Source organism: Microcaecilia unicolor, chromosome 2 (assembly GCF_901765095.1).
Source record: "Microcaecilia unicolor chromosome 2, aMicUni1.1, whole genome shotgun sequence".
Taxonomy (NCBI): domain Eukaryota; kingdom Metazoa; phylum Chordata; class Amphibia; order Gymnophiona; family Siphonopidae; genus Microcaecilia; species Microcaecilia unicolor.
The window spans coordinates 181,799,158-181,921,053 of NC_044032.1; the positions used below are offsets into that span (position 1 = coordinate 181,799,158).

Here is a 121,896-nt window from a genome sequence, read left to right on the forward strand (position 1 = left end):
ACCCGACGCGACAGTCGGTTCGGGCAGTCAGTTCTTCAGAACCTGTTTGGGCTTTAGGATCCAACTCCACCCCCCGAGGGCCCTGTTTGTTCTGTTCCAGGCTGCACTCTCAGTTAGTTGGTAAATTTTTTAGGTCAATCTCAGTTATGTCCTCGCCGTTGCGAGGCCCAATTGACCATGGTTATTGTTTTGAGTGAGCCTGGGGGCTAGGGATACCCCATCAGTGAGAACAAGCAGCCTGCTTGTCCTCGGAGAAAGTGAATGCTACATACCTGTAGAAGGTATTCTCTGAGGACAGCAGGCTGATTGTTCTCACAAACCCGCCCGCCTCCCCGTTGGAGTTGTGTCTTCCCTTGAAGTGTATTGTCTTGCTACATACTGGACTGGCCGGCTCGAGCCGGTTTCGGGCGGGAAGACGGCCGCGCATGCGCGGTGCGCGCGGGCGCGCGAGGACTAGCAAAGGACTTTGCTAGAGAAGTTTCCGATTGGAGGGGCTGCCGAGGACGTCACCCATCAGTGAGAACAATCAGCCTGCTGTTCTCGGAGAATACCTTCTACAGGTATGTAGCATTCGCTTTGTAATAGTTTCTGGTGAGTATTGATGGTCCAGTGTGGATTTTTTTAGGAGTCTTCCACATGCAGCTATGCCATCCGCATGTGGAATGTTGCTGTATAGTGATTCTACATCCATCGTGACCAGAAGGGTGTTAGATGGTAGTTGCTTGATATTTTTCAATTTATTCAGAAAGTCTGTGGTGTCTTGTATGAAGCTGTTAGTTTTGTGTACGAGAGGTTTCAGAATTCCCTCTATGAATCCAGATATTTCTTCCGTGAGTGTGCCAATACCTGATATGATTGGTCTGCCAGGGTTTCCCAGTTTGTGGATCTTGGGTAGCATGTAAAATGTGCCCACGGAAGGTTGATTTGGTATGAGTTTCTTCAGGTGAGGTTGCGCTTGTGTAGGAAATGTTTTGATAAGGTCTTTCAGCTGTTTTGTGTAATCCTGTGTGGGGTCCTCAGTTAGTTTCCTGTAGTATTTATTGTCTGAGAGCTGTCTGTGCCCCTCTTCAATGTATTTTTGTATGTCCATAATTACCACTGCGCCTCCTTTGTCTGCGGGTTTGATGATAATGCGTTCGTTAGTTTGTAGGGTTCTTATGGCCGCTCTTTCTGGTGGGGTAAGATTGTACAGAATTCTTTTTTGTTTGTTGGAGAGTTGTGATTTAACCATTTTGATCAGGAAGACTTGGTTCAGAACTTTCAATGAGAAGCAAAGAAAACGGGGGAAAGAATAAAACAATGGCTGTAGATATGTGAAACTAAGACCCTCTCCTTAATCAATAATTGCTTGTCATCAGGTGCCCACTATCTGGAAATCTGCAGGCATCTGTCCCATCTTAAAGAAACCTTCACTTGATCTACAGGTTTCAGCTCAGTACCATCCTGAATCTAATCTTTGTTTTCTTTCCAAAATCCAAGTGTCCTTTTTCATGGGAAAGTCTTTTGCTCTTCATCCAAGACAATCCTACCACAGCATGGAAACTATTCTGGCTGCCTTACTAAGTAAGTAAGGCACCTTGATAAACATAACATTGTCCTTGCCATCTCTCTTGATCTTTCTGCTGCTTTTGATCTGGTTTATCATTCACTCCTCATATCGCATCTTGCTTCTCTTGGTCTGTCATGATCTGTCTTTGCTTTTATTTCTTCTTTTCTTATTAATTACTCCCTCCTCTACTTCCACTGCACATCCACTTGACTGTGGGGTTCCCCAGGGCTCCATCCTATCCCCTCTTCTCATCAATCTCTTTATTAGTCTCTTGCCCACAATCATACAGTCCGCAGGTATTTCTTGCCATTTTTATATGGATGGCATCCTCCTAATCTATGCTACTAATCCTTATTCTCCCTCTATTGGCCCCCTTCAGAGCTGTCTGGATCTTGTCTCACGTTGGCTTAGTGAACACAAATTGGTTCTCAATAAGAAAAAAAATAATGGCCTGCTGGTTCACTGGCAGTCTGTCTGCCTCTACCTTTCCTCTTAATTTTTTAGGAAATACTATTACACCCATTGATTCATTTCGTTATCTGGTTATCACTCTTGATTCACAGCTTACCTTTTCCTTACAAATTTCTAAACTGTGTAAAACCAGTTTTTTCATACTTCATCAACTTCGGTATGCCAGAAGATATTTTGACCATGACACATTTCACTCTCTTATTCTTTCTTTACTTATGACCAGACTGGACTATTGCAACATAGTCAGTCTTGGGTGCACCCGATCAAATTTAAAGAAATTGTAGTCACTGCGGAACACAGCTATCAAACTGCTATCTCACGCATGGAAATACGATCATGTATCCCTACAGTTTATCAAATTACACTGGTTGCCAGTTGAGAAACGAATAATTTTAAAAACTCACACACTTGCTTTTAAGGCCCTCAGATTTGGCCTTCCTCTCTATCCAACCTCAGTTTCCCATATTCCCCAGTTAGACTACTCTGTTCTATAAATGATCATCGTTTGGGCTCAGGTCAGCCCAATTAGAATCCACTAGATACCATGCCTTCTGTTTTGCAGCTCTCTTTGGAATTCTCTACCTATCTGGGCTGAACTTTCCTTTAAGAAATTTAAATCTTCTATAAAGACCTGCCTGTTTCACCAAGCTTTTGACTCCGCTTAAGGATAATTCTTTGCCTTTGCCACGGTTGCTCCTACAGCTCAGCTTCCTGTATTTGAATGACTCTGATTTAATGTGTTGTCCTCTTTCCCAGGGGCATAGCCACGGGTGGGCCCAGGCCCACCCAGTTTTGTTTCAGGCCCACCCAGCAGTGGAGGCAGCGGAGCGTAGGGAGCAAGCTGAGCTCCGATCCCGCATCTGCCTCCCCAGCCCGCCACTGCCCCGCCGCCGCCCGCCGTACCTTTAAATATTACAGTTTTGCTGGAGTCACGGGCAGCCGGCATTGAAGACATCGGCAGGCTTACGCCGGTTCCAGCAGCCTTCCCTTCCCTCGTTGCAAGTCGGATGATGGCTCCGCCCTCTTCTGACATATTTCCTGTTTCTACGAGGGCGGAGCCATCATCCGACTTGCAACGAGCGAAGGAAAGGCTGCTGGAACCGGCGTAAGCCTGCCGATGTCTTCAATGCCGGCTGCCCGCGATTCCAGCAAAACTATAATATTTAAAGGTACGGCGGGGGGGGGGGGGGCAGGAAGGAAACAGGGCAGATGGGAGAGGAGAGGAGGGTTGCTGCACATGGTAGAAGAAGGGGAGAAGAGGGTTGCTGGATGGAGGGAAGGGGAGAGGAGGGTTGCTGGACATGGTGGAAGAAGGGGAGAGGAGAGGGCAGGGGAGAGGAGGGTTGCTGGATGAAGGGAAGGGGAGAGGAGGGTTGCTGGATGGAGGGAAGGGGAGAGGAGGGTTGCTGGACATGGTGGAAGAAGGGGAGAGGAGAGGGCAGGGGAGAGGAGGGTTGCTGGATGGAGGGAAGGGGAGAGGAGGGTTGCTGGATGGAGGGAAGGGGAGAGGAGGGTTGCTGGACATGGTGGAAGAAGGGGAGAGGAGGGTTGCTGCACATGGTGGAAGAAGGGGAGAGGAGGGTTGCTGGATGGAGGGAAGGGAGAGGAGGGTTGCTGGACATGGTGGAAGAAGGGGAGAGGAGGGTTGCTGGATGGAGGGAAGGGGAGAGGAGGGTTGCTGGATGAAGGGAAGGGGAGAGGAGGGTTGCTGGACATGGTGGAAGAAGGGGAGAGGAGAGGGCAGGGGAGAGGAGGGTTGCTGGATGAAGGGAAGGGGAGAGGAGGGTTGCTGGATATGGTGGAAGAAGGGGAGAGGAGGGTTGCTGGATGGAGGGAAGGGGAGAGGAGGGTTGCTGGACATGGTGGAAGAAGGGGAGAAGAGAGGGCAGGGGAGAGGAGGGTTGCTGGATGGAGGGAAGGGGAGAGGAGGGTTGCTGGATGGAGGGAAGGGGAGAGGAGGGTTGCTGGACATGGTGGAAGAAGGGGAGAGGAGGGTTGCTGCACATGGTGGAAGAAGGGGAGAGGAGGGTTGCTGGATGGAGGGAAGGGGAGAGGAGGGTTGCTGGACATGGTGGAAGAAGGGGAGAGGAGGGTTGCTGGATGAAGGGAAGGGGAGAGGAGGGTTGCTGGATATGGTGGAAGAAGGGGAGAGGAGGGTTGCTGGATGGAGGGAAGGGGAGAGGAGAGTTGCTGGACATGGATGGATGAGAGGGAAGGGAGAGAGAAGAAATGCTGGACATGGATGGAGGGGATGGAAGAATGAGGAAGGAGATGAGATGAGGGAAAAGGAAGAGAGGAGAAAAACTGCACATGGATGAAGAAAACAGGCAGAAGCTGGATCCACTAGACAGTCAAGTCTGCAGAGGACCCAGCTTTTACTTATGGATATAGAGCAAGAAATGAAGAAGAAAGGAGGAAAGTAAAGAAATAAATGGAAAGGAAGCCCTGGAAACGGAGTTAAGAGGACAGATAGCAGCAGAATCGGATACTGAGCCAGCATGATCAGAAAAACAGTCACCAGACAACAAAGGTAGAAAAAAATCATTTTATTTTCATTATAGTGTTTGGAATATGTCCACTTTGAGAATCAGGTGCTCAACATTAAAAGTTTATATTTATTTACTTATTTATGGCATTTTATCCCACATTAAACATAAATTAAATTGGAACCTGGGATCATTTAATTTTTTTTTCCTGGAGACAGTAATGCATTGCCCCCCCCCCCCCCCCCCCAGGCTCTCTCCCCGGCTATAGCCAGCTCTGCAATTTTGAGGGGAGGTGGATGGGGGGGGAGGGGGGAGGTGGACGGGCGCAGAGGTGGACCGGGGAGAGAGCCTGTTGTTAAACATTTACCAGCACACCACTGTCTAGTGCCCACCCATCCAACCTGTTGGCCCACCCAAAAATTGACTTCTGGCTACGCCACTGCTCTTTCCTATGTTGAATTGCAGTTCATTTCAGTTTATCCTTTTTATTTGTTTTTTAGAGTGTAAACTGTTATGATCTGCAAGTTAGCTAATAATGGTATAACAAATGTTAACAAACTATAAATTATAAACTATTGTACCTGAACAATAAATGTAAATCATTAGGAATACCAGCCAAGTATGTGAAATGTGTTTTGCCATTAAGGGTCCATTTCAAAGTCTACAGGATTCCTTAAATGGGACTTGTGCTACCTCCACCCCTAGGATAAGGATTTGCTACATCTACAAAGCTCTAGCTTGCAATGATTTTGATTTGCAGTGTCACAATCAGGGGACCTATTCAGGGTTAGCACTGACAGACATTTCTGCAACACTGAAAGAGCTCCTAGGAGAAGGAAGTTAAGCGATCATTAAGAATTACAGACATTTCCCCTGCTCCACATTTGTTGCACACATGGGCCTTATTCAAAAATTGCATATCTTTATTCCATACCTGTGAAAAAAATAATCTTTGAATAAGGCTCCATCACCTTGATATAATTTGGAATCTAAACTTATGATTTTAGCAAAAGTAGGCCAAAAAAAATAAGAAAGGCTGCAATAATACTTATCATTCTTATAGCGCTGTTAGTTATGTACAGTGCCCTAACATGGTTCTAATTATTCAGATAAGGTAAATCTCTTCCCCCAAAGAGCTTACAATTAAAGTGGGTACCCAAGATGACAGGAGATAGTGACTTGTTCGAGATTCATCTCAGTGTTCTAATCACTAGACCATGCCTCTTCCACTGCTTGCAGAATTTTGAAATTACATGCATGGTGATGTTAATGCCCCCTGAAATTTCAGGAAAAGAAGAAATCCACAGAACTGAGTATATAAGAACCTGCATAAAATATGTTGCCTTAATGTGCTAAATTTTAAAACCAGGCACAAGATGTACAAAGCTTGCATGATTTATTCTATATTTTCAACAGCTTTTTCCAAAAGTTGCAGAAAATTAAATTCTTGGGTAATGCATGCATTCGTTCAAACGTATCCGAGTCAACTGATTGAAGGTAGGGGATTGCATTTTTTCACTTTGCTTTCTCCAAAAATCTGCCCTAAATGCCTTTTCTGTTTCACTATGTGTTTAACTATGCTGCATTCCTCAGCGTTTTTCAGGGGTTACATACTTGACATTTCTTTCATATTATGCAGTTTCCTAAGTGTGACTGGCCAAGTGGATCAAATTTGCATTTCTTGCCACGTTGTAACTTAAAAATGACTCCTTGATGTTTTTTTTTTTAAATTTCACATCCATGTCAAGTGCTTTTCAGCCATGTTCCAGTCTAATGCAGTATAAAAACATCATGTGCACTTAAAAGGCAAGCTTTAGCCTTAACCACAAAAATTGTTATAAATCCAACAGAAATTGCTTGTGACTATTAAGTGCTTCACACAGAAGAGATGATGCAGAATCTATTAGAATGCCTGGTGTGTGTGTGTACAAGACATAATCACAGAAGAGAAGAGTTGCATAAAAAAAAGTCAGAGTTGCTTGATTTTTGCCTCTTACTGTACAGTTTTTGTTCAAGAATGATACATGTACTGGTTTAACCTGAATGTGTTTTTTACTCTTTGGGTATCTGTTTCATGAAGTACATTCCAAAGATAGAATGCTGTCTCCTTCTTTTTGCACTCTCATATAGTAAAATATTAGTGCTTTTGAGTTCCTAAAAATATAAGCAAACTGTTAAAACACTCCCCCTAAACATCACCACCATTACCTGTACCGCGCTCAATATCCAGCAAGATTTAAGGAAATAGCAATAATATAGGCAGATGATCTACTGCCAATTCACCTATACCACCTTACAAATAATAAGCAAAACAGATTACATTACATTCAAACAAAAGACACAGTTTATTGAAAAATGAAAACTAATTTGAACCATAGAATAAATATCATCAATTTATGAAATTTAACTTTCATATCTGTCATCCCTCCTCTTATTTGGAAAACTGCAATGTACCAATCCAGGTCATTGGCCACCTTCAATGCAACTTCAATTCAGATACCATCCAGTGGTCTCCTGCCGACTTAGGCCTTTTACACCAGAAGAGGGCTCAGGGTCCAAGTCCTCAGTGCCAGTCGGTCAGAGGTTGAAACAAGACAGAGTCCAGAGAGATTGGCACAACACTGCTATCCAGTCAGCAGCCCCTTCCGGAGCTCTGATTGCCAAAAGTGCTTCTCTCTAAGGGACTGCATGGGCTTGATGCGGTTCAAGGATGGGGATCGCCGCCATCTCCTTTGATCACGTCCTGCTCAGTGTCCCCTGGCCTGGACCGGCAGATCCTTGGTCCCTCCCTCTGTGGAGCTTTGTCTATGACTATGGGCCTTTGCTGGCCTCACCTGTCTGACTTTAGAGCCGGGAGCTCACTGCAGTGCTGCTTCCCTAGTCGGCAGCTATCTTACCAACTTCCCATCAATACGTGAATGCATAAAACTCAAATGCAAATGGATTAAAGATAAATCCAATCTATCTAGGGCCAACTGGTGAGCAGCAGCCCATATCTACAAAAACGCTACAACTTTAGCCAGGAAGAAATACTACTCATCAATATGATTCTTTTGTAGCATTATTTAAGTTTTTTAGAACATTACATCTGCGATTGTTTTTTTCCCAAAATCCATCTACACTGGATATCTCTATAATGAAACCCAAGTCACAGTGGATGCCTTTGGAGAATTTAGATCCTATTATTTTGACTTTTCATAAACTTGTGCTTCAAGAACTGGAGAGTCCTGAAGCCAATTATAATAGCTTTCAGGCTCAAAGCAATTTATCTGGCAATTTATGGCATGCTTTAAAAACATTGCAAGGTCAGACAGAAATTCTAATTTTACCAGATGATAAAGTTGGGGTGATAACCCTATGGTCCAGAGGAAAGTACACTGAAGAAGGTTGCAGACAACTGTCTGATTCTAGAGCCTATGAAATGTTAACTGAGGACCCTACACCCAGTCTTAGAATGGAAATTCGGATATTGGTTAAAATGGCAGTTGAAGGATCAATGTTAAACTCCAAGGAAGGTAAATTTTTGATACAAGAAGGTCTGTTAACTCCGTGGATCTATTTCCTTTTAAGATACATAAAAATGTTCAGGAACCAACCTGTTGACCAATATTTGCTTTATGCAACTCTGTATTAAAATTTTTATCTAAATGTTTGGATTATTATTTAAAACCTTTGGAAGAATTTATAAATCAAGCAATGGAATTGCTTCAATGTTTTAGGGAGTGTGGTTATCCTGAAAAATTAATTCACAAAGCCTTTTTGAGAGCTAAGTATGCTCAAAGAGAACTGCTATTACGTTATCAACAACCAGTGGAGAAAGACCGATTAGTGGCAGTACTTCCGTTTTCCAAGTTGAGTTTGAGCATTTCAAGAATGATCATTGGAGGATATTACAGACATACTCAGTGTTTGAGGAACATCCTATTTGTGCTTTTTGGTGAAATAAAACAATAGGTGAAGATCTGTCCTATAAGCATTTGGATTACGTAGATATCTGTGTGGAAGAACTGGGACATTATAAATGTGATAAATGTCAAAGATGTTCATTCACTATGGAAGGACAAGAATGGATTTGCCAGTAACAGCACAACGAATTACATCTCGATCTTGCACATCTTGCATTTCAAGAAATATTATATACATCATACTTTGTCCCTGTAATTTGGTCTATGTTGGGCGCTCTTCAAGATCAGTGAGAACTCATTTGACAGAGCACAAATCACATATATTAAATGAAGTACTGTCTGCTCCTTTAGTTCATTGGTTAGACTATAACCATTCATGGCAATTTCTGAAATAGAGAGTAATTGATAGTCTTCAGGGAGGGAAGAGATAGAAATACGAGGAAGAACATGTTATTGACTTTTATTGAACGTTTTGGTTTCAATATATAATAACATATTATGCTTCTCCTTATCGGCTTGGGGGGGGGGGGGGGGGTCATCAGAGTCCAGACCTCCCGAGACGTGATGGAGGGGAGAGTGTACCTTCTCATGGAAGTTAGAGATAGTCTAGAGGGAGGTTATAGTTATCTAGTTACGATATGGTGTGAGCGCTATCATTGATGTGGGGGTTGAAGTTCTACAGTAAAATACATGGATGTATATTATTGGAGTTCAATAAAAACCGTTTAACATAAGGAACAATGTTGGATCCATCAGTTAAAATGTGTGCATTCTGGTGGATTGAATGCAGAATTGGAATTGTGGTCATTAGTATAACTGGAGACTGTGTTAACCAATAGTTTTTCATCATGTTGATCATGTGATATATGTTTTTGAATATTTATTAGCAGCGGTAAGACATCATCGCCATTTTGACAGCTGGCGAAGGAGAGCTGGTTGTTAATGCTGAATGAGTTGTTATAATTACATCTTTTTAATGTTAGCTGCTTTTTTTACAGCATACTGCTACCCTGAGGAAGGATCAAACTTGGCCATGTCGGTAGCAAGTCCAAATGTTGACAGCAGTTCAAAAGTTAAGTATTTATTTTGAGAAGGCATAAGATACATGATATACTGAAGAAAAGGTTTGAAGAAAATCCAAAATGAATGAGACTGATGACGATTTGGCAGCTACTGCATGAAGGATCACAAATACTTTAAGTCTGCCATATTCTAATGGTCACATTTTTTTATGATGGTATAATTGTATATACAGTGAGTTTCAAATATAAATGAGGGCCCCTCCGAAGGGACACCACCTTGTAAATGGTGGAGGGGCTTCCGTGTTTCAATGACTTAGAGGGCTATGCTGAAGGGTTACCCATATCAGACAGGCCTCTGAGGAGAAACCAGAGAGTGTCCCAAACTGGAGGATCCAAGATGGTGTCGAGGGAGGACGTAAGTTAGTTGAGTTCCTGTATTACACCAGAATACCTGAAGAAGTAGGCGCGCTCCCCAGAGAATGGGGAAGAAAAAAAAGGCAAAGCCGTGGTGTTGTCCTCCTCGAACACGGCTGGGGTTCCCACCACTTCTCAGCCTACTTTGGAGAGATTTGGGGTTATAACGTCGGGGATATCGGTTCCTGCTTCGGGGAACAGCAAGGCTTTATTGCCGAATCTCAGTGGAGAGGGAGTGACTTTAAGTCCCCCTGTTAGCATGACCCGGAAACAGTAACGCTTCGCTATGGAGGTCGACAGTGGAAACGCCCGAAGTGGGTTAGGATTCTCACGCGATCCGAGGAGGTCCTGGCGCAGCATTGACTCCGAATAATAAACCAACTGGGGGATTGGAGAGTGAGCTCTTCCCCCCGAAGATATCTGGAGCGGTTTCTGTGGAGAAATTGGACCTGGTGAAGCCAAAAAATGTCATAATGGACGCACTATGGGAAGTGCTGCAGAGTGTGAATAATTCTCTTCTTCAGATGTCAAAAATTTTTCAGGAACAAATATGTGATTATATCAATACTTATCTAACAAAGTGGAAGTCCAAAATATAAAAATAGAGACTTTGATTACGGAAATGGTTTCTCTACGAAAATCAGTTAATCTGGTAATGAAGGACAGCCATGTTTCTTGTAAAAAAAAGTGGAACTTCTGGAGAACCAATTAAGGAAAAATAACTTGAGAATGATAAATCTTCCTAAAATACCCTATATAGAGAGTTATATTACTAGTGACTTTTGCCTTTGATTTAGATAGGAACAATGTTTTGAAATTGTATTTCCAATACATGGCTGATAGTTTTTTGGATTCAAAGATAAATATATTTCCTGATATATCAAGGGAATCGCAGACTAGGAGGTGTGAACTCTTCGCTTTTAAGCCAAGAATCATTGCCCTAGGTGGGACCTTCCTAGAGTGATTCCTTTGTAAGTGTTTTATTTCCTTATTACTTACTAGTAAAAAAGCCCCGTTTCTGATGCAAATGAAACGGGGGCTAGCAAGGTTTTCTTCTGTGTGCATGTGGGAGTGTGTGTGTCCCTGCCCTCTGCCCTCTCTCCCCTCCCCCCTCTGAGTCCTTCACTGTTACAGAGAGAGTAATTTGATTTCGTGCTTTGCTGTGTTTTCCTTCACTGACTGTTTGTGTTACAGAGAGGGCGGTACAGACACTCATGGGGAAACCGGATATCTCTCCCCCTTCACACTTCCGGCTGGAGGCTTCATAGAATGTTGGTGGTGCCTTTTATATAGAGAGATTTGTTGAACCCAAGAAATTACAAGAGTTTGTGGAGTTAAAAGAACAGATGAAGAACCCTCTGCAGCAACTTCCTTTAGTTACCACTGTACCGGCTGCAATTACTGATTAACCTTCCTCCCTCAGAAAATATGAATTTGTAAGATTAACCACTTGGTGTTTTTCTTATTTTCTTTGAGATTGTGTTCCTGATCTTGGATCCCCCAATTGTGGACAATTATATATATTGTTGTGAGAAAATGTTTTTTCTTTTTCCTTATATTAATTTCTGTCTTTCCTTACATTTACAAGATAAATGTGAATGTAATTAAATAAAATGATTAAAAAAAAATATATATATATATAAATGAGGGGTTATACTGGGACTACATGATAAGGTATTCTATAAAGCATGATACCTAACTTCAATCACATATGTCTGAAAAGGGGGTGTGGCCAGGGGCATTCCAAAAAGTTGCACGCAAATTTATAGAATTCGCCTGCTTTTAGTACGATTCCCAAACGTTAGGCATGAGATCCGTGCCAAACACTGTTCTATAAAGGACATATTCCCTTTTCAGAATAGCACTTAGTATTCAAGTTTTTCAGTGCTGAATATTTTGCACTATTTATTGAATTCCGTCCTAAGTCCATCAGCTTCACTGCACTGATATCCACCAATAGATATATGGATCCTACCCCTATGTATATCTATAGTATATGTATCTATAGTAGTCCTGGTTGTATCCCCTTACTGGAGCTGCAATTGAAAGAATGTTTAACCCTCTTATCTTTCTCTATATGGTAGAGAGAGAGATCTATAGGGTAGCATATCTATATCCGTTGGTGGATGTTGGTGCAATGAAGCTGATGGACTTAGGAACCTTTTACTAAAGCTTAGTGTGTGCTAACAGAAATTATCACATGCTATTTTATACCTATGAGCCTCATAGCACTTAGCACACGCTAATATCCATTAGTTCACACTGAAGACCCCTTAATGTGGAAGCATTATGTGAACAGGTCTGTATTCATATCAAAATCTTGAAAATTCAAAGATTCTGGATCTTATCATCTCTCTCTCTCTCTCTCTCTCTCTCTCACACACACACATTTTATAAAGATAAGATACTAAAACAATTTGTATCATTATTCTTATATTATCTTACATTTTTTGAAGGATAATGATATAAAATTGTTTTAGTATATCATTTTATTGGTCTTATTTTGAATTTTAATTCTTTATTTTTGTACATGTTTTTCTCATTTAAATTTGAAAATACATCTGCAGTGTCTGGTGGTATCTATTCAATTTTAGAAGGTTAGGGGAGTTCGGTAGTACAGATCAATCTAAAGCTTCAATTTGCATATCTTTGTTGCAGCTTTCATAGTTATAAATTTATATTGACCAATTTCACCAGTGACATGGTAGTAAAGGACAGAAGGGGCCCCTTACACTTGAACCTTCTCAAAAGAGGTTCCCCATGCTGGAGGAAAATAACGCTTCAAGAAGAGGTGAAGCTGGGAGTTTTGAAATCATATTCCCCATCGCCCCCAATCAAACAATGTTTGAACCACCATCTCATTCCCTGATTCCAGGGTTGGAGGATAATCCTGACTGGTACTGGTACAGTGAGTGTGCACATGTTCATTCTCCTCACAGCTTTCATTTCTTCTTCTTTCTAGCACTGGTTTAGAAACAGAGAAGCATGGGAAAAGAAAGATGGAGAAGGCAGGTGAGGGATAAACAAAATCAGAGAGGTAAGAGAAAAAACTGGAGAGAACTGAACATGTAATAGAGAGAAGAAAGAGGTACAAAAGAGAGATGGAAAAAATGAGAAGAAAACTGTGAAAGATCACGTAGGCTGAGTGAATGGTACAGAAGAACAGCAGTGAATAGACTGAAGGGCCTTATTAGAGGGACTGAGCTCAGGCTCTTAATGGCCTTTCTTTGCCAAGATTCCCATTTTATCAACTCTGTCAGCCACCTATAAGGTTACACTGTAGCATGCTGTGGGATGATTTCTCATTATGTTAGAATACCAGACTACTAGTTAGACAAATAATATCTGTTTATATTCCTGTGTGCAGAAATAACACCACATCTATAAAGGATATTGTAGGCTTAGAATGTTAAAGCAACAGTTGAGGGGACAAAAAAATAGATTCTACCTGTATCCAACTAGAAAAGCAATAACAAAGAAATAAAAACAGTCAGTTTTGGGGCTCTTTGTATACAGGCCATCTTTTCCACTCAGTAGCTATATAGCACCTGGAAGGGAAATGTCAGCCCAAAGTTTACAACCTGTTTGCAACACTGGATAATGATGGAGTCACGGAATTGCTCTCGGAAAAAGACTATTTTTACTCTGGCCACAGTAACCTCTTCATTTTGCAGTACAAGGGCTTCAGAATACAAAGTTATCCTGTCTTTATAAAGGGAGTTCCCACTTTCAGAGGAAAGAAAATTATACACTTCTGATCCCAGAAGGATGATTTATTGTTGTTTACGTCTGACTGGCATGTAAACCCATCAGCTAGTTGAAGCTGAACACTGTTAGCTGGGAGAAAAAGAATGACCAGATAAATAAATGTTCCTGTTTTGTTTAATACAGATGCCGTGGAGTTCATCCAGAGGTGAAATATTTCAGAAAGTCAGATGGATTTCGCAACAAACATTAATGAAGAAGGGATTCCTAGGAAAGAAAACAATTAAATCCCAGTCACATTACACTGTAGAATAATATATCTCATAAAATCCCCACTAAAGGGGAGCCGATTCCAAGATGGCCGCACGCTAGCTGCTGCATTATCGATCACTGCTTACCGCATTGATGCCAAAGCAGCGGGGAAAGACATCTGCTCGAGTTCCCCAGACTTCTCCCCAGATTCCTGGGCTGATAGAACGGTTCCTTATGCAGCGGGGGGATGGTGTTGAAGCCGGGACCATTGCGAGGCAGGATGCTGGCGGGAATGAGGAATTATCAGCGTCCTTCGCATCTGAAACATCCTTGAGCCCTGAGCAGAGGATTCCACCCCTGCAGCCGATGGCGGTGAGTTCCCCACTTCCTGGTTCGTCAGCGTCCGCCCAAAGAGGTGAGGTAGCAACGGCGAAGGGGACTCAGATACAATCTTTAGTAGTGGGAGAAGGGAGATTATTACCTCCCGTAGTGACTCATCAGCCTACAGAATCGGCGGGGGATTTACAAGCAGTTGGGGAGAGGAGAGCTGATGTAGAATTGGTATTTCCTGCTGAACTTACTATCAAGCCTAAGGAGGTGACACTGGATTCATTGTGGGATCTTATGTCTCGATGGAGAAATGTTTCTAACTGCTACAACTAAGCATTCTGTATTAATAAATGAGTTGGATCAAAAGTTTGAAAAACAAAAAATTGAGGTTGAAAAATGACTTCTAGAGTGGATACAATTGAACAATCTGTAAAGAAATTGGAGAATATTCAATTCTCCCTTATAAAAGATGTATCCAGTCTAAGATTTAAATCTGAAAACTTTGAAAATTATACCAGGAAACAAAATTTACGTTTTATTAATTTTCCCTATATAGCTATGATAAAACCTGGAGATATGCTGAAGAGATACTTAATGGAGAATTTATGTATACCTGAGAACAACTTACCACCATTTTCAAAGGTCTTTTATCTTCCTCAAAAAATTCCAGAAACAAATGTACAACAGACTTTGGATATCTCAGCCTTTCTTGAGACTTCAGATACTCAGCAGGCCACACCAGCAACTTTGGTCGCGACTGTGGCCTTAATTCCTGATAAGCAATGGCTTTTTCAGATGTTTTTTAAGCATCGAGAGAAACCATTCCTTGGTTTGAAGATTTCCTTGTTTCCAGATTTCTCAAGAGAGACACTATTGCAAACTAATTGCTTCTAAGTCAACAGCTGGACCAACATAATATATTTCAACAGAATCCTTCGTGAATAGCAATTTTCCTTTGATTTTTTTTTGCCTTAAATAGATTCCTCTAGTTTAAGTTTTGGAATCCTTATGAGGACTTGAGTGAATTTCCTATTTTGATGATAGAATCATGATTTTTCCTTTTTCTTTTAAGATATATGTATATCACTTTCTTTCAAGACTGTATGCTTGAAAAATTATTGTAAAATTATAAATAAAAATTAAAAAAAAAAAAAATCCCCACTAAAGGAACCTTCTGTCACGCCAGAATGAACTACTCAACAGGACATTCTTATCGTTTTAGTGAGTGAATTCCTTCAAAAAGGTGGTAACTAAATCCTAATAAATAAATAAAATATATAGCAGTGGTAGAGTACACAGTTTTGTACATAGATAATATTTCTTCTCAAGGATGGTGGTGGATGGCTGGATTGACTTCTCTGAGTGACTTTTGGCTCATTTTCAAAGCACTTGGCCCTTTTTGCAAAGCGGCACTACACCCAACACGGGCTTACTGCTCGCTAAAAAGGAAGTACCGCTGAGCTACCGCAGCAGCACGATGGTAGTTCCCACCCCCAGCATGCGTCATATCCAGCGCTACAAAAATATTTTTGTAGGGGCGATGTGTACCTGGTGGTAATCAGGCAGTGTCGTACACTGCCCAGTTACCACCGGGTTAGTGTGGGAGCCCATACCGCCACCTCAATAGGTAGCAGTAAGGGTTCCCCCCCCCACCCCGAAATGGCCACGTGGCAAGTTTCACTTGCCAGATAGCCATTTCCTGAAAAAAACAGACTACCTTTTACCCGCTGCGGTAAAAAGGGGCCTTAGTGTGTATCAAAAGCAAACGCAGATGCCAGCGCAGGCCCCCTTTTGTCGCAGCTTGGTAAAAGGGGCCCTTAGACTTAAAAAGTTCCATAGAGAAAGGAGTTTGGTCTTCAACAGATAAAGATAGGAACTTGAGCAAAACATCACAGAAAGTAGTGCTATAATACCATCTATTATTCATTGATTGCTATGGGGCTTTTGCAGGGGAAGGGGAGGGGTGGTGTTTAGCTTTAGTTAGGAAGGGAGGGATGAAAGTCAATTTAGAGAACCTGATTATTTTTTGTTAAACTTGTTTTTGACCTTTTATAAGCTGTTAGAGGATGATCTACAATGATGTTGCTGTTATGCAGTTATGAACTGGGGTGAATAAGGGCATTTGGGGGCTTTAAAGTTAAAATGATGAAGTTCTAAGATGCTTTCACTGTTAGCATCATCAGTGAATAGAAATTATGACAGCTTATGACCTATTCTTCGATTATCTTTTCATGCGTGCAGAGAAGAAATACTTGAATGTTTATTTGTAACGTCTGTACCCTTGGAGGTAACTAATAAAGAGATTTTAAAGATAAAAATTGTATGATGAAGTCAAGATTTTCTTGTGGAAATTAGGAACTGTGCACATGCTCAGTGTATTATTCTTGTGGAAAGAAACATTCTCAGATACACTCCTTGAAAAATGATGATTTGCTTTCACATGTGTCTTGTACACGGTGAACAGAAAAAAAGAGAACCTGCATATTTTACCTCATAACATTTTCAGTAAACGTGTAGAAATGTATTGAAGACAAGACAATAACAATACATGTTTATTTAATCATTTAATTTAATACAACGACTTATAGTCTGCAACTCTGGCCCAAAGACAGTACCGTGCGAAGAATAACAAAAAATTTCCAACAAACAGAAACACAATACATCATAAATAAAAGAACTTTATCCCTCCCCTTCCCTTCTCTAATACTCTCACCCCCAGAAAAAAAGGGAGAAAATCTGTGAGCAAACAACCAGATCTTCAATCGCTTTCAAAATGCTGTTATATGCTACCCCACCCTAATGATGTCGTCACCTACCTCGTAAAATACAAGACTCAAAAACTGGAGCGAAACATAATTTGCCCAGCATATATTTCTCAAAAAACTTGTGTCACCTTTTTATGGAACTACTCCTGCAAAGTAACTCATATGGTGAGTTTCAGGCACAAACTTTGTTCAAAATGTCCTCCTTGAGTAGACGCACAAGTACAAAGATGTGCATGCCATTGTCTTATTTCAGCATTGATCACTTGTTGATCATGCTCTGCCTATGCAGTCACGATACAATTGTGGAGTTGATCAATGTTTCTAATGTTTATCTTGTACACTTTTTCCTACATTGCTACCCAGACTTTGTAGTTCACCGGATTTAAGCCTAGACTGTTGGGTGGATGGAGTGTTGGCAGGATGAAGTCCGGTGTTTGTCCTGTCAGTAGCTGCATTGTTTCTCAAGATCCGTGGGCCATCGCACTATCTTGATGAAAGATAAAACAGACAGCTTACAAATATCTGGAAGAAGTCCTGCATCAGCATCACATCTCAGTAATATTTGCTGTCTACTTACACCTGGTTCAAAAAAAACAAAAACAAATGGATGTTCTGCTGAGCGCTGACACTCTAACAGACATGTCTAAACTGCTGACGTTTGAATGGATACGCAGCAAGCGACTGGCCAGAATGTGTTTCTTTGATGTGTTGGTATAAACTCGATAATTTTGGCTGTTTGTTGGATGAGAAATGTTGAATATTTCTTTCATCCACGAAGACGGTGAACTTGACAAGGCTTGATGGAAAACGTCTCAGGAGTATCTTTGCCCACTGCAGCCTCACTTGCTTGTTCACCTCAGTTAATTCAGCTGCTTTGTGCTTTTTTTATAGCAGTTCAAGCCAAGGTCACTGATCTCAGTGAAATTCCAAAATCTCAAGCAATTTCACGCTGATTTCTGTGAGTCTGGGCCAGTCCTCCTGAATCAACACAAAGCGACCATGATCCATGTTTGCAATCATGTGAGTGGTATATGGCCGGCCACTACCATTCTGACATTCTATTATACTAGTTTCAACAATCCTTTTCAGAAACTTATTTAAGCCCTTCAATTCCAATTCTTTGTTGGAAATTTAGCAGCAACTCATTTTGCACCATAACATTTAGTTTGTTGCAAAACTTCATAACAACTGTATCTTCTTTAGTAACCACCATTGTCACAGTTTGTATAAACAGTGACATCACACTGATGTCACTTTTGCAAATAGACAATGTAAAGGCTCTGCGCTTTGGATCGTTTAGGAACGCCTCCTCCCCCACGGACGGACAGGGATTTTTCCAGGAAATCCAGCGTTAGCTCATTCACTGCTCCACTCTCCTAGGATCCTCTACACACCAACTCAAAATAATGACTCAACAACTCAGTCCAGGCAATATATATCAGTTTATGTACCTCAGCCCCTCTGCAACCACAATAATCCAACCAAAACAAAACAAACCAAACAAAAGGTTCAAAACACCCACAGTTCTTCTAAAGCAGTTCTCCCAAACAAAATACTTCCCAAACCCCGCGGTTCTCAGCAAGCTCCAAATTGCTCCCCTCCTTATCAGTTTAGATCATGTAAAGCAGTTTCCAAAAGATTCAAAATCACAGCAGCTCATGTAAAGCAGTTTCCAAAGGGCTCAAAATCACAGCAGTTCATGTAAAGCAGTTTCCACAGGGTTCAAAATCACCACCCACTGAGCCAGCACTATCTTCCAGCCACCTCTCCCCATTGGACCCTCCAAGAAAAACAGCTTCTCAGCTCCCCTTTAGAGAAAACCACCTTCTTCCTTTTTTCACCCAGCTCCCATACCAAGCTCCCAACTGCTGCTTTATCTCACCTTTAGTTTAGCTAGAGCTGAGGTATCTATCGGCTCCTCCTGTTCTCTTTCCTCTCCCTTTTCTGCCTTTTGCCAGTCCATGGGTTCCTCCCCACACCCCTCTCCCAGCTGCCCCTCCTTTCCTTGATTGGACAGATTCAGGACCTCCTCCCCTAGCCTAGTTCTCTGTGTCAGGGTTTTCCAATTTCCTGTCCTTGTCCTTCTCTCAATCTCCTCTGGGGGCTGATGGAAATGGAAGTCCCTGCTGCGATGGTATGCCTCTCTCCGAGGCTGCTGGGAAACGTAGTCCCACATTCTAGGTTGCGCTCCTCTTGGGGACTGGTGAGAGTTGTAGTCTTTCTCCTTTCTCCACTTCTCTGGGGAATAGGATCTGCTCCTTTCTCTAGCCCTGTCTTCCCTCCTACCCCCCTCATATTCCTTACAACAAACGTAAGTGAGCACTGAGTTATAGCAGTCAATTATGCAAACTGTTGCTTGACATTATTTTGATCCAAATTACCCACATTTGTTTAAATTATGATGTTAAACAATAAAGTTAGATGACAAAATGTAAGGATTCCCTTTTTTCTTTTCATCACGTATTGTGAGCTCGGAAGTAGTGCTTGCTTCTCGCATAACTATCAGTCACCGGGCTTAGGCAATGATTCAGTGGCATTATCCAGATAATTACTTGAAAATGAAAATGAAGGAAAAAAATGTTAGGTCGCAGTTCCCTTCCTCCCAACTGTGCTTGGTGCTAAACTCTTATCACTCCCCTGTCCTAGAGTTCATTTTGGACTTCCTTTATTCCCCATTTGCAGGTCTCATGTGAAAGAGCCACAGTAACTCCTGCCTTAATGCTGCTTTTCTTACTAAATGGTGTAGGCTGGCCCAGGGCAGATGTCATTTTCCTCAACAGCAGAATCTGCTGACAAGAAAATGGCAGTAGCCTCAACTTGGCTGGCACCATTTTGGAACAGGGAGTGACAGGGGACTGTTCCTGCCCATAACAGACCTCCAAATTGGTTAAGAGAGGAGTCCAAAGGGCCCATAGAGGTTCATGAAGAGGGATGGAAGAAAACCCAGGAACCAGGATTTCAAAATATGGCAGGCAAAAACAAATGACATTTCCTATATTTTAATTTTGAAAACATAATTGAACTACATTGGAAAATTTGGCATTTCCTATTCATTTCAAATGACAGCACATCCTTAATAATATTCATTAAATCAAGAAAACTCAGTTCAGTTCGTTCCATGTTGCTAACCTAACATAAAGGTCTTTAATACATTTATTTGAGATGGTTGCCCTCTGCTGGGCATTGTTACAAATTTCAATATTTCTATATTTTTGTAGGTTGTGAAAGTTTGTTTGGACCCACAGTATAGGAATCATCCAAAGATGGTGGTCTATATCTGAACAAGAGCCTGAAAAACTCATGCACACCACCATCTTTGGATGATCTATATGCTGATGGTCCACAATAACCCATATCACAACCTGAAAAAAGCCAGTTTCTCCGGTGTTTTTATTTATTTATTTATACTTGTATCCCTCAATTATCCAAAAATGAGTTTTGGTTCAACGTGGCTTACATTTAACAGTTGTTAGAGATTACATTGATTCAATTACATTTACAAGGTTGTATGAAGCTGTGTTTTACAGTGGTTGGGCAAGATAACTATTAGTGCGTATGAAATAGTCATTGGGTTTATTGAGAAGATACAACTTAGTTCATTTGTTAAATGAAAAGATGTTTTACGGTTAGAGGTTGCGTTGTGTATTGTTATTCCAGAATGATTAGTGTATATTTTACTCATAGGGGTGCCTAGATTATTGAATTGCCCTTTTAGTGAATACTACTAAACATATACATCATATATCTTATTATTGGAAAGAATCTGTATCCTAACGTTTTTTGTTTGGAAAAAGGGAAATCAATAGTAAACTTTAAACACTATTGGGCTCATTTTCGAAAGAGAAGGGCCCTTTCGACACAAATTAGGAGATGGGCGTCCTTCTCCCAGGGTCGCCTAAATTGGCATAATCGAAAGCCGATTTTGGGCGCCCTCAACTGCTTTCCGTTGCGGGGATGACCAAAGTTCATGGGGGCGTGTCAGAAGCATAGTAAAGGCGGGACTGGGGCATGCTTAACACATGGGCATCCTCGGCCAATAATGGAAAAAAGAAGGGCGTCCCTGACGAGCACTTGGCCGACTTTACTTGGTCCATTTTTTCTTGCAACCAAGCCTCAAAAAGGTGCCCGAACTGACCAGATGACCACCGGAGGGAATCGGAGATGACCTCCCCTTACTCCCCCAGTGGTCCCAATCCCCTCCCACCCTAAAAAAAACCTTTAAAAATATTTTTTGCCAGCCTCAAATGTCATACCCAGTTCCCTGACAGCAGTATGCAGGTCCCTGGAGCAGTTTTAGTGGGTACTGCAGTGCACTTCAGGCAGGCGGACCCAAGCGTTCCCCACCACCTGTTACACTTGTGGTGGTAAATGTGAGCCCTTCAAAACCCACCAGAAACCCACTGTACCCACATGTAGGTGCTCCCCTTCACCCCTTAGGGCTATGGTAGTGTTGTACAGTTGTGAGTAGTGGGTGTTGGGGTCTCAGCACCCAAGGTAAGGGAGCAATTTGTGAAGTCCACTGCAGTGCCCCATAGGGTGCCCAGTTGGTGTCCTGGCATGTCAGGGGGACCAGTGCACTACGAATGCTGGCTCCTCCCACGACCAAATGGCTTGGATTTGGTCATTTCTGAGATGGGCGTCCTCGGTTTCCATTATTGACGAAAACCAGGGATGACCATCTCTAAGGTCGACCTAAATGTTGAGATTTGGGCGTCCCCGAGCGTATTATCGAAATAAAAGATGGCCGCCCATCTTGTTTCGATAATACGGGTTTTTCCGCCCTTTCGCCGGGACGTCCTGCAAGGATGTCCTCAGGAAAACTTGGGCGCCCTGTTCGATTATGCCCCTCCACATGATATTGCTGGTTGTTTCTCATTTTGGGGAGATCTTATATAGGAAGTACAGTAACTATGTTGCAGAAAGGAAGCCTGACCTGTAGAGAGTAAATACAGGTATTTGACCTATAAAGAAACAAGTGAGAAAACAAATATTTTGGGCCTGTTTTATTACTAAAATAGAAGATTTAGAGGTCACATCAGAATGTTCAGTGATTATGTTTAATTGTTATGAATATTTTTCCATTTTCTAGGCATGTTTAGTTCTCAGAGGGGTCCTTTTACCAAGCTGCAGGAAAAAGGGCCCTGCGCTAGCGGCAGGGCCCTTTTTACTGCAGCAGGTAAAAAAATAAACCCAGAAACATATGGCCATGCGGTAAAGAGAACTCTTATAGCATGGTCATGCGGCGGGGAGCCCTTACCGGCACCTACTCAGGTGGCGATATGGGCTCCCATGCTAACCCATGCTAACCCATCGGTAAGCAGGCAGCACACGGCGATGCCCAATTACCACTGGGTTATCGCCATACAAGCCAGACATGTCTGATGGTGTGGTTAATATGAAAAGGGATCTAGTGAAGTTTGAAGAATGGTCCAGAATGAAGGGGGAGAAGCCAAGATGGGTGCTGACTAGTGCAGGTCTTCGAAGCTCTGCATTTGTTCTGAGCTTTATGCTAGGATACTATAGTTAAGAGGAAAGGAAAGACCCGTTCTTACCCATCTGAGACCAGAGGGATTCAAGCTTCATTTCCCCTGCTGCCAGCATTCAAGATTTGGGTGCAGCATTTGAGTCAAGAGAGTTTGTGCAAGGCATCTTCAGACGCCACTCTTAGCCCTGAAGGCTGCGAGATCCTACCCAAACCTAAGAGAGGTATCACATTGCCACTCCAGGGAATTAGCTCCAGATACCGCAGTGGTTGCTGGGAGGCTTGTTCTGGATGGGGGGTAGCAAGCTCTGGCGCTCTACAGGCAGAAGTGGTCCATGGAGCTCAAGGTGGTGTGGATTTGAGGAATCAAGGAACTAGAATTGATATCTCCCTTGGGACTGGCTTGCTGCAGCAGAGAAACTTGGGAGATGAGAGCTGCGAAAAGGGTCAGGAAAAGCCTGAAAAAGTTACTTTGGAGGTGGTTTGGGATGCTGTTGACAAAATGGAGAATATGCTGCTTAATAGGCTTGATAAATGTACTTCTGGCCATGACATACAGCAGTCCCAAGTGGCACTACAAGGAACTGCTGTAAGCAAAATTGAGGAAGAACTAAAAGAGGGTTAAGTTTTTCTGTATAAGGATAAATTGGTGACTCATCAGAAACTTAAAGCTCTGAAGAACTGTGAGCAGGTCTTAATCTAAGATATTTACATTTTCCCATGACTCCAGTTTTTACATCAATGGACATGTTTAAGAAATTTCTGATGGCGGTCTTACAAATCCTGAGAGATTCTCTGCCAACCTCTAGAGAGCATATTAAGTGAACTGGCATGAAAGTGACCAACAAGGGAGGGCAGACAGGGTAGTTTTGATCTATCTGGATTTCTAGAGGGAAAGGGAATGGGACTTAATATACCACCTTTCTGTGGTTTTTGCAGTTTACATAGCAGTTTACATAGTATATACAGGTTAACCTGGAGGGTTAAGTGACTTGCCCAGAGTCACAAGGAGCTGCAGAGGGAATTGAATGCAGCTACCTGCACTAACCACTAGACTACTCCTCCACCATCAGACTAGAGGGAATCTAAGCCTGTAGTTTAATCAGCCACCCTTAACTGTCTCCTTTGCCTTGGAATCAGATAAAAACTGGGTCCTTAGATTGCACGTTCGATATAAAAATGTAAAGTTTCTGGGTCAAGGTTTCAATATTTCCTGACCTCTGTAGAGCGATACAGCTGAGGTAGAAGGCTTTTCTGGCCCTTAAACCTCAACTTGTGAAACTTGGAGGGTCTTTTTTTTTCTTCAATTTATATGTAAATGTTTTGTAAAAATTGAAGCACAAACTTATGCTTTTACAGACCCTGACCAATTTAAGAATTTTCTTGATGCTAGGTCTCCACCTGTGCTGATATCTGGAGCTACTCCTTTATCTAATGTGATTCTCACTTTAATATTTAGTCAGGATGTTTGACAAATTTCTTTGTGCTTTCTAATTTAATATTAGTTATAGACTCTCCTGCTTAACTAATTTTCTTATTGCTCCTCCCCTCTAGTTTTATTTATTTCTACATTATGTTTATTTAATATTCCTCACAATGTAAGACTGCAGTATTTAAGTTGAAAATAGTTTTATTATTTTTTCTGTATGTGAGGAATATTTGTTCTGCTGTGAAGGCATCTTGATGATTATTGTAAAATTTTAAATATATATATAGGTCCAGAATTTGGCAGGTAAGATTTAATGCTAAAAAATGTAAGATCATGCATTTGGACTGCAAAAACCCAAGGGAGCGGTACAGTTTAGGGGGTGAAGAACCTTTATGCATGAAAGAGGAACAGGACTTGGGTGTGATCATATGTGATGATCTTAAGGTGGCCAAACAAATTGAAAAGGCAGCGGTGAAAGCTAGAGTGATGCCTGGGTGCATAAGGAGAGGAATGGCAAGTAGGAAAAAGGAGGTGATGATGCCTCTGTCAGACCTCATTTAGAATATTGTGTACAATTCTGGAGATTGCACCTTCAAAACGATATAAACAGGATGAAGTTGGCTACTAAAATGGTCAGTGGTCTTCATCATAATGCATATGGGGACAGACTTAAAGATCTCAATATGTATGCTTTGGAAGAAAGGCGAGAGAGATGAGATATGATAGAGACATTTAAATACCTAAGTGGCATAAATGCACAGGAGGTAAGTCTTTTTCAATTGAAAGGAAGCCCTGAAATGAAGTGGTATAGGATAAAGGTGAAAGGGGACAGACTCATGATTAACCTGAGGAAATACTTCTTCACGGAAAGAGTGGTGAATTTGAGGGACAGTCTCCCAGTGGAGGTGGAAACCATACCTGAATTCAAGAAAGCTTGGGACAAGTACATAGGATCTCTAAGGGAGTGACAGAGAGTAGATAGCATGGATGGGCAGATTAGATAGGCCATATGGTCTTTATCTGCCTTCATTTTTCTCTGTTTCTATCTGCATAAGGTTGTGACACCCCGATGGAGAATCACCGAGTTAGAGTGATGTGCAGGATAAATCATCTTTTTAAAAAGTACTGAATAAATATCTGAGCAGGCTTTTGGAACTGGGGGGGTGGGGTGGGGATTGTGTTGATTTTGGGATAGCAGGTATATCTATTGACTATTGTGATGTTAGGTTTGGACTGGGGAAGGATTTGGGGGAAGAATCTTTTATGTGGTTTGTGAGTTTGTTTTAACTGTAATTTTTATTTTAATTATGTATGGTCATTTTGTCTGTAGAAGCAGCAACAAAAGAGAACATCATGGTTGGGGAAGGAAAGGCTTAGCCTTCCAAGCCTCTTATACTTGGCATCTATGGCACTAGGTCCTCCTTGTCCAAATCTAAGGGATATCTGCTACTTATTCCATTCCCAGGATCAGTGGCTCCCTGCTTCTTTTTAGTTGTTCAGAGATACTTGCTTTCTTTCTTATTCCTTCACTCTTCTGAAAGCAATGGTGTTCTGACTTATCCAGTCACAGACTCTCCTTCTGGAGTGCTGGTTTCGATAACACCAGATGTGTAACCTCAATGGTACAATGGCCTGGCCAGCCAAAGACAGTTAACATCTTTTGAGCTTAGTATTTACATCAGCTCCTAGAGCTGGTGTTAAACATGCAGGGGCCCAGGGAAGAAATTTAAAGGGCAGGCTCTATCTCCTTCAGATTAAGCAAGCTTGTGGACCCCAGGGCACCTCCATTTTGAAGATGGTGATCTGGAGAAGCAGGAGTGAGTGGGTATTGCTCCTGAAGGTATGGGGGTCTGGGGGAGGGGTACGTGGGCTAGGTTACTACTAGATCACCAGGTCAAAGTTACTGGGGGGGGGGCTTGGCCTGCTCTTATCTTGGGGGGGAGGGGTCCACTAGGCTAGGCATGGCCTAGTCAGGGGGAGGGGAGCTGCTAGACCACTAGGCTATTTGTGACTGGGGGGAAGGAGGGGGCTGAGGGGGCCACCAGATCATCAGGGCATTATTTATGGCTTGGGGAGGGGGCTCAAAGCTTGGGGGACCGGTGTCGTTAGACCACCAAACATTTTTTTTATTGAGGAACCGATCAGGGTTACGGGGCTTGCCAAGGCATGCTTTTTTGTTTTTGTCAATTTTCCTGTCAGTGCATGAGCCAATTACCACTCAGGAACTGACAAGAAAGTAAGCACAGTTCTGAACAGCAAATTATTGGCGCAGTTTTAACATGGTATAAATTTACATGCTCATTATTCTGAGCATGCCACAGCAATTTTTCAGCACTAGGTTTGCAGTAGAGTTTCACTCTACTGAATCTTTGAGAATTGGTCTCCTGGAATGGCATTGCTGTCAGAACCTCCCAGCATCGGGCCCAAGGTAAGGTAAAATTATGTATCATACCTGATAATTTTCTTTCCATTAATCATAGCTGATCAATCCATAGACTGGTGGGTTGTGTCCATCTACCAGCAGGTGGAGATAGAGAGCAATCCTTTTGTCTCCCTATATGTGGTCATGTGCTGCCGGAAACTCCTCAGTATGTCGATATCCAAGCTCCATCCGCAGGACTCAGCACTTAGAGAATTACACCCACAAAGGGACACTCTGCCCAGCTCACCACCGCCGAAACGGGGGAGGGGAATTAACCCAGCTCATCCCCACACAAGTGGGGGAGGGGAATCCGTCCAGCTCACCCCCGCGGAGCGGGGGAGGGACACCACCCCGCCGATGTGGGGGGATCTGGCTTGTCCTGCAACCGCAACCGCGGGAGGAGCTGACTGACCCTAACACCGCCGAAGCGGGAGGGGTACAAAGCTGCCCTACAGCCGCACGAAAAGCGGGAGGGAGCGCCGGCAGAATTTATGTCTCAATCCAGCCCCGTAAAACGGAGGGGAGAGGAATGCAGCAGCTCACTATAACACAAACTCGTCTCAACTCTTGAAGAATCCAATTGAAAAAACTTGAACACGAAGTCCTCCTGAACAGGAACTGAAGACTAAACTTGAACCTGAAATGCAACCAGAATATAAACAGTACAGATATCTGGGAGGGGCTATGGATTGATCAGCTATGATTAATGGAAAGAAAATTATCAGGTATGATACATAATTTTACCTTCCATATCATCATGCTGATCAATCCATAGACTGGTGGGATGTACCGAAGCAGTACTCACCCAGGGCGGGACATTGAAATCCCTGACCGCAACACTGAAGCTCCAAACCGGGCCTCCGCCCGAGCAGCCACAGTCAAGCGGTAATGCCTGGAGAAGGTATGGGCCGATGCCCAAGTTGCCGCCTTGCATATCTCTTCCAAGGAGACGGACCCGGCCTCTGCCATCGAGGCCGCCTGAGCTCTAGTGGAGTGAGCCTTCAGCTGGATAGGCGGCACCTTCCCCACGGCCACATAAGCCACTGCAATGGCTTCCTTGACCCATCTTGACCCATCTTGACCCATCTTTCAACGTCAGGTCTTTCAGAGATGCCCTCAACAAGGGTTCAAAAGGCAGCTTCTGCAAGGCTCTTAGCACCAGGTTGAGATTCCACGCAGGCACCACTGAGTGCAGAGGAGGGCGCAGGGGATTAACTCCCTGGCGTAAGCAGTAGAAGTAGAGCGCTTCCTCGCTCTCAGCATAGTGGCGATGACCTTGTCTGAGAAGCCCTTCTTCCTCAGACGCTGCTGCTCAATAGCCAGGCCGTAAGACCAAAGGGGGAGGGATCCTCCATCAACACGGGACCCTGATGCAACAGGCCCTGCTCCACTGGCAGCCGCAGAGGGTCGTCCACTGAGAGCCTGATCAAGTCCGCATACCAGGGACGTCTGGGCCAGTCCGGACCCACCAGGATTATCCGGCCCGGATGCTTTGCCACCCGGTCTAGTACCCTGCCCAACATGGGCCAGGGCAGGAACACATAGAGAAGCTCCTGTGTCGGCCACTGTTGGAGAAGAGCATCTACTCCCAGAGATCGAGGGTCCCGTCCTCTGCTGAAAAAGCGCGGCACTTGGCAATTGGCCGATGACGCCATCAGATCTAGGCTCGGCTGGCCCCAGCGCTTCGTGATGTCCAAGAACGCCTGAGCCGATAACTGCCACTCTCCGGGATCCAAGGTATGGCGACTGAGAAAGTCCGCCTTGACATTCATGACTCCGGCAATGTGGGCCGCTGACAGCTGTTCCAGGTTCGCTTCCGCCCACTGGCATAGATTCATGGCCTCCTTGGCTAGAGGGGCGCTCTTGGTACCTCCCTGGCGGTTGACATAGGCCACAGCCGTGGCATTGTCCGACAGGACCCGTAATGGCCTCAACGCCAGTACCGGGAGGAACTCCAAAAACGCCAACCGAATGGCTCTGAGTTCCAGGAGGTTGATAGACCACTTTGCCTCTGCAGGAGACCAGAGCCCCTGCGCTGTCCTTCCCAAGCGTCAAAGAGGCGTCCGTCGTGACGACAATCCACTCCGGGGTCACAAGAGGCATCCTTGCAGACAACTTGTCTGTCTTCAGCCACCAGCTCAGCGCCTTGCACACTGCTGGGTCCAAGGGAAGGCGCACAGCATAATCCTCCGACACCGGAGTCCAGCGCTGCAGCAGAGAGTGTTGTAGTGGTCTCATATGAGCCCTGGCCCAGGGCACTACTTCCATCGTGGCCGTCATAGAGCCCAACAGCTGCACATAGTCCCAAGCCCGAAGCGGAGAGGCTACTAGGAACTGGTCCACCTGAGCCTGAAGTTTGACAATCCGATTGTCCGGCAGGAACACTCTGCCCACTTGGGTGTCGAATCGAACTCCCAGATACTCCAGGGACTGAGTCACGCGCAGCTGGCTTTTCTCCCAGTTGATGATCCACCCCAGGGAGCTCAAAAGAGCAATCACCCGGTCCACAGCTTTGCCGCACTCTGCATAAGAGGGGGCTCGGATCAACCAGTCGTCCAGATAAGGATGGACTTGTACTCCTTCCTTTCGCAGGAAGGCCACGATGACCACCATTACTTTGGAGAAGGTCCGCGGAGCAGTAGCCAACCCGAACGGGAGGGCTCTGAACTGGAAGTGTCGGCCCAGCACTGCAAAACGCAGAAAGCGTTGATGAGGAGGCCAGATGGGAATATGCAAGTACGCTTCCTTGATGTCCAAGGATGCCAGGAACTCCCCTGCCTTCACTGCCGCTATAACAGAGCGGAGAGTCTCCATGCGAAAGTGCCGAACTTTCAAGGCCCGATTGACCCCTTTGAGGTCGAGGATAGGCCGTACAGAACCTCCTTTCTTTGGTACCACAAAGTAAATGGAGTAACGTCCCTTGCCAAGCTGATTTTCTGGCACCAGAACGACCGCACCCAGGCGGATCAGATTGTCCAAGGTCTGCTGCACTGCCACAGCTTTGACCGGAGACTTGCAGGGAGAGAGTACAAACCCGTCTCTTAAGGGTCGGCAGAACTCTAGCTTGTAGCCGTCTCTGATGACTTCCAGCACCCAAGCGTCTGAAATTACCCTGGTCCACTCGCCCAGAAACGAGGACAGGCGTCCTCCAATCTGCACTGGGCCATGGACCAGGATCCCGTCATTGGGTACGAGACCCTGGGGGAGGACCGGAGGGCGCACCTCCGGGACGGCGGTCTCTGCGAAAGGAATGCTGCTTGGGGGAGAAGTTCCTCTTGAAGGAAGAGGGGGCAGAGGAGCTCGACTTGCCCGGGCGGTACTGACGGGCTTCCTGAAACCGTCCTCTGGAGTTACCGGGGCGAGCACTGGCCCGAGCCCTGACCTCTGGTAACCTCTTGCCCTTAGACGTGCCAAGATCGGTCACAATTTTGTCCAGCTCGACCCCAAAGAGCAGCTTGCCTTTAAAAGGCAACTTAGCCAGGCGGGACATAGAGGCGTGGTCAGCAGACCAATGCTTCAGCCAAAGCCACCGCCGCGCAGACTGTCTGAGCCATACTTTTAGCCGAGGCTCTCAAGACATCATACAGTAAGTCTGCCAAATAAGCCAAGCCCGATTCCAGGGCCGGCCAATCAGCCCTCAAGGAAGGATCCAAGGGGGAAGCCCGCTGCACCATCGTCAGGCACGCCCTGGCCACATAGGAGCCGCAAACTGAGGCCTGCAAACTTAAGGCAGCCGCCTCGAAGGACGACCTTAAGGCCGCCTCCAGTCTTCTGTCTTGGGCGTCCTTTAGGGCCGTGCCACCTTCCACTGGCAACGCCGTTTTCTTAGTCACCGCAGTGATTAAAGAATCCACGGTAAGCCAAAGAAAGGCCTCCCGTTCACTTTCAGGCAAAGGATAGAGGCGGGACATAGCCCTAGCCACTTTGAGGCTCGCTTCCGGGACATCCCATTGAGCCGAAATTAAAGTGCGCATGGCATCATGCACGTGGAAGGTTCTAGGCGGGCGCTTCGTCCCCAGCATAATGGCGGAGCCAACAGGGGCTGAGGGAGAGACGTCCTTTGGAGAGGAAATCTTCAAAATGCTCATGGCCTGCACTAACAGGTTGGGCAAATCCTCTGAGCGAAAGATCCGCGCTGCAGAGGGGTCATCCGCTCCATCCGAGCGGGAATCCGTCTCCTCCAAGGAATCCCTAAAGGACCGTTGGGAGAACTCAGATACGCTGCCCTCATCTACATCAGAGGAGACAGAGTCCTCTAAGGCCTGGGAATCCACCCGAGGGCGTTTACTTCCGGGGGCCTCAACCCCTTTATCGGCCAAGGGAGCAGGGGCAGCGTTTTGCATAAGGAAGGTCTGATGCAGCAGCAAAATAAACTCGGGGGAGAAACCCCCAAGACTGTGCACTTCAGCAGCCTGGGCCACAGCCCTAGACGCACCCTCAACCGGCGCTCGCAAGAGCGGGGGAGAAACATGCTGCGCATCCAAGATGGCGTCCGGCGCGACACTCCGCGAAGGAGCTGCGCGGGAAGAACGGCGCTTAACTTTAGTCGCTTTTTTGCCGTCGCCCAAATCAAGGGCGGCTATGGCATTAACGTCTCCCAGCTCAAGGGCGGCCCAAGAAGAAGCCGTCCGAGCAGAGTGGCCGGCCAAGATGGCGGAGGCGAGCAGCGGGGGATGGGCGTTTATGGCGGGAAAAACCGCCACACCGGAGGAAGAACCGGGACACTGACCGGCCTCCAAACTGACACCCAACAAGGGCGAATCAGACTTTAAGACCCCCGCATCCCCGCTAGAAGCGCACACGCGGTCCGGGGAGCGATTCTTTGCGCCCTCGCCCTCCGACGCCATAGGCCACATGGAGATCGATCGGGGAACCCCCTGCCCGCTATAAAAAGGTAAAAATTACCTGCTTCTCGCTCCGAGCTGTAACGAACTGGTGTCCCAGTGAGTAGCTGCAATAAACGTTTAAATAAACGTTGAAATAAACGCCCTTAAGGACGTCCAAAATTTTTTTTTTTTTTTTTTTAACGGAGCCAGCGGGAGGGGGGAGAAAAGGATGGACCTGGCGCCACCAGGTTTGCACTTGCTCAAGAAGAGCCCTCAACCCCAGGTACTCAACAAAACCTAAAAATTAGGCTTGGATACCTAGCCAGAGCTGCTGTTGTGTGTGACCACCACCTGCTGAGATAGAGAACATACTGAGGAGTTTCCGGCAGCACATGACCACATATAGGGAGGCAAAAGGATTGCTCTCTATCTCCACCTGCTGGTAGATGGACACAACCCACCAGTCTATGGATTGATCAGCATGATGATATGGAATGAAGGATTATGTGACTTGCCTGAGGCCATAAGGAGCTGCCGTGAAATTTGAATCTCAGCTTTCTGGTTCCCAGTTATAGAACTGCCCCCTAAATGCCAGGACTCAAATAAAAGCCTTACATATGAAACTACAGTATTACAAATATTACAACACTAATTAAACTACTATTGAAAAACATACTATATATCATTGCACTGAAACCAAATGCTAGCAGAATACTTCACCTTGGTCTCACATTAAGAACACAGACAAAACCTTGCTAAGGAACTACAAATTTGAAACATATAGAGGAAACCCCAGTGAGCCAGACTGCAATGTAACAAATAGAAACAGTAATGTATTTCGTTCTATACTATGCAAAATACATAATTCTAAGAAATGCACGATTCCCAAAGCTTAAAAAAAAAAGAACAGAATTCATACAAAAGAATAAGCAGGAGGTACTCTGAAATATATCTTGAAGGAAGGAGAAACAACATGTATAATAGACAATTACAGTATAGTACAATCTGACCACAGGCAATACTGAACATATTGTATTTATAGTCCTTTGTGCTTTTTAAACATTTTAACCACTTTCTGTATTACTTTAGGTAATCAATAGAAATAGAACATGGAGAAGAAAATAAGATGGTACCTTTTTTATTGCACATAACTTAATACATTTCTTGATTAGCTTTCGAAGGTTGCCCTTCTTCGTCAGATCGTATTACTTTAGCAACACATGATGTACAGCTTATGAGAAAAAGGTTTGCCAGATCTGAGAGATGTGCATTAGAAATCGCTCCTTACATGAGACAGACACCAACACAGCCTTACAACCCACTAGCAATAGCAGTCTTTCATTCATTTTGCCGGTCTTCCCTTTTGGCTCACCGGTAGTTGAATTCTCTGCCTTTGATTGGCTGACTGTGTGTTCACATACCCTGCCTTTGATTGGCTGCCTTCCTTTCCGTCTGGGTATGGAGTTCCATTTTGTTGACAGGTTGCTGGGTTACCAAGAGAAGGCAAACAGGGTGCAGCTCGTTTCCATGTCAGCAGGAAAATGCTAGGGTTCCACTGATGCACAGAAGGAATCGCTGAGAAGCTGGGGCAGGAAGACCATTACAGCTCAGCTCAAAATAAGGTAAGGCAGAAAAGTCTGATGTCGTCAGAGAAAAAAATAAAAGAGAGAAAACTGCACTTTTTGTGTAGAAGGTTTTATTGATTTTAATAGAATAACTTATAACCAGTTGAAGTTTTGATTATGTAGCCTTGATGTCCAAAACCAATTATTCCAGCTAAACATACTTTTTGCTTTTACTAAGGGAAAAAAAGTGTTCTCGTTTTTTGTTTGCATTTTCTCTGCCATGCTCCCCAGATGTTTCTTCCCATGTTAGCATAAATTAGGTTCTTAAAGAAGGCAACTTTTCAACTTAAAGTAATATATTCCTATCAATGAAAAAAGAAAGGAAACATTAACAGCTAGCATTACCAACGTGCACTATTGTGTTAGTGTATGTTAAATGCCATTAATATATATAGGCCACATTTCCCCCCTTATTCTATTGCTGTTCTCCTAAATTTAAACGCCATTTGCATGATGAAATTTATAGAACACTGCCATCCACACACATAAGTGGCAGCAGCATGCTAAGTGCTATTCTATATCAAATTCAAGTTTATTTCCATTTAATATATCGCACCATAGGTACATACCATACGAGTAGTGTACAATCTAATAAATTATAGGAAAAAAAGGAAAACAAACTACAATATTAATAGGACAGAGAAGTAAGGAACAATGAGGGAGATAGAAACAGTGTAGAGAATAGAGGGTAAGGGAATAGGGATTTGCAACTTTATATAATTTATGCACACAAATAGCTTAGCATGTAATTGTTAAGGGGTGTTCACAGGGGAGGGGTATGGGTGGGGTATAGACAAGGCTGTCATTTGCACACTTGGTTTACAGAAAACTGTAATTTACAGATGCAAATGCCGCATTTAGGTGCTTGCATTTACACCGGCCATAGACTTGTCATAAATGCACACTCCTAAATGTAGGCGTGCCAATGCTAGTTTACTCTAGTATTCTAAAAGAACACTTATGTGCATAAGTGTTTCTATATAATAAGCTCATAGTCCATGGAAATTAGACACCTAAATGGGTGACCTGTTACAGAATTACCTCCTTAATGAAATAGGACCTAGTTAATAGCATTAGCACACATTAGCAAGTCTAGCTATTGAGTGTGTAGGATCAGAGAGAAGGATACAAAAATCCCCATTTTGCATAAGATATCTACAAAGGGTTTGGAGCATCCAAATTGGGATGGTCCCAAATCCCTGTGTATTTTAGAAAAGGATCTGCTGATCTTGGAGCTTTTTGTAAAATACGTCTTTGCCAGCACGTCTAGCAGAAACAGCCATTTTGCAAAAAAATCACTTTCCAAAAAAGAGTGGTATCGTTCTGGGCTTTGTATATGTAAGCAGGTGTGTTGATCTTGCAACATGCACATACATTTTTGCAGTTCCACATGTAAGTCCTGGATTTCACAAAATTACACATACAATAGAAGCCAATTAAGGAGTCAAGTAAAATAATTCTTTTCTGGATGTTATGAGGTACTGTTAGACACCATTGAGGTATGCACAGTTGCCCTCTTAATCACTGGTAGAGATTCCAGGTTCAAACAAGCTGGTTGCTGAAATTTACGTTTTCCTGAGGTGAAAATGCTGATGGGAAAGCTTATAAAATATACATGTTCTCCCATTGAAAAATAAAAAAAAAAATACTCATGTGTTTTCTAGATTGCCTAGAGTAAGCTCCCTTTAAATCTGCATGACCTGCAACATCTACACATGTGAAGAGTGCATTGTGGAATCAGCTTTTACATGTATAAGTCATTCATATAAGTAAATACTGCACAACCCTCAAAGGGATCAGAGCAATGGAAACTTTGTGGCTGTCTCAAAACAAATTAGGCTGATGCATTTTGTTCCTATTGAAATTTGCATAACAATTGCAATCTTAAACTCACTCTAATTGCTCCAAATCAACAGGATATAGATGAGACAATGAACTACTATATTAGCATTTAATAATATATAGCCTCATACGTCCAGGGTACCTTTATGTAAATTAGGACACCACTGACTGACATTCATCATCGGCTAGGTAGCCGATGATGAATGTCAGTCAGTGGTGTCCTAATTTATATAAAGGTACCCTGGACGTATGAGGCTATATATTATTAAATGCTAATATAGTAGTTCATTGTCTCATCTATATCCTGTTGATTTGGAGCAATTAGAGTGAGTTTAAGTTTCTGATGTTGTATTGCTCTATGCAGTTTTGAATTTGTTTGCTATAACAATTGCAATGCAAACCTGCCAAAACCCTATTACAGTGATCTACCTGCTTTACTACTAATGCCTATAGAAATGATAAGTAGTAGTAGTAAGTAGTAGTAGTAGTAGTAATGCTAATTACTAATGTTGTTAATGTTTTCTGTGTCAGATAGGGTTTTTATCAACAAATCATACCTAACTTAGCATAAATCTCCAACGTCTTGTTCGTGTATTATTTGCTTCACATTTAGAAGAGCTGTAGGGATAACTCAGAATAACTGGAGATCAGAGTGCAGCAGATATCAGAGCTGCTTCTGGCTAAAGTATGCAAATGGAAACCGATCACACCTTTTTTCTGAATATATATGTATACATATTATCATTCAGACTTTCTATCATCAATCATTTCAAAGAGGCACTACACAATATGATTCAAGCAGAACCCCTGGTCCCTTAATAGTATATGCATGTCTCTTACACCAACTATTTATTATTATGCTAACATGGCCGCTTGAACCACCTATGGGGCCCTGGGCAAACTTTTGTGGATACCCCCTCCCTCGTCCAGTGGCACAGCTTCCTTAGCTCCCTGCCAAAAAAAAAGCAGCTTAAATGCACAGAGCCATTGTCTATGCCATGTCGCTGATGGCTCTACTGGTTCTGCCCTTCAGAAATAGGAAGTCCACATCAGAAAGGAGCAGGACCAGCCAAGCCATCAGCTGTATGTCCTAGACAGCGGCTCCACATCTTTATATCCCTTTTTTTTTTTTTTGCTGGAAGTTGTGGGGGTGGGTAAGAAAGCTGTTGAACCAGAGGAGGGGAAAGAAGGAAGATCCCAGACCAGAGTGCAGAGATGCCTAGAGTGGCCCAGGCCAAAGAGTGAGGTTTTTCTTGTGGTTCATTTGGGGTATAAATTTGGTGTGTTGAAGGGACTGAGGCCTGGGGAAGGGCTGCTGGTTACTTTTATTGACAAGGAATGCCTTCATATGAATCTAAAAATGGATTTTTATGTCATAGGTAAAATATTACATATTTTAAACTCTATTTCAAGCACTTAACCAACACTAAACCACATACACACATATATCTATGGAAACAATTCAACAGTAAAGACTCCTCAAGAGGCAGTGTCTCATAATTTAAACCTGATCAGACATAAGTCTGCTATAATGACAACCACCTCAAAATACATCAGATCCTGCAAAATCATCTAAAACCCTATATGATATTATAGCAAACTAAAGCTATATGAAAGTTTTGATGTCCCTTCAGCGAGGCCAACACACAATCCCTCCACTGCTAAACACTATGCACATCTTGTGCAAAAACCACATTTAGAACCTTACCATACTATAGCAGCACTACGCAGACATGCCAAGTCTTCAGCATTCAGCAGGTCATCTCCCGCACTTCTGCCAAAGCGGGAAACTCTCCCGCTGAAACACACTGCCATCACTGCACCGCTGCTGCTGCTTGTCCCGATGAGCAGCAGCGGTGGCAAAACAACAGAAAGAAAGCCTTCAGGCATGTGCTGCACTGCTGCTGTCAGCTCTGCTGGTCCTCTGCCCCCGCTCATGTCAACTTCCTGTTCTGGGACAGAGGACTGGCAGAGCAGACAGGCATGCCTGAAGGCTATGGCCATGCGTTTGCTATTTGTTGTTTTGCTGCAGCCACTGCTGCTCATTGGGAGAAGCAGCAATGGCCAGGAAACAGAAGATACTGGGTGGAAGGGGCGGAGGGGGGGGGGGGCACGGAGAGAGTGAGGCAGGAGATGCTAAATGGAGAGAGGGGAGGAAAAATGATAGACGAGTAGGGACACTGGATAGAAGAGGGGGAGAGAGAGAGAGATAAGTGGAAATATGGGGACAAAAAGTGAGGAACACACTGGATAGAAAAGGGCTGGAGAGAGAGAGAGAGAGAGAGAGAGAGAGATAAGTGGAAATATGGGGACAAAAAGTGAGGAACACACTGGATAGAAAAGGGCTGGAGAGAGAGAGAGAGAGAGAGAGAGAGAGAGAGATGAGTGGAAATATGGGGACAGAAAGTGAGGAACACACTGGATAGAAAAGGGCTGGAGAGAGAGAGAGAGAGAGAGAGAGAGAGAGAGAGAGAGAGAGAGAAGATGCTGGGTAGAAGGATGAAGAGAGAAAGAGGGAAGGTTGATGGATGGAAGGAGGGAGAGAAAGAGGGAAGATGCTGAAGGATGGGGACAGAGGGGAGATGCTGGATGGGAGGATTCAGAAGGAAGACACTGGAAGGATAGAGAGAGAAAGAGGGAAGACACTGGATGGAAGGGTAGAGAGAGAAAGAGAAAAGATGCTGGATGGAAGGATGCAGAGAGAAATAGGGGGAGACACTGTAGGGATGGAGAGAGAGAGGGATTACATGAGACAGATGGAAGAGTAGGAAGAGAAAGAGGGGAGATGCTGGATGGAACGATGCTGAGAGAAAGAGAGGAGACACTGGAAGGATGGGAAGAGAGGGGGAATGCTGAATGGAAAAGGGTAGAGAGAAAGAGAGAGAAAGACACTGAATAGAAAGAAGAGAGAGAGGGAGACACTGGATTGAAGGATTGGGAGAGAGGGTAGATGGGTGGAAGGATGAGGAGAGAAAGAGGGAATCCATTGGATGGAGGGGTAGGGTGAGAAATAGGGAAGATGCTGGATGGAACGGTAGGGAGAGAACGAGGGACGACACTGAGTGGAAGGGTAGGAAGAAAGAGAAGACACAGGATGGAAGGGTAGGGAGAGAAAGAGGGAAGGTGCTGGATGGAAGGGTAGGGAGCGAAAAAGGGAAGACACTGGGTGGAAGGGTAGGACAAGAAAGAGAAGACACTGGATGGAAGGGTAGGGAGAAAAAGAGGGGAAATGCTGTATGGAAAGGGGGAGAGGATAAAGTTAGTGAAAGACTGGAGAATAAGAGGAAGGGGCATGGGGAGAACAAGGGTGAGGGAAAGATGAAAAGCTATAGGTAGATGAAGTAAAAAGAGGGAAATTAAAAACTGGATAGTAAGAAAGAATTACATTGGACAGAGAGGCAGAAAAATAAATTAAAGAATACTGAAAGAAGCAGGAGGGAGAAAATGACAAATGGACAGGAAACCCTGGCAAGACAATTAAGAGAAGAGAAAGGAAAGTAGAAAGAGAGAATGGGACCATCACAACTGGAAAAAGTAAATGGCCAGACAACAAAAGTAGAGAAAATAATTTTATTATTAATTTAGGATAAAGTAATGTGGTAGCTGAGTTAATAAAGGTTAATAAACATAAATAAAACATAAAATAGAAAATAAGATGATACCTTTATACTGGACTAATTTTAATATATTTTTTATTAGGCTTCAGAGACCAACACTTCTTTCCTCAAGTCAGAAGAGGATACCATAACAGCAGTATACTGTCATGACCTGACCTGAGGCAGGAGGTTTTAGCCTCTGAAAGCTAATGGACAAAGGTATTAGGCTAGTGAGTCCAATAAAAAGGTATCATCTTATTTTCCATTTTCAAATGCCTGAACTGTGCAAATGTGGGAGGCCAGTCATCGACGACTGAAACATGCTGCCGACTGCTGTGCTGCTCAAACAGCACAGTAAGGGGCTCATGCAGTGGATTTCTTCAGCTAGCAGAGTTTGGGCATCTCTGCCAGCAATTCAAGCAGTGCCACAATTTTAAAGTGGGCTTAAGCTCAAAGTGGAGGGGGGAGGCCCCCTTTTTTTATGCCCCTGGGGGGAATAGATACTGGATAGGGGGTATAAAAAATGAACTGAAACACTCCCTGATTCCCATCCCTTTTGTCACTGGTGTAAATAAAATATTTTCTGCATTGGCCATAGGACTGAGGTGTGCTAGGGGTGGAGCCATGAGGTAGAGTGGGTGGGGCCAAGGCAGAGTGGGGCAGGGCTAGGGCGAGTACTAAAATCTCCCTCTCAAAAATCAGGACCGCTTGGGAACTCTGACCACCTTCCAGGACTCAAAGAGCAAAAACCTTATCCATGAAAAGGCAGCACTGTAAATTGTACACTGGGCCCTAAACATCAATACACTACCTAGTGAGAAAATAGAACAAATGGGACTGCTATGGATCTCTATACAGAAGCTACATCCCAGCAGAATACCACACCTTGGTAACATGCACAAAACATAGCTAAACCTCAAAAAATATGAAACCAGGCACCTCAGATGAGTAATAGAGTTGAAGGCAAAAACCTGAACTGGAACCTCAAGAAGTCAGACTGCATACCTCAAACAGAGAAGCAGAAACTGAAATGCAAGATGTGAAAGATGTGAAAGATGTGCATTTCCAAAATCTGACATATTCCAATTAAAATACTTTTTTCTACCTTTGTTGTCTGAGCATGTTTTTTCCATTCACTTTGGTCCTGTGTCTCTTTTCTGCTTTCCTCTGATTTTTCCTGTCTTTTCAGGGTCTCAGTCCATTTGGCATTTCTGTTCTTTCCATGTCTACCATCCATCTTCCCTCTGCATCCCTATTCATACTGTCTAGTATTCCCTTTACGTGTCCCTGTACATATCCTCTCCCCATGTTCAGCATCTGCTCTCTCCATGTCCCCATTCCACCTCTTTTCTAGCATCACCCCTCTATGTCACCATTTATGCCCCCCCCCCTTTTTCAGGTATCTCCCCTCTGGGTCCCTAGTGTCCCCCTTTTCCAACATCTCCATCTGTCTCCCTGTCCCTACCCCACCCCCCCACCCCCATCTTCCCCATCTGCCCTCTCAGTTTCTCTATCTCCCATCTCTTTTCAGCATTGCTCCTCTGTGTCTCTGTTCCCCTCCCTTTTTCGGCATTGTCTCCCTCTATGTCCCTATCTCTCCCCCTTTTCAGCTCTGCCCCCCCCCCCCATCTGTGTCAGCATTGTGGAAAAGATTCTGGCACTTTACCCTAGACAGTCAGGATTCAGACCATACTATAGCACTGAGACAGTAATTGCTGCTCTTCTAAGTGAAATTTACTCTCACTTTGACAAAAATCAAATTCTCTTATTATTTCACTTTATCTCTCCATGGCATTTGACCTTGTTGATCACTCCCTATTACTGTTTCAATTCACTGCCATAGGACTCTCTGGAACAGTTCTCAAATGGTTTTCTTCCTTTTTATCAAACCACTCATATCCCAATCCCAATCCATGAATCCTAATAAGGTTTCAGACCACAACACAGCACTGAATCGGTCATAACCACACTGATAACAAAATTCAGAAGCATAATATGCAAAGTACAAAAGGTATTACTACTACATTTCGACATGTCAAGTACATTCGATCTAGTAGACCACACCACACAAATGACACTGCTCGACAACATAGGAATCAGCAGTGCAGTGGCAACATGATTCAATGGCTTCCTAAAGACCAGATCCTACTTTGTCCAACCAAACATCAGCCTTATGGATCTCTGATTGCGGGGTACCACAGGGATCACCAATTTCACCAATACGGTTCAATGTAATGATAGTGGCACTTGGAACAAAAACTGGAATTAATGGATTTCAACCCCTTTATATATGCAGATGGCATCACCATCTTCATACCTTTCCAAAACAATATCACAAGCATACAGCACAAAATAAAAAAAGGATTGGACCTCGTGGAAGAATGGGCAACAACTTTCAAACTCAAACTGAAAAGAGACCAAACCAAGTTCCGAGTACTATCCAGCCCACACAATCCCACATCCTACCAAAAATTCACAATCAACCAACAAACATACCATATCGAAACACAACTTTAAAAACTAGGAATCATTCTCGACAAACACCTTACACTGGACAATCAAATATCAGCAGCAACATCAAAATGTTTCAGAACAGTATGGAAACTGAGAAGAATAAGAGACTAGTTCCCTAGACAATTTTTCTGAATACTGGTCCAATCAATGATACTATCGCAACTAGACTACTGCAATGCAGCATACATAGGGTGCAATGAAAACACACTAAAATCCCTGCAAACAGTCCAAAACACGGCAGTAAGAGTGATTTTCAAGAAATGAAAATATGAAACAGCAACCCTACTACTAGAAATACTACATTGGCTACCAGTCAAGGCAAGAATAATTTTCAAGATACTATTCGGAATGGCACACGAATATATGCTTAACATGATTGAATTATCCTCAAGAAATACCAGCCCAGAAAACAGAAACTACCTACTCCTACATCTACACAACTGCAAAAACATCATCTAGAAAACTATCTACACAGCAGGATTTAGCTACCTGGGTCCAAAATGGTTGAACTCGATACCAAAAACAATAAGAAGCATCCCAAATCTCCTCCAATTCAGAAAAGAAAAGAAAACCTAACTCTTCAAACAATTCTACAGCTAATCACAAAGATATTGTTGCCTTCCTCTCAAATCTACCTCTTCATAAACTATATGAATAAATATCACTAAAATTCTACAATTGAACACAAAAGCTACCACTACCTTTTCCATTTCAAATCTATCTCTTCAAAAACTCTATGAATAACCACACAAACTATAGATGTCCTCTCAACATTGCACAACACTATTGTAACTCCACCAAAATACAAATTATAGGCCACTTTGAACCAAAACTTGTTTTGGGGTACTAGTGGGATACAAGAATGCATAAATAAATAAATCAATAACTGGAACTTGCTTGAAAAAGAATAACAATTTATAAGTGCACTATTAGCAAGTTGATCTCTGAGGTGATAACGTTCTATGTTAATGTAAATCAAGGAAAAGACTTCAGATACCCAGTTTAGGCCACTCTATTCAGTCCTGAAAACTGAGACGCTCAGCGTTTGCTCTAGAATAATTTTATTCCTTTAAGTAAACCTGCTGGTGAGTATCCTCATAAGTCTGAAAAACCTCAATACTCAATTTTACACTTTAGGATATCCTATATAATAATTCTCACCTCCAATGTTCCATCTTGCTGCCTGTGTCCGTGTTTTCTTGGTCTGCTAGGATCCGAAGCCCTGGCTGATGTCACTGGACCCATTATGACGCGAACCCGAGGAACAAAAACCCTCACAGCTGATCCACTCCCCCCCCCCCATGAGTTCCAGACCCCCTTCCCTCCGATTTCCAGACCCCCCCTCTGAGTTCCTGACCCCTGGACCCCCCTGCCGCAACCCTCTGAAGCCCCCCTTCCCACCGCAAACCCTCCCCTGCTGCCGGCACGTACCTGTGCTGGCGGGGGACCCCAACCCCCACCAGCCAAAGTCCTTTTCTCGGCCGCGTGGCGTGGACGAATGATCTGATCAAATTTGAATCTGTTTGTGTGCGTGCGTCTGGACTGAACTGGAACCTCAATAAAGGAAAAAATATAAACTAAATATTACATTTGTCTTTAGCGAAAGGCTAATAACATTAGACCACAAATCTGATTAAGGGTGAAGAGAAAGCAATACTGGAGGTTACAAGAAGAAGATTATTATCCATTATTCACTACATCATAATAGTAGCTGGAGAAACAGACAACTTTCTCCAGTCTATAAAGGAATGCAGTTGCTCTGGGTCAAAAAACATATCTTAATCCTGAGAAATTTAGTAAACGTTTTTAGCTCCAAGTGCCAGGACTTTCTGGCACATGGATAAAAACAATCTCCTTTTTTGAGTTGGGCGAGCAATGTCCTGGTAAATCCATATTCATTTTCCCAAGAAAACAGTAGTTGCTTTTCTAAAATAAAGGTGCATAATTTTATTCATATCTTGCTCAAACACAAAGCTAACCAAGAGAGTAGCTCTTTCCTGAACTTCATCCACAGAAGATTCCAATATGGCTGAGATGTCCAACGCCTCATTTCCCCTCTCATTTGATGTTATTGATTAAGGAATAAAATAAACCTTAGTAAACAGTGGCAGAAGTGAAAATGAAATTCTCAGAGTCTCTTCAAAATAGTTTTTTTCCATGTGTCAAGAGGAGTTTTTCTAAGAACCCTTGGAAAATTCAAAACTCTCAGGTTTAAACGCCTAACGTTTTCAATCTGCTCCAACTTCCTAAGGATGAGTTTATTGTTCAAAATAAGGTCTCCAATAAGAGAGTTATTCTCTTTAATATCGTGTTCCAGAGTATCAATCTTCTCTTGGAAAGCCTTCCAAAAACTATCTTGATTATGTGTCAACTTGTTCACAATTCGCACCAAGGAACTTAAATCAGTAGAACATTTAGTTATTGAAGTATCCATTTACGTGTGTAAAATACACATGTAAATCTGGAAGCAGAAAAAAAAAGTTCCAGAGCCTTGCAGAGTCTCTCTAATCTCCTCCGCCATAGTACCTTGTACCCTAGAAGATGTCATAGGTAGCTGCGCTTCCTTCTGCACAGCACTGGAATCCATGAGTAATTGGGGAACCAACCCAGAAGTGGTGTCAGGCACAATCCTCGTGACCTCTGATACCAATGGAGCTGCTGTGAGGCCATCTTCTGGGATTTCCAGACACGAGTAGGGGAAGAGTGTTCACACGGGCTGAGGGAAACCTGGCCCCCCAAACAACTCCAGTTCTCTACTGCTGGAAGCTGTAGCAGGAATACTACCAAAAGCAACACCGGGTAGCTTCCAAGCATATAGATCTACAGAAGACCTAGTTCCTCCTGCAGTAACAGAAGGGTAAGTAAACACTTTACCCCTTTGTTTAGGGGACATGGAAAACAGAATAAGGAAATAGTTTTCAAAGAGACCTTAAATTGCTCAAAACACAGCAGTAATCTGGGCTCCCATTTGCCTGGTTTTGTGTGTGTTATTCTTTGACTTTAGTGCAGCTATATGTCCTAGTTCATAAACTGAGGTCATCAGAGCAATTGCTGTACAAGATCCTGCACGCTGCAATTTATTTATTTATTTATTGCATTTGTATCCCACATTTTCCCACCTCTTTGCGGGCTCAGTGTGGCTTACAATAAGATATGAATAGTAGAAATACATTTGTAACAACTTGAATATGGAATACATTGTGCAGAGTTGTGTGAGACATTCGATTATCATTAGGAATATAACAATGGGACATCAACATAGAAACATTGGGAGGAGACAGTGGGACAATTGATTACAGGATGAGGGATCTGAAGTGGATGTATGTTGCATTGATGAACATTGAGTATGGACTCTATGTGTTTTGGCTCTTTCCGTAAGTTTGTTCAAACAGGTACGTCTTCAGTAGTTTTCGGAAGGAAGCTTGTTCGTTAATCATTCTTAGGTTGCGCGGTAGTGTATTCCAGGCCTGCGTGCTCATGTGGGAAAAGGTTGACGCGTGTAGCGTCTTGTATTTCAGGCCCTTGCAAGTGGGGAAGTGGAGGTTGAGGTATGTTCGGGATGACCTTTTAGCGTTTCTGGGTGGTAGGTCTATTAGTTCAGACATGTACGCTGGGGCTTCGCCGTAGATGATCTTATGGACTAGTGTGCAAACTTTGAAAGTAACGCGTTCCTTAAGTGGAAGCCAATGTAATTTCTCTCGTAGTGGTTTCGCCCTTTCGTATCTTGGTTTTCCGAGGATGAGCCTGGCTGCTGTGTTCTGGGCTGTTTGAAGTTTCCTCATTATTTGCTCTTTGCAGCCCGCGTATAGTGAGTTGCAGTAGTCCAGGTGGCTGAGGACGAGGGATTGCACTAGGCTGCGGTAGACAAATCTTGGGAAGAATGGTCTTATCCTTTTCAATTTCCACATGCTGTAGAACATCTTCTTGGTTGTATTGTTTGCGTGGGTTTCGAGTGTTAGGTGGCGGTCGATGGTGACTCCAAGGATTTTTAGTGTTTCTGAGACTGGGAGGTTTAGGGTTGGTGTGTTTATAGCGCTGAATTCATTTGTGTTGTATTGGGAGGTGAGTATCAGGCATCGGGTTTTTTCTGCGTTTAATTTCAGGCGGAATGCGTCTGCCCATGTGTTCATGACGTGTAGACTTTGATTGATTTCGTTGGAGATTTCTTTGGTGTCTTGTTTGAATGGGATGTATATTGTTACATCATCGGCGTATATATACGGGTTGAGCTTATGGTTTGATAAGAGTTTTGCTAAAGGGATCATCATTAGGTTGAAAATGGTTGGTGAAAGAGGTGATCCTTGTGGGACTCCACATACAGGTGTCCATGCCTTGGACGTGGTTGAGTTAGATGTGACTTGATACGAACGTAGGGTTAAGAACCCCTTGAACCAGTTCAGGACATTTCCTCCTATGCCAAAATGTTCGAGTATGTGTAGCAGGATTCCATGATCTACCATGTCGAAGGCGCTTGACATGTCAAATTGTAGGAGGAGTATATTGTTGCCAGTTGCGATGATTTGTTTGAATTTGGTCATAAGGGTGATTAATATTGTTTCTGTGCTATGATTCGATCGGAATCCTGATTGGGCGTCATGCAGTATTGAGTGTTTATCTAGGTAGTTTGTGAGTTGTTTAGTTACCATACCTTCAGTTAACTTGGTTATTAGTGGTATAGATGCTATTGGCCTGTAGTTGGTTATTTCACTCGTGTTTTTCTTTGTATCTTTAGGAATAGGGGTGAGCAAGATTTTTCCTTTTTCTTTTGGGAAGAGTCCATTTTGTAGCATGTAGTTTATGTGGTTTGTTAAGTCTATTATGAATTTCTGGGGAGCGGATTTCATGAGGCTGTTTGGACATATGTCTAGTTTGCAGTTGGATTTAGCATATCTTTTAAGAGTTTTTGAGATGAGGTCTTCTGGCAGTTGTTCAAATTCGGTCCAGGTTCTGTCTGCTGGGAATATTCCATCTTCTGGATCTAGGCAGTCTAGAAGAGTGGTGTATTCTGTAGGGCTGGTGGGTATCTTGTGCCGTAGTAGTATAATTTTCTCCTTGAAGTATGTCGCTAGGTTGTCGACACTTGGTGTATCTTTGTCGTTGGTTGTAACTGGTGAGGTGTCTAATAGTTTGTTCACGAGGTTGAAGAGTTTATGTGTGTCTTTGTAGTTTGGTCCTATTAATGTTTTGTAGTGAAGTCTTTTTGTCTGTTTTATGGTATATTTGTATTTTCTCCGAAGTAGTTTCCAGTCATTTAGTGTTTGTTCGTCTCTCTTTTTGTTCCAGGCTCGTTCTAGTCTCCTGACTTGTGTTTTTAGTTTTTTCAGCTCTTCGGTGAACCATGGATTTGCGTTTTTCCTGTGTGTTGTTCTGGTTTGGACTGGGGCGATTTTGTCTAATGTTGTTGTGCTTATGTCATCCCATTCTTGGAGGAATTGGATGGTGTCAGCATTTGTAGTCCATTCGTTCTGGTAGATCTGTTGCCAGAATGTTGTGGGGTCTATTTTCCCTCTCGTTGTGTAGGTTGTTCGCTCATGTTTATTATTCGTGTTTAGTTGTGTTTTTTGCCAGCAGAGAGTGACATTTGCTCTATGGTGGTCTGACCATGGTGTTGGTGTCCATCTTGTGTTAGCGAGTATGATAGTTGAGTCCGGTTCTAATCTATTCGTTATGATATCTAGTGTGTGTCCTTTTTCGTGAGTTGGTTGTATGTTGGGTGTTTGCAGATCCCAGAGTTTTAGGAATTCTTTGAATTCTCTTGTACTTGGTAGGGTGTTATCTTCTAGGTGTAGGTTGATGTCGCCTAGTATGAGGATGTTTGAGGCTGATACGCAGGAATTCGAAATGAAATCCAAGAGTTGTGTTTGGGCGTCTTGCCATTTACCTGGTGGCCTGTAGAATAGGATTGTGTTGAGGTGTCCTATTAGGCTTGAATGGTTGATTCTAGTCGATGCAATTTCAAGTTGTGGTGAGATGGATTCGCCCGTGATTGTGATAGTGTATTCAGGTTTGTATATGATAGCTATTCCGCCTCCTCTTTTTTTTCCATTTCTTGTCCAGTGCATGATTTTGTATTTTGGTGGGCACGTTTGCAGGGCAGGGCCCTTATTTGTGAAATGCTCTGCTCCCAAATGTTGGGTGCAGGATTGCCCCTCGCCCTGGCCAGCTGCAGAACAAAAAAAAATACTTCCTCCCCTCCCCCCCCCCCTTATCTTTTGGCCCATTCAAGGTTTATTCACAAGACAGGAGCAATCCCCAGTTGTTTCCAGCCTACTCAAACAGTAACCCGAAATAGTGCTGTCTGACCTGAAGGGGGGGGGGGCATCATTTTGGATTATGTCAGGCTCCAAAATGATGCCAGTCTTAGGTCAGCCAGCAACATTTTATAGTAAAGCACCAGTTGGACAGGAGGTAGTATCGCTTCTGCCCCTTTTGCAGACCACAGATGGAATAAGCTGTTGGGGACTGAAGGTGGGGAGATAAATTCCTATTTCATTTCCCTAAGAATGAAAAAAAATATTTAGATGAAAACAAAAAAAAGAAGACAGACATGAGCAATGGTTATATAGTGTATACAGGCAAAACATAAAAGAAAGCATGCCACACTATCAGGCAGTAAGTGAAAACAAATTTCCGCTCACACTCTAATGAAATGACACTCAATTTGTAATGTGCATAAAAAGAGAAACGCTCAGTCTCTTGTAGCCCTGGTCGCCTTAATTTTCAGTGTTCCTACTTTATGCAATAATAAATAGGATCATGTCCATCAGTCTGGTGCTTACTAAACAATTTGCATTTAACATAAGAAATTTTATATGAGAAATGTGACTTTTTAGGTATTTCCAAACTCATGCTTTATGAAAATCTATGGTTTCATGGAAACAGCAGGTTTTTACACATGTAGCAGATGTGCACTTTCACATTTTGCAGATGCTTCCTTAATGTTTCCCATTATTTGTGGTTTTCCATCTTGGCAAGAACAAGTTTTCCATAAGCTCATAGAATTTCATCAATTTCTAATGTTCAGAGATCTGCACAACAGGAATTACATTTTCCTTTATTTTAGGAAAATGTATAAAGTATCTTGTGGTAGGATTCTTCATTGCTTAGTTACTGTTTTAACAAGAGAAAAAAGGGCAAAAACAGCAAACTTTATAAGAAACAGGGCTCTGATTTAATAAGGTGATCTGTATTAACAACATGCACTATCATTACCCCGCATTACAAGGCCAATTCTGTAAACTAGGTGCTCACATTTATGCATGTAAATGGTTAGAATAATGCCACCTGATATTCAAAGCAATTTAATCAGGCAGGAGAGCCCATAGACACCATATATAGCTGTAGATTCAAGTGGGTGGATGGGAGAATCTGTTTCCTCTTATGCAGGTCCCAGCTAAATATTGTCTGGGACCCGCATAGGCTTTGGCAGCCAGCACATACCAAATTAGCCACAGATATTTTATGCTGGTGCCTAGACATGGGTAATGTGTAATGAGATTTTGGGGTTCTTTTTCAAATCAGAAAAATGTCCAAAAAGCAGCACAAAGCAGCAGATGGACATTTTAATTTTTTGCCAAAATGTCCAAATTGCTATTTTCAAAACTCAAAGATGTTTTTTCTATGCAGTTTGTCTAAAGTGTGTCCAAATCACAAGGGGGTGTGTTGGGGATGGGATATGGGCGTTCCTAAAACATGGACATTTTTCTGCCATAATTAAACAAAGAAAAAACCTCCAGGGCTGCAAGTTAGACATTTTAGTCTACACCCATTTTAATCACAACTAAATCACAAAGAGGTGCCCTAAATGACCTGATGGCTACTGGAGGGATTAAGGCGTGACTTCCCCTTACACCTCCAGCAGGGCCGCCGAGAGACTGGGCCTGGTCTGGGGCAAGGCCGCCCCAGGGCCCCCCCCCCCCTTGGTTGCTGCTGCCGCCCCCCCCCCCCTCCACCCGCCCCCCTCTGTCCGCAACCGGGCCAGGCACCCTGCATTGAAATCACAGTGCCTCTCACCTCCGTGTGAAAGCGCTGCAGGCAGCAGATCACCTCCCTTCGGGCCTCCTTCCACCCTCGCGGAAGTTACACCAGATGAGGGCGGGACCCAGGGAGGGAAGGAGGCCCGAAGGGAGGTGATCTGCTGCCTGCAGCGCTTTCACACGGAGGTGAGAGACACTGTGATTTCAATGCAGGGGGCCCGGCCCAGTGGCAGACGGTCGAAGATGGAGGGCGGGTGGCACCAGGCCCCCCTTAGAGGCCCGGGCCCGGGGAATTTTGTCCCCCCTGCCCCCCCTCTTGGCGGCTATGTCCCCCAGTGGTCACTGACCTCCTTCCACCCCCCCACCAGAGATGTGAAAGAAACAGTACATACCAGCTTCTATGACAGCTTCAGATGTTATGGTCAGTCCTATTAGAGCAATAAGCAGGTCCCTGGAGTTGCCTAGTTGTCAGTGTAGTACACTGTAGAGAAGAGAACCCAGGCCCATAACCCATTCTAACTGTTACACTTGTAGTGGAAAGTGTGAGCTCACCAAAAACCTATATATCCACATATACATGACACCTTCAGGCATAAGGGCTATTGCAGTGGTGTATGGTTGGGTACATTAGGTTGTTGGTGGGTTTTGGAGGGCTCTCCATATAATATAAGGGGGTAACAGTGACATGTGTACTGGGGACCTTTTATGTGTGAAGTCTACTACAGTGCCCCCTGGGGTGCCTTACTGCTTTGCTGGAATGTCTGTGTGGCCAGTCTACTAAGAATGCTGCCCCCACCCCCACCCATACTTCCCAATGGCTTGTTCTTGTGCATTTTTCCCTGGGACTTTTTTTTTTTAACCAAAAATGGACACAAAAGAAAAATACACTGCACACAGAACATTTAGGAAATGACCATTTTCAAAACAAAGAGATAGTCATCTTTCTGGTTCAAAAATCACACTATGTTCATCACTTGATTTTGGACGTTTTCAGCAAAATGTTCAAAATTGGATTTAGATGTTATATTGAAAATGCCCCTCTTTATATACAATCTTTCTGTGGCACAATCAAAGTGGTTGACATTTATTGTAGACAGGTACTTTCTCTGTCCCTAGTGGGCTCACAATTAAAGATTTTGTACACAGGGCAATGGAGGGTTAAGTGACTTGCCCAGAGTCTCAAGGAGCTACAGGGGGAATTTAATCCACTTCACCAGATTCATAGGCTATTACTACACTAACCATTAGAGTATTCCTTCACTCCATGGCCCAGCATTGAATATCCGGAGCTAATTCTTCCTACAGCAGTCAGATTTAAATAAATGCTGACTGTCGTAGGTTGAATATTGACCGGATGACTTATATGCATTCATCTGTGTACTTACTCTTGTAAGGTGTTAGGAAACTTGAGAGTGAGAGGGGTTTTGAGTGTAAGGGTAAGGGAGAAATGAGTGAGTAGATGAGGGACAGGGATGGAGTCCAAGGTAATGGGGAGGGGAGTGCAAGAGGGAGGGAGAACATCAACACCCTCACCACCACCACCATCACCACCACATGCACACCCCCAATGTGAGCAAGCAGCCCCCAGTTCTGATGTTAGGATAAGGAAGAAGTGAGTGGAAGAGGAAAGGAATACAAGAGAACTGCCTGCTCCAACACAACTGACACACACCACAGACAAGCAAGGGCACTACGAGCGGTGTAGCCTTACAGGGCATAATTAAGGAGTGATGCAAAATTGTTGCACCTTCTGTGGAATGGCACTATAACTTAATTCCATGCCTTTGCTTCCAGTCTCAGTCTCTTCTCATTGCTACAGGGCAGGCTGCATCACTGCCATTTGCTCTGATGCTCAAAGACAGGGTGAAGAGTGTGCAGGGACTCCACTGTTTTTCCTCATTGATTATTAGCTTTCTGACATACAACTGTTCTACCATGCAGTAGTTGTATGTCAGAAAGCTGAGAGCCAATGAGGAAGGGCAACAGGGTACTGGCACATTCTTCACCCTTTCTTTACGTGCCAGAGAGAGCAGCAGTGGCCAGATCTGCACTCAACTGTTGTGCAAAGTTGTCTTCTTGAAAGGTCACCTAGGGTGGTATATAACTACTGATAAAGAAGGCAAGGTGTCTTATGAAGCTGAGAAACCAGGTAAACATTGTAGGTTTGTGATCATTGCACACCAACTGCTATTCTATAAATTACACTCCGAGTTGGGCGTCATTTATAGAATAGCGTGTAGTGCCAAGATCCTTATGTGCCCAACATTTGGACAAGAGGATTTACACTAACTGAAACCTGGTATAAATCCTTGCATGTAAATTAGGTGCTGATTCCCCAAATTCTATAAAAAAGCGTGCATTTTTAGTGAACCCCTGACCTACCCATGCCCCTCCCATGACCACACCCCCTTTTCAGTTACATGCTAAAAGATATGCATGCACATCTTTGTAGAATAGCACTTAGCAAGATGCAAGTACAAATCTAAATTTTTACCAATTAACATCAATAATTGATTATTAGTGGCCAATTATTGGCACTAATTGGCTCATTACTTCAACTTGTGTGTAAAAAATTAGGCATACACCCAAATTTCCATGCCCAATTTCTAGTGCCATATATAGAATCTGGGGATAAGGGGATAATTTTCAATTGAGCTGCCTGGTTTTAGGCACTAAGAAGAACACATGTAAATGCTAGTATTTAGTAATTTATATGCATAAGAACATAAGAGTAGCCATACTGGTCCATCTAGCCCAATATCCTGTTTCCAAACAGTGTCCAAGCCAGGTCATAAGTTCCTAGCAGAAACCCAATTATTAGCAACATTCCATGCTACCAATCCTGGAGCAAGCAGCTGCCTCCCCATATCTACCTCAATAGCAAACTATGGACTTTTCCTCCAGGAATTTGTCCAAATCTTTACGCTAACTGCTATTACCACATCCTCCAGCAAAGAGTTCCAGAGCTTAACAATTCATTGAGTGAAAAAATATTTCCTCCTTTTTGTTTTAAAAGTATTTCCATGAAATTTCCTTGAGTGTTCCCTAGTCTTTGTACTTTTGAAATGTGTAAAATATCGATTTACTTCTACTCATTCTACACCACTCAGGATTTTATAGACCTCAATCATATCTCCCCTCATCTGTATCTTTTTCAAGCTGAAGAGCCCTAACCCTTTTAGCCTTTCCTCATATGAGAGGAGTTCCATCCCCTTTATCATTTTAGTCGCTCTTCTTTGATCCTTTTCGCTATATCTTTTTTGAGATATGGTGACCAGGACTGAACGCAATACTCAAGGTGCGGTCGCTCCATGGTATGGTCTCACCATGGAGTGATACAGAGGCACTGTAGTATTTTTGGTCTTATTCACCATCCCTTTCCTAATAATTCCTAGCATCCTGTTTGATTTTTTTGGCCACCACCACACACTGAGCAGAAGATTTCAATGTATTCACTACAACACCTAGATCTTTTTCTTGAGTGCTGACCCCCAAGGTGGACCCTAGCATCAGGTAACTATGTTTTGGATTATTCTTTCCAAAGTGCATCACTTTGCATTTGTCCACATTAAATTTCATCTGCCATTTGGTTGCTCAGTCTTTCAGTTTCCTAAGGCCTTCCTGCATTATTTCACAGTCGGCTCGTGTTTTAACAGCCTTGAATAGTTTTGTATCATCTGCAAATTTAATCACCTCACTTGTTGTTCCAATTTCCATATCATTTATATAAATATGTTAATTAGCACCAGTCCCAATACTGATCCCTGCAGCACTCCACTGTTCACCTTCCTCCATTGAGGACATTTAACCCTACCCTCTGTCTTCTGTCCAATAACCAATTCCTAATCCAGAATTTATGCGAATTAATGTACTCATATAAAATACCAGCTAGCATGTAAATAAATTTCATGGTGCATATAATCACTGTGAGCATACCCAAGCCAGATTTGCCTCAGCACTATTTCTCTTCTTTTGTCCATTTACTCTTTCCAGAGTCCTCTTAGTCACGAGGCTCTGAAATTGGTGTGGTCAGTGACGCATGACACATAATATGAACTCTCCTTTTCTTTCTTTATCTTTCCTATCAAACAATTGTAGTTCCGTTTCTGGTGCTTATTTTTCTTTCTTAACTTTAATATTTTCTCTTATAACAGACTATTTCAAGACGCTCAGATGGTTTTCCCAACATGGTAGGGTTGCAACATAATAGTCATACAGACTCAGACCAATGGTCCATCCAGCCCAGTCTGTTTCCAACAGTGGTCAATCCTGGTCACAAGTACCTGGCACGATCCCAAATAGTAGCATGCTGCTGATCCCAGGGCAAGCAATGGCTTCCCCCATGTCTATCTCAAATATAATAAACTTGGGAACTTGGAAAAACTGCAAAATATGCACTTGCACACGTAGAATATAAAATTTCTGAATTTACTCATCTACCTGTGAAAAATACATGCTAATATTTACATCAACCCTTGAGCTGGTATAAATGCTAATACCTTTATTTATAATCATTTTTTCATACCTAAAGTAGTATTTTATAAAGTCAAATAGGTGTGCACTTGAGTTTACAAAATAAGCGTAAAAAGACATGTGAAAACACACATTTTCTTCATATGGCTTTCCAACATTACTGTTCACATGGTGTAAAGTAAAATCATACTATGGTTTCAAGTTTTGCAGTACCAAGATAAATAATTCTAGCAACCATGCTTATCACAGTACATTCTCACTTGTTAGTTATCCACATTCCCCAGGATCCTATATATGGCAACCAGATTTGTGCACTCAAATTTAGGCAAGCTTCTGAAATGTGCATGCAAATTAATTGAATAACAAGCTTAGAACCATCAATAATTGGATGCTAACAACCAAGGCACCCATTAGAATTTGGCTGCATGCAATTCTATAAGACAATGTGCCTAACTCTCATAATGCGTATCTCAAAAGGGGGAATGGCCATGGGAGGGGCATGGGCATGTTAAGGGCATTCCAGAAAGTTGCATGCATAGTTACAGAATACTGAGTCACTGTTCCCAACTTTGGCGCCAGCATTTACACCAGGTTTCATCAAGCATAAGTATGGCACTTAAAGTATAGGTGTGGGAATTGGCCCAAAGAGTGATTCTATAAAGCACACATGCCCTTTATAGAATAATGATTAGCGCCAATCTTTTCCAGTGCCCATGTCTGAATGTGATTTGTAGAGTCCGGCCCATTGTTTCAGCATGTTCAGAATGAAACTGATGCTCAACAGATTTGTTAAACTGTTTTTATTTGTTATTTTTTGTGCAGTGTCTGTTCTTATTGGTTTTTTTGTTGTTTTTTTTTATTTCTCTTGCCAGGAATTTGTCCAACCAGTGCCTTTACATGTTTCTGGAATGCTTGGAAAGATGGCATAATGGAACTAGACAAAGGTAAATCACCAAATAAATACAGAGAAATTTCTCCATGTGTCAAAAACATTGCCAAACAAAACCAAAATATGATCAAGAAATGTATATCCACAAATTGCTAACTTTACCCCCCTGTTTACTAAGCTGTGCGGCAATGCCGATACAGTCCACTGAAAGTGAATGGGCTGTGTCGGCATTAGCGCACGGCAGCCGCTAGCACGGCTTAGTAAACGGGGGTTAATGTTACTACTACTACTACTACTACTATTTAGCATTTCTATAGCGCTACAAGGCATACGCAGCACTGCACAAACATAGAAGAAAGACAGTCCCTGCTCAAAGAGCTTACAATCTAACAGACAAAAAATAAAGTAAGCAAATCAAATCAATTAATGTGTACAGGAAGGAGGAGAGGAGGGTAGGTAGAGGCGAGTGGTTTCAAGTGGTTACTAGTTAAAAGCAATGTTAAAGAGGTGGGCTTTCAGTCTAGATTTAAAGGTGGCCAAGGATGGGGCAAGACGTAGGGGCTCAGGAAGTTTATTCCAGGCATAGGGTGCAGCGAGACAGAAGACGTGAAGTCTGGAGTTGGCAGTAGTGGAGAAGGGAACAGATAAGAAGGATTTATCCATGGAGCGGAGTGCACGGGAAGGGGTGTAGGGAAGGACGAGTGTGGAGAGATACTGGGGAGCAGCAGAGTGAGTACATTTATAGGTTAGTTGAAGAAGTTTGAACAGGATGCAAAAACGGATAGGGAGCCAGTGAAGCGACTTGAGGAGAAGGGTAGTATGAGTAAAGCGACCCTGGTGGAATGTTACCAGAGGAAAAGACCTCAGATGCGTTCAGACACTTTCAAGCTGTATCAATTTATGGCTCAAAATTTCTTTCAACCTGAAATATAAGAGGATGTTTGAAAAGAGACTGCAAAAGTAAGATGGCGTCATAATAAACAGCTATAGGGTGAAACAGATGCCTCCATCGGCTACAGGTAAGTTTTTTTTCAATAATATTTTTGAAAAGCTTAAGTTGTTTCCAGAATTAGTATTGCAGCATGAACATCTAACATCTATTCATACTACAAAGTGTTAGTTTAAATATAGCTCTGACAGTTTGTTTACTGACATTATTAAAGAAAAACAAAAATTGAGAGTTTTGAGTAACATTAATTGAAAATAATTAGAGTATTTTGACCCACGAAAAAAGTTATAAATTGAGTTATAAATTGTCACAGTTTTGAAACTGTCTTAAGGCATCTAAGGTCTTTTCCTCCAGCAACATTATGGTTGATAATTTGTGGATATACATTTCCTGATGATATTTTGGTATTGACTAGATGAAGATAATACATTTTCATACTTTCCTGTTAGAAATAGAGTTAGAATGGATAAAAAAACCATGGGTCAAAATGCAGAAATAACACTGCTGATCAAATTCCTTGTCACTGATCCAGCATACTGAGAAACTGTTCACTTTGTTCAAAAATATTTTTGAAGTTCTACTCCACATTCTGAGGATCACTTACACTATTTTATAGGCAGTGTTTCAACTTAAGTGGTTTAGCTGTTCTGAGTGGAGAGCATACATTTGGGTATTTGGTTCTACATCCTACCTCTGAAATTAATCCTTCTGTTTCATCTTATATCTCCATTTCCCTCATCTGTCTTTATCCACCCATAGCTAGATTTCATTCCTTCTCCCAACCTCCAGTCTTCAGTCTCCCTCTTTTCACCTGTGTTGATTAGAGACACAGAAGGGAAATACTGGACAAGGGGAGAGCCTACGGTCAGGGTGAGGGTGATGTTGGACATGGAGGGATAGGGACACAGAGGGGTGATGCTGAACAAGGGGGTTAGGGTTACAGAATGGAGATGCTGGCAGGGGAAGTGAGATGCTGAACATGGGGGCAGGATAGGGACAGGGTCAAAGAAGGAAGATGGATATGGAGAGAGAAGAAATGCCATATGTATAGAAGACAACACAGAGGAAAGTGAAACCAGAGATGGGACCAATAAAATTTTTTTTAATTAATTGACAAGTCAACAAAAGTAGAACAATAATTTTCTGTGTCTCTAATCCCTCCCCCCCCCCCCCCCCCCCCCATGTTCAGCATTGGTCCTCTGTGTCCCTACCCTCTCTCTGTCCAGCATTGACCTTCTATGTCCCTGTCCCTATGCTCCTCCATGCCCTCTATCTCCCTTGTGTCCCTATCCCTCCCCATGCCCAGCTTCCTTTTTCTCTCTGCCCTCCTTGCCCAACATGGCCCAGCGTCTTTCCTGTACAGCGCTGCGTACATCTAGTAGCGCTATAGAAATGATAAATAGTAGTAGCAGTAGTAATAGTAATAGTGTTCTCTCCACATGTTCCACCATTTCTCTGTCTCTCCTCTCTACCCTTCACCGCTGTGTCCAGCATCTCTCCCTTATCTTCTCTCCTTCCCACCACAGTATCTCTCTCTCTCTCTCTCCCTCTCTCTCTCTCTCATTCTCTCTCTCCCTTTCCAGTACCAGTGCGGCATATGTCCCTACCTTTGTGAGTCCAGCATCTCCCCCCTCTTCCCTCCATCTCCCACAGACCACAGTCCCACATCTCTCCCCACTATGGCATCTCCCCCCCCCCCTCTCTCTCTCTCTCTGGGTCCCCCCTGGGTAGTTTGGCATTTCCCTTCCACAGTCCCCCCTGGTAGTTCATCATCTTCCCCTCCCCCTGCAGGTCCAGATTTTCTTTTGTCTCCTTCCACTACCAGTCTCACATCTTTCCTGCTCCTCCCTCTCCACATGTCAACAACTCTCCTGTCTGTCTTCCTCCACGAATCCAGCAGCTATCCCTCCTCTCACCCTGCCCCAGAGAGCTTCAAACTTGTCTCCTTGCTCCCTCCTCCCCGAGTGCAAGTCAGCAGCTCTACTGACCCCAACCCCTCTCGTGGGTCCAAACACCTGTTCCACTTCTTCTCATGCCCTGTGACAATTCAAACCTGTCTCCTTGCTGCAGCAGTGATCAACACATGCTGTCTGCAGCCAGCCCTGGAACCTTTTCTCTGCCATGTCTGTCCTTGGTAAACAGGAAATTGTATCAGCAGAGGGCAGTATGTGCAGAGTAAAGGTTCCAGAGTCAGCTGAGGCCAGTGTGTGTTGATCACTGCCGCAGCAAGGAGACAGGTATGAAGCACTGTGAGGCATGGGAAGAAGCAGGAGAGGTGTTTGAACCCATGGGGGAGGGGGTGTCAGAAGAGCTGCTTACTCGCACTTGGGGAAGAGGGAGGGAGAAATGCAGCATGAAAGGAGGAAGGAAAGAAGACTCGGCTGCAAGTGGCAAAAAAAATCAGACAGTATCACGGCCTACAAAGCTTAGGCGCCAGGAGAGAGCCAGACCCCGGCACCAGACCCCCCCCCCCCCCCCTTTGGAGACCGGGCTCAGGGAATTTTGCCCCCCCCCCCCCCAGCGGTCCTGGTTAAGAGCCTCTGCTGTAGAATCTCAGCACTGAGATAGCAGTTACATTTTTAATATATTCAAGCTAAAGTTTATTTAATTCCATTTCACAATAGTGATAGTAACCTTGATAACTGATAAAGCAAAATAAGGGGAAGAACACGAGAGACCATCCTAAAGTAGAGAAATCCGTTTAAACAATTTAACTGCTGTTTTCTTTACAAAGAGAAACTATTATTACTTAACTATGTACTCTGTGAAAATATCTTTCAGGTCAAAAAACACACAAATTTGAACACCTCCTTCTCTATGATGTCAACGTACCTGAAATCTATGTGGGTTCATCATTCTTTAAAGTACTTCTTTTTTTGACATCTCAAGCAAATGAAGCACACAAAACACAATTCAACTGAAAGTGGAAGAGCATCAGACAACCAATGGGAGGAGCAGATTCAATCGGACCATCTCAAGCTCTAATGATCCTTGCACAAGCACTTTGAGGAACAGCACTGTAAAGAAAAATAATCTCAGAAAACAAAACCTTCCTGAGTCCTACACAGAAGCACCTACTCATTCTCCTACTCATGACCCTACCACCCTCCCATCAAAATCAGCTGCCAAGCCTACATGATTCAGTTAACCCCAAAGCCATTGCTTCTATGGGTCCTACAGAAAAAAAATCTAAAGAAAAGAGACCTGGTACTGCAACTCTATCAAAAGGGTCAGAAAACATGGCACAAAATCAACTAAACAGACCAGTCATCCCACCAATGAGACCAGCATTCAGAGTATGTTATATTTGTGGCAGAGAGTTTGGATCCAAATCTATTGGCATTCATGAACCCAAGTGCTTGGAGAAATGGAATATGGAGAATGAAAAGTTACCAAAGCACTTAAGAAGAGCGGAGCCCCAGAAGCCTCAGAACATAACTGGTAGTGGTTCATACAGTGTTCAAGATGAAAACGAGGCAGCCTGGCAGAGTTCAAAAGCACAGCTCATACCGTGTGACAACTGTGGTCGCACTTTCAATCCAGACCGCCTTATTGTGCACCAAAGAAGCTGCAAACCAAAGACTGGTAGTGCAGGAACTTCAGGTTCCACCACTCTTAAATACGGTAAAAATCTCGGCTGTGGATTTACTTCTGCAATGCGTAATGATGTCTCAGAGAATCCATCTTGTTCCAGGAGTCTTTCTAAAACCAACCAGCCAGCCCCACCTAAGCCTAAAACCCTCATTTGCTACATTTGTGGAAGAGAGTTTGGTACTGCAAGCCTCCCTATCCATGAACCAAAATGCCTTCAGAAATGGAAAACTGAAAATGACAGTCTTCCCAAAGAACTCCGTAGGCCACTTCCTCAAAAGCCTGCAAGTGGGGTTACCAAAGAGGAGCAAAATGAAGCTGCATGGCAGAGCTTCAAGGGTCAGCTTGTATCCTGTCCAAATTGTGGGCGAACCTTTGCACCTGACCGCCTCACAGTTCACCAGAGGAGCTGTAAAGTGAATATGGGAAGCTCAAACATCAAGTCTGTATCTGTTGGTAATGAACCTAAGGTGAATAAGAAATCTAGTAAAACCACCAGTTCTGCATCTGACAAGGTAAAATATAAATAAGACACAGGAAGAACATCAACCCTTCTCTATAGACAAATGGAAAATAACATCAATATTTGTGCATTTTAATAGATTCTTCTAAATTTCAGTCATAGTGTCTAACTAATGAGAGTTTGTTTAAGGCAGCTATATATTTTCATCATCCACAGTCATCACCAATCATGAACATTGCAAATGTAGTCTTATTTTCCTTGAAGGTGTGAAGGAAATATAATATAGTTTTATTTTTATTAGTAGCTAAGATTATTAAATTCCCTTTATGATTAGAAAACTAATTAAACCTGATAGAAAAGTAGTTCATGTTTATAGCACGGCATGCTTTATTAGGCAGACACTAAGGGACCCTTTCACTAAAGAGTGATCATTTTTGCACATACCGTGCATTACTTGGAAAACTTGTGCAGTACACGCAGTAGGTGTGTCCAACATCTGCCTACATTTACGGCACAGGGCAGAAACCTACCACATGGCACCACGTTACATGCAGTGCCAGATAGCACAGGAGCACTTGCACTATCTGCCACTGCAAGTAATAGGGTGTGAGCCCAGTCGCAAAAATAAATACATGCATCACTACTGCAGCAGCACACTTCCACCCAAGACATCCCCAAGCCATCTGATACCCCCAGGCAGCCTTCCACACTTCCAATTTCCCCCCTCTACACACATACACACCCCTAGCACATCTGAACCCCTCCTCCTGACACTTTCTGCTCTTTGGATCTTCTCAGATACACCTCCTTCCAATCCCTCTCTCCCAAATCAAATTCCCTACATCCTCAATCTGCACCCCTTGACACAAATCCCACCCCTGATCTAGTTGCCCCTCCCCAAAATGCCCTTCCATTCTCACCCAGGAGTGTACAGGTATCCATAATGGTGCCAGTGACCCTTAGCAGTAGTCTCATTCTCCCACCAGTAGGGGGCATCCATATGAAAGGAGACTACTGCTAGAGGTCAGTGGTGCTATTTTGTATCCTTGCCCAGTTCCAAGCAAAAGTAGAGGGACATTGCTCCTGTCTGGGACCAGTAGACCACCACTGCTGACCCTAGAGTAGATCCCTGGAGGGGTCGGGGTGCATGGGAATGTTGAGGGAGTGTTGGAAGTGCTGGTGCTGCAATTTTTTTTGGGGGGGGGGGGGGGTGGCCCGAGTCCAAAGTGGTAAGCCCAGCGCCTCACATTCCCCTCACCCTATGGCTGTGCCACTGCTCATAAGTCGAGAAAACATGTGACTACGTTACTTGGCTTAGGAACCTGGCCAACAGAACAGCACATTTTTCTTTGAACAGACTACTTATTAACTCTTGTCCATAGTGTGCTTCAAATTCATTCCCATTATTCTGTGCACCTAGCTCACATGCCACCCCATTTCTACACCTCATTAATTTCTTCCTATCCTTATGCGAAATTGTACCCCCAATTCTTCTTGTCCTTAAGCCCCAATATACTATTACTCCATTATGGACTCTTTCCTTCTGTCTTCCACAAAATGAGCTCTGAACAGTGGCCTTTAAAGCTGACTTCTGGCTATTACAGTAATAGTCTCTGAGCCACTGCAGCGCATACAGTATCACAGTTTTGTTGCCTGTAACCTCTTTGCTCCAGTTCTCTTTACCCTGTGAGATGTACAGCAGGATACAGGGCCTAACTCAGTGAAAAGAGGAGGCCGTGCTGGCTCTGCCTCTCTTCTGAGCTTGTCCCTGCACAACTGCAAAAGCCTGACAGCTTTGCTTTGAAGGGAAGCATCTCAGCTGGCACTAGAAATAGCATGGCAGGCAAAAGGAGCCACCCTGTTGGTGAAACTGTAGAACATTTCTTAAAAGTGGCCACAAATTCATACTTTTGAAACCACAAAGTTCCTGTCAAGTTTCTGCAAAGCGTCTTCACTCACTAAGTCTGTCCAGCTCTCCATCCCCTATCTTGCTGGCTTTCTATGACTCAATGCATTTTTTCTGTTAGGCGAGGAGGGACACCAGGCCCAAGTACTTTCCCAAAAGTACTTTCTCGCAACCAGTGCATTTTGTCTAGCAAAAAAGGTGCCGGTACTCAAATGCCAGGCCACCCTTCAGGGGTGGAGTGATCATTGAGGGACCCAACCTACAACAGCCAGGACCCCTGCAACCAGTCATAGAATCTATGACAAGGCAGAATTTGTATGTAGAACCTGAGCTCTTTCATTAAAATACGAGAACCATGGGTCAAGTTTAGCAGACAGTGGAAAAGGTGCCGGTACTCAGTACCCCCAAGTACCCCCTCAAAAAAAGCCCTGCTCGCAACTGGTGCTCAGTCTGAATGACAGTGCCCCTTTAGAGTGGCTTCTGGGCCAAGAGCATCCATAGGACTGTAAATTAGAATAATTTCCAGCCTACCTCTGTACCTTTTACGGGGGTGGGTCTCTACTGTAGTAGGTTTTCCCTGCTTGTTTTGAGTGAGAATGGAATTTTCTTGGAGATGATTTTGAGGTGACAGCCCTTGTGTTTAAAGGATTCTGTTAGCGCTTTAAGGTGTTTATTCCTGTCTTGTGGGTCAGAGCTACTGCTCAAGTAGAGTGGTGCTCATGAAATAAAGACACCAGAACACCCTTTCACTGTGGCACACATTTGGAGGGTAATGCCCTCACAGTTCCATCCCTCCCTCCCTCCCTCCCTCCTAACCACATATGACTCCAGTCCTCCCCTCCAGCCCTGGGTGCCCTCCCGGCACATACCTTAAGCCACTCTGGTAATCTAGTGGCTTCTTCAGGGCAGGAAAGATCCCCAGTCTTTCCTGCCACTGCTGCTGACCCTCTTGCTGCCACACCACTTCTTTAAAATGGCTGATGAGATATCCAACCTCTCGAGACTGCCACGGGAGTTACTGATGACCATTTTGAGATTGGAAGCAGCATAAGCAGAAGTGACTGGAGATTGTTCTTGCTGTTGCCAAAATTGCCACCACTTAAAATGCCTTACTGCAGGGCACGCTCAGGCATCCCGAGGTAATTTTGGCATCAGCGTGCGTTTCCCATGTTCTAAAAAATTAGTGCTGGGGGAGGGACGGGGTAGAGAGTAGGCGTGTTCTGCATGTGGTTAGCATGTGATTAGCACATGAGCCCTTACTGCTACATAATTAGTACATAAGTACATAAGTATTGCCATACTGGGAAAGACCAAAGGTCCATCGAGCCCAGCATCCTGTTTCCAACAGTGGCCAATCCAGGTCACAAATACCCGGCAAGATCCCAAAAATGTACAAAACATTTTATATTGCTTATCCCAGAAATAGTGGATTTTCCCCAAGTCCATTTAATAACGGTCTATGGACTTTTCCTTTAGGAAGCCATCCAAACCTTTTTTAAACTCCGCTAAGCTAGCCGCCTTTACCAGATTCTTTGGCAACAAATTCCAGAGTTTAATTACACATTGAGTGAAGAAATATTTTCTCCGAATTGTTTTAAATTTACTACATTGTAGCTTCATCGCATGCCCCCTAGTCCTAGTATTTTTGGAAAGTGTGAACAGACGCTTCACATCTACCCATGCAACTCCACTAATTATTTTATAGACTTCTATCATATTTCCCCTCAGCCACCTTTTCTCCAAGCTGAAGAGCCCTAGCCTCTTTAGCCTTTCCTCATAGGGAAGTCGTCCCATCCCCTTTATTATTTTCATCGCCCTTCTCTGCACCTTTTCTAATTCCACTATATCTTTTTTGAGATGCGGCTAATTGTTAGGGGCCCATGTGCTAATGGCCATGCACTAATGGGAAAATTAGCGCATGGCCATTAATAGAAAAAGTCAAAATTCAGCCATTGTATCCCTGTAGTAAAAATAGCCTTATTACATGGGAATGACCTATGTAAGCATGCACAAAGGCCACTGTTTACTGCAGTTTGGTAAAAGGGCCCCTAAATGTGCAAATATGTGTGTAAATACTAGTATTCTAAACATTTTTGTGTGTAACATATGTAAATGTGAGCGCCTAGGTTATAGAATTACCAGTGTGGGGAGAGGGGGCAGATCCCTATACAATACTATCAAATCTGAGGGATGGGAGAGCAGGAGTATGAACATCCCTATTCATCGAAGCTTTCTGAGCCCTCTAGAATAATCCCACTGCTGTCCAATGCTACTCCTGCCTGCTGATCCTGTAGTTCAGCTGTAGTTGAATGTAAGCCCTAGTTACCGGGGATAAATCAGCAGGGGGAAGGGGAGAAGCACACACTAAAACATGCTATCAAATATCAAAGAATGATTAAATACATATTTTCTTAAAACCACTCCAGTAGAAACTTCCTTTCCATTTATGTCTATGTGAGTATATGATGTCATGCTTGTCCTCAGAGAAGCCTATGTGTGTCTATCCTACCCCCCATTCTACCTATTCTCCACCTTTGTGGATGTCTATCATATATCTTGTAAAAGTAGGTGCTGTGTTCCATCAACGTATACTCCTGTGTAATTCTATAGAAGCCTGAGTGCATAAAATGCTATTCTGCACCCTCAAGTCTCATAGAAAATGATCCCCTTATCTTGTATTTGCTGTTGCTCTTAGTTTTAAGGCTAGAATTTTACTCTAGTTTTGAAGCTTTAAGATCTACTAACATATATTTGTCAAGTATACTGTCAAAAACACTATTTGTGTATTTATTTATCAAAATGTGTGTTTTTTTTAACTTATATGTTTGTTTTCTTGTACCCTGCTCAGATGGCTGGATGAGCGGGTTATAAATGTTGTTAAATAAATAAATAAATATTGGTTTTCATTCACTACGTTTTCCTCTTAAAACTGCTACTAAAATAAATAAATATATTGCCTTAAAGAAGTGGGTTTTTTGCTGAGGGCACTCTTAATAAAAAAAAAGAAAAGAAAAAAGTAAATTGTCCAGCACGATAATCACATGTATATATTACAAGCTACATTTATAGTTTACTTAACTGTGGATTGGGTCCTGTGCTTTCTTGATTTGGGCTTACGTAGCAGTGATTTGCCCTGGTTCCAGTTTAGAGCCTAAATGCTAGCACTTACGCACACACCTTTCAATGTTCTATATGTTTCGTAAGTGTGTGACCCGTCCGTGGCCCACACATACTCCGTCCAAGTGCATGTCTCCCCTGCAGTTCTGCGCAGAAGAACTTAGGGCTCCTTTTACTAAGCGGCGGTATTTGTTACCAGAGACTGAGGGAGTTGATTTATTTGATACCAACATTTAGGCTTTGACATTTACACCTGTTTTTATATAGAGTAAGTGAAAGCACCTAAATGTTGGTAGGCAAATGCTGACCTACACCCTATTCTATAACGGAAACTGGGTGCTAGATCGTTCTGCCAGGCAAACACATGGGAAAGAGCAACTACATTGTTGAGACAATGACTTTGGCTTTCCTATAGAAGCATGAATGCTGTTTAAATGATGCACGGTAATATTCAATATTATTCATGATTCTGTGCCTTTGCCATTCACATTGATTTGTCATTTTCTTCCTCTGGGAAAAGTCTTGGTTCAAATGGTCAGTTAAAGCTAAATTATCCATCTGTTGATGGTATTGGATACAAATATGTCTATTCTCTAATGATCCAGTACCGATCTGCAAAGATTTGGAATTTTTTGATAGCAAAACTTAGGCTGGAAACAAACAGTGAAGTATTTAAGATAATGCTTAAAAACTTCTCTAAGCAGTATGTAAATGATTAAATTTTTACTTTAAAATGATTTTTATTGGTGATTAACAGAGTACACTGATTCCAAGTACATATTTGTTTATATGTACTTCTGGCTATGTATGTTCCCATTATCTGACTTGAGCTGGATTATCTTATTCTGATCCACATTGAATCTTATAGGTAAATGTTGAATATACAGTGGGGGAAATAAGTATTTGATCCCTTGCTGATTTTGTAAGTTTGCCCACTGACAAAGACATGAGCAGCCCATAATTGAAGGGTAGGTTATTGGTAACAGTGAGAGATAGCACATCACAAATTAAATCCGGAAAATCACATTGTGGAAAGTATATGAATTTATTTGCATTCTGCAGAGGGAAATAAGTATTTAATCCCTCTGGCAAACAAGACCTAATACTTGGTGGCAAAACCCTTGTTGGCAAGCACAGCGGTCAGACGTCTTCTGTAGTTGATGATGAGGTTTGCACACATGTCAGGAGGAATTTTGGTCCACTCCTCTTTGCAGATCATCTCTAAATCATTAAGAGTTCTGGGCTGTCGCTTGGCAACTCGCAGCTTCAGCTCCCTCCATAAGTTTTCAATGGGATTAAGGTCTGGTGACTGGCTAGGCCACTCCATGACCCTAATGTGCTTCTTCCTGAGCCACTCCTTTGTTGCCTTGGCTGTATGTTTTGGGTCATTGTCGTGCTGGAAGACCCAGCCACGACCCATTTTTAAGGCCCTGGCGGAGGAAAGGAGGTTGTCACTCAGAATTGTACGGTACATGGCCCCATCCATTCTCCCATTGATGCGGTGAAGTAGTCCTGTGCCCTTAGCAGAGAAACACCCCCAAAACATAACATTTCCACCTCCATGCTTGACAGTGGGGACGATGTTCTTTGGGTCATAGGCAGCATTTCTCTTCCTCCAAACACGGCGAGTTGAGTTCATGCCAAAGAGCTCAATTTTTGTCTCATCTGACCACAGCACCTTCTCCCAATCACTCTCGGCATCATCCAGGTGTTCACTGGCAAACTTCAGACGGGCCGTCACATGTGCCTTCCGGAGCAGGGGGACCTTGCGGGCACTGCAGGATTGCAATCCGTTATGTCGTAATGTGTTACCAATGGTTTTCGTGGTGACAGTGGTCCCAGCTGCCTTGAGATCATTGACAAGTTCCCCCCTTGTAGTTGTAGGCTGATTTCTAACCTTCCTCATGATCAAGGATACCCCACGAGGTGAGATTTTGCGTGGAGCCCCAGATCTTTGTCGATTGACAGTCATTTTGTACTTCTTCCATTTTCTTACTATGGCACCAACAGTTGTCTCCTTCTCGCCCAGCGTCTTACTGATGGTTTTGTAGCCCATTCCAGCCTTGTGCAGGTGTATGATCTTGTCCCTGACATCCTTAGACAGCTCCTTGCTCTTGGCCATTTTGTAGAGGTTAGAGTCTGACTGATTCACTGAGTCTGTGGACAGGTGTCTTTCATACAGGTGACCATTGCCGACAGCTGTCTGTCATGCAGGTAACGAGTTGATTTGGAGCATCTACCTGGTCTGTAGGGGCCAGATCTCTTACTGGTTGGTGGGGGATCAAATACTTATTTCCCTCTGCAGAATGCAAATAAATTCATATACTTTCCACAATGTGATTTTCCGGATTTAATTTGTGATGTGCTATCTCTCACTGTTACCAATAACCTACCCTTCAATTATGGGCTGCTCATGTCTTTGTCAGTGGGCAAACTTACAAAATCAGCAAGGGATCAAATACTTATTTCCCCCACTGTAAATGGAGCTATAATGTAATGTATTGTAATGTTATGTTATATATATAATCTTAGAGCACAGGTTCTTGGTGCATAGCCATTAATGCCCTTTAAAGCAAGGGCATAGCCAGAAGTCCATTTTTGAGAGTTCACAAAGGTGGATTGAGGAGGTCCGATTCTCTTCCTCCCCCCCCCCCCCCCCCCCCCCCCCCCCCCGCAGCTGCCATTGCAATTACTTTTGCTGGCACAGAAAACAAGTCCCATCAGCCAAAGACATCACCTGTATGAGTCCCGCATGTTCTGAATGAGTAGCACTTAATTCAGCAAGTGCACTCTCCCCCGCATGCTCAGTTCAGGTCTAACTAAGCATTGGCAGCCGAAGTGAACCTGCTGAATTAAGTGCTCCTTGTTCAGCACAGGTGGGACTCATGCAGGTGATGTCTTTGGCTGGCAAGGCTTGACATTCCTGCCAGCCATGAAGGCAGAGGGTGCCTGAGGTGAAGGTGAGGGGGCCCAAGCCCCCCCCCCCTTGGCTACGCCACTGCCTTAAAGCATTGCTTCTAAAGTGGACGTACACTCAGGGCTGCCAAGAGGGGGGCATGGGGGGCAAGATTTCCCCCGGCTCAGCCTCCAAGGGGGGCTGGGCACCGACAAGGCTTTCAGTGTCAGGCAGGCAGGCTCACAGGTAGAAGGTTCTGCCTCCTTGGTCTGTCTCTGTCCTACTCCTGTGTGTCAGGACCTAGGTTATTGCATTAATGCATTGACGTAGCTCTGCCTCCATAGGTCCTTTTTCCTGCTTTGTTCTGCCTCCTTCTGTGTGAAGTACTTCTTGTTTGCACATAGGTAGGGTTACCATATGTCCGGATTTACCCGGATATGTCCGCAACCGGGCGGGTTTTGCCAATCTGCCCGTTTGTCAGAAATCCGGACAAATGGGCAGATTGCTATCCTCCCCTCCCCTTAGTTACTACTGCCCTGGTGGTCTAGTGACCCCTTCTGCCTTCGGGGCAGGAAAGAGCCCCCTCTTTCCTGCCCGGAGCGCTGCCCTGCATGCATCCTTCCTGTTGGTGATCTCGGCGCCGATTCAAAATGGCCACTGAGAGTTGAAGTGACCTCGCAAGACTTCAACTCTCGGCAGCCATTTTGAATCAGTGCTGAGATCAGCAACAGGAAGGATGCATGCAGGGCAGCGCTCCGGGCAGGAAAGAGGGGGTTCTTTCCTGCCCCGAAGAGGTCACTAGACCACCAGGGCAGTAGTAAGGTAAGGGGAGGGGGGTGACGGGGAGGAGGGGGTGACGGAGTGTGTGACAGGGGGGAGGGAAATACGTGACAGGGGGCGAAGTGAGGACATGAAAGGGGCGGAGTGGGTGTAAAAGGGGCGTGGTGGGGTGGGGCGGGGCGGGGCATGTGTCCTCCTTTTGGGGGACAAAATATGGTAACCCTACACATAGGCAGGAGGGGAAGCAGAGTAAGAAGGACCTGTGGTGGCAGAGTTTCATTAATGCGATAACATGGGTCCTGGCACACAGGAGCAGGAAAGAGCAGACACAGTAAGTGACTGGGGGGAGGGGGGGGGCTGCAGCAGCAGTGGAGAGTAGGGGGCAGCAGTGACAGCGGTGGTCTGGTGGGGAATGCAGTGGCCTGGGTAGGGGGGACAGCTCTGCCCCAGGCCCAGCTTTGTCTCTCTGCAACCCTGCATACAGTACTAGTAGGGCATAACTGAATAATTAAAGAGAGCTTCTTGTGTAGACTTTTGAAACAAACTTTAATGCATCGTGAAGTGAACGTTTATAGACCACAGGATGTTTAAAAAATTGACAAGGCTTTGTATATGTAGAATAGCAGCTGAGCTCTAGTAGAATGTTGAGGATTCTCAAGCTAGTTAAATTCCAGTTCTTTGACAATAAGCACATACTCAATCTTGTGGGCTGGCAAACACAATTTGTTTATCATACTGAAATGACTAATATGTTAAATATTTGCTGCCTTGCTTCTCTCATTCAGCACAGAGAAACAAAACATCAGAAGCTTAAAATGTTTATCAGAATATATTTTACGCATCTGATGCTGCCATCTAGTGATTTCCCAAATATAAAGGCTTCACTTTCCGCTTGCATTTTCTTTAACTGAAGTCATTTTTCCTTACTTATACATCACATGATATTTCATAAAAACCCACAATGCACCTATTACTGCTTTTGAATTCCTAAGCAGATACGTATTTAACCATCAATCTCTTTTTGGAAAACTTAAAAAAAAAAAAAAAGAACAGTCAATCTCTTGTTTGGCTTGTCTCACATGCTTATAAATCATACAGGAAACTTATTACCTGCACATTTTGGCTCTGAATTCAGCTGTAACTAGCTGGATTCCATTTCAACAGTCCATAAACTTAGTAAGGTTTGGCATCCAGAACCAAATTAGCCTTTAGGCAGAGAAGGCATATGCCTAAGGGCATTGTGCCACGAGGGATGCCACTTTCCAGACTTCCTTCTCTGTTATTGACCCAGCAAGGAGCCTGAGTCTGGAAAGTGGGATTCATCAAAGGACGATGCCCTGAGACATGGAAAATCTGGTTCTGGGTCCATGCTTTACAGCAGTGCTTCTCAACACAATCCTTGGGGCACACCCAGCCAGTCAGGTTTTCAGGATATCGACAATGAATATGCATTAGAGAGATTTGCATGCCAAGGAGGCAGTACATGCAAATCGCTCTCATACATATTCATTGTCGATATCCTGAAAGCCTGACCGGCTGGGTGTGCCCTGAGGAATGGTTGAGAACCACTGTTTTACTGTATATATCCCGTCCCTGCCGATTTGTTCTGATATATCTTTCCCTCCTTAGTTTAGTAGTTTATTCACACTTTCTTATACTGCCCAAGCTGACTAGCAGACCTGGGCAGTGTAGAAAACTAAAAACAAGTAAAAGCTTCAGAAAAAGAAATACAATGTATTGACAGGAAAGTTAATGTCACTCAACCAGTAGTAAGCACTCAGCAAAATTAAACAACAGGTCATCATATGGTATAGGAGGAAGGACAGAAAAGTAGCATATAAAAATAGGAGGGGGGGGGGGGGTGAGGGAACAGGAAAAGAAAAACTTGTCAGTGCTAATGATAGCCCAGGAGTCTCTTCTGCTTATTGTTGAAAAGCCTCTTCAAACAGCCATGCTTTCAGAAGATTTTTTAAAGTTCTTGAAAGATGGTTCACACCTAAGGCTTAATGGAAGCGAATTCCACTGGGCAGGGCCATAAAGAAAAATGCACGGCAACAAGTGCTTTCAAGTTGTGCATTTTTTTGGATAGGGAAGCACCAGTCGATTATTGTTTAAAGAGCGGAAAAGTAGTGGTGTTGAATATGGTATTATGAAAGTGGAAAGGTAATCTGGGTAGCCAGTTCTATGTGCCTTGAAAACAAGTGTGAGTAGTTTGAATACAATTCATTGTTCTATTGGGAGCCAATGACATTTTTGGAGCACAGGAGAAGCATGATCAAACTTTCGTGCATGGCAAATAAGTTTAATAGCCATGTTTTCTATGGACTTTAGCCTTTTTATGTTTGCGTGAGAGCATTCGAGGTAAACAATATTGCAATAATCATGCTTTGTTATTAATAATGATAGTACAAAGGAATGAAATGTATCTGTATCAAAGAATCTGTGGATCGAACGTAACTGCCGGAGAATAAAGAAGCTGGACATGCATAGACTAGAGATATGAGATGAAAAAGTAAGATCAGAGTCAAGTATAATACCTAAATAATGAAAAGATTCAACGGGGGGACTAAGGTCCCAAATAGATTCAAATAGGTGGTGGGTATAGTAAGGCCACTGGGGAACCAGCAAGCCACAGTTTTTCTTTATTCAAAAGTAGCTGATGTTCAGTTAACCAGTTAGATATCTGTATTAAGCAGTCATGAAGTGATCCCAGAGCTGGGTTATAAGTGGGATACAATAAGAGAATGTCATCAGTATACAAATGAAATGATACTCCAGTAGTTTGAATCAACATAGCAAGAGAATTTAAGAATAGATTGAAAAGGAGAGGGGACAAAATGGAACCTTGCAGAACTCCGCAGGTCAGAGGGTGCTGTGGTGAGATAGTGGTGTGCCAACCTCATATGAGCGATTAGCGAGGAAGGATGTGAACCAAGTTAAGACATTTCCACCTATTCATAAAGATGGTAGCTGAGCTAACAGTAGTTCATGATTGACCAGATCAAACGCTGCTGAGAGATCGAGAGATATTGAAAGGGCATCTTTATGTTTTTCGTGATTTGAGTACATTTCATTTAAAACTGCTGTGAGAATTGTCTTTGTACTATAGTGCGGTCTGAATCCTGATTGTTTAGGCTGGAGGTCAAGAATCTTGTCACTCAATGAAAATAGCTGATCAAATACTACTTTTTCAAGAACTTTGGAAAGAAAATACAAATTGGATACAGGGCGATAGTGAGCAGGTATTTGTGGATCTAATGAAGGTTTCTTTTTAAAAGAGGGTGTATTATTGCCATTTTCCATGCTTTGGGCACACTTCCATTGTTGAGACTGCTGTTAATGACTCGGAGGATTCTGGGTAGTAGGTTTAACTGAAGGAGAGTTAACCAAGCCGATGGGAAGAGGTCAAGAGAGCAGTAAGTAAGCTGCATAGATTTTATTGTTTCAGATAGGGAGAGGAAAGTTTGCTCCTGGAAAGAAAGCCACACAGTTTGCCCATGCAGTGCTGGTGTGGCGGAGTCATTTAGGGTCAACATATCAAAAGGTGTTGAAATGACAGTAGTGGCTACAGAAAAATGTGGTATAGATGGCAAAGAATCAATAAGATTTTGAACTTTGGTTGAGAAGTACAGGGAGAAGGTTTGTTGGGAGCTTTTTGCAATTGTTTTTGAGGAAGTTAAATTTAGCCTTTTTTAAAATGAAAATCGTAATTTCTAAGTTTTAAACGAAATGTTAAAAAATTCTCAGTGGTTCTGGAAATAATCAATTTACACTCTGCTTTTCTGAGTTGTCTTTTTAATAACTGAAGGCCACTATGGTACCATGGTTGCTTGCATGAGGTTGAAGGAACCCTAATTTGTTTCAATGGAGCGATCATATCTAACGCGGAGGATAGAGTGGAGTGTAAGCTGTCAGCCTTGGGTATCTTCAGTTGCTAGCCATTTCAGTTCACATTAGATTGAATAATGTAACCCTTTAGATAGATAGAGAGAGAGAGAGAGAGAGAGAGAGAGAGATGCTGGTCCTTCATAAAGCTCATTTATCATGTCTTGCTACATCATAGTCCCTGAATATAATATGCTTTGAGCTACTACTGAAAAGGCATGAGCTATAGTAAATCCACTTCCTTTTCCCTTCCTTTCCTTTGTTCATGATGTAAGAACCAATTCCCTCACTAAAGAGTAATTTCACTTAAGTAACGATAAACACACTTTTCTGGCATTCAACTGAAAGAGATTTGCCTCCTGTGCATTTATGCCATGTAGGTATTTAAATGTCTCAATCATATCTCCCTCTCCTGCCTTTCTTCTATATTAAGATCTTTAAGTCTGTCCCATACACTTTATGACAAAGATCACTGACCATTTTAGTAGCTGCCCTCTGGACTGACTCCATCCTGTTTATATCTTTTTGAAGGTACAGTCTCCAGAATTGTACACAATATTCTAAATGAGGTCTCACCAGAATCTTATACAGGGGCATCATCACCTCCTTTTTTCTACTGGCCATTCCTTTCTCTATGCACCAGCATCCTTCTAGTTTTTGCCATCACCTTTTCCACCTGTTTGGCCCCCTTAAGATCATCACATACGATCACACTCAAGTCCCCTCCTCTTTTGTGCACAAAAGTTCCTCACCCCCTAAACTGTACCGTTCCCTTGGTTTTTTGTAGCACAAATGCATGACCCTGTATTTCTTAGCATTAAATCTTAGCTGCCAAATTCCAGACCATTCATTTAGCTGCAGTAAGTCCTTCCTCATGTTATCCACACCATCAGAGGTGTCTACTCTATTGCAGATTTTGGCATCATCCGCAAAGAGGCAAACCTTACAAGACAGCCCTTCAGCAATATTGTTTACAAAACTGTTAAAAAGAACCAACCCAAGAACTGAACCTTGCTGCACACCACTGGTAACATTCTTTTCCTCAGAATCAGCATTTCTCTGAAAAGCCTTCTACTAGTGAAACCATGTTGCCTCGGGTCCTGTATTCTATTGGATTCCAAAACTGTACTATTATTTGTTTTAAAAGCATCTCTATTATTTTACTTACCACAGAAGTCAGACTTACTGGCCTGTAGTTCTCAACCTTTTCCTTACTTCCACTTATGTAGAGAGGGACACCATCTGTTTTTCTCCAGTCCTCCAGGACCACTCCCAACTCTAGAGAAACATTGAAAAGATCATCCAGCGGAGCCACTAGAACTTCCCTAAGTTCCTTCAGTACCCTCGGATGTATGCCATCCAGTCCTATCTCTTTGTCTACCTTTAGTTTAGCCAACTCCTCATGAACACAGTGCTCTGAAAATCGTTCATGGAGTACCACCCCTCCATTCCTATTTATGTTTGTCTTCTGCAGTCCTGCTACTGGCCCTTCAGCTGTGAACACAGAGCAGAAATATTTGTAAAGCAATTCTGCATTATCTTTATCAGCTTCTATGTATTTCTCCCCTTCGCCTTTGCACGTCCCCTATCACTAGCATATCTAAAATATGTCTTCCCCCCCCCCTCCCCAATTTTACCATATTGGCTATTTTTTTTTTTTCTTCCATTTGCATCTTTGCTTTCCTGACTACTCTACCCATTTCTCTTTGCTTTTCCAGATATTATCACCTGTCTTCCTCTTTCTGTGATCTCTTTTGGTTTATAAAGGCTAACCTCTTTTTCCTTATCTTTTCAGCTACTGTTTTTGAGAACCAAAGCAGCCTCCTTTTCCTCATACTTTTATGTACTTAAAAAGGTTTGTTACCCTTACAATAGTTCCTTTCAGGTTTGCTCACTATTTTCCAACTTCTTCCAGATGTTCCCATCCAGACAACAATTCCTTGAGGTAATCTCCCATTTGAACAAAGTTAGTTTTTTTGAAGTCTAGAACCTTCACTTTTGAATGAACCCTCTCCACACTTATCTTAATATTAAACCACACAATCTGACTGTATGCCAGATGATCACCTACTATAACATCAGAAACAGTCTCCCCATTAGTAAGCACTAAGTCTAGTATAGCTTCATCCTATAGCCATGAAGACACTTTTCATACTTTCAGAGGAGTATCTTGCAGTATCATTTGTGTCAACATGGATGAGCAACATTGGGTAATAGTCATTAGGCTTGTTGAGTCTTAGAAAGCTTTCTGTAACATCTTGAATTTTGACACCTGGGACGTCATGTCTGGTCTGCAGATGGATGCCTTTGTACCCCTCAGAACAGAATCTCAAAACCACCACTACCTTTCGCCTCTTAGTATTCACTGATCCAGCAACTCTGGGGATTTCGAGCTCCGATTCCTCCTCTCTCTGGAATATTTTCACCTCCTCCACTTCCAGGCCTTTCACGGGTACTCAATCAGAAAACAAACTCAAACAAAAAAAGTGTAGGTCTTTCAGAACACATGATTTAACTTTTACTTATTGTGGTCCCTGCAACCTGGGCCCTTTCCTTTGCTTTAACCAGCTACAGTGGTAGTATTCTAGGGCTCTTGACAAACTGTGAAATTCCTAACTAGGGTGCAATGACTCTTCAATCTCAGGAAGTCAACAATGTTTTATTCAATGTAGGTATAATCTCATAAATACACTAATCTATTGTCCTGCAGGACAGTACCTGCAGTATGCACTTCAGGTGAATACAGAGAGAGGATACAGTTAAGGCTTTGAAGCACAGGATCTCGTCCATTAGCTTGTGAGGCATGCTGTATGCCTCAATAACCATCGAGTTGCCAAGAGCAATTTCTTTATTCCCAACAGCCACTTTTCTAATCTCATAGACCATTCTAGTTTCTCAGGAGCAAGGTTATTGGTTTTGACACATGGATCAATACAAGGTTTCCATATCATTTCTGGATTTCCTCATCATATCCATGTTGTGTTCAGTGGTAGGATACCAATATTTATACAACAAGCCATCAGTTCAAACTTTGACAACCACTTTTCCCTACCCCTGCTGCACTTGCTCTTTGTGTAAGTTTTGATTGATTGATTAATTGATTGATTTAAATCTTAAGCTTTTTATTACTGCCTTTTTGAAGAAATTCACCCAAGGCAGTCTACAGCAAGTACAACCCAGATACAGGTAATAAGCAATTACTGCAGTACAAAATATTGATATAATAGTACAAGTTATGTCTTAGTATGCTATCCTGCTTATAATCGAAAGAGAAAAACGCCTATATTGCCACCCAAATCGGGAGATGGGTGTCTTTCTCCCGTAGGCGCCCAAATCGGTATAATCGAAAGCCGATTTTGGGCGTTTCCAACTGCAATCCGTCGCGGAAACGGGTAAAGTTGACGGGGGGGGGGGGGGGGTGTTGGAGGCGTGGTGAAGGCGGAACTGGGGCGTGGTTATTGGCCGAGGAGAGATGGGCATCTTTAGCTGATAATCGGAAAAAAAAAAGGCGTTGTTACCGCGATTTTGGGTCACTTTTTTTGGACCGTTTTTTTTTCACGAACAAGTCCCAAAAAAGTGCCCCAACTGCCCAGATGACCATCGGAGGGAATCGGGGATGACCTCCCCAGACTCCCCCAGTGGTCACTCCCACCAAAAAAACCCACTTTAATAACTTTTTTTCCAGCCTCTATGCCAGCCTCAAATGCAGTACCCACCTCTATGACAGCAGAATGTGTTCTATCCTGTAACAGCCTTTCCCTGGTTCTGATGTGGCTCTCGGGTGAGTGTGACAACTTTTCTGTTATGTGCACTGCAGAGTCACATCAGCAATGCATTGTGGTGGGTGTAGGGTATTGGGCTCCGTGATTCCACTAGCTTGTGGCAAATGCTCATGATGTTGGTAGTTGGTAGGCTCTACTCCCATGGTGCTTTTCCCCCTGCTTACTGGGTCAGAGTGTGCCCTGTTTTGTTTCCAGTATTCCATGAGGTAGTGGCCATTTTTGTAAGCCAGTTTTAGATCCCTTTCATGTGTTAGCCACATTACAGAACTTAGTTCTTACCTTGAATGTGGCTGAAAGAGGGCTTTGTACACCATTCTGCCAGCTCTGACCTACTGCTCATCTCAGTACCAGGGAGACTCGTTGTCAGTGGGGCACAACCTCTGATCTGCAGTTAACTGTGAGTAAACGTGCTTATTCCAATAAAGGTCATTTTCGGAGAGATTAGTCTTCAGGTGTCAACTGGTGTGCCAATGTTATATAGCAGCAACAAGTCCTAGAGGCCTGCGTGTATGCTGGTCCCTGGAACAGTTTTAGTGGGTACCGTAGTGCACTTCAGCCAGGTGGACCCAGGCCCATCCCCCCCTACCTGTAACACTTGTGCTGGTAAATGGGAGGCCTCTAGAACCCACTGTACCCACATGTAGGTGCCCCCTTCACCCCTAAGAGCTATGGTAGTGTTGTACATTTGTGGGTAGTGGGTTTTGCAGGAGGGGGGTTGGGTGCTCAGCACCCGTGGTAAGGGAGCTATGCATGTGAGAGCGTTGTCTGAAGTCCACCGCACTGACCTCTAGGGTGCCCAGTTGGTGTCCTGGCATGTCAGGGGGGCGAGTGTACTACGAATCGTGGCCCCTCCCATGACCAAATGGCTCGGATTAGGACGTTTTTGAGCTGGGCATTTTTAGTTTCCATTATCGCTAAGAAAAACAAATGCCCAGCTCAAAAACGTCCATTTTTTCAAAAATACTGTCTGTCCCGCCTCTTCACGTACCCGTTTTCGGACATAGACGCCCATGGAGATAGGCGTTCGCGTTCGATTATGCCCCTCCACATCATATACTGTTAGAGAGCAGGGGTAAAATAACATACACTTTTGAAAATACCATGTATGCGTGCAATTTTACTCCCCCACCTTAAACATCTCCCCACATTTTGTGATTGTCTTTCTAACCATTTAAAAGTACCCATGCTATGGAAATTTGTGTGTGCTTTCAGCCAGACAGGGGAGGGCAATTTTCAGACAGGCTGTAAACACCTCTCTATTCAGGTTAACAGACTTGAAAATTACCCTCAGGGGGTGGTTATTTTTATCTCTCCCTCTTAGCTTTCAGGCCTGTTGGTATTTGGTATCCATGAGCATGCAAACATGGGAAAGCACCCCAAGGCATTTCCTTTACAAAATCTGCCAGCTAGCCGCTGTGGGATTACTTACCTTACAGCACTACGTGGCATAAAACTTGCACCAGGATTTTAAAATGAAATTTTGGCATGTATCTCATTCAGCCCACCCCAGGCCTACTCCTAGTACTATCTCTTTTTACAGAAGAGGATTAGGACCAGTGGCTGTTTAAAAATTGCCCTATCATGTTAAATATATGTCAGCTCAATGGCCGTTGGAACTGATGCCAATATATTTAGTTCCAATCTAAAAATGTTACTCAAATGTCCTGCAGAGCTTTAATAATTAATCATGAGCATACCATAGTAATGGAATAACATTTTCCAAGCCATATTTATATATTCCAGATTTTACAGATCTATTTACAAGTTACCGAAGGTAAGAAATCACTAAAGCAGGGCAGATGTTCTCAATTCTAGCCCTCAAAGGCTAGAAACAAGTTTCAGAGCCTATGTATTAAACTTTTTCTCCCACATAATGCCCAATTTTGCATAGGGCATTTAATTGGGAAATGGTATGTCAAAGCTGTCTGTTATATTTTACAAAAGGCTTTGTTGGATGTGGCAAATGCTGGCTTATCCAGCAGGAACAGCCATTTCACAAAGAAATACATTCAAAAAAGCAGGTTTGCCTGTGGAAGTGCCGATTCTGCAACCAACATAGTAAACATAGTAGATGACGGCAGAAAAAGACCTGCACGGTCCATCCAGTCTGCCCTATCCCCGCCTCCCAACCACCAACCCCGGCACAGACCATATAAGTCTGCCCAGCACTATCCCCACCTCCCAACTACCAGTCCTGCCTCCCACCACCAGCCCCGGCAGAGACCGTATAAGTCTGCCCAGCACTAGTCCCGCCTCCCAACCACCAGCCCCGGCACAGACCGTATAAGTCTGCCCAGCACTAGCCCCGCCTCCCAACCACCAGCTCTGCCACCCATTCTAGGCTAAGCTCCTGAGGATCCATTCCTTCTGCACAGGATTCTTTTATGTTTATCCCACGCATGTTTGAATTCCGTTACCATTTTCATCTCCACCACCTCCCGCGAGAGGGCATTCCAAGTATCCACCACCCTCTCCGTGAAAAAATACTTCCTGACATTCTTCTTGAGTCTGCCCCCCTTCAATCTCATTTCATGCCCTCTCGTTCTACCGCCTTCCCATCTCTGGAAAAGGTTTGTTTGCGGATTAATACCTTTCAAATATTAATCTGCAAACAAACCTTTTCCGGAGATGGGAAGGCGGTCTAGGTGCTGGATTTTGTAAAACTGGATATCCAGAATCAGCCAATTAAACAGTCAAGCCAAAATAACTCCTAGGGAATTTTTTGAGAGGGGTTTAAATACCAGAGAGGTAAGCACAATTGCTCTGTCAATCACTGGCGCAAATCCCCAGATGAAAAAGTTACATGACAAGCCTAGTTCAGAGCAGGCATAAGTGCTGATGTCCATATTTTTAACAGTGTACCTGTATAGCAGTTGTAAATTCTGACATAGATGCTTATTTTTCTGGCCCACCCAAATCATGCCCACAGCATGTCCCCTTCCATGTTCGCATGTGTTTTAACAACTTTTGAATAGTTTTGTGTCATCTGCAAATTTAGTTTTCTGTAACTTTTGCATGTGCAAGCCTTCCTCTGTGTCTACAGGAAAAATGCAATAAAGGCAGTTCTATTAGCTGGCCCCTACGTTTTGATGCCAGCAGAGCACCTAATTGAGGGGCCCTTTTACTAAGCTGGTTTAGCATGGGTGGGAACATGGGCGTCCTTAGTTAGACCTGAAATTAAAGCGACCAGGGTAAGTGGAAAGTCGTCTTTAGACCCATTAGCGATTTTGTGCAGTTGGAGAGTGGCAAGAGCGTTGTTGGGAGAGAAAGCTGTTTCTTGAGTACCTGTTACCTTTGTCTGTGTGCCGTAGTCGGAACGTTTTCACCCTCACCTGCCTCATTTGTGTTTTACCTTTTCAGCTTTCCCTACCCCTTCTAGCCCCCAAACCCAGACACCACTACTCCTTCCTCTATCTCCTCCATCCCCTCTCCCAATTCTTCACCATTCACTGTCCCCAAGTTCATATTTCATTCCCTTACCTGTTTATAGTCTGTTTGTCTCTTTGTCCTGTGTACTGCTGCAGCATGTTTGTGAAGACTGCTTGGAGAGTGAGTGGCTAGAGGGTGTGGCAGGAGAGTTTGTAGTGGGTCAGCGAGTGCTTGCAGTGTAGCTCTGCTGTGTGTGACCGTATTGTTTGTCGCTGGTGGGAGAGTGAGTGTCAGCTTCTGTTTGTTGCTGCTGTGTGAGGTGCTGTGTGAGGTGAGCACTTGTGGCACTGCATTGCACCTGTAGTGTGGGGAAATGGAGGCACTAAATGCACATGTGGCTTACATGTTGGAGGAACAGGGGGGACACTGCAGGAGGTACTCATACCCCAGAGTTTTCAGGCCCCATAGCAGTTTCCTAGACCTCACTGACCTGCAGTGCCTCACTAGGTACCGCTTTGATAGGGCTGCCATTCAGCACCTTTGTGACCAGCTCCAACCCCTCCTGCAGCCCAGGACCTGTAGGAACAACCCCATTCCTGTGCACCTAAAGATCACTGCTTCTCTATCTTTTCTGGCCACTGGGAGTTTCCAGTCTGGCCTATCTGTGAACACGGGTCTCACCCAGGCTTCCATTTCTAACTGCCTTACCCAGTTCCTTGATGCCTTCCTTACCCACACCTCTGAGTACATCACCTTCCCCCCCCCCCCCCCAGGCCATGCAGAACAACATGGCTGACTTCTACGTCGTAGCTCGCTTCCCCTCAGTCATAGGCGCCATTGACTGCACACATGTCGCACTCAGACCCCCCCCCCCCCCCCCCGGGCATGAGAGGCCACTTATAGGAACAGGAAAGCATTCAATTCCCTCAATATGCAAGTTGTGTGTGACGCCCAGGGGGAGATTCTAGATGTGTGCACCCGATACCCAGGTTCCACCCATGACGCCTATATATTGCAGCACTCAGGAATCTTCCGCAGGTTTGACGGAGAGGAGATCACCGGCGGATGGCTCCTAGGTAAGTGCAGCATGATCTGCCCAAACTGTACCTCCTCCACCGAACAACCCTCAGCACTGTCTCTCTCCAGCTCACTCCACAACCCACTATCCCTGCCCCCTCACCTCCACAAGGTACCCGCTCCAAACAATACACACTCATCTTTCTCATCCTGCTTCTCCCCAAAGGTGACAGAGGCTACCCACAGCGGAGTTGGCTCATCACCCCTATAGTGTACCCACAAACAGGGTCAGAGGAGAACTACAACAGTAGACATCGGACCGCATCATCGAGCGCACCTTCAGACAACTTAAGAACAGGTTCCGATGTCTGGACCATTCTGGAGGGGAGCTCCTGTATAGCCCACAGAAAGTGGCAAAGATATTCCTGGCCTGCTGCATGCTACATAATTTGGCAATGCGCAAAGGACAGGCCCTCCCAGAAGAGCCACAGCCACCACAGCAGCAGGCCCCAGATGAACAGGATGAGGAACCCCTGCCACCTCCCACCCACAGAGCAGAGTGCAGACCAGCTGGGGGTCAGAGCCAAGCAAAGACTGATCGAGACAAGTTTTGTGTGAGAGTAAGTTGACATTTATTTCTGTCACATAGTATTTACACACCACCACCACCATCACCCCTCCCAGCATCACCATCACCCGCTCTGTGCATATTCCCCTCCCTCCAACACTTGCTCCCTCCCCTGGCCCCGTCCCCGTCCCCTCCTACCCCTCCCACCATGTTCCTTTGCAGCTGGTGCTGCAGGAGAACTCTGTTGAAAGTCCTCTGATGAGCTTCCACTCTCCTCCTCTGTGTCCACAAGGCAGCCTGCTGCCTCGGTTGCCCTGTGGAAGTCCAGCCACCTTGCGGTCTGTGGCTTGGCCCAGAAGGGGACCTGGTGTGGTGGCTGCTGGAGCAGTGGCTGGGGAGGCTGAGGATCTCAAGCTCCTCTTCTTAGCGGGTGGTTGCTGTGCAGTGGTGGAAGTAGACGCCACTTGTTGCTGCATCAGGGCTGTACTAGGTGCTTTCAGGTCATGGCGTAGGCCCTCAATGCTGTGCTCCAGCCGTTGGAGCTGCTGCACCACATCACGTTGGGCCTGTACTGCTTCCTGTTGCACCTGGAGCGCTTCCCATTGCAGCTCCAATTTCTGGCGCCGGTAATCTTCCATGTGCACATTGTAGCCCAGCAATTGTGTGGCGAGGCGCAGTAGCTGCCTCCTCTGGCTGGATGGCCTCTGCTAAGGTGCCCCCACCTTCTGCATCTTCTTCTTCTCCAGTGCCACCATCAGCAAAGGCTGCGGGTGGTGGAGGGAGAGCCTCTGCTGCGGGTGGTGGAGGGAGAGCCTCTGCTGCAGGTGGTGGAGAGAGAGCTGGCGCAGTGCTGGGTACTGTGGTTCCACCCCATGGTCATGTGTGGTTTCTTGTGCAGGTCCACTGGTTTGCTGCTCTGTGTGCTGGGGCTGGTGGCCACTAGGGTCAGCTTCTTCCTCTGACTGGCTGTCACCACCTGCATAGCAAAAGGGGAAGAAGTGTGTTGGTCAAAATAACCCACTTTTGTTTTTCAGCATTCATATACATAGCTCCACATGCAAAGACCCAGCAAAGAGATGTTGAGGAATGGGATTGGCAGGCAAGCCACAGATGTCATTGTACATGGTACAGAGCTGGAGACGAGGAGCGCAGTGTACTACAGAGACTGATGTGCAAGAGAGCCACACAGGCAGGTGGATAGACATAGAACTGTGGAAGAAGTTCAGAGGACACAGTGGCTACAGCACAAAGGTGTGGGAAGGAGATATGCAGAGTTTGGTGATGGGGAAAAGAGGAGGGAGTGGGGAAGGCCCCCAAAGCTGTGAAACAGTGGTAACCTACACACACATTGCTGAAAGCTGGTCTGACACAGAGTACACAGGATGTGTTGGCAGACCACACTCATTGGTCAGCAGCATGTTTGCATTATGATTTGTGACTATGGTTGGCTGACCAGTTTGGGGGTTTTTTGTGTGTGGGGGGGGGGGGGGGGGGGGGGAGCACATAACTTTAATATGAGGCAATGACATCAACTAAGAGTAGGACCTCAGGCAGGAATATCATGAAACAGTATCCACCCCAGAAAGGGGGATACAGAAGTGAGGCATGTCTTCTCATTCATCTCAGAGGAGGTTAGTTGGAAGTTGCAGCCACACTCATGGGACAGTAGCTGCAACCTCAGGCCTTGGTCTGGGACAGAGGTGTTATGACTTACTAGTTGCCTATTAGCCACATGGAAACTGATATTGTACACAACATTTGCATTATTAAATAAATACATTTACAAATGAGTACAAGTGCCCTGTTTATAATGCTTACGTCGAGCCCTGAAGCGCCATCTCACTGCCCTTATCATGTCAGGGCTGTCCCACTTGATTCAGCAGAACCTGTGCCACAGGGACTCGAGGTCCCTCTGAATGCCAAACCTTCTGCAAGATATAAGTTTGTACACCAGGAGTCAGGAGATGGCCTTTCTTTCCTTCAGCACACAAATTCATTTGGAAATCAAATGGAGAGACACACAACACTGATTGGGGGGGGGGGGGGGGTGATGACATTACATTGGTACAGGTGATGTCATTGAGGTGGACATGAGGACAGAGAGTACCGTTTGTGTGCAGTATTGTAGGGATGTGGGAATGGTTTTCCTTTGTAGTACATAGATTCTATTAATGAATGTGCATGTGCACATATCACTGATTACCCTTGAATGCAGACTACAGTTAGTGTTTACATTCTGAGGGAGCTCTTATATGTGTAGCTCTAGGAGGGGGACTTGATAGCCTAGGAGGGGGGGAAGCTAACACCTTTCCAACCTGTCTCTTATTTGACACCAGGCTTGGATAGAGACAGTCCTGGGGGGGCAGGTGGTGGTGGTGGTGGTGCATAAAAAGAATGCGCCGGTGCTTCAGACAATGGCAGACCAGGCACAAGCGTAAAGACATGTTTGTCAGGGAATAACCATTGGAAAGCGTGCATCGCCTTATATGGACGCCCATGCGTGATGGACGTCTTTACGTGCACAGTTCCATTTATGGATGACCATCCTATATATGGACGGGTCAGCACGTGGATGTCCTGGCATATATAATGGGTCCACATGTGGACGGCTGTCACGCATGGATGTCCATGATGTGCATGGACTGCCGTCATGCGTGCGGGGCCTTATCTGGATGAGTACGTGTTCATACGTGCGGAGTCTTCCTTATATGGATCATTATCAAGTGTGCGAATCTATTCATATATACACAATAAAATATGTATGTTCCTTATATTTCCCATAGCTGGCCTAGTAAGATGGACGTGCTTCGGCAGTGCTGCAAGAAACATGTCTTTGTTACTGTATTTTGCACATTAATATTCTTTATATTTCCCGTACCTGGATGTCCGCAACTACATGCACTGTTCTTGCGGACCAACCAGATACATCAGAGAAGTCCATAGTAATAAGGACGTCTTTCTCGTAAAACCGCAGAAGGACCATATGACAAATGAATGTTGGGGCCGTCCTTTGGCGGTTCTGGAAGATGGGCATCCTTTTTTGACTATACTTTGGGCGTCCCTGATTTGGGCGTTTCGCACTGCGATAATGGAATGTCTAAGGACATCCATACTATTTTTCGATTATACCTACCTGATTTTGGACGGCCTTTCGAAAATGCCCCTCCACGTATATTTAAAGCAATTTTTCAGTGGATGCAAAAACCAAGTCGATCAGCCATTGAAAAATACATCACCAAACCACAGAAAGCAAAGACAAAGCAGAAATACTCTCTTCAACCAATAACAAAACCTCCTGCCCACCCCACACTCCTATTTATTTTTAAAGTATTTCCATGTAACTTCTTTATATCCCCTAGTCTTTGTACTTCTTGAAAGAGTGAAAAAATCGATTCACTTCTACTCATTCTACACCAATCAGGATTTTGTAGACATCAATCATATCTCCCCTCAGCCATCTCTTTTCCAAGTTGAAGAGCCCTAATCTCTTTAGCCTTTCCTCAGATGAGAGGAGTTCCATCCCCTTTATCATTTTGGTCACTCTTCTTTGAACCTTTTCTACTTCTGCTATATCTTTTTTTAAATACAGTGACCAGAACTGAACGCAGTACTCAAGGTGAGGTTGCACCATGGAGCAATACAGAGGCATTATAGTATTCTCATTTACCATCCCTTTTACCATAGTATTCCCATTTACCATCCTTCATTGGACCCTACCTGTCCTTCCAACTATCGCCCCATCTCCCTCCTCCCTTTCCTATCCAAGATACTTGAATGTGCTGTTCACCGCCGTTGCCTTGTTTTTGTTACATTTGTACCCCGTGCTTTCCCACTCATGGCAGGCTCAATGCGGCTTACATGGGGCAATGGAGGGTTAAGTGACTTGCCCAGAGTCACAAGGAGCTGCCTGTGCCTGAAGTGGAAATTGAACTCAGTTCCTCAGGACCAAAGTCCACCACCTTAACCACTAGGCCACTCCTCCACTCCACTCCAGGAGTAACATAAAAATAAAGACACTAAGATAACCTATTTAACTCTATCTACCTTCCCCAAGTATAAAAGCAATTTCCCAGCAAATAACTTACCAGTGAAGTTCTGTTCTGCTCTTGAAGTCCTCACAGCACCTCTTCTGCTTAGCAAGTATTTCTCGTCTGTATTCACAGCTGAAGGGTCAGGAGCAGGGCCACAGAAGACAAACACAAATAGGAATAGAAGGGTGGTAGACCCTGAACAATTTTCAGTGGACTGTATTGGTGAGCAGCTGGCTAAACTAAAGGTGGACAAAGTGATGGAGCCGGATGGCATACATCCGAGGGTACTGACAGAACTTAGGGAAGTTCTAGTGGCTCCGATAGCTGACCTTTTCAATGTTTCTCTAGAGTCTGGAGTGGTCTCAGAGGACTGGAGAAGAGCAGATGGAGTCCCTCTTCACAGAAGAGGACATAAGTAAATTAATGGAGACACTTTTAAAACAGAGAATAGTAAAGGTTTTGGAATCCAATGGATTGCAGGACTGAGGCAACATGGTTTCACTAGAGGCAAGTCCTGTCAGACAAATTTGATTAATTTCTTTGACTGGGTGACCAGAGAGTTGGATCCGGGGAGAGTGCTACATGTGGTGTATTTACATTTTAGCAAAACCTTTGACACGGTTCTGCATAGACTAATAAATAGTGCCCTCAGTATGAGCCTTAAAGTGACTGACTAGGTTAGGAACTAGTTGAGTAGAAGGCAACAGAAGGTAATAGTAAATGGAGCTTATTCTGAGAAAAAGGATGTTATCAGTGGTGATGTACTGCAAGGTTCAGTTCTTGGGCCAGCTCTTTTTAACATTTTTGTAAATGATATTGCTGAAGGGCTGACTGGTAAGGTTTGCTTCTTTGCGGATGATACCAAAATCTGCAATAGGGTAGACACCCATGATGGGTGATATGAGGAAAGATCTAGCCAATTTTGAGGAATGGTCTGGAATTTTACAGTTAAGATTTAAAGCTAAAAAATGGAGGGTCATCCATTTGGGCTGCAAAAACCTGAAGGAACGGTACAGTTTAGGGGGTGAGGAACTTTTGTGCACAAAAGAGGAGCAAGATTTGGGTGTGATCATATGTGATGCTCTTAAGGTGGCAAAACAAATAGAAAAGGCTATGGCATAAGCTAGAATGATGCTTGGATGCATAGGGAGAGGAATGGCCAGTACAAAAAAGGAGGTGATAATGCCCCTATATAAGACTCTGGTGAGACCTCATTTAAAATATTGTGTACAATTCTGGAAACTGCACCTTCAAAAAGATATAAACAGGTTGGAGTCCATACAGAAAGTAGCTACTAAAATGGTTAGTGGTCTTCATCATAAAGCATATGGGGAAAGACGTAAAGATCTCAATATCTATACTTTTGAAGAAAGGTGGGAGAGGACAGATATGAAAGCGGCATTTAAATACCTACAAGGTATAAAAGCAGAAGGGTAAGTCTCTTTCAAATGAAAAGAAGTTCTTTCATGAGGGTGGAAGGGGATAAACTCAGAAGTATCCTGAGGAAATGCTTCTTCATGGAAAGGATGATAAATTCGTGGCACGCCTCCCGGTGGAGGTGGTGAAGAAACCAATATCTTAATTCAAGAGAGCTTGGGACAAGTATTTAGTTTCTTTAAAGGAGTGATAGGGAGAGTAGATGGCATGGATGGGCAGTCTGGATAGGCTATATGGTCTTTATCTACCTACATTTTTTCTATATTTTCTATGTTTCATATGCAGATATTTCTGACAAATATTCATTGATAGGTAGACTGTGCCCATATGGTCTTTATCTGCCTTCGATTTTCTCTGTTTCTATTGTGGACATCTATTAAATCAAGCCCTCATGACTGGTTCTGAGAACTTCTGCTATAGCTATTACCACATCCTTACTACTTGTACTTTCTGGTTTTTATTAACTGGTGTTATTTTTCCATAGCTTACTCAGCTTTAAAAACATTGAACTAAAACAATCTGTCTGGTCAGTGTTTAGCAGTAAGAAAATTGTCAAACTGGAAAGACTCCATGATATGCTATCTTATGGTTTCCAAAACTATTTCTGTTGCAAACATTGATTCTTCCAGCACAGTTTGTAAAAGAAAACAAGAAAGTTGTTAAATTAATGATTTAGTTCTAGAAAAACGGGCTTCAAATGGAATAGGTACTTATAGGAAAGGGATTAATGATTTCTTACTCCAATTTCTCACTTTATTGTGAGGCAGATAGATTGTAGAGGATCAGATAGCATGACAGAAGTTCACTATTTCTTCAAAAACACATGATTCAGTGATTCAGCTAATAGAATTGTCTTTAGTTGCAGCAGTTTTATTGTGTCACTGTCACTAATATAGAGTGGCTAAAAGGCAAATGGTTTCAGGTAACAAAATTCAGCTAGGAACTTAGAATAGAGAGCCCTCCATAAACTAATAAGTAGCAACTGAAAACAAAGTGGAGTGGAATGGAGGAGTGGCCTAGTGGTTAGGTTGGTGGACTTTGGTCCTGTGGAACTGAGTTCAATTCCTACCACAGGTAGCTCCTTGTGACTCTGGGCAAGTCACTTAACCCTCCATTGCCCGCCGCATTGAGCCTGCCATGAGTGGGAAAGCGCAGGGTACAAATGTAACAAAAATAAAAGTGTTAAAGGTATTTTATTTTCATTCAACACATAATTAAGCTGAGGAATTTGCTGTCAGAGAATGCAGCCTGGGCATCCGCTGTAGCATATCTGAGTTTAATAAAGGGTTAGACAAATTCTGACAGAAAAGTTCCATATACCATCATTGTCCCAGCATTTTCTTATCCTTTGATTACATTAAAGTGGGAAAGATTGTAGTTTAGAGTAATGTCTCAATGCAGATTATATTAACAACAAAAGAAGTAAGATTAAATTAAAAGACGAGTGAGAAGGGGTTTTTTTTGGCCGATGATGAGAAGATCAAATGGATCTGCTTACCTCAGTTAACCAGTTAAAGAGGAATACTTGGGGGAGATTAGGTATCGGTTAGCTTTACCAGCCATTTGGAGTTGTTTACTAAACTGAAGTAAATATTAGGCAAATAAAATGAATTATTTTTGCACATATAGCAAGAACTTTGTCATGGAACTATTTGCATATAATAGATCTCCTCTGTATGCAAACCTACCTCATGTATATTCATTGGGGCCGTCCTGAGAACCAGACTGGCTAGCTATGCCTCTAGGATAGGGTTGGGGAATATGGCTTTAGAAATTGTATTTGCTTCTTTATTTTATACAAATCAGTAATTACTTTGAATATTAATGTAATTTCTCTTAACAAATGTGAGATTTCCTCATACATCAACATGTAAGGCCTGTGTGATCTGTTATTGATTCAGTCTGTAACTCAGAGTTGGTATTGTCCAATTTTATCCACCACTGAGAATTCATTCCTTTATGTGCCTGCTTTGAGTAGGGGTGGGGGTATATAGACCAAATTTCACCTCTAGGCATAGGTGTCACATATAAGAGGCTTCCTCCCCAGCCCCAACTGCAACCCTTCCTGCCCACCAGACTGCTGCCCTCTCTTTCTCATCCTGCCACCGCCTTATAGCACCTTTTGGCTCCCTTCCTCCCATTTCCACCTCTGCTGAATCCATGCTAGTAAGCAAGGAATAAAGATGTGTGGGACTGTAGCTCTCCCTATGCTGAAGCTGCTTCCTTTACCGGTCCAGCTTCCTCTGACATAAAATTCCAGGATCGGCAGAGGAACCAGTAGCGGCGTCGGGAGAGCTGCAGTCCTGTGCTTCTTAATTCCTTGTTTACTGGCATGGACTCGGTAGAGGTGGAAATGGAAGGGAGGGAGCCAAAAAGTGGTGCACGGTGGCAGGGGTTAAGGGAATGGAAGAGGGAAAGGGAGAGAAGGGGGAATTCTAGCTCATGGTTGGGGAGGTGAGGAGAGAAATGGGGCAAGACTGGATGGAAAGGAAGAGAAAGAGAAAAAAAAAACAGGGGCAGTGCTAGATGGGGGTAAGACAGAGAAGGGGCAATACTGGATGGGAGGGGACAGAGAGAGGCAGAGGCAAAGCTTGGTGGGATGAAGGCAGTTAATATATCTACGGTATAGTAGAATTGCTTTATAGGTCATTTATTGAAGGCATGAATAAACATATCGATAAAGGTGAGCTGTTTGATGAGGTGTTTGTAGACTTTTAGAAAGCTTTTGACATGAGTCCTCATGAGAGACTTCTGAGAAAATTAAAGAGTCATGGGAAAGGAGGCAGTGTTCTGTTATGGATTAAGAATTGGTTATTGGACAGTAAACAGAGGGTAGGGTTAAATGACCATTTCTCTCAATGGAAGGAGAGAGAACAGTGGAGTGCCACAGGGATCTGTACTGGGACCAGTGCTATTTAAAATACTCATAAATAATCTGGAAATCAGAATGACAAGTAAAGTAATTAAATTTGCAGATGACACAAAACTATTGAAGGTTGTTAAAACACTTGCGGATTGTGAAAAATTGCAGGAAGACCTTAGGAAATTGGAAAATTGGTCATTCAAATGTCATATGAAATTTAATGTGGACAAATGCAAAGCGATGCACATTGAGAAGAACAATCCAAATCATAGTTACCTGATGCTAGGGTCTACATTAGGGGTCAGCACCCAAGAAAAAATCTAGGTGGTGGTGTTGACAATACGCTGAAATCTTCTGCCCAGTGTGCGGCAGCAATGAGAAAAAGCAAACCGAATGCTAGGAAAGGAATGGTAAATAAAACCAAGAATACTATAATGCTTCTGTATAGCTCCATGGTGCGACGTCATCTAGAGTATTGCATTCAGTTTTGCTTGCCGTGTTTCAAAAAAGGTTTACAGCAAATTTTGATTATGGAAAATACCAAGTTTGAATCTTTACTATCAGACTTGTTTATATATGTACCTAGTTAGTAATATATACTGAGTACAGGACTCCTAATTTACTATGGAGAAATTTCAGGCAGATGGTTTAAATTTAGGAGTAAAGCTTACAGTTGATCTGAACATTCATCAGTTATGCCACATTTTTAGAACAATCATTCTCTTCATAGCACATTATCTTAAGTAATGGCATTAGTATGCAAAATGGTCAGAGTTCCTTTGGGACAATCTGTTTTTCTCTGCTCTACAAAGTAATGCTTATATTTCAACATGTAACTATGCTATAGATGAAGGACTCTGAAAACAAGATGGTTCAAATTCTTTCTTTCAAAAATGGAAGATTTAACTCATTTTCAGATTTAATTTCCAAGTATAATGTACCTGTTCACTCAAAAGAATGATTTTTATCTAAAAGACCTTTCTTATATCAATGGGTAATTTTTAATATATTGCCTAGAGTCTGTGGAAAAGGTGATATGTGCTAAAAAAAAGGCAAATTCTATAACCCAGGTGCATTATGCACATAAATGTTTAGAATACTAGCACTTATGTGTATATGTGCACACATACACCCTGGATTCTATATATGGTGCCCTAATTTGGGAACACTACCAAGATGCAGGGGCAACTTAATTGGCTAATGAGCAACAATTGGATGCTAACAACCAATTACTGATGTTAATTGGCACCAATTAGGATATGCAAGCGTATCTGGCTGTGCACTGTTCTATAATGCTGGGTGCCAGGTGCCTATATCCCATACCACAAAATCAAAAGGAAGCTTGACCGTGGAAGGGGCATGGGCAATCCAAAGAGTTGCAAATAGTGTTATAGAATAATGGGTCTCCCCAACTAATTTGGGCACCAGGATTCACACCAGGTTTCAGTAGGCATAAAACTGAACATGGGAATCGGAGTTAAGCGCTTTTATTCTATAAAGGGCACATGCCCTTTATAGAATAGTGCTTAGCACCGATCTTTTCCAATGCCCATTTTGAGTGCCATATATAGAATTCCTCCCAGTCGCATTGAGTGTCACATGTATGATTATCTCTCAGTTGGTGAGTGGTTATATGTGTGTGCCCGATGGAAAGAGCTCCTAGCTCTCAGAGAACGGGTCGGTTCTTTTGAGGCTAGATTAGCAGACTTGGTGGAGCTGAGGGAGACAGAGAAGTACATAGAGGAGACCAACAGGGATGTTGTAGAGAAGTCCCACCTCCAGTTTGGTATCCCCTGTACTACCTTGGAGGTATCCTAGAAGGAGAGCATCACCCTGGTGAAGCAGGAAGTACTCCTGTAGCCAGGACTTGCCCAGCAGGGGATGTACTATCCTCTCGCCCCGAGGATATGTCGCCAAGTGCTGCCCAGGAGGGAAGGGTTAGGACAGCTGTTGTAGTTGGTGATTAAATCATTAGGCATATAAATAGCTGGGTGGCTGGTGGATGTGAGGATTGCCTGGTGACTTGCCTGCCAAGTGCGAAGGTGGCGGACCTCACGCGTCACCTAGATAGGATTTTAGATAGTGCTGGGGAGGAGCCAGCTGTCTTGGTACATGTGGGTACCAATGACATAGGAAAGTGTGGGAGAGATGTTCTGGAAGCCAAATTTAGGCTCTTAGGTAGAAAGCTCAAATCTAGAACCTCTACGGTAGCATTTTCTGAAGTGCTACCCATTCCATGCGCAGGGCCCAAGAGACAGGCAGAGCTCCAGAGTCTCAATGCATGGATGAGATGATGGTGCAGGGAGGAGGGTTTTAGATTTGTTAGGAACTGGGCAACATTCTGGGGAAGGGGGGGCCTATTCTGAAAGTATGGGCTCCACCTTAACCATGGTGGGACAAGGCTGCTGCCATCAGCATTTAAAAAGGAGATAGAGCAGCTTTTTAAACTAGAACTGGGGGAAGGCTGACAGTCACTCAAAAGCGCATGGTTCGGGATAAGGTATCTTTGAAAGATATCACCAAAACAGGGAAGATAGGGTATCCTTATAGTGAGGTTGCAAAAGAGACCATAGTATATCAGGTATCCTTAAATAAAAATAAAAATCAGACAAAAGATTGCAAATTAATACTGTCAAGTACTGAGCATGATGTAAATAGGAACAACAAACATAGTTTGAAATGTCTATATGCGAATGCCAGGAGCCTAAGAAATAAGATGGGAGAGTTAGAATATATTGCACTAAATGAAAAATTAGATATCATCGGCATCTCTGAGACCTGGTGGAAGGAGGATAACCAGTGGGACACTGTCATACCGGGATACAAATTATATCATAGTGATAGGGTGGATCGAATTGGTGGAGGGGTAGCATTGTATATTAAGGAGACCCTTGAATCAAATAGATTGAAAATTCTGCAGGAAGCAAAACACATCTTGGAATCACTATAGATTAAAATTCCATGTGTAAAGGGGAAAAGGATAGTGATAGGAGTGTACTACCATCCGCCTGGCCAGGATGAACAATGGATGCAGAAATGTTAAAGGAAATTAGGGATGCAAACAAACTGGTCAACACGATAATAATGGGTGCAGTGGCGTAGCCAGACCTGACTTTTTGGGTGGGCCCAGAGCTAATATGGGTGGGCACTATAGGTATGAGTAGTGTTTTGGGATACTACAAAATAATGCCTTAGAATGTACTTGATGATGGATTTCTCTGCCCAACAGCTGTCCTGCATCAACATAAACCACATATATAGTTAAAGGAAAAATACTATTTTTAAATATAGTTACATTATCTCATATCTTAAACTTGACCAGGTATAAGTTTACTTTAATGGCAAATATCTCAACACACGTGACAGGATCCTGCAATATAATTACTGCAATGGCATATATCATTCAAACAACAAATGTAAATGCCTGATTAAGCAAAACAGGTAAATACCTTACATTTTTCAGAAATGTTAACCTTTGTCTATTCTTCAACACATGAAAACGCGCATGAAGAAAAGCTCCAGATTTCTCACTGATGAAATAAGAAAAATCCTACTGTCAACATCAAGATTTATTCCCATCTACTGTACATCTGTAGCATTCAGAACATAGTTAGAATAGTTCTTTTTACAACTTTCCATAGGAAAAATGTATTCAAGTTCTGGTAGTACATCAGATCCTGAAAGAACTGAAAGTTTAAACTGAATCAATGAGTGATCTGTCCAGGACAGATCAGTAGCAGAAAAAAAAAGTTGGACTAACGAGTCCTGTAGCACTTACCTCCAGCACCCCTTTGTGCATACCGTCCACTTCCTGCAGCCTGCAGGTACTGCTGTGTGTCCTTGTGGCTATAATTCAGGTGAATAACTGCTACCGCCGCATGAAGGCTTGTGCCACCAGCGCCCCGAGGGGCCAACCAAGACCGCGAATCAAATCCTGGCCTACGGACAACCAGCGGCGGGTGTAAAAGCAGCAAGCAGCCAGGCAGGCTCGACTCCGTCCTTCGCTTCCTGCCCTCTCTCTGCGCCATCCCGCCTTCCTCTGATGTCATTTCCTTGTGGGCGGGATGGCGCAGAGAGAGGGCAGGAAGCGAAGGACAGAGTCGAGCCTGCCTGGCTGCTTGCTGCTTTTACGCCCGCCCGCTCACTGCTGCGGGCAAGAGTAAGTCGTTGTCATCGTCGAAGGTTGCAAAAGACTGGGCGGGCCTGGGCCGAGATTGGGTGGGCCTGGGCCCACCCGTAGCTACGCCCCTGAATGGGTTTCAATTGACTGGGTAAATGTAACATCAGGGCATTCTAGGGACATAAAATTCTTTCACGAAATCAAGGACTGCTTTATGGAGCAGCTGGTACAGGAGCCAACAAGAGAAGGAAAAATTCTAGACCTAGTCCTTAGTGGACCACATGAACTGGCGCGGGAGGTAATGGTGCTGGGGCCACTTGATAACAGTGATCATAATATGATAGGATTTGATATTAGCTTTGAACTAAGCATACATGGGAAATCAAATACGTTAGTGTTTAACTTTAAAAAAGGAGACTATGACAAAATGAGAAGAACGGTGAAAAAAAAACTTAGAGGAGCAGCTGTGAGGGTCAAAAATTTACATGAGGCTGTTCAAAAACACCATCCTGGAAGCCCAGACCAAATATATTCCGCATATTAAAAAAGGAGGATGGAAGACCAAATGGCAGATGGCATGGTTAAAAAGTGAGGTGAAGGAAGCTATTAGAGCTAAAAGAAAATCCTTCAGAAAATGGAAGAAGGAACCGACTGAAAATAGTAAGAAACAGCATAAGGAATGCCAAGTCAAATGCAAAGCGCTGATAAGGAAGGCTACGAGGGACTTCGAAAAAAAGATTGCTTTGGAGGCAAAAACACATAGTTACAAATTCATTTAGGTATATTAAAAGCAGGAAGCCGGCAAAGAATCAGTTGGACCGCTAGATGACCGAGGGTAAAAGGGGCAATCAGGGAAGATAACGCCATATCGGAGAGATTAAATGAATTCTTTGCTTCGGTTTTCACCGAGGAAGATTTTGGAGAGATACCACTGCCAGAAATGGTATTCGAAGCTGACGAGTCAGAGAAACTGAATGAATTCTCTATAAACCTGGAGGATGTAATGGGGCAGTTCTACAAATTGAAGAGTAGCAAATCTCCTGGACCGGATGGTATTCATCCCAGAGTACTGATAGAACTGAAAAATGAACTTATGGAGTTATTGTTAGTAATATGTAATTTATCCTTGAAATCGAGCGCGGTACCATAAGATTGGAGGGTGGCCAATGTAACACCGATTTTTAAAAAGGTTCCAGAGAAGATCCAGGAAATTATAGACCGGTAACTCTGACATCGGTGCCTGGCAGAATGGTAGAGACTAAAATAACAGAGCATATTGAAAAGCATGGATTAATGAGACAAAGCCAGCATGGATTTAGAGAAGGGAAATCTTGCCTCAGCAATCTATTACATTTCTTTGAAGGGTGAACAAATATGTGGATAAAGGTGAGCCGGTTGATATTGTGTATCTGGATTTTCAAGGTGTTTGACAAAGTACCTCATGAAAGACTCCAGAGGAAATTGGAGAGTCATGGAATAGGAGGTACTGTCCTATTGCGGATTAAAAACTGGCTAAAAGATAGAAAACAGAGAGTAGGGTTAAATGGTCAGTATTCTCAATGGAGAAGGGTAGATAGTGGGGTTCCACAGGGGTCTGTGCTGGGACCGCTGGTTCTTAACATATTTATAAATGACTTAGAGATGGGAGTAACTAGTGAGGTAATTAAATTTGCTGACGACACAAAGTTATTCAAAGTCATTAAATCGTGGGAGGATTGTGAAAAATGACAAGAGGACCTTACAAGACTGGAAGACTGGGCATCTAAATGGCAGATGACGTTCAATGTGAGCAAGTGCAAAGTGATGCATGTGGGAAAGAGGAACCTGAATTATAGCTACGTCATGCAAGGTTCCACGTTAGGAGTCACCAGCCAAGAAAGGGATCTAGGTATCTTCGTTGATGATACGCTGAAACCCTCTGCTCAGTGTGCTGCTGCAGCTAAGAAAGCAAATGGAATGTTAGGTATTACTAGGAAAGGAATGGAAAACAAAAATGAGGACGTTATAATGCCTTTGTATTGCTCCATGGTGCAACCGCACCTCGAATATTGTGTTCAATTCTGGTCGCCGCATCTCAAAAAAGATATAGTGGAATTAGAAAAGGTACAGAGAAGGGCGATGAAAATGATAAAGGGGATGGGACGACGTCCTTATGAAGAAAGGCTAAAGCAGCTAGGGCTCTTCAGCTTGGAGAAAAGGCGGCTGAGGGGAAATATGATAGAGGTCTATAAAATAATGAGTGGAGTTGAACGAGTATATGTGAAGCGTCTGTTTATGATTTCCAAAAATACTAGGACTAGGGGGCCTGCGATGAAGCTACAAAGTAGTAAATTTAAAACGAATCAGAGAAAATTTTTCTTCATTCAATGTATAATTAAACTCTGGATTTCGTTGCCAGAGAATGTGGTAAAGGTGGTTAGCTTAGCAGATTTTTAAAAAGGTTTGGACGGCTTCCTAAAGGTAAAGTCCATAGACCATTATTAAATTGGACTTGGGGAAAATCCACTATTTCTGGGATAAGCAATATAAAATGTTTTGTACTTTTTTGGGATTTTGCCAGGTATTTGTGACCTGGATTGGCCACTGTTGGAAACAGGATGCTGAGCTTGATAGACCTTTGGTCTGTCCCATTATGGCAATACTTATTTAAAGTGCTCATAGGGCACCTGAGCGCTATTCTGCAACTCACTTAACTTACATAGCACATATTTCCAGTGGGGGGTGTACACAGCAGAAGAGCATGGGCAAGACTTGGACAGTACTCCATTTTGCATGTAAGATATGCACATCCCTGCAACATTTAGGCACCCACACTTATGCCAGCTGTATGAATGGTGTAGCCATGGGCACCTAAATCTTAGACACACCAATACCAGATTACACTTGTATTCTATAACGGAACCTGGATATCCAGGTTCCATTATAGAACAGACTCCTACTGCTCTGCCTGGGGGCACCTAAATAGAGGCCCTTGTTATAGAATTAACTCCTTTAAAGGCTTTAGGATCATAATCTTCAGTCAGGCTCCTAAATTGTCTTTTTTGAAACTTAATTAAAGATGAGTTCTGAAATTCGTGCTCCTACTAGTTACACTAAGCTTTTAAAATCAGGAGCCTACAAATGGGTGACAACAGGGTCAGATTTAGAACAGGGAAACATGTTAGGAGCTTTGCACTGATTTTCAGCATTAACTTCCGGATTCTATAGATGGTGCAGATATTTCAGCCCCGAATCTGAGCACAGATGCAAGATGTGTGCATAGTTTAATGAACTAACAAATCATTAACTAGCAATTAATTGATGGTAACAATTGCAGTTAATTGGCAATCATTGGGATTTGTGTGTCTGCTTATTCATCTGAAATAGTTTACCATTCCCCTCCTTTGGATATTCCATTCTAATGTCTTTAATTAAGATAACTGGATCTTGCCCTAGCATCTTTTTTTCCCTTCTTTTTGATATGTACAAATTACGTATAATCTTCTGTGTAGATATTGTTTCATCCCTTAATATTGTGGACTTTGTAGAAAGAAATGTAAATCTTTCTTTTCCTTGATTAGGTTGATAATGGATGTGGGTTTTCTAATTACATGTTTCTGTTTTTTACAAGCTGTGCTTGGTAGTATAATAGAAAAATTCCAAATAAAAATGTTTAAAAAAATCATCTGCATGGCGTGTTTACACAGGTATGCAATATTCATGTGCAAATGCTGTTATTTCAAATTTGTTTCCAAAATAATCATGATGGGATACTGTTAAAGGTTAAAATTGCAGACGTGGTTAGTTTTATTTTATTAGGATTTGGGATGTTGATTCACTACTTAAGTCTACTAAATATTTAGCCTGGCAACTCATCCATGTGGCCAGACATTCAATCAGATTACACTGGAAAATGAAATTTAAATTAGACCATAGAGACACCAAATTCAGATGATTGCTACTGTGGAAAGACTTGCATCCTCAGTAATGAATTAGATTGTTATAACAAACTATGAGGTTTCTAATGGGATTATTAAAATTCCTCTTTTTCAGAATGATATCTTTCCATGGTGTGATTTATGTTTCTCTGTTTTTGATGATATATATATATATATATATATATATATTATATTATATTCAGAGCACAGTTATATTCTTTTAAATAGTATATATATTACTTAATAGGCAATAATAGCTGTCCACATTGGTGAATTGTACATAAGTACTTTTCACTCCACAGCCTTTTCAAAGTTAATGTATGCACATACTTTCACTTTGAAAGTTATCCCAGGAAAAGTTTCAACACCCATTTACATCTGCCTCATCTCAACCCTGCTCCCAAGAATATGTCGCTTAGAATAGGTAAAAGTTTGAGTCCACTGATGCAGTAAGCTGCACTATACTTTAGTGCAGGGCTATAACTAGCTATGTCCAGCCGGTGTGGCTGCACAGGGTGTAAGGAAGGCTGGGACTCCAATATTATGCTCCATCCATTGGCTTCCCTTGGTGGCACAATGCAAATGGGCAGGGCAGAAGCGCTGGGAGTAAGGCGCATTTCTGGCTTGCGACGTTCCTGCTTTAGTGCACCAGTTTACTCAAGATTTTCTAGCTCTAATCTTATTCCCGATGAAGGAAGAATTTTTAGCATGGGAAAACCAGCAGTAAAACCACCGCACCTAAATTAAATGGCGAATTGCTCCTGATGTAAAAATAAATAAATATAGTGCTAAAATCTAGCATGGTTTTTTACTCTTCTCTTATTACTAAACAAGCCGTTGAGCCCATTAAAACAGGCAAGAAAGCGGTCGGAGCCCCAACGGGTCCAGCGGAGCCCCCGCACAGGAAAGCCGCCCCGGGGGATGGTGGCAGAGGAAAGCGTCCGGGTCACAGCAGCGGCGGCGGTGACAGCAGCTCATTGGACCCGTCGGAGTGCGCCTCGGAGCTGCTGTTGGACGATCCCCGCCCGGTGCTTGCCGGTCACCTGTAGCTCTGTTCCTGCCTCCTCTAACAACGCCGGAACTCGGAAGAGATGTGTGACGTGCCACGCGGCACATCGGTCACTCTTCATTTATATAGTAGGATTTTTACATCAGCTTAAGGCTGAAGTAATGATGGTGCAGGAACAAAATGGTTTCCAACAACACCCAACACCCTCAACCAATTCCACAAAAATTCCACAGTGTCCTAATGTGCTCCGCCCCTCCCACCCTGCCCTGCTTATGCATTGACAGGAAGGGAGGTTAGCTTACTCAGAATGCAACAAACCAGTGGCATAGCCACAGGTGGGCCTGAGTGAGCATGGGCCCACCCAGATTGTGCTCAGGCCCACCCAAAATTGGCCTATCCTTGTGGCTGGTGGGGATCCCCAAACCTCACCAGCTGAAGACCCATCCTGACCAGAACTCTTTCAAGCTGAATAGCTGTGCAGTCAGCCTCCTGTCCCCTCCCCCAAGCACACACACTCAGTTTTCAAGCATACATGAAACCTGGTATGCACAAGGGGGCTGACGGGGGTGGTGGTGGCACTCCAAGATACTGCCACCAGCTACCCAGCTTGGAAGAGTTCTGGACAGGAGGAGGTCATCACAGTGTTGTACCTAGCTTGCTTGCCACCAGGATGGGTCGCCACTGTGCCGCCCCCTGAGGTGCATCACATACTCCTACCCACCCCCCAAAGCACATCACACCCACTTCCCTTCCTCCTATCAAGGGGGTGCATGGAACAGTTGAGCAGCTGTCGGCTCTGCCAGTCCCCTGCCCTAGAAAAGGAAGTAACAGCAGAGGGGGCAGGGAACTGGTAGAGCCGACAGCCTTGTGACTCTTCCGTGCACCCCCATGTTGCCCTGCACCCAGGGCACACCGCCCCTACTGCCCCATCCTTGGTATGCTACTGGGTCATTCGCTGGTGAGCTTGGGGATCCCCACGCTCTCAGTTGTTTGTATTTTGAGTTTGGGGGGGGGGGGGGAGACAAGGGTGGGAGAGAGGGCAGTGGAGGGGGAAGAGTAGCTATAAAATTTCATGCCCATCCTCTTTGGGCCAAGGCCCCCCTAAAAGTAGCTGTCTGGCTACTGCACTCAGCAAATGGCTGCCTATTACCATAGCAGTGTGTGCTGCTTCTTTTTGACAGTGTGCACTTTTTAATGGCATTGTAATTTGTAAGGTGGTGTACTGCACTTTGGAATAAAAGTGGTTCTTAGAATGTGCAACAGAATACTGTGTGCTGAAGCTTAGTACAGTGCTCTAACATATCACTTACTGCATCAAGGTCTGATGGAAACAGCATTGTGTACATACTTACGAGTTACTACTACTACTTATCATTTCTATAGCGCTCCTAGACATATACAGCGCTGTACACTGAGCATGTAAGAGACAGCCCATGCTCAACAGAGCTTACGATCTAATCAAGACAGAAAAACAGGTCAAATAAGGGATGAGGGAATTACATAAGGTATAAAACAGACATATTTTTGACTGTGTATAAGATGGGCAATGTTATTATCCTGAAAATGGCTTTGAAAACTACCCTTTATACTAACAAAATGCCTATGATAAATGACAAGATTTGAGGGTATGAAAAATTTACAGTATGCAGTCCTTTCTATCACTAGATTACAATGGAGCACAGCATTTCAAAAGCATTCTTTACTTTATGTATGTATATGTGGGTTTATTCTGTGTCTGCTCAATACACTGTCACTGTTCTGGTCATGGTGACTGCAATGGTAGTTTCAGACACTGTTCGTGGATGGCTTCGGAGGCCACTGGTGTCTGCCATGTTTCTGTTTGTTTGTGTTTGTGAGGAAGGCTCTCAAGGGATTTCCATTTCTTCTGCTTTGTGATGAGATGTATACTGACTGACTAAGGGGCTGGTCATCCTATGTCACTGTCTTCAGTACACTATCTCCACCTGCTAGTAGATGGGCACAACCCACCAGTTTCTGGATTCATTTGCTGCAACTAAAAGAAAGGAAATTATCAGGTAAATCATTTTTCCTTGTCAGGGATATATTGTATGTGCAGAATGTGTACAGTGTAGGACTCTGGGAGACACCTGGATATGGTGAGCGGGAAGGGAGATGCGTGTGTGCCCATTGTACCTGGGGCAATGGTGGGTTAAGTAACTTACCCAAAGTCACAAGGAGCTGCCCTGGGAATTAAATCCAGTTCCCCAGGATCAAAGTCCGCTGTACTAACCACTAGACTAGGCTACTCCTCCACAAAGCCAACCACACTTTATTATATTACTACTGGTTAGTGCAGTGGGCTGTGATCCTGGCAACCTGGGTTCAATTCCCACTACAGCTCCTTGTGACTTTGGGCAAGTTACTTAACCCTCTAGTGCCCCAGGTACAAAAAAACAATAACTTAGATTGTGAACCCTCTAGGGACAGATAAAGTACCTAAATATAATGTGCACAGCACCGCATATGTCTTGTAGCACTGTAGAAATGCTTTGTGTATTGTAATTCATGATTTATATATGCAAAAGCTGATTGCTGTAATGTTCTTTTCAAGGGCATAGGTCAGAGGGAGACCAGGCGACTGAAACTGATGTAGAATGTTGCTGTAAAGTTACTTTTTTCATACTATGAAATATGATCATGTGACTCCATTGTTAAAAACTGAACACTGGTTATCAGTGGAATACCGTATTACCTATAAAATTGTGCTTCTGGTATTCAAAAATTTTCACACAAAGTTGCCTACATTCTTGTCACCTTGCTTGCAGTCTTATGTGCCTGGATGGTCCCTCCGCTCTAGCGAACAATCACTGCTGTCTGTTTCTTCATTGCATACAATTCCATCTTTTACATTTTGAAAAGTGATGTTTAGTGTGGTGGGACCATCCCTCTGGAACAACTTGCCCATCCTTTTGCATACCAAGATCTCTCTTCCTTCATTTAAGGCTATGCTTAAAACTCATCTCTTCCAGTTGGCCTTTTCCGATTAAATTTAGGCCTTTCATTGTTTCTTTGCTCTGGCCTTAGGACACTGCAAGACACAGCAGGACTGTTTGTTTGCCTCTGCCTGCATCTGCTCATATTTACTTATATATATTTGCTTTGTTATTATTTTATTTTATGTGTGCTGGTATATTTGTTTATATTGTAAAATTTTTAAAATGCAATGTACTGTGTTGTATGTGGAATTTTACTTTATGTAAATTGCTTTGATGGCTTCGGCCTTAGGTGATCAATTAAATAAATGTAACACTTGAACCCTTGAGAAATGATTAGTAGTAGTATTATATTGGTCCTTTGACTGTAAGCCCTCTGAGAACAAGAAAATACCTCTCTACCTGAATATAAATCACTTTCAACTACTGAAGAAGATATTAACTAAAATCCAAATCCCTTCTTTTCTACTGTCTACTTCACATTCAATCCCTATCACCCTTCCCCTTTCCAAATTTCCTCAAATCACTTCTTGTCATAACACCCTCGACCTCCTTTTCCTCTCTCATCTTTTCCCTCCTCAAAGTCCCATCTCTGCTTCTTCCTTTACTCTTCTCCACAGCAAACACAGGCCTCATTGAAGGGGCCTTTTACTAAAGGTTATCTCGAATTATCTGCAGCAGGTCCCATTTTATTCCTATGGGCCCTGCTGCAGATAACTCAAGCTAATCTTTAGTAAATGACCCCCTTAAGGGGCCGCTAAAATTGTTAACTCCTCTCTTATGGAAGGGCAGCTGCCAACAATACTAAAAAGAGCTGTGTTCAGCAACAGCACATCATGACCTTGGGCACTGAACTGTGAGATGCCACAGGGATTCATACTGTCTCCCATTGTATTTACTATCTACCTCAAGCCTCTGGCTGAATTAGCTGGAGCTGGTACAAACTCTTTTTGGTTTGGCCTGTATACAGGGCATTACAGTAGTCTAGTTGTGATGTTATCATGTGGTCAGACTCATCTTTTCAATATATTGAGAGAAATTTCGTAGCTGCCGTAGGTGATGGAGACCCCCCCCCCCCCCCCATTTACCTGGCCAATTGCTTAGGGGCTCTTTTACTAAGCCGAGTAGGTGCCTATGCGTGCCGAACACGCACCAAATTGGAGTTACCACGTGGCTATTGCGGTAATTTCAATTTTGGCTTGTGTCCTCTACACGCGTCTGAAAAATATTTTTTATTTTCTAGCGCGCATAACGGACGCGCGCCAAGTGGCATTTCACGCGCATAGGTCATTATCGCCTGGATTCTCTACCACTAGGTCAATGGCTGGCGGTAAGGTCTCAGACCCAAAATGGACACGCGGTAATTTTGATTTTGCCGCACATCCATTTTTGGCAAAATAAGGCCTTTTTTACAGGTGCGCTAAAAAATGGATCGGTGCACACCCAAAACCCATGCCTACACTACCGCAAGTCATTTTTCAACGCGCCTTTGTAAAAGGACCCCTTAGTTTGCTAGGAAAAAATTATTTGAAATGTGTCCACCCAACTAGAAAACAAATTAAGAAAACAAAACTGCTATTAACATATTGTTTTCTGTATAGAGTTCACTAAAGAACAATATTAGGTCCTGTTTTACCAAACCATGCTAGCGATTCCCACGCGGCAATGCTGACGAAGCCCATTCAAAGTGGGAATTGCTAGCATGGTTTGGTAAAAGAGGCCCTTAACTTTTTAAACGAGCCTGGCCTGAATGGTTTGGCTGCAACTGTTAATATGCTTTTCTAGTGATATGCAACAATAAATTGAATAGAAAGCCAACAGATTTTTGCTTTTTACACATTTTATTTTTCGCATACTTCACATCAGAATCATTAGAGTTTTAGATTTTTTAAATTGACTATAATCTATGGGGTTTGTTTGTTTTTTTGTATATGCAGCCACCAGTAGTGATAAGACCAAGAACCATTGTTTGTTATATCTGTGGCCGTGAATTTGGGACAAAGTCTATTGATATCCATGAACCCCAATGTTTGAAAAAATGGCACATTGAGAATGACCAGCTGCCCAAGAATTTACGAAGACCCGAGCCTAAGAAACCAGAAGTCCAAACTATATCAGGTAAGCTATGAATTAAGAAAAGCAAATGAAAGCAAAGATATGTATCAAGTAAAGATTCAGTCAAAGAGAGATTGGGTGGGTTTGGGGAGGGATATTTATCTAAATTTCCATTACCAGTTTTTGTTTTTCTAACTACTGTGGTGTTGATTATTTTTAGTGAATGACTAAAACAGACAAATGAAAACAAGGGAATGAGAAAAAGGCAAAATGTATAAATATTTTGTTTTGAATATTTCTTTAACTGAGTCAAGAGTTTATTTATGATGCTCATTGTTTCTGAAGTATATAGAATTTCCTGCATTTTGCTAACTGAAATCAGGCACATCTGTAAGACATGTTACAGACTGGCCCAAAAATTCCTTAGTAATGCCAATCCTCCTGGGACCTACACATTCCACCCCCCCCCCCCCCCAAAAGGCAAAGCAAGGGGTCTTGTTATTCAAACATTTCCTTCATCTTTGTGAGGCAGACCTGCAAGTGGCTCCAATCCATCTAGTACAGCATTTCAGATTTTGGTGGATAGGACCAGAGAGCAGTGAAGGAAGAGGAATACAGTGCGTTGACCCTAAGGAAAATGGCTACTGGTTCCTCTTTGGCCCAGCTATTTGGCAACACCCTTCCTTTGTTGTGTATGTCAAAAGTTGAGCTGCCCCAACACCCTCCCTCCCCCAATCCCAAAGAACAATGATTCTGACATCACAGTCCTCCCCACAGGCCCCTCTCTTTCCTGCTTATGTTTCCAAGGTCTTAAGTAAAGAGGTTAGAAGTAGTATAGTAAATGACAGCAGATAAAGACGTTGCTGGTCCATCCAGTCTGCCCAACAGTCACATTCATTATTAAATCATTATTGAACCAACAATCCAATTGTAGTATTACAGCATTTTACTTGCTAAGTTCCACTTTACGATGTCTTCCCCTCCCCCACTGAGATATACAGAACCAGTATTCATAACATACGATATAAATGTGATATAAAAAATACACATACTTGATTCTGATCCATCCTTGCCATTTTCAGGTCTCAGATCATTAAAAAGTCTTCCCTGCACTGGTCCTACTTCCCAGCTACCAGAGTAGCCATCGAAATCCACTGCAGCCCATCCTGATCTGTCCTGCCCATTATAAATGAACTTATATATCGATATGTTAACTTTTGTTTTGATACTATCCACTTTCTATTTAGGGACCCTTGGTATCTATCTCACGCATTTTTGAATTCTGTCACTGTTTTGTTTCCACCACCTTAGGAGAAAGATCCACTGACCAGTTCACCTCATGTGCTATTTTATTCTACAGCATCAGGGGCAAAGTACCTTGTGAGGTCAGTTGACACTGTTTTGAAAAAATAGGAATGTTATTTAAATAACATATTGCATTTGAGGGAGATCAAATTCAAAACAGTGTTAACTGACCTCACAAGGTACGACAAAATAGCACAGAAGATGATGAACTGGTGCCATTTTGAATCAGATATTTTTCATTTGTAAATCCTTCATAACTTTTGGATATGGCAACCTATAAAATATGAAATAAATGAAATGAAACGCTTTTTCCGTCTTCCAACTTACTTATTTTTCATTTGTAAAATGTTTAGAACTTTTGGATAGAGTGGCAGATGAATACAAAATAAAAATAAATGAAGCAAAATAAAGCACTCTCTCCTCCCGAAAACCTCAAAAGGGTTTGATGGGTGAGGCCAAGGATGAACTGGATTAGAGCCTGTTTATGTTTGAAGTTGGGGTGGGGGCCAGGGCAGATGGATCAGGGTACTGCAACCCCTTGTTTTGTCTGTTGGGAGGTAAGGACCAAGGTATCAGGACCCCTTGATTTGCATTTGGGAGGATAGAGAGGAATTGAGACCCCCACCAGGGCTAACATTAGATAAGGTTGGTTAATTTATAAAGAAAATGATAGCCCCTACTGAGGTGTCACTAGGTGTCACTAGGAGGTTAATGCTATTTGTGCTGCTTCATGAAATTTGTGCTAATCCATTTTCATTATTAATTAGCCAATAAAAATGCATTTGAATGCAAAACAGCTCATTTACATGCTTTTCATATTAGTCCACTTGGAGTAATATGGGTAGAAAGTGTGTGTTAAGGACTGTGTTGTACATGAATCTGTTCTATGTCAAAAGAAGCATTGATCTTTATTGGGTAACATATCATAGTTATTTTTGTTAGTGCAACTGCTTTAACTGCTTATCTCTAGGTATCTAGTTTAGGTATCCTTCATTTATCCAGTGTTCAGACATTTTGAGTTTACATACAAGCTTCCAGACTTTTCCCCCTGTTACCCATTCCCAGTCTAACCATTAGAGTGATGGATCATAGCCGAAAGAAACAGACTTTAGCTTCCATCACAGAAAGTGGGCAATTTTATAACAGAATTAGGCACCTATAGGGCACATAGTTGGAACCTATTCTATAAGGGAAATAAGCACCTACTGTCCTTTATAGAGTGCTAGTGTAACCAGGTATATACATGCTTAAACTTTACATGCGAGCACTTTAGCCAACCATAGAGCTGGTATAAGTGTGGGCACCTAAGCGCAGCAGATACCTGCATACCTTATAGTCTTTTGTAAGGTACACATTTGACTGGAACCTACCTACATCCTGCCCATTATCCTCCCTTGTAAACGCCACCTTCCATATATACATTATTCAGGATACAGGTACAGGAAAGTAGGGGTGGACCAGGAAATCTCATCAGCCGAAGGTATATGTATTTGACCTGACACGGGGCCGTGTTTTGATGTTAATGGCATATTAGCGAATCAAGGTATTCAGAAGCAAAAGGAAGACAAAGACATCACCAGAAGCAATATATTGAAACAAGCAATAAGGCATGTAAGAAATAAAAGACATAAAAACAGGACTGACTTTGTGATTGAAAATGTATTTTCATTAGTTAATCATTTTACTGTTTTTTGTCTGATTATTTAGATTGATTAACATGTGAAACTCCTACATACATCCAGAAATGTTAAGAATACCCTCTATTATATCACCATCATGTATTCCATTACCATGCAACCCAAAATCCTTCTGTAATACCAAATGTCTAGTCTCTTCTCATTTTCACTATCCATGATGTATTGTAAGCCACTTTGAGTCTGCAAAGAGGTGGGAAAATGTGGGTTACAAATGCAATAAATAAATAATTTAATTGACATCCTTCATTTGTCCCAGTGTATTCCAATGTTCTTTTCTGAGAATATGGTGAAGGCGGTTAGCTTGGCAGAGTTTAAAAAGTGGTTAGACGGTTTCATAAAGGACAAGTCCATAAACCACTACTAAATGGACTTGGGAAAAATCCACAATTCCAGGAATAACATATATAGAATGTTTGTACATTTGGGAAGCTCGCCAGGTGCCCTTAGCCTGGATTGGCTGCTGTCGTGGACAGGATGCTGGGCTTGATGGACCCTTGGTCTTTTCCCAGTATGGCATTACTTATGTACTTATGTACTGATTATCGGTTTCTTTTCCTGTTGTTGATTCAGGTTTTATCATTACAAGGTATATCACTTTACATTTTGCACCCATACTTTGTGATTTTCAATCGCAAGGTCAGTCCTGTTTTTATTTCTTTTATTTCTTACATGCCTTACATTCAATTGATGTTTTATGATGTTTTTTTTAATTTTAATGCTTTCTATATATTTATATATTTCATATGTAGTGTTTGACCCCTGAGGCAGACAGCTGTCCCATCAAAAACATGGCCCCGTGTCAGGTCATATACATATCTGGTTCTGAATAAAGTTGCTTCAACCCACCTTCGGCTGATGAGATTTCCTGGTCCACCCCTACTTTCCTGTACTGGCATTTGAACTATACATGGGGGGGTTATTATCGTTACCTTTTGGATACACGCATAGTTACAGAAAAGCACATGAGCCGCATATTCAGATTTATATGCATAAGTGTGCACATACGCTTTGGTTAAAGGCTGATATTCTATAACTTATAGACGTATATGGCATTTATTTCCAGCCCCATAAGTGTTATTATCTACATACTACAATAGAAATTTTCTGTACTGAACATGAAATGGAGCAGTAGTTTATGGACATATGCAGCGCTGTACACTAAACATGTAAGAGACAGTCCTTGCTTGGCAGAGCTTACAGTCTAATCAAGACAGACGAACAGGACAAATAAGGGATTAGAGCAGTGGTTCTCAACCAGTGTGTCCCCGAGAGATGGGGAGGTGTGTCACAAAAAATTTGGTGTAGACAGCAAACCTGTGTTTCTTTTACAATCATCAGTACCTGCAAGCTGGGAAGACCAGCAATTTTGAGAGTTGGGTTCTTGAAATCCCCATAACTGGTCCCTATTTCTGCTTCCCCACAAACCCCAATAATAATTTCTGCCACCAGTCCCAAATGAAAATACTGCAGGTCTGCTGTTCATAGATTCTGTTTGCTATATAGTTTTTAATTAGCATATTTGCAGTATCCTGTTGATTATTTACCTCATAAAACTGAAGCAAAAAATGTATGAGTAACTACTTAAGACCAACATTTATGAAGGCTGAATATCAATAAATTCAAGGTATATGAATTTCATGATTTTTAGTGATGGTCATGTGTGATGCTGGTGCAAAAAAATAAAGCAAATAAAAATGGCCAGGCAAATAACTGAAACTTAGTGATAGTATTATCTGTTTTGAATAGATTGTAAGCTCTGTCATGTAGAGACTGTCTCATACATATGCAGTTCTATACACTAAATATGTCTAGTAGCACTATAGAAATTATAAATAGTAGTAGTAGACTATAATTCAACATCCTTTCTGGAGTCTTGGAACTAAGGCAGCAGCTTTAACAGGGGCCACAAGAACTCCCAGAAATGTCTTATAAGGAGCAGAATATAGCTGCTCAGAATGAAAACATAAACCTTTTTATTCTTCTTTTTTTTTTCTTCTAGCCAAAGGTACCTATGATATCGAGGCTTTAAATGAGGCTGCCTGGCAGAGTGCTCAGAGCCAGCTTGTTCCATGTGATATCTGTGGACGTACCTTCCTGCCGGACCGATTGATTGTCCACCAGCGGTCCTGTAAACCAAAACCAGTAAAATAAAGTTTCCCATTCAACCAATGAATAGTAGCAATCTCACAAGAAAATATGGGGGGATGGGTGCAGACTTCACATACATTTCAAAATCACAGCAATGTAGAAACCAATTGAGAACATCATTAGTGTTCCATGAATGCTATGTCATGACTTGTACAATGATTTGTACAGAAAGTCATTTTCTTATTAAGAGACCTTTTCACTAAAGCTTAGCATGTGCTAAATTCTGAATGTCCTGTCTTATACCTGTGGGCCATGCAGCACTTAGCACATACTAATCAGAGAAAACTTTTCTTCACTCAACGTGTAATTATTCTCTGGAATTCGTTGCCAGAGAATGTGGTAAAGGCGGTTAGCTTAGCAGGGTTTGAAAAGGGTCTGGACGGCTTCCTAAAGGAAAAGTCCATAGACCATTATTAAATTGACTTGGGGAAAATCCACTGCTTATTTCTGGGATAAGCAGCATAAAATGTATTGAGCTTTTTTGGGATCTTGCCGGTTATTTGTGACCTGGATTGGCCATTGTTTGAAACAGAATGCTGGGCTTGATGGACCTTTGGTCTGCCCCAGCGTGACAATACTTATGCACTTACGTACTTAAGATTTAGTAAAAGGGCCCCTAAGTCATTTATGAAACTGTGTGCATGTCGTCAGTGGTGTTACTTCTGCTTATGTTTTTTTTTAACATTTTTCGTGTTGATAAACTTGTCATAGCAGAAACAGTTGTGATAAGTCTTCTCCTTCTCCTTAGCTATTCAGAATACTAAGATGACATTTTAAAACAATCCAGGAATGTAAGACCTTTGAAGTTAAGATAATGAAATATTTTAACATCAACTAGAAAAGGACTTAACAGAGATTTCCTGGGTTTCCTATCATATTATAGACCATAAAGTTATACTGTTATGTCACCTTCTGGTTACCTATCCATCTCTCCCAGTTTCTCATCCTCCCATCTGCCCTCCCTTTCCCTGTGAGATTATCATTGGAATACATTTGTGTCTCACTTATATGTTTTGATATTGTCATCTTTGCTCATTCCTGATCTGAGGAAGAAGGTTCTGGCCTTCAAAAGCTAGTCAAAAACGGTATCATTTTCTTTTCTTGTTATGTTTTATTTCTGTTTATTACCCATAAAGGCCAAAATTCTATATATGGTGCCGAAAAATCGGTGCTGATAAAATTGTGCGCTAAGCGCTATTCTATAAACAGCACTCAGAGTTGGGAATCATTTACAGAATAGCGTTTGGCACCGGATTCCACGCCCAGTTTTAGGTTCAGGGTTTACACCAAGTAAAACGGTGCAAATTCTCATGCCTCAGTTACGCACAGATCTCCCTTAGTCTGTAAAACTGCATGTAAACTCCAGGAATGCCCCCAATCTGTCCATGTGCCTCCCATTGTCACATCCCCTTTTCAGATCTGTGCGTAAAATTTACACTTGGATCCTGGTGCCTAAAAGTGTGCACATAAATTTTAATTTATGCAAATTAGAACTGATCATTGATTATTAGCACCCAATAATAGGTGCTAATTGGCTTATTATTCAATTAAATTGGGCATGTGCAATTTTGAGCACCATAAATAGAAGTAGGCCAAAAGTGGACTAACAAAACAACCACATTACTTTATCCAAACCTCAGAAAAGTTGGGGAACTATGATACTCATACAGTAAGGAACAGATTCTATATATGTCGACTAAAAAAATCGATGCCAAAGGAAAACACGCTTATGTGTATTCTGTAAACCGCACCTAAAGTTAGACATGGTTTACAGAATACACCTAAATCCATCCACATGACTAAAATTTAGGCACAGCCATTTATACCAATGAAAACCTGGTGTAAATGCCCACACTTAACTTTAGGTACGGAGCGGGTTATTCTATAACACTGCGCCCCCTTTTCGGATCCACATGGTAGAATTTACACTGAGTACGTTATAGAATACACTTAGGGAGTAGTGTGCATAAATTCTAATTATTTCCAATTTGTGCTGATAATTGTTCATATGGTTGTGGGAAGCAGTTAATCTGATTATCCCCATGCACTACATGTTGTGCTGTAAAATCCTGCTTTTGATATAACTGTTTGGGACATAAACCATTTGCTTTGATTATTAGTCCCCACAGTGTGCTATCTGGGTGATATTTAATTTAAGATAATTGCTTGTTAGCATCCAATTATTGGTGCTGATTGGCTCGTTATCAAATTAAGTTGACACACAAATCAGAATACACTCAGATTTGTGTGCACACCTCTAGTCGCACTACATAGAATTTGGGGGTAATTGTATAATGGCTATGACAGATCTGGTTCCTACTGCTATGGAAGTTCCTTTAGGGAACCAACCCAGTTTCAGTCTTCACAAACTGTCAGGCATAATCAGGCAGACCTCACAGTCTGTATATTGAAAACATAATGTTCAATTTACTGAATCTACCAAAGAACATTTCTCAGATTCTTCTGTCTTCTAAAAGAGACTCTAGTAGAAGTTCTTATGGTTTGCAATGAAAGAAGTTTGCAGCTTGATGTGACAGAAAGGCCCTAAATCCTTTTCATTCTAAAATTGCTTTTATCGGTCAGGATTAGAAACTAACTTCCTTACGGTTCATCTATGTATAATTCATTCATATCACCACTATTGTAGACGATAAACCCATTCTCTAAAGCCTTCCATTTGTCTTATGTGTGTCCTGCTTCCATTGAAGTCTTCCATGAAGACCCCCCCTCCCCTCACTGTGTCTTGGGACCTCCTATGAACAGAAGTGCTTGACCTAAGATGTCTTATTTTTGGTAGGTGTCACAACAGCATACAAAATCAATGAGCTCCAGGCCTTAGTCACTGCTCTGCCCTATACAATGTGTTTATCAAGAGGGTAGTTCTGTGTCTGGAGCATAAGTGCTTACTTAAGGTTGTGTCAAATTTCCATCTTGATCAGTGAATTGTCCTTCCAAGATTATTCCCTAGGCCACATGTCTCTGATGGTGAATATGCCTTTTACACTTTGGACTGCAAAAGGACTTTAGCTTTCTACTGGGGGTAGATTAAAGACCTTAAAAAGTCCAACCAGCTTTTTTTTTAACCCCCCCCCCCCAATAAACCTGGGAATGTCATAGCCAAGTGAATACTTTCTTACTACATAGCAAATTGCATCTATTTCGCTTATGCCTAGAAAGTCTTATCCGAGGAAGAACATGTCAAGGCTCATAAAGTCCATAAATTCACATCACACACTTGTTTGGAGAGGAGTTTCCAATATAAGAATAGCTTTGGCAATCTGTCTTGCAGGAGTTTAGAATCCAATTCCTTCTCTGATAGGCCCTATTTTTATTATTTTCAGGTTGCCAACAAAAACGTCTGTTGCCCATTTTCAACTGTTTTTTCTGGTTTTCCCAATTTTTGTTATAGCTGGTGATTCCCACGCATGTGGACTATATATCCTGCTTTTCCTCACAGAAAGTAAGGTGACTTACCTGTAAGAGAAATTAAATAGAAACCAGATGAAAAAAGAGGGGGTTCAGGAGTTTCTTTCTCTACTAACTGAAATGTGGAAAACTATCTGATGCTGCTAGTTCAAGCAAATTTTCACAGTCTCCACGAGGCCCATTATTTAAATAACATTTCTATTTTTTCAACAAGTTTTCATTTTCCTAAAACGTACAAGTAAACCAGTCAAATTTCAGGAAAACTGATATATCTTTAAAGGAATTACTTCATTGATTTATGTCATGTTTTTAAGTAGAGAGGTGTGGTAGCCGTGTTAGTCCACTCTTAAAGGTAATCAATAGAAATCAAACAAAATAAAACATGGAAAATAAAATAAAATGATACCTTTTTTATTGGACATAACTTAATACATTTCTTGATTAGCTTTCGAAGGTTGCCCTTCTTCGTCAGATCGGAAATGATTGACTATTTTGACATCCAACAGACAGGACTAAACAAGGATCTGGGTTTTCTAGCCCATTATAAACCATAAAGTTGTATTTCTCTGTTTATCACCCTCCCCTCAACTACCTACACCCATCATGTTAGACTATCAATTGAATGCTTTGATGTCCCCATGCATACCTCCCACCCACCCTGTTAGACTGTCAATGAAAGGCTTGGATGCTTCACTTATATATACTGTCAGCTAGCATGTTTGCTTATTTCCAATCTGACGAAGAAGGGCAACCTTCGAAAGCTAATCAAGAAATGTATTAAGTTATGTCCAATAAAAAAGGTATCATCTTATTTTATTTTCCATGTCATGTTTTTAAAATCATAAGACTTAATAGTTTTCTGGTTAAATACTAAATATGAGCAAACAGATTTTACCTTGAGGGGCCATGAAAATGAGCAGAAGAGAAGGAGAGGAGAGGAATCAGAGAAAATCTGAGGATAAAGGCAATAGTAAAAGGGCGGCTATGAAAAAGCACAATGAGAAAGGGGAACATGCAGTGAAAAGAATGTATATTTACTGAACCATAAGCATTGAAAAACAATTTATTTATTTTACTTATTTATTTATGTATTCAGCATTTGGTGAATAGCTATTAAATAAAACATCATAGTAGTTAGTGTACATTACCAGTAAAATGCCCCAAAACATAGGAATAGCCATATTGAGTCAGACCAATAGTCCATCTAGCCCAGTATCCTGTTTCCAACAGTGGTCAATCCAGGTCACAAGTACATGGCAGAAACCCAAATAGTAGCAACATTCCATGCTACCAATCCCAGGGTGAGCAATGGCTTCCCCCTTGTCCATCTTGATAACAGATTGTGGACGTTTTCCTCCAGGAACTTGTCCAAACCTTTTTTAAACCCAGATATGCAACTGCTGTTACCACATCCTCCAGCAATAAGTTTCAGAGGTTAAATATTCTTTGAGAGAAAAAAATATTTCCTCCTATTTGTTTTAAAAGTATTTCCATGTAATTTCATTGAGTGTCCTTTGGTCTTTGTACTGTTTGAAACAGTGAAAAATCGATTCACCTCAACACCACTCAGGATTTTTTTGACCTCAATCATATCCCCCCTCAGCCGTCTGTTTTCCAAGCTGAAGAGCCCTAACCTCTTTAGACTTTCCTCATATGGGAGGAGTTCCATCCCCTTTATCATTTTGGTTGCTCTTCTTTGAACCTTTTCTAATTCTGCTATATCTTGTTTGAGGTATGGCAACCAGTAGGAGTTCAGAAGAAGGACTTAACACAGAGCTGTGTTTTGGCACAGCTGCCTGCATCAGTAGTCACGACAATTTGAATGGTTCTAAACATGAGTGGCTATTGTTGATGATTAAATACTCCTCAAAAGGAAATTATTGATATAAGTGCTTTCTCTGCTAAATGCTCTGAAGAAGTTTAGTATAAGGGACTTCTTCACTTTTTGGTGTTTTTTTTCTCATTTAAAAAGGGAATATGAACATAACTAAATGTGTGTAAAATAATATTGGCAGTTACATGATGAAAGGATACTTATAAATGGTAAGGAATCTTATTTCTACTATAAACCTGATAAACCCTAAATGAGAATTATACATTCCAATGTGTACAATAAAACTCTTGCCAATTTGGAAAGTAGATCCCATAGGTATCCATGAAGGTCCTCTGTATTAACAGAAAATTCATATGTGAAATGTTCTCATAATTCCAAACTACTAAAGAATAAGGAGTATGTTTACTAAAGGATGTTAAGGGCTAGATTCTATATATGGAGCCAGAAAAATTTGTGTGAAAAACATTTCCACCTAAGCATATTCTATAAGCGGTACCTAGATGTAGGTGTAGTATATAGAATATGCTTAGTCGATATCCTAGCTCGTACTTTGTCTCCATTGACACCAACGAATACATGGCATAAATCCTGGTGCATAGATTTAGGTGCTACTCTGCTTCTGGCAGTTCTGTTTTCTGCAGTTCCCGGTGTGACTGGTTCAGTCCTTCTTTGTTGTATTACCTCCTGTATTACAGAGCCCAGTCCCTTTCTGTACTGGTGTGTGTGTTAGGCTCTGCACTCCGTTTTGCAGACTTTTCCCTTCCCTGTTTGCTGAGGGTCTCTGCCTACAGTATCTTATGACAGTCCCTCACTTTCTTTGTGTGTGGTGGGCTACGGCTTGACGGGTTTGTGTGTATGCTTCCCTTCCTCCTTGATTACCAGCTCCGAAGGGGTTGCAGGTGCTCCGGTCCCCATGGGGGACCCCTCATTTAATCTCTTTCTCCCCTCCCTAAGTATGACTCGGTTCCAGTTAGACCGTGAGGCCCGCATGCTTGACTTCTGAGTGAATCGGTTCCAGTTAGGCTGTGAGGCCCACCTGATTGCCCTATCTTCCCTTTTCTGTGGTGCAAGTTGGTTGCTGCATGTGTGTGTGTATAGGGCTTGGTAGCTGGGGTAGTGTAGTGCCTGCTCGGCCCGCCCTCGGCCTAACCCCTACACTAGGCCTTGGCCGGGGCCCAAGGGCTCACAACCAGACTAACAATAATCTTTGCATGCTTGCCTCCATAGGTATTTCAATTCTCACAGGAAAGCTCCTTGGGGTCTAGTCTTTATGGTTATTTTCTGGTATGCAGGGACTTGTCAATTTGTACAAGAGCATCCATATTTTCTTTGTTTAAGGTTTATGTAGAACTTTATATTATTTCTCTTAATTTCTCTTCACCAGTGAATGTGTTCTGTTTTCTTCCATACATATTGTCAGAGTTCAAATAAAATACATATTATGGGCACAGTTTTCAAAGAGACCACATAGGTGAAAAGTCCACATGTAGAAACTTATACCCTGGAATGAAAGATGACCCTTGGGCACCCCCTACAAACTAGAATCAGTGCCCTCTCCCTCCATGCGCAGTTGCCATCACCCTATCTCCACCATTGTGTATTGCAGGAAGGAACTCCATCTAGTGCAAGTCTCCTAGCCTCCAGTCTCATGCGGCTTGCACTGGAGTGCCTTCCTGCACCATGCAGCTTAAAGGTAAAGAGACAAGCCATGCATGCATTGCAGACAGGGCTGGTGCACACATTTTTGAAATGTTGCTCATGATAGATTTCAGTACTTCCAAACGTCAGTGTACATCTGCTGTGTTTACTTTTGCACCATCCCTGCTTATAGCTAATGTTCAAAGGGAAGGTGTCTCAAGACTTTTGCTCCTGCTTTTTTCTTAGAAACTAACACATGCAAGTTTGAAAATATAAATCGCTTCATGTTATTTTTCTGATTCCACCAAAAGCATGTCCCCAGGAACTCCCCGTAGTTTCTCTTTGAAAATGCAGAGACTAGTTGTATCACAAGTGCATTGCTACCTACAGATTTTCCACCTGCTTTACAGTGGGGACAAAGTCTACAGTTTAAGATGAAATCCCTATGTGGTGTTGGCTGGTTCTTCTGCCCCCTCTTCCAGGATCTGTCCCTTTATGACACAATAACAGTACCTGTGTTCTAGAATAGAATGGAAGGCAAGTTTCAGCGTCCGCTGTACCTCATGCCTTTCACAGTAGGTCAACTTAGATCCAGGTATTTTCCTGTTCCCCAGAGGGATTACTATCTGAGTTTGTCTCTGAAGAAATGGAGAGTTAAGTCACTTTCCCAAGACCACAGAAAGTGGGATGGGATTTAAACCTAGCTTCACTGGTTGTCAGCTGCCTGCTTTAACCATTAGTCTACCCCTCCAGCAAGGCTATGCAGTTACCCAGGTAAAAATTGTCCTCTTTATGGTATGAGTAAAAGAGTAAATGCTATAATTATTGCAATATTTCCAACCCCTCCCTCTTCTGCAACTCAATAACTTAGAAACAATCAAAGCAAATATGTGCATATTCTAAAGCAGACTGTTTGCAGAGTAGTGTCTCAGGCTGGGAGCAGCATTTCTTTGCTCTACAAGAGCACATTTTCTCAGGAACTTTTTTGTTTTTATTTTGATAGGGAAAAAAAAAGAATTAGCTATATAGAACTCCAGCAAAGAGTATCAGAGAGTAATTTACCCTGCTGTTGCTGACACAGACGAGAAAATGGATATACACTAGTATTGGTACTAGTTATTCACAAACATCAAATAAGAGTATATCCCCTTTCCTGAACCTTCCTATGAACCTAGGACTCTTATAAGGGGGTACCCATTTACAAATATCAAATATATCTCGCTTTGTGAACATTTCAGTGAACCTATTAGTTACGCCTGCAATATCTTTTTACATTAAATACACAATTACTTAATGAAACTTAACTCTTTGATATTTACTATCCTTGAAACAGTTTCTGCTTATTAAAATGTGGATAGGGAATGAAGCACTAAGGGCCCTGTTTACTAAGTCGTGCTGTAGGCACACTAACTTTTTAGTGCATGCTAAATATTAGCATGCACTAACGCAAGAGACACCCATAGGAATATATGGGTGTCTCTAGCATTAGTGCACGCTAATTTTTAGCATACGCTAAAAAGATAGCATACCTATGTCATGGCTTAGTAAACAGGGCCCTAATATATTTATATGCTTAGAAAAATATGATTCTCAGTATTCCAGTGATATATTATGTTTACTCATGGAACAAATAAGATATTATATAATCAAAGTGTTTGGATTTTGCTTTAAAAAACTGAGGTGTTTACCTGAAGAAAATCTAGAAAGTGTCACATTTTGGGCCTGCTCCTAACCTAGCCTCTGTTTCATGGCATCCATCCTTTAATAATAAAATGAGTGTACAAGTCTTCACATTATACATTTGAAATTAACCATTTATATAGCACAAAATCACTGTAAATGTAAGGGACTGAAAAAATGGAGACTAATATATTATAAATCAAAGCAGGCAGATTGCACTAGAGACTAATCATTAACAATTAAACAACAAAGCCTCAAGTCTCCAGGGCCGTCAAGACAGACTGTTACCCCCACCAGGAGTCAACTCTCTTATTGGCTTATAACAGAGAGAGGAAACCCAAACATTAAAGCTTTTCCGATTCTGGAGTGAATTATGTATGTGGAGAAGTGAAGAATGATGACGAGAAGCTAAGCATAAGAGATACAGCAAGCTAAGGGGCCCTGTTACAAAGCTGCAGTAGAGCTACTGCCACTTTGTCACGCGCCAATCCGGCACTAGTGCCAGCTCACCAAAGGAGCTGTGGTAGTGTTGCCCCCAGCGCACAACATTTCTGGCATGACTGGAGAATATTTTTTTTGCCACTGGGGAGGTTTACTCAGCGGTAATCGGGCAGTGCCACACACTGCTGGTTACCACTGGGTTAACATACCACACAGCTATTTCCTCTTTTTATTTTGGCTTTTTACCCGCTGTGGTAAAAGAGGCCTCTGTGCGACAAATTCACGCATCGACTCTATCGCAGGACCCCTTTTACCGCAGCTTGGTAAAAGGGATCCTAAGTACTTTCATAGCACTCTGAATTGATAGTGGCATATGCTTATTGTTTTTGTAAATGTGGGTTGGTTATTTTTATAGTGACTTTGGGATCCTTTTGAACTTTGGTTAAAGTGAGTAGATTGACCAGTTGGTCTATTATTTTTGAAAGGTTTTTTTTTTTTTTTTTTTTTTGAAACAGTGGATTTTTCCTTGATTAGATCAGGTATTTTTTTTCACTTTTTGGGTTTCCTCTCTATGTTATAAGCCTATGTTGTCTCCTTATGGGTCAACAGTCTTAGAGCCCTGTTTACTAAGCTGCATTAGTGTTTTTAGCGTGCCTACACTTAGTGCACATGCTAAATATATAGACGCCTATAGGGATATTGTAGGCACGTACATGGTTAACGCACATACTTGGTTAATGCATGTTTAAAACGTTAACGTGCCAATAACGCTACTTAGTAAACAAGGCCCTAAGTCTTGATGGCCCTGGAGATTTGAGGCTTTGTTGTTTCATTATTAATGATTAGCCTCTAGTGCAACCTGCCTGCTTAAATTCATAGCAAAAAAAATTTTTTGTGTGCATGTAATATTTACTTTGCTACCCTAGGGTGCAGTAGTATTTGACTAATATATTATTCCATTTGTATGCTTCTATTAAATATTGAGGGCTAAATTCTTTAAAGGCATGAAAAGAATAAAGTGGGCAGATGAATATGTTTTGGCATAAAACATTTCAGCCACTATTGAATGTCTAATATTCCATCTGAAAATCAGCCTGGTTGTCTCAGTGGGGTTTCCTGCTGGGACATCTGAATAGCTACTGCAGTAAGATACAGGTAATGCATATGTCTAATGTATTGAACATTGGATGAATGTGTTCGATTGAAAGATCATGCTTCTAGGTTGCTTACTTTCCTGGATGTCTATATGTGAGTAACTTTTGCTTTGAAAGTGTTTCAGACATCTATTTGGTCACTTTAGATGTCTGCACGATATCCAAGTGATGTGCAAGCTATTGAAAATTTAACCCTATGTCTTTCCGTTGATTCAGTGAAAATGGCAGTGAGCTGTACCATTTAATGTTTTTACATTATACATTGTTTTGTCAAGTTTCCAAAGAGTTAAGATCATTTATTTAATTGACTCTGTCATTCAATTTGGAAAAATAAAAGAACTCAAGAGAACTGAATAGTTCTCTTCCTTTGTGAACTCTGTTGAATATATTTTGTCTGTGTTTTCATTTTTCATATGCACATTTTTTTAGGTATTATCTCATATATAACGCCTTAAGTTCTGTGATTCATAGTTGGTATACGTGATGAAAATTGACTTCCTTTATACTGTTGTTTATAAAACACTATTGCCTTTTCAACTTTTCAGCATCGTCCTAACCATCAATAGGATGCCACACCAAACACACCATGGAAAATATCTCAATTAACAGAAAATGTAATGGAAAATATATAAAATTCTTTATTAATATTGTCCAAAGAAAACTATTGTCAAAGTTATTTCCACTTATGAAATAAGGACCATCAGTCACAATTTGTTAACAGCAACCTATTATAGTATTACCCTCAAATGTGTTCATTCTTTTTTTTTTAAATATCTTTATTGGATCATAGACTGGTAGAGATCAAAGTCAAGAAGGTCTAACATTTACACATCAAATACACATGTAAATTATTAGAACCAGCACTTACTCACGTGAGTGGCCTAGTGGTTAGAGCCCTGGTCTTCAAATCCAGAAGTGGCCGGTTCAAATCCCACTACTGCTCCTTGTGATCTTGGGCAAGGCCCATTGCCTCAAGTACAAGCTTAGATTGTGAGCCCTCCTGGGACAGAGAAATATCCAGTGTACCTGAATGTAACTCACCTTGAGCTACTACTGAAAAAGGTGTGAGCAAAATCTAAAAAAAATATGAGCACGTATATGCTTAAAAACAAAAAAATTGCCTAAGCACTATTCTGTACATATCTTACATAGGAGACAATTCTATAAGAAGGTGCCATATTTGCACAAATTTGCACAGGTAGTGTGCCTATGCTATAAGAACATTATTTGCAGAAGTGTTCTTATAGAACACTAGGGTGAACCTGCATTGGCATACCTAAATGTAGGCAGGCATCTTTACACCAGGTCTATGGCTGGCATAAATGGGCACACCTAAATGCAGCATTTAGTTGTATAACTTACAGTATTTTGTAAGTAGACAAATGTCAGCCATGCATATGACAAGCCAATGTCCCTCCTTTGCTAATTCCCCCTTTGAATTTATGCATTAAGCCATTTTAGCATATAATTACAGAATAGCACTTAAGCACTCTTCTGCCATTTATGCATACAATTGTATACCTGCCCCTATGGATAGCAGTAGTCTATAGATTTAAGCATGCAAAAGGTTCTTAAATTTAGGCACCCTATTATAGAATGAGAGGGATAATGCATATTTTACAGGTAGGCATACATATAAGTGGATGTGAGAGATGTGGTATCATCTCTGACCACAGGAGGTCAATGGTAGGACAAAGATGTGTAAATCATGGCACTGGTTCTAAAGTAACAAAACCCAGAGTTCAGAAATTCCTCTTATTATTCACTGATAAGTTAACAGGACCATACAAAACTAATAGAAAATTGTTTATTTACAAAGATAAATATGAAATAGGAGTGTATGCAGAGGTAAGATCAGAATTTAAAGGTTCCTAATACAAATATATATAATAGTAACATAGTAACATAGTAGATGACGGCAGAAAAAGACCTGCATGGTCCATCCAGTCTGCCCAACAAGATAAACTCACATGTGCTACTTTTTGTGTATACCTTACCTTGTTTTGTACCTGTCCTTTTCAGGGCACAGACCGTATAAGTCTACCCAGCACTATCCCCGCCTCCCAACCACCAGCCCCGCCTCCCACCACCAGTTCTGGCACAGACTGTATAAGTCTGCCCAGCACTATCCCCGCCTCCCAACCACCAGTCCTGCCTCCCACCACCGGCTCTGGCACAGACCGTATAAGTCTGCCCAGCACCATCCCCGCCTCCCGCCACCGGCTCTGCCACCCAATCTCGGCTAAGCTCCTTAGGATCCATTCCTTCTGAACAGGATTCCTTTATGTTTATCCCACGCATGTTTATATATAATAGAATAAACAGGTAGCAGTCGGAATAACATACACTCCGTACTATAAAGTTGCCTAAAACCTAGAGGAGCCCTTTTACAGAGCGTCGCTAAGCCCAATGCAGGCTTACCACTTGCTCTTCCAGGACTACCACCAGCCCAATGTGGCTGCTGCGGTAGACCTGCCCTGAGCACATGATATTTCTGGGGGGAAAAGAAAACCCTGGAAATGGCTTGCATGGCAATAACCCGGCAGTAAGGGCTTCCTGCCACATGGCCATGCGGTAAGAGTTCTCTTACCGCATGGCCATATGTGTCTAGGGGCTTTTTTACCCACTGCGGTAAAAAGGGCCCTGGTGTATGGGAAAAATGTCTCCCCCCCCCCCCAACTAGCACAGAGCCTCTTTTCCCACAGCTTGCTAAAAGGACCCCAGAGTGCTCACAGACTTTCAGAGTAAAACAAAGGCATACAATCGCAATCTGTTGATATGAGATTGACTCCATAGGCAGCTGGTAATGCAAGCAGGTGGCACGGATCTTCTTTGATTATCTTAGTCTTTATGACATGGTGTTAATCTTCTTGATGAATGCTCCGGATCAGTGTTGACACTGTGCCTTTTGCAAGTGCATCTTTTATTTATAAACATATAGAAGTATCCTTCAAATCATGATAGTATCTTGATATGTGATTGGTCCATACCCAACTGCTAGAGAGAGAGTAACCACAGGTATGTCTTTGATGTCACTTGGATATTCCCCCAGCTTCTGAGGCTCCAAGCAGTCTGGCTGAATAAGCCAAATGGCCTTTGGGAGCCATAAATTAAAAAGCTTTCATTCAAAAACTTCAAAACTGCCTGGAAGACCTGGCTGTTTGGCCAGGCCTTCAGTTCCATCTAAATTATCATCTTCAAGTGCTTTGATTGGTCTCTCACCATGATCCAAACAACACCGTACCTTGTACATTCCCCATCCTCATATGTCCTTCTCCTTGCCCTGCTTCCCCCTTGCATTACCCATCCTCATGTTTCCCCTTTGAAGCCCCTCTTTACCTTTAAAGTTATATGTGCTTCTCTTTCCTGTCTCCATTGTAGTTCTTTTCCTGCTTTCAAATTTTATTGTTACTTTTGATTGTAAACTGCCTAGACCTACGAGTTAGCCCGGGTAGTATAGAAAGTTCTAATAAACAATAACACTTACAAAAGTGCCAGCAGGGTGTTTAAGTGCTATTCTGAAAATGTATTTATTTATTAGGATTTATTTACTGCCTTTTTGAAGGAATTCACTCAAGGCGGTGTACAGTAAGAATAGATCAAACATGAGCAATAGGCAATTAGAGCAGTAAAAATATTCAAACAACAATACAAAGTATGGCATGGTATACTACTTGCAATGACAACACAGTATGTACTAGAACATTACAATTGGTAGTGAGGGGTAAGGCAAAGTTGTAACATATAGATGAGTAAGAAAGTAGGAAGAATTAGAAAGTAAGGTGATTGATTTGAAGAAAGTTGCACGTGAAGTCAGAGAGATGGTTAAATATTATCTCAGCTAGGGTAGGAGTGGATAAACATGTCCCCCTGCAGTATGTGCAGCCCGAG

General features: G+C 42.7%; 1 protein-coding gene across 2 annotated transcripts; it reads left to right on the forward strand.

Annotated features, from left to right (window-relative positions):
- The first annotated feature begins 32,601 nt into the window (after positions 1-32,601).
- Positions 32,602-108,143, forward strand: LOC115462325 (zinc finger protein 474-like). Of its 2 annotated transcripts, none has more exons than XM_030192328.1 (5): positions 32,602-32,680; positions 53,957-54,028; positions 57,704-59,028; positions 102,565-102,745; positions 107,684-108,143. In XM_030192328.1, the coding sequence occupies exons 3-5, from the start codon at positions 58,015-58,017 to the stop codon at positions 107,833-107,835; spliced, it is 1,347 nt and encodes a 448-aa protein (XP_030048188.1). In that variant the 5' UTR covers positions 32,602-32,680; positions 53,957-54,028; positions 57,704-58,014; the 3' UTR covers positions 107,836-108,143. The 2 variants fall into 2 exon arrangements, with proteins under 2 accessions (XP_030048188.1, XP_030048189.1); XM_030192329.1 differs by lacking the exon at positions 32,602-32,680 and adding an exon at positions 38,318-38,368.
- Positions 108,144-121,896: the final 13,753 nt, after the last annotated feature.

Excerpts from the sequence above, each read along its gene's own strand:
- LOC115462325 (XM_030192328.1), top strand. The coding sequence starts at position 58,015 with ATGACCCTACCACCCTCCCATCAAAATCAGCTGCCAAGCCTACATGAT. Across the intron at positions 59,029-102,564 it reads CCAGTTCTGCATCTGACAAG|CCACCAGTAGTGATAAGACC; the intron begins GTAAAATATAAA and ends TTGTATATGCAG. Across the intron at positions 102,746-107,683 it reads AGAAGTCCAAACTATATCAG|CCAAAGGTACCTATGATATC; the intron begins GTAAGCTATGAA and ends TTTTTCTTCTAG.